This window comes from Nicotiana tabacum, chromosome 16 (assembly GCF_000715075.1).
Source record: "Nicotiana tabacum cultivar K326 chromosome 16, ASM71507v2, whole genome shotgun sequence".
NCBI classification, from domain to species: Eukaryota; Viridiplantae; Streptophyta; class Magnoliopsida; order Solanales; family Solanaceae; genus Nicotiana; species Nicotiana tabacum.
The window spans coordinates 144,949,294-145,093,472 of NC_134095.1; the positions used below are offsets into that span (position 1 = coordinate 144,949,294).

The window sequence follows — 144,179 nt, forward strand, 5'->3', positions numbered from 1 at the left end:
CATCGAAAGCCTCCGCGGCCGTGGTCCATTCTGCGCGGTCCGCGGAGCCTGGGTTCAGAGAGTTACAATTTTAAGAGTCAAGAGCCTAGTGCGACCGCACACCATTTTGTGTGGTCCGCACTGACCCCGTAGGGGCATTTTTGTCCAGTTTTTCCAACTTAGTATAAATAGAACTTTTTTCCATTTTTAGGGTATCGACTATTTTTTGAACTGAGCTGCGCTCGTGAGAAGACCATCTGTAGCCATTTTGGGCATTTTTACTTAGTTTTTATCATTGAATCTTTGTATTTATTTTAGCAATTAATTAATATGCTTTTATCTTCATCTATCTCTCTGTTTTTCTCTTCAAGCATGAGTAGCTAGACCCATTAACTAGGGTTGTGGCTCAACTCTAGTGTGGGTAATTGATGGGTGTTGTGATTTAGGGCTAGATTGACTATGGGTGTTTGTTATTTGGGTCAATTTTATGGTTTAATTTATGAATTGGTGGTTGCAAACACTGGTTTATGCTAAGTTGACTTGGCTCTTCTTGAGAAAGAGAGCCTAAGTCTCCAAAATTGACACAACAAGGAATTGGGATGGACTCAAGAGGATTGTTAGTCCTAATTAAAGGGTTAAACCTCGAGAAAGTAATTACCCGACTTGAACCCTAGTTGCTTGAGCAAATTTGCCTACCCAGTTAGTCTTGAGAAAGTCAACTGGGCAAAATCACTCTCTCTACCGAGAGGTGTGAAAGTGGGTAAAATCGTGCAGCAGTTATAGCATATTTCCCCAATCATGTCAATCGTGCCTTAGAAGCAATTACCCGTCAATTGTCCACCTAGGAGGATGCCACTACCCTAGTGCCTTTTTATCCATTGGATACAACTTTTAGCAATTCTCGTTTAGCATAATCTAGTTGCATTTATAATTAGTAGTTGATAATAGTAGTTTGTTAAAGAAAACCCAAAAATGATTGGAAGTGATATTTGGAATAAATACATAATTCCACTCTAAATAGATACTCGACTCCATTCCTAGCTCCTTGTGGAAATCGATCCCGACCCACAAATCGGGTAAACGCTATTGCGACCCTATCTTCCTACTTTTTAGTAGTGCGGAGTAGGCAGCGATCACTTTTTGGGGCCGTTGCCGGGGAGCTAACAGTTTTGGCTATCTATTTAGTTAGTTTTGTGTATTGTTCTTCTTTCCTTCTTTGTTACTTACTTGTTTGTGTCATTACTCAGGTACCAACATGGCTTTAAACAACGCTAATGACCCTCTTGGAAACGTGATAGCGGGGGAGGAGGTAGATGATCTTGAGCAAGATGAGGTGCCTCTTGCACCTCAAGGTCAACGGAGAGGCCGGAATGCCAATGATAATCCAAATGATAATATTTCAGACCCTCCCCTGGTTCCTCGAAGAGTGGCTCCCCGAGTATTACCAAACCAGGGCTACGCAAGTGCTATTGTCCCACCCAGAATCCGTGCAGGCAACTTTCAGATAACCAATGTGATGTTGACCTTACTTGCGCAGCGTGGGTACTTCACGGGCGCTGCAAATCAAAATGCCTACAAACATCTGAAGGGGTTCGTAGATACATGTTGGGGGAGAAAGCAGACGAATGTGTCCGAGGATGCGTTGAGATTGGGACTTTTCCCGTTCTCACTTCGGGGAAAGGCATTAGATTGGCTCGAGAGACTCCCCAACCATTCTATCACAACTTGGGATGAGTTGGCGGATAAGTTTATTGCCAAATTCTTCTCACCAAGTCATATGGAGGAACTTCGGGATGAAATATTGACCTTCAAGCAATAGCCAAGGAACCTTTGCATGAAATTTGGGAGCGGTATAGGACGATGGTGAAGGAATGCCCAAATAATAATATGACTGAGGCCATGATCCAACAAACCTTCTACCAGGGCATAAATACTACAAATCAATGTATTGTGAAGCAATTGGCCGGGGGCAATTTTATGAAGCTTTCTTATGATGAGGATGTGAAGTACTTGATGAAATGGCGGACACTTCTTCAGCATGGCAGAGTAGAGAAAATGTGCCTCAAGGTGACCCTACGGTTATCCATTTGCACAAGGAATTACATGATCATGGACAAGCGATAGCCTAGCTTACTACTACTATGAACCAATTGGCTAAGACACAGTTGCAACAAGTTCAGAATCCTCACCAAGTGAATGTCGTGGAGGGTGTTAGTATGCTTGTCAACAAAAGAAGGCAAATGAGGAAACAAAATCAAGGAAATTCTGAGCAATTTGTTAATGAATATGATGGGTGTCAAAATGATGGTTATGATGACTAAAGTGAAGAGGTACAATATGTCAACAACTATCAAGGCAATAGAGGCAACTCTTCAAACCAACAATGGCGACCCAAAGGAAATTGGGGCAATTAACAACAAAGTGGTGGAAATTGGAACAACAACAACCAAAACAACAATTGGGGTAATCAAAACAACAACCAAGGCAATTGGAATGGAAATAACAACAATTAGGGCAACAACAACAATCAAGGCAGGTGGAACAACAATGGAAACCAAGGCAACCGGGGGCAAGGATTTCAAAGGCCCCCAATGTACCAACAACCGAACAATCCACCCCCTTTCCCTTCTTAAGGTCCTAGTTCTTCTGGTAATGATATAAGCAGAATTGAAATGATGTTCAAGAAGATGATAAAAAGGAATGCGGATTCGGATGCACAGTTAGCTTCTCACAACACCTCTATCCGAAACTTGGAGGTGCAATTAGGCCAAATCTCTCAGTCATTGAATACTCGCCCGAAGGGTGCTGTACCAAGTGATACGGTAGTGAACCCAAAGGGTGGGAACAATCATGTTATGGCGGTCACAAGAAGTGAGAGAGGAGGTGATGTGAATGCATCTAAGCAAAAACAAGTCGTGGATGATGATGTTGAGTTGAAGATGACGAAATCCCTTTGGTAGTTGAAGATGTGGTTGATGAAAATGTGAACAATGAAGTGAGGATTGATATTCAAGAAGTCGAGGTGGAAACCCAAAATGATGTGAACCCGTCTAGGGAACACATAATTGATATGCCGGAGCCGGTTGTGCCAAAAGCCAAGGCTCTTTTGCCAAGGCCATCTCCACCTTATCCTCAAAGGCTCGCGAAGCAGAAGAATGATAATCAGTTAAAAATGTTCATTGACATGATGGAGAGATTATCTATTAATGTGCCTTTGGTGGAGGCACTTGAACAAATGCCAGGTTATGCAAAATTCATGAAAGACTTGGTTACAAAGAAGCGTTCTATGGATTGTGAAACTATAAAGATGACTCACCAAGTTAGTGCTATAATGCATTCAATGGCCCCGAAGCTTGAAGATCCCGATGCTTTCACCATTCCTTGCACATTGGGAGTGCGGATTTTGCCAAGGCTCTATGTGACTTGGGAGCTAGTATCAATTGAATTCCCTACTCGGTTGTCAAAACTTTGGGTATCGGGCAACCTAGGCCAACCTCAATGAGACTTCAAATGGCGGATCGATCGATGAAGCGACCTTTGGGCATTATTGATGATGTGCTTGTCCGGGTGGACAAATTTATTTTGCCGGCCAACTTTGTCATTTTGGATTGTGAAGTGGACTATGAGGTTTCTATTATCTTGGGCAGACCTTTCCTTGAAATGGGGAAGGCAGTAGTTGATGTTAAAGCAGGTGAGCTCACTTTATGAGTGGGAGATGAAAAGGTCATTTTCCATGTTTGTAAATCTATGAAGCAACCCAATAGCACCGAGGTGTGCTCATTTGTAGACCTTGTCACATCTGTGATTGTGGATGATACCAGTGCTATGATCAATGTGGAGGATCTTCTTGAGGCCGTGCTATTAAATCTTGATGTCAATGAGGATGTAAGTAGAGTGGAGTGCGTGAATGCCTTACATGGGATGGGCTCTTATTCCTATGAGCCTAGAAAATTGTCATTGGATCTTGAAAACGGGAAAACTCCACCAACAAAACCATCAATTAAGGAGCCACCGGTGTTGGAGTTGAAACCACTTCCTCCACACCTTAGGTATGAATTCTTGGGCTCAAACTCTACTTTACCAGTTATTCTTTCTTCTTGCCTTACTAACATGCAGGTTGAGGCCACTTTGGCGGTGCTTCAAAAGTGGAAAAGGGCAATTAGATGGACTCTAGCTAACATTCGAGGAATAAGCCCCACATTCTGTATGCACAAAATTATCTTAGAGGATGATGCAAAGCCTTCCTTGGAGGATCAAAGAAATTTGAACGAGGCTATATAAGAAGTGGTGAAGAAAGAGGTGATCAAATGGTTGGATGTCGGGGTTGTGTACCCCATTTTTGATAGCTCGTGGACTTCTCCGGTGCAATGTGTACCGAAAAAGGGTGGTATGACTGTGGTGACCAATGACAACAATGAACTTATTCCTACTCAGACACTCACAGGTTGGAGGGTATGTATGGATTATCGGAAGCTAAACAAGGTAACCCGAAAGGACCATTTCCCATTGCCATTCCTTGACCAAATGCTTGACATCTCGTGGGGCGTGCTTTTTATTGCTTTTTGGATGGGTACTCGGGGTATAATCAAATCTTAATTGTCCCGGAGGACCAAGAGAAGACCACATTTACTTGTCCGTATGGAACCTTCGCTTTCTCTCGGATGCCGTTCGGATTGTGTAATGCTCCGGCAACATTCCAAAGATGCATGATGGCTATTTTCACCAACATGGTGGAAGATATATTGGAGGTCTTCATGGATGATTTCAGCGTGTTTGGTGATTCCTTTGAAGAGTGTTTGGGTAATTTGGATAGAGTGTTGGCCCGGTGTGAAGACACAAACCTCGTACTCAATTGGGAAAAATGACATTTCATGGTTGAAGAGGGTATAGTGTTGGGTCACAAAATCTCAAAGCATGGAATTGAAGTTGAAAAAGACAAGATAGAGGTGATTTCAAGGCTTCCCCCCCCCATTTTTGTCAAAGGGGTGAGGAGTTTTCTTGGGCACACAGTTTTTTACCGGAGGTTTAAAAAAAAAATTCAAAAGTGGTACACCCCTTGTGCAAGTTTCTAGAAAAGGATGCAAAGTTTGTGTTCGATGAGGTATGTATGCAAGCATTCGAGCTTCTCAAGCTTAAGTTGACCATTACCCTTATCATTATCGCACCAAATTGGAGCTTGCCTTTCGAGCTCATGTGTGATGCAAGTGACGTTGCAGTTGGGGCTGTTTTGGGTCAAAGGGTTAACAAGATATTTCATCCGGTGTACTACGCAAGCAATACCATGAATGAGGCTCAAAGGAACTATACAGTCACTGATAAAGAGTTGTTGGCTATAGTGTTTGCAATGGAAAAGTTTCGACCATATTTTATGGGGGCCAGAGTTATAGTGCACACCGATCATGTTTCCCTTAGGTACTTGATGACAAAGAAAGACTCTAAGGCAAGATTGATGAGATGGGTGTTACTACTTCAAGAGTTTGATCTAGAAATTGTGGACCAGAAAGGTAGTGAGAATCAATTGGCGGACCATTTATCCCGTTTGGAGGAGGAGGGGAGGCCTTGTGATGGCCTTGAGATCAATGATTCATTTTCCGACGAACAACTCCTTGCGGTGTCAATGAATGATATGCCATGGTTTGTTGATATTGCCAATTACCTTGTGACTGGAGTAATGTGTGAGCTCTCTTCTAACCAAAGGAAGAAGCTCAAGCGAGATAGTTTGGACTTCTATTGGGATGAGCCATACTTGTTCAAGATTTGCACAGATGGTGTAATTAGTAGATGTATCCCGGAGGAAGAACAATTAAATATCTTAAAGGCTTGCCATTCTTCACCCTATGGTGGCCATCATGGTTGGGTAAGGACCGCATCGAAAGTTCTTAGTTGTGGATTCTATTGGCCCACCTTGTTCAAAGATGCGGGTGATTTTGTGAAGAGGTATGACGATTGCCAAAGAGCGGGCAGAATTTCAAAAAGGGATGAGATATCTCTCAATGCCATTCTTGAGGTGGATATATTTGATGTTTGGGGCATCGATTTCATGGGTCCATTTGTTAGCTCTTATGGGAATACTTACATTCTCGTGGCGGTTGACTATGTCTCAAAATGTGTTAAAGCCGTGGCTTTGCCTAACAATGAAGCCCGGAGTGTTGTTGCATTTCTTAAAAAGAGCATCTTCACAAGGTTTGGCACTTCTCGTGCGATTATTAGTGATGGGGGGTCTCACTTTTGCAATAAAGCTTCTGACACATTGGTTTCCAAGTACGATGTCAATCATAAGGTTTCGACCCCTTATCATCCTCAAGCTAGTGGTCAAGTGGAAGTCTCCAACAGAGAAATCAAAAGTATCTTGTCAAAGATGGTCAATGCAAATAGGGCCGATTGGTCGAAGAAGTTGGATGACGCTCTATGGGCTTATCAGACGGCTTACAAAACTCTAATTGGGACGTCTCCGTATCAGTTGGTGTTTGGGAAAGCATGCCATCTTCCGGTTGAGTTAGAGCACAAGGCCATGTGTGCTTTGAGGAAGTTGAATCTTGAATGGGATGTTGCAGCTAATATTCGTGTTGAACAACTCAATGAACTCGATGAATTTAGATTTCATGCCTACTCCAGTTCGTCCTTGTATAAGGACAAGATAAAGTACCTTCATGACAAATATGCTCGTGGAAAGGAGTTCAACATAGGTGATTTGGTTCTCTCGTTCAACTCACGGTTATGTCTGTTTCCAGGAAAGCTCAAATCCAAATAGAGTGGACCGTTTGAAGTTGTGTTTGTGACCCCTTTTGGTGCTCTTGATTTGAAAAACAAAAATGGTGAAGTCTTCAGAGGTAATGGGCACCGGGTCAAACAAAAATGTTGCTCACTACTTCTATTGATACTAACAATGTGAGATGACTGTGTTTGCAGATAATGGTTAAACAAAGAGGTAAATGCTCCAAACAACCCGACAGAGGTGATTCCTCCCGGGGAGGGAAGCAGAGATTGGTTAAACTCACTCCCCAGGCTCATCAAAACATAAAGAAGATGAGAAAGGCAATTAAGGAAGCCGATAGAGCCTGTGATCTATCGGGGAGTGAGTATTTTCCCTCCCAATATATCTCTTCAGACTCAGCACCAACACATTTCTACTCAAGTTTCAGATTGACAGATGACACTCCTCCACCATCACCCACTGCCCAAGCACCAGGGCATGTTTCTACTGAGTCGTCTGAGCGCTCAGCAGTCGGCAGTGGTGAATACTCCACCTCCCCCACAACTTCATTATGTGGGGAGGGTGTAGACGGAGGTGAGGAGGAAGTGCAAGGGGATGAGGAGGTAGCTGAGGGTAGTGAGCCTCAGGTTGGGGGCATTGCCCGAACTAGAAAACCCGAAGTTTGGGAAGATAGGTTCATGAGCCGGGTGGCGTAACACAAATTTAGGGAGTGGTGGCCAGTGAGAAAATTGATACCGGAGCGGAGTTTTATTGATAGAGATCTTTTACCCCACAATCCTGACGTGCATAGACAGTTCAGAACAAGAGTGGGTTGGGAGCACTTTTTAGATGACTGCATGGATGCTAATGAACACTTAGTCAAAGAGTTCTACTATAATGTAGCCCACATCGTAAAGGGTTCCAAAGTGACTAAGGTTCGGAACCTCAAGTTGTTGTTTGACGTGAAGTCGCTCAACGAATACTTGGGTTTCAATGAGGAAGATGAGTCTCTTTATATGGCAAAGCTGTATATGGGCGAGGAGGTCCGTCCATGGTTAGCTCAGTACTTGGCAATCCCAGGTACCATTCCGGAGTGGTTTATTGTTGGGGTCAAAATACTACGGAGGACCCTAAACTTTGAGGCGAGGGGCTGGGAGACATTTGTGTGCATTCGGTTAGACCATACTACCCATGACCAGACACTTCCTCTCCACCGGGCTGTTTTGGTTGCTTCCATTATGGCGGGGTACCCCATCAACGTGGGGAATGTGATGTCCCGGATCATTTCTATAGTGGGTGCCGAGAGCGACCGAAACTATCCCTTACCCAACACCCTTACTATGTACTTCCGGGACTTGCAGGTGGACAAGAGACGATACGACATCATGGTCAAGCGACATCCCCGTTCTCCTGGTACAGCTTGAAGGGGAATGACAACCCCAAGGACAAGGACGCCTTTGCCCCTCGAATCGGCCTCCACTCGCATCGAATCTATCCAAAATCAGAATGAGGATGTCAAAATATGCTAAGGGAACGAAGCCCAAGCGAAAATAATCAATTTACAACATAAATCCCGAAATTACCAAAACCCGATCCCCGATCCCACATAAACAACTGGATGTAGACTGCCTCATCCAAGTTGTCCACATTGACTACTACAGTAGAGGCTCAGTCGGCTCCTCCAGCCCCACAGGTGCCCCAGTCGATAGAGGATGCTTTGAAAGAGATACTTGAGAACCAGAAGAAAATCCTCACTACTCAGGAGACATTGACCAAGGTAGTCGATTCACACAGCAAGGCTCTCAAGGAGCCTGCTCGGGAGCATAAGAAGCTTAGGAAGACACGGGCCTCCAAGGAGTCCGTGAAGGAGATGAGGGAAGATATAGATAGACTGAAGACAGACCACCTGCCTTTGGGCCTATTGCTCGATGACCCAGTCTCAGCAGCTCATCCACAACCGGAGCTGCCATAGAGGCCTCCAAAGAGGAGGAAGATCCCTAGAGCAGATGATGCCATCATCCAGTTGGCGGACCCACTGGAGGCTTCCTCCAGTCAGCCATAGGGTGTACCAGATCTAGAGCCTGTCCAGGTCTAGGCCCAGGTCCCAGCAGCTGAGCAACAGGGCACCGGGAACCAGTCTGAAGTTCCCGAGCACACAGAGGACCCAGGGACCATCCATAATCCAATGCAGATCGACAGGGCTTAGGGAGTCTTCATATCCTTTTTCTATTATTTTTTATGCTTATTTGGACTAGTTGGCATTGGGGACAATGCCATCTTTTATTTGAGGGGGTGCACCTACATTTTTGGATGACTGTATATATTGATTCATTTTATGCTTTCTTGATTTTCACATTTGGTCTGTATATAATTTGATATTTAGTTACTTTTATCGCATTTTTCATCTTTCTTTGGGTTTGTATATAAAGTTACATCATTGTATATATTCCCCCATTGTATATTCAAACTCCCTATTGTATATATTCATTCTATTTTCCGCAAAAAATTCTCGTTTTTAGCTTCTTATTTATGTTCGTAGCTTTTGTTTTGTTTTGGATGTTTTCAATAAGCCTTTGGTTTTCTTGATGCCACGGTTCTTTCCAAAGGTGGAGTGTTGTGTGAACCGGGCGGCTCTTCCCAATGATGGATGGCGTGACAACCTTCTTAAGGGTTTGAGTCCGTTTTTGTTTTTTGTTTTCAGTAGTTTATAGTTAAGGATACCTCAAGCAAAGCTTCACTTAGGCCTAGCACATTTGCCTTTGATCCCATGGTCAAAGACAAAATGTTGTGTTTAGGATGGTGAAAGTCGTGACCTTGAGACTCTTGTGTTGACCGATAATCATCAAGTGGTTTTTTGGGACCATTGTGTGCTCAAATCGTATCTAAGGTCATTGTGGGCCCCCGAATCTATGTCTTTAGCGATCATTTAGCTTGTGTGGTGAGTAATTGAATTGCAAATCCAAATCCCGAGCCATTGCTCTTGAACTTGCCCCAAATGTTTGTTGAGGCAAAATGCTAAGTGAATTTTGACTGGAGACGTGATTATAGGCCCTCCTTGATTCAAATAATAGCTTGAAAAATTCCATAGCCTACCAATGATATGATCCCTAGTTAACCCTTTTGAGCCTTAGACCTTTTTCTTTCAAGAACCATGAGACAAGCCTATACCCGTTCTAAAAGATACCCTCTCTTGGCACCCGATCTTTCCTTGAGCACATGGCAAAAGTATAAGTTTGGGGGGAGAGACAAGGGTGGCAACAAAGTGGTAAAAGGCACAAAAATGAAGAAAAGGAAAGGCAATGAAAAAGAAAGAAACACAAAAGACAAAAAGAATGCTCAATGTGAAAAAGAATAAAAAGGGATTCAAGAAAAGCAAAAGAATGAATGGTGTGGAAAGTTGAAAAAGGAGAAACGGTTTGAATTGCATAAGAAAAACCACATGTTTGAATTTGAGGGTAAAGAGCTCGCTTGTTATACGGGATCCGACGCATCCAACAGAGCGAAACAGTATTCCATTCTTTTCGATGGCATCCTTCCGCATTGGCAGCGAGTGGAGTGCCACAATCCCATTCATCATTTTTGATCTACATAAGCCAAAGCCCATAGCACTGGCGACGTCTCCGGCATAAATGCAAGGTCCCTCTAACCCCTTAGAAAGAAGTGAGATGACTCAAAAAGTCAAGAGAATGTGTGCCAAATGAATCAAAAGAATTGCTTAAGGGAAGATGGAACCCACTTAGATCAAAACATTTCCTACCCTGAACCAAAAGCCTTCACAATAACTCCACAAAAGCCTTATATGATCTTGAGTTGAATGAAGCTTACATTAGTGTATACTTACATAAGGGGCAAGCATATGGTACTTAGAGCCGGACTTGTAACCTTTTCTTGAGAGAGATGAGTGAATTCCCATTAACCTCGGTTTGTGTGCCAATATTCTTAAAGGTGAGGTTTGCTTAGGAAGAGTTTAGGATGTGTGAGTTTGGGTTCCACAATGACCAAAGTAGTTGATAGAGTTCTTTGATGTAATGAGTCAACTCTTGATGCTCTTGTGTCACACTTGATCCATGGTTTTTCAAAGGTTAAATGTTGTTAATGATTCATTTGTATTGAGGGCAATTGTTAGTCCCAATTGATGCTAGTTGAGGTTACTTTAGGATATCTGAAAATTCTTGGAATTTCCCTTAAGGGGTGGGTCTTATTTTATTTGCTTGAGGACAAGTAAAAGCTTAAGTTTGGGGGAGTTGATAACTAGGGATTTTGACGTGTTTTATGCTCCTTCTTGTTTACGCTTTGATTATAAATTCTTACAAAATAGTCCCAAAAGGCTCATAAGTTGTGCTTGATTGCATGTTTGATCAACAAAGTGACGAGACGTCAAAGATCGGCTTAAAAGGAGTGAAACCTGCACAAGTACCAAAGACAAGACAACTTAAAACAAACAGGCCTAGTGCGGTCGCACTACACTTTGTGCGGTCTGCACTAGGGAGATTCAGAGAGCTGAATTTGAAGGCATCAAAGTAGTGCGGCCGCAATACATATTGTGTGGTCCGCACTGAAGACACCACGGTCCGCACAACCATTTTATGCGGTCCGCGAAAGCAAACTTCAAAGAGATGTCAAGTGCCAAGGTTCAAGACTGTGCCGTCCGCGGTCCATTTTGCGCGGACCGTATTAGAAGCCTCCGCGGCCGCAGTTCATTCTGCGCAGTCCGCGGAGCCTGGGTTTAGAGAGTTAAAATTTCAGAGTCAAGAGCCTAGTGCGGCCGCACACCATTTTGTGCGGTCCGCACTGACCCTGCAGGGGCATTTTTGTCCAGTTTTTCTAGCTTAGTATAAATAGAACATTTTCCCATTTTTAGGGTATCAGCTATTTTCTGAATTGAGATGCGCTCGTGAGAAGACCATCTGTAGTAATTTTGGGCATTTTTACTTAGTTTTTATCATTGAATCTTTGTATTTACTTTAGCAATTAATTAATATGTCTCTCATCTATTTCTCTGTTTTTCTCTTCAAGCATGAGTAGCTAGACCCATTAGCTAGGGTTGTGGCTCAACACTAGTGTGGGTAATTGATGGGTGTTGTGATTTAGAGCTAGATTGACTATGAGTATTTGTTATTTGGGTCAATTTTATGGTTTAATTTATGAATTGGTGGTTGCAAACACTGGTTTGTGCTAAGTTGACTTGGCTCTTCTTGAGAAAGAGAGTCTAAGTCTCCAAAATTGACACAACAAGGAATTGGGATGGACTCAAGATGATTGATAGTCCCAGTTAAAGAGTTAAACCTCGAGAGAGTAATTACCCGACTTGAACCCTAGTTGCTTGAGCAAATTTGCCTACCCAGTTGGTCTTGAGAAAGTCAACTGGGCAAAATCACTCTCTCTACCGAGAGGTGTGAAAGTGGGTAAAATCGTGCAACGGTTATAGCATATTTTTCCAATCATGTCAATCTTGCCTTAGAAGCAATTACCCGTCAATTGGTCACCTAGGAGGATGCCACTACCCTAGTGCCTTTTTATCCATTAGATACAACTTTTAGCAATTCTCGTTTAGCATAATCTAGTTGCATTTATAATTAGTAGTTGATAATAGTAGCTTGTTAAAGAAAAACCAAAAATGATTGGAAGTGATATTTGAACAACTACACGATCCCAATCTAAATAGATACTCGACTCCATTCCTAGCTTCCTTTGGAAATCGATCCCGACCCACAAATCGGGTAAAAACTATTGCGACCCTCTTTTCCTACTTTTTAGTAGTGCGGAGTAGGCAGCGATCAGGAGCCGATGGCTATTCTATCCCGATAGGTTCGATAGTTGAGGACAAAGAGTTATCCTTCAGTTTGAGTGCAGTGGAGAGGCCAGTCGGTCGAAGCAACTACTTGGGAGTCCGAGTTAGACATGCAGAGTAGATATCCACACCTTTTTACCAGTCCAAGTACTTTTCTATGTCCGTTCGAGGACGAACGATTGTTTTAGAGGTGGAGAATGTGATGAACTGATATGTCACCTAGAGTTTTAGAACTTAATTATGTGTTTCGAGGCCTCAAATACCTCATTTTAGCCTTTCTCGATTTACGTGCATAATAATGTCACCCAAACTCACACCACTAATTGGGATTGTGAGGTAGTTGATGCAATTATAAATACCCAACGCGAGTCGGGGTCGATTTCACAAAGAGCTTTATGTGGGATTAGGTATATACCGAGTCTACTATATGATGTGCCCAAGATTGCACTTCCACATATTTGGTTGTTTCTTTTCTACGTCTAGTTTATATGCTAATGCTTGTAATTGAAAAGCTAAGAGACAAGTTTTTGGTATTGTTGTTTTTCAAGTGATAAAACATATAGGTTTGTAACTTCCGCTTAGATGGTTAGCTAACGGATTGAGAGCTTTAAGGCGTGTTTGGTTTATCGGGATACAATATAGCAATCACACGCGATTACTCACTCTATACCTCTCGGTAGTTTGAGTGATTTTGCTCAATTTGTCTTTCTCAAGTCCAAATAGGTATTTCAAGAAACAAGTGATAGATGTTCAAGTCGGGTCTTACTATCTCTAGATTCAACCATTTAATTGAGGCTATCAATTTCTTGAGTTTACCCCAATTTCTTGTTACCCAAGTTTTCCTAAACTTAATCTCTTTTTCTCAAGTAAAGACTAAGTCAATTAGGCATGAATTAATATTTACAACCATCAATTCTCAAATTCAAGCAAGAACTAGGCTAATATCATATACTCAATCATAAATAAGCACTAAATCAATCACCCATTAAGTACCCATACTAGGGTTGGGTCACAACCCTAACTAGAAATTTATCTACTCATAGTAAAATGAAGAAATTAAAGAAGAAACTAAGATAAAATTCATAATAGATGATCAAGGAAAGAAAATCTAATGTTAAAATGTTGAACTAGTACAAAGTTACCCAATATAGTAAAGAAAAACAGCTATCTACTCTCAGGTGAACCAAACTTAACCTAAAAATGACAAAAAGATCTATTTATACCCAGCTAAAATTATCGAACAAAATTTCCCCCTGCGGAGGTTCTACGTCCGCATAGTTCTGTGTGCGGTCCGCACTTTGAAACATGGCTTGACAGGTTGGACTTCCGCGGCCGCACAATTCTCGGTTGCGACCGCACTTCTTCAACTTCTGCGGACCGCACATTTCTGAGTGCGGCCGCACTCTTGATTCTGCGGCCGCACAATAATGGTACGGTCCGCACTTCTTGACCTTGGGCTTTGGCATGGGGGACTTCTGCGGACTGCGCATTTCTTAGTGCAGCCGCGCTCTTGATTATGTGGCCACACAATAATTGTGCGGTCCGCACTTTGCAAAGGAATTCTGTTAGAGGCTTTCTTTATGTTTTGCGGCCGCACTCATTATTATGTGGTCCGCATTTTGCCCTTTTATCCTTGTTTTGGTCCTTGTCCAAAATTACTCCTTCTTGAGTTGATTTTTATCTCTTTAGCTCATATTCCAACACTCCTACAAGAAAGCATATTTCATTAGTTTTCTGAAATACCTTTAAGCAATTAATTTTGAGCTAAAATTAAAGTAAAAGAGTGCAAATAAGTAGTCAAAATCCCTACTTATCATGCAGCCCGTGTATTTTTTCGAGAGGCTTGTATGTTAAAAACTAAAAAAAATATGAAAATTTGCCTTAAAAATCTATTTGAGTTGACTTCGGTCATGTTTTGAGAAAACAGACCTGGATCTGTGTTTTGACGGTCCTGGTGGGTCTGTATCGTGATTTGGGATTTGGGTCTATGCCCGGAATCAAATGCGGAGGTCCCTAGCTCGAGTTATCGTGTTTTGTAGAATAATTAAAGTTTGAAGGCTTAATGAATATGAAAGTTTGACCAATATTTGACTTTATTAATATTTGATCCGTATTTTGGTTTCAGAACTTGGTACAGGTCCATACTATATTTATGACTTATCTGTCAAATTTGGTGAGAAACAAAATTGGTTTGACGTGATTCGGACGTCCAGTTGTTAAAATAGCAACTCTAAAGTTTTCTTGATTTTTATTTGATTTTGGTGTCCGATTCATAGTCCTAGATGTTATTTTGGCGATTTAATCACGCGATCAAGTTCATATGATATTTTTAGACTTGTGTGCATATTTGGTTTAGAGCCCCAAGGGCTCGGGTGCATTTCGGATAGGCTACGAAGTGGATTGGACTTAAAATTCATAGCTGCTTCTGGTGTCTGCTCCAGATCTTGCATTTGTGAGATCTGGCTCACATTTGCGAGGCCTGGCTCGTATTTGGGAAGAAACCATCGCATTTGCAAGCTTGGGCATGGTTGGGGTTCCTCGCATTTGCGAGGTAAAAGTGCGCAATTGCGAACTTGGCATTTCCACTTTTGTGGAGGCAAAGTCGCATATGCGACTTAGCACATTTTGTGAAAATCTTCGCATTTGCGAAGATTGATCCGCATTTGTGAGAAAATCAAGATTCACATTTGCGATCATTTTATCGCAAATGCAATTACTGGGATTCTGAGAGGAGTTCGCAATTGCGACCTCTTTCTCGCAATTGCGAACAAGATATCACAATTGCGACATCTGCAACTGTGTAAAAGTTGAGTTAGACGGGATTTCTCTCATTTCTTCAAATTTCAAACCTAGAGAACCCTAGAGGCGATTCCCAAGAGCCCTTCTTCCCAAATCCATTGGTAAATGATTCTAACATATTTTCTTTCAATCTTTCATTACATTTCATAAGTTTTCAACAAAAAATCTAGTATTTTTATGGAGGAAATTGGGGGTTTGGGTAGAATTAGGAATTTTTGTAAAATTGGGATTTAAACCTCAATTTGAGGTCGGATTTCAAAACAAACTACACAACCGGACTTGGAGGTGAATGGGTAATTGGATTTTGATTCAAATTTTGGGTTTGGACCAAGCAGGCCTGGGAGTTGACTTTTGTTGACTTTTTCAATAATAACCTAAATTGAATCTTTTTGCAATTGTGGGGTGGTTCCTTAGGCTTATTTTGAATCGTTTGGTTGGTAATTTGCTAGATTTTGTTGTTCGGAGCCTTGTTTGAAAGGCAAAGCTGTGGTTGAGCTTTGAGTTGGTCTTTGGAGCGAGGTAAGTGTTGAGTTTAACCTTGACTTGAGGAAATTAGGGACCCTCAGATTATGTGCTATGTGAATTTCATGTGTTGTGGCGTATATGCAAGGTGACGAGTGCTTATGTGTCGCAGAATCACTTGTTTCCGTAATTTTTTGTTTTTCCTTAATTATCCCCTTCCCTGTCTTAACTGTTATATGCTCTAAATGTCTTCCATGCATAGTTGCTATCTGTTAATCAGTGTTTCCTCCTGTTAATAATGTTAGATCTTTTCATATTTTCATGATTCCCTGCTATTTAATTGGCTTACTAGCAACGTCTCATTGTCACTTACTGGACTTGTCTTGTTGTGTGGTATTACTTATGTGAATTCCCATATTGTACAAGGTTTCTTTTCTGGTTCAGCTTTGTATTCATTGATCATAAAGGTTCTTGTGATTCGAATTATATGATTGTGCTTGTTGTGTATTTGGTACTGATATGATGGGATCGGGTTACGCGCCACAACAGGTGAAATAAGGGTGAACTTGTACTGATATGGTGGGATCGGGTTGCATGCCGCAACAGGTGAAATAAGGGTGAAATATGATACTGATATTTATATAATGGGATCAAGTTGCGCGCCGCAATATTTATTTATTGATTTTGATTGTTGATATTTTTACGGTGGAATAAGGGAGGATTGTGTTGTACGGTGGGATCGGGTTGCACGTTGCAACAATCTATGTGTTTCTATTTCTTGAGCTATGTTGGTTTTCTGTTTATTCACTTGAAACTCTAAGGATTGGTAACTCTGATCATCACTGGCTTATTTCTTGAGGCTGTAGCTATTATCTTCAGTTGACTTTCCTATTTTGTTCCGTATTTCCCTTTCTGTCTTTATTATATGCAGCATACAAGTTGTAGTGTAAATGACCTGCCTTAGCCTCGTCACTACTTCGTCGAGGTTAGGCTCAGTGCTTACAGAATACATGGGGTCGGTTGTACTTATACTATACTTTGTACTTCTTGTGCAAATTTTGGAGTCGATCCCATCGGTGGTTATTAGCGTGCTCGGATTGGACAGCTTGTGAAGACTTGAGGTACAACTACTCAGTGCCAGCAACACCTGGAGTCCCCTTCCCTTTTTATTTGGCTATGTACTTTCTTTTCAGACAGCTTTATGTTATTTCAGACCCTTGTTTGTTATTCTAGTAGCTAGTGCACTTATGACACCGGGTCCATGGTTGTATCAAACGTTTGGCTATTTTAGCTTTCGCATTATTACTTTGGATTACTGCTGTAATTTCAGTTCTTTCTCATTAAGTAAATTTAAACTGTTAAAAATGGATAAAATATTCTAACGTTGGCTTGCCTAGCAAGTGAACTGTTAGGAGCCATCACGGTACTGACGGTGGGAATTTTGGGCCGTAACATAGATACTCTTTGAAATAAGCCGGGATGAACCTTTTTGAAATAATAATTGGTACTTAAATTGTATAGTGTAAGCTAATTTATTTTTTTATTGTGTTGCTATAATGTCATTACTGATTTTTGATTGTGTGTTTATATGAAGTCTCCGTTAAATTCTGTCATTAGATTGTGATTATCCTATTGAAATTTAGGTACATATCATTAGATTTAATCTGCATTCCCATTCTGCTCATGCACCTCATGGCGTTGACGGTTCTGTAAACTTTAGTTTTAGAAGACAGGGTGGCCAGTCTGATTTTCATTGTATAAAACAGCTGGAGAGTCATTTTTGGTAGTTTGCGCGTCTATTTGCCTTTTTAACTACTAGGACTCTGTAATTGCAGTTTTTCACAATATGCGGATTTTTTTGCCCATAGATCTTTCTTTATAGGGTGTTTTTTTAATGTCTTAAACAACTCATATGCCCCTCCTTTTTAGAAGCAAAAGTAAATGAAGAAGACACTTGATCGTTAGTCTTGCTGTTCATCTACTACCAGCAGGATTCTGGTAGACGTTCTATTTTTTTCATGTTTATGTGCATCTTTTGCATGTTTGTGAACAAAATTATGAACTATTTGACCATGCTATTTTTTTCTTAAGAAATACTAGCACTTTAAATTTTTTCATTACATATTTAAGTTATTAGGGGAGGTCTAGATCAGGATCGCTTCACTGACGAGTATTGAATAGATCATTCCAAGGCAAAGAGGACTAAACAAAATTTAGATGCTCCATTTCTATTCAGTGTTCACATTCTTTAATTGTTGCCGCTTATCTTCTAACTTTTTCCCTCCTAAAGCATTTGCAATAGCAGGTTATTTCAGAGTTCAAAAGGAAATGACTTGAGATGGTTAAAGATGGATTTGCATCAATCTCTCAGGTACAATTATCATAAAAGTTTTGTAACCTCGAAAGTTGTTAGGTACTGAATTCGGATACCGGGTCGCTCTATGTGGGTTGATCCAATCTATTTATGGAGAGATAGAATTTGGAAATAAATTAACTTCTTTGGAGAAGTTACTATACATTTAGGTGTGGTTGAGAGCAGTTTTTCCATAGCAGTTAATTTCTTTCTCTTTAAAAACTGATTTTGGTCTTCTTCTTCAAATGGGTAAGAACGAACAACAAAAAAGGAATTACTCTCCCTTTCTCATTAATCTTCTTATTACTTAATAGAGAAGTTTTCTCTTCTTTTTTTGTAAAATACATATAAAAAAGGCATTTAGTTTATGGAACTAAACTTTGTTTTCCAAGAGAATCAAAGTTGGACTTAGGGGCAATTTTCTGGGTTGTAATTTTATTCCACTACATAACAGGTACATGATTCTAATTCCTATTCTTATTGTATTTCTATTAACAAAAGTTTCCCAATTCTCTTAAATCGTAGCTATAATCGATCAGACTATCCAATCTAAGAGTTGCTACCAGTAGCTGACAGGGAAGGAAAATGAGAAAAAAATATAAGGCTATCTGAAACGGTGTACCTTTCTGCATACTCTGGAGAATGCATAATTTGGAAGGAAAGGAACAACTGATGGTTGGAAGATGCCACATCTGCAATATAAATATTAGAATATAAATGTTTGCACCTGTCATCTTTTTGGACTAACTTAAAAATGCATATGACTAAGAAATATTTTTTTAGTTCCTTCAAAACATTTAGGCATTGTTCAGGAACTGTGAGAACTTGCTATTATTTTCTAGCAATTTGTATTGTTGTACCTCAAACGATGTATCCAATACCTACTTGATGTTAATAAATATTGATTGTATATTCATTAAATGTTTCGAAGTTTGTTATTATAGTGTTGGACCCCTAAGGTAAGAAGCAAGAACTCATTCTAATCGTGAGATTCTTCTAGCTGAGATCTCAGTCTATCTCTTTCTCTACTGAAGATCTAGCCTTCTTTTGTTCACCGACCCCGAACTAGCTTTCTCTGATGCTAAAGCTTCCTTTCAAAAAAGTGCACAGTCGCCTCCTTTGCGGGGGAAAGATCCTTGTTCTTCCTTTCACTTCCTTTCTCCAACTCTGACTGCATACCTTCTGTAAACCCCCCCGAGTCCTTTACTAATCCAAGGTCGCATACCCAGACGGAAACTAAGCTCCCACTCACGACCCATGTAACAAGCTACGCCAAGTAAGAAGTGTAGAACAATTAGTTCATAAGGACCACCGTTGTATAACCATTCATCAACGGATGCCGCTTCCCAGATTGGGTAAAAATGTAAACCTATAGCTGCAGAAGTAGGAATAATGGCACCGGAAATAATATTGTTTCCGTAAAGTAGAGACCCTGAAACAGGTTCACGAATACCATCAATGTCTACTGGAGGAGCGGGTTGCAAGTAACTAGTATATATATAACTTAAGATCGTTATAGCCAGTAAAGACTAACATAACTAGTTAAATTAGGTACAAACTCAACTAACTAATCATGGTGGAGTACCGATGCTTCACCTATACATAGTCGAGTATAAGGCTTGGTTAATTATAAATGACTTCAGTTTGTTGTTTATCTACTTTTTCAACTAATATAATTTGGAAAGTGACATTGTAAAAGCAATTATATCTGGATTATCTTTGTAAAGGACTCTTCATTGATTCAAGGCAGAATATATAGACAGACACTTAAATTATCAAAGAAAGTTCACTTGAACACTTCAACTAAGCCATTTTCCACCGAAACACTTTTACTATACTTTTACTGTACCAGTTTAATACGCCCGACTGACATGGCAAATAACATGAATATCACTGCATTTGAGCGCGTGAACAACAGAAATATGCTGACAAAAAGCCTATTAACGGTACAATAAACGGTAACATCCCTCCTTTCTCCAATAATATAATTAGACCCTCCTCCCTCTTATCAGCCCTAATTTTTCACCATTCCTTCAAAATCCAGCCCTATTTCTTCAACTTTTTCTTGATTTTATTTAAAATTTCTATTATTCTCTCCAAATTGTGTTCGAATCTTGGCTTAATAAGCTCTCTATTATGTCTTTCAGAGCAAGAGTCGATTCATATCGGTGTGGTCATGAATGTCAATTGAAAACTTCATGGACTCCATCTAATCCTAGAAGGAGGTTCTATGGATGCAAAATTAAAAAGGTAAGTGATAATTAACTACAATTAATTAATTTTTAGTCCTGTTATTTTTGGGCTAATTTTAGTTTGAATAAATTTTTTTGAAGGACAAAGGTGGATGTAATTATTTTAAGTGGGTTGAAGACGAGTTTCCTAGTCAAGCGAATAGGGTTATTTGGGGTTTACTGAACAGGGTCAAAGCTTTTGAAGAAGAAAGGGCTCGAGCAAGAACAAGGAGGAATAAATTGGCTTCTATTACAGTAACGATGTTGATTATTTGGGTCTGCTACTGTGTCGTTAGTCATTGAAGTTGTTATGATTTTGCTGGTGGTTGAAGTATTTTGTGGGCAATTTGTAGTGGTGGTAGATATATTTTGGGTGTAGCTAGTGTTTTTGGATGTAATTGTGGCATGTGGCCTTACTTCAATGAAATGAAACAACTTCTGTAGTTTTATGCAATTTGTTATGCCTAGGTAAAAATATTTCTACAGTTTTTATGTATTGGTTCAATTTTTCTGCAGTTTGATGTTTCCAACTGAATGCATACAAAACTGAATGCATTTGTTTAAACTGAATACAATTTTTCTGCAGTTTAATGTTACTAGCTAATGTGTTTAAACATAGGCATTTAAATTGTATTAAACAGAATGCTACCAACACATTTAAATTGCATTCCAGCTAAAATATTTTCAACAATTCCAAACAACTAGCAAAATACATGAACTGACCCAAAAAAGACAAAATAATCAATCCAAGTTTGGATACTTAGAAAAATACATGAACTGAAATCCAAAATAGCATAATCCTAACACAACTATAGCACTAGAGGGGCTGGACTTGCAACTGAAGAGGTAGTTGCTAAAGTTCCAATTTGGCTTCTCTTGTTTGCACTTAGTTGTTGTAGCTGGGAAGTAGTTATAGCATTTCTGCCTTAAAACTTAAGGCCATGAGGTTTAAATCCAAGATCAATATTGACTGCACTGGTATCCTTTACAACCTTGGTCCCATATGATACAAATCTTTCACCCGAACTACCTGGCTGAAATTGACATAAAAGGCACATAGATCAGTTTTAACAAATGGTAGTAATAACAAAATGAAGTTATGAATAGACAGTCCTTACATTAATGATAGTCATTTCAGTTGTAGGGTTGGTGTAACATCCATAACCAACATTTCTTGACCTCTTATGTCCATCAGATGGTGTTGCAGATTCAGCACATCTTCCTCTTGTTCTTTTAACCCCAACATTAAGTTTTCTAAGAGCAGTTGGGGGAGGTGCATTTGGAAATGCACCCCTACCAAATCTAGTATTATTTCCCCTTCCTCTTCCATTGGTTGTGCTTGTATTAGCACTCTTTCCCCTTCCTCTGCCACTGGTTGTGCTTGTATTAGCACTCTTTCTCCTTCCTCTGTCACTTCCCCTATTAGTTGTTGTAGATTCTTGAGTTGCTTGACTTCCTTGGCTTTATTGAGTTGCTTGAGTAGACTCTCTCATTCCAGCCTAAAAATTCTAGAAAGTACATATATAAGTTGGCATTTAAGTGAATAAATAGGTAAAAAATATTACAACATAACCTTAATTGGCATGTAGACTTGTTATGGCCTCCTTGATGATATTTTGAATATGTCATCTTACCTCCTTGCTTAGAGAGCTTGCCATACTTCTTTTTATTAGGCTCATTCTTTACCTTTCTTCTTTTCTTTTGGGGCCTGCCTGGCATTGACTTTGGTGCAGGAGGCTCAATTACCATGTTATTAGTGTCATACCACATCTTCATATTGGGGATTGGTTCAAGAAAGTATTGGTATGCCTTGAGAAATGTCTCCTTTCTATACCAGTGATCCACATAATTGTATGATTCTTCTTGGTGATAGATTGAATATATTGCATGTGCACAAGGGATCCCTCTTAACTGCCAGGATCTACAAGTACATGTTCTTCTCCTCAAGTTCATTATGTATCTGTATTCATACTCATTAACCTCAAACCCATCAGTTCCAAACCACAAAACTTTGCATTTTCTAGACAACTCTTTATTTTCTTCTAGAATCACCCTTGCCATAGGAGATATGTCTGTAATCCAAGTCTCTGCAAACTGGATCATATCAACATGTCTCCTAACTACTTTATGTCTAATGTCCTCTAACATGGTAATAATAAACTTGTGCCTAGGTGCTATTATCCAAGAATTAAAGGTCTCACACATATTATTTTCTACAATATCACATTTAGAGTGTTCAAGGAAAAAAGCTCTACACCAATACTCTTTGTTATACTTCAATAAGGTTTCACATATACCTTTTCCAAGATTTCCAAAAGCAGCCAGTTCTTCTTTCAACTTCACCTCAAAACTAGCCTTAGAACACCTCCAGAATTGCTTTCTCATCTCCTCACCTCTCCAAGTTTTTGACCAATTAGACCATATATGCCTAGCACACATTTGATGCTCACAATTTGGTAGTAACTCTTGAATGCTTGGTAAAAAACCCTACAAAACAACAATGAATCAAACAGAAAATAGATGAGATAGAATAAAGTAAGCTAAAATAGAATGTAGATAAAACAGAAATCAACAAAAATCAGAAAGCTAAAACAGAAATCAGAAAACTAGTGAGAAGCTTTTGACTCATGAAGTCAGAAATCAGAAAGCTAAAACAGAAACAGAAATCAGAAGTAGAAAGATAAAACAATATAAGATGAAGTAAAGTACCTTTTGCATATCAGACATAACTGTTAATCCAGCTCCATCTCCCAACTCCAAGTCAACTATTAAGTTGTTTATAAACCAACTCCAAGATGTTTTTGACTCATTGTCTATCATAGCCCATGCAATGGGATACATTTGTTGGTTCCCATTTTTCCCAATAGCTACCAACAATTCACCCTTACATGCTCCTTTTAGAAAACACCCATCAAAACCAATGATCTTCCTGCATCCTTCCAACCAACCTTTCTTCAATGCATCAAAGCAGACATAGAAATATTTAAACAGATTCTTTCCAGGCTCTGAATTTCTATCACTTTTGACCAAGCAAGTACTACCAGGATTGGTTTGTTTAATAATATCAGCATAGTCACATAATCTAGCAAACTCCATCTTCCAATCCCCCATAAACTTCCTAAGCACTATCTGTTTTGCCCTGTAACAGATGGTTCTACCAACATATAAACTCAATTTGTTTCTAACCAATTCTTGTATTTCCCAGATCCTAATATAGGGCTGAGATGTGATCCTATCTCTAAATTTGTCAGCGATATACTTAGAATCACAAAGCTTGTTTTTGTTCATTGGATTGCACTTGTGAACAGGATGATACTTCTTAACTATAAAATTCCCTAAATCCCTGTCAAGACTTGCAAATAACTCCCACTGGCAAATCTTTGATTTACATTTCACCCTCACCCCAGTTGCCTCATTAGGTCTAAGTTTCAGCTACGCATGGTATTCAATAGCATAGTCAGTCACTGCCTTCCTAAATTGTTTGACATTCTCAAATATCATGCAAGTTCAAAAATAACCACAACACAATCTGGATCATATCTTAACTTTGTACTCTTCCTTCTACTTGGCAAATCAATACCAATTTCAGCTTCCACATCTAGCCCATCATCAGAATCATCACTACCTATATCAGAACTATCAACATAGTGCTCATCCCCACCTAATTTACTAGCATATTTGTCTGCCTTGTTCTTGCCAATGTCTTTAAAGCCTCTATCTATTTTTCCTTCTCCTAGAGGTAATTCTACATGAACAGTTGGTTTTTTCCTTCTTCTAGCCTTTAGCTTGGTTCTCTTTTCATTCCTAACAGCTATCAACTATTCATCAGCATCACTATCATCTTCTTCTAGTACAACATCAAACTCTGAGTCACTGCTATTGTCCAGATCTAAAATAGCACCATCAAAGTCTGTAACATCATCTTCCCTTACTTCAGTTTCAGTATCAACCTCTTTCCTTACTTCAGTTTCAGCAGCAACATCTTCCCTCACTTTACTTTCATCAATAACATTTTCCCCCACTTTACTTTCAGCAGCAACCTCTTCCCTCACTTCACTTTCATCAACAACATTTTCCCTAATTTCAGTTTCAGCAGCAATCTCTTCCCTCTCTTCTGTGTTTGTTTTCCTAGATGCAGCATTAACTTCACTTAAACCTATTTCTGGACCACAAATAAGTCTAGTAGGAGGCACATCATCCACTACCTCAGGGTCTAGAACAATATGTTGAATATACAAATGTAATTCATCTCCATTTTCAAGGTTAGACACAATATTCAATAATTGTGCATCACTATCCACATAGACAAAATTCTTAATTTTCGGGTCTTGGTAATAGAAGCCGCCCACTATGGCATATCCCATTTTTAGTGTAATATAATAGTTCTGGAATAGAAAAATTGTCGTTATCAATATAATCTATTAACACCTCCTGTTCCCCTACATATTTTAAGTCATGGTCAAGGGTAAAATTATCACCATGGTGAAAATTAACAACAATAAAATCTGATATCACTATTTTAATATTACCAAATTTCTTTAAAAAACCCCTAATTGTGGTCCCAAATCAGTCCAACTCCCACAGAGGTCCACCACTAAAGTGACTACAATACAAACACTAAAAAGACTTACCCTTTCAGCACTTCAAATTTGAAATCAAGCAGCACTTCAACAAGTCAGCACCGATAATATACTGATGATCATTCTTCAATCACATATTTGGACAAAATCAAACAAATCGAACAGATATTAACCTATGGCACTAATTACCACTCAATATCAAACAAAAACGAAGCAAAATCAATGGACATGCATCGCTTGGGGCGGATTTTACTGGAATCGAATTTGGGACTTAGGGCTTTTTTTGGTCGTTTGTTGTTTTAGGAATGTGTAAAGAGGGTTATAATTAGGAATAGAGTAAATACGTTTGGTTTTAGCTGGTAAAATAATCCATGTGTCATGGTAAAAAATGTGTCAATTTTTAATTTGTTAGATTATCCATGCTGGAAGCGTGTAATCAAACGCGTCAAAATTTTTATAAGCTCAGGTCGGACGTGTTAAACTGGTGCAGTAAAAGTATAGTAAAAGTGTTTCGGTGGTAAATGGCTTAGTTGAGGTGTTCAAGTGAACGTTTTTTGATAGTTTAAGTGTCTGTCTATGTATTCTGCCTTGATTCAAGCTTATCTATTAACATAGCCCTTTTCTATATCTTTTTGTTTGTCTTTTCTTTAGGAGTTTGTTAGGCCTTATGTATTTGTATCTTCTAGAAGATTTATTGTTGTAATCGTTCAGTCCACAACCTTCCTCTTTGTGGTATTAAAAGCTTAAAAGTATTATTGTGAGATAGATCCTAGTTTATTTTCCCCATCCCTACCCGACCCAAATGGCTGCTACTGTTGTTAATGCCGACGTTGCGAACAACAACATTGTTGTTCAGTTTAACCCTGTCACACAACTTCCTATTAAGCTTGCAGGTAGTCATAATATTTCCCTCGGGAAGGCTCAAGTGTCGATGCTTATACGTGGGCACGATATCTATGGCAATCTTGATGGAACTACTCCTACCTTTAGCCAAACCATATCCTCAAACAATCAAACGGTTGACAAACCTACGTACTTAACCTGGTTTCGCCAAGATCAGCTTATTCAAAATGCCATACTGGCTTCAGTTGATCCTACCATTACTGCATTTGTTACTTCAACAACCTCTTCTAAGGCTGCTTGGAATGCACTTCATATAGCGTATGCCAATAAATCTCAAACACAAATTTTTAATCTACGAGATTGCTTAGCTCGTCTTGCAAAGAATGTTTTACTTGTTGCTGACTATATGCATCAGGTTCGCTCTCTCTGTGATGAGCTTGCTACAGCTGGTGCTCCTGTATCCAACGAGGTACTCATTGTAAAGATACTTACTGGTCTTGGATCTGATTTCAAAGAATTTTCAGCAACTATTCGGGCACGAGATACTACCATCTCATATGAAGAGTTGTATGAGAAGTTACATGACCATGAACTCTTCCTGAAGCATCATGATACTCACGCTTCTCTCTCAAAATTCATTAGTGCTGCTATTGCATAACGATCTACTTCTCAACCTTGCAACAATACCAGCAATATCGTTACAAAAACGCGAACAACAGTCAACCCAACCAAGGCCAACCATGGAAGCTTCATAAGAACTTTGCTTAGTCTAACAACAATATGGTTTGCCAGTTATGTGATCGTCCTGGACACTCTGCCCGAGTTTGTCGCAGCCAATCCCATAATCATTTTCAAGCTAGAGTCAACTTTCCTAGACGTCAATCACGGCTACAATCATCATGGATCATCGACAAGGGTGCCGCACATCACATTGCCTCATATGCTCAAAGCCAAGCAACTGCTCAAGACTACCGCGGACCTGAGGAAATTGCCACGGGTAATGATACTACCATACTTATCTCCCAAACCGGTAACACTGAACTTAAACCATCAAATTATTGATTTACCCTATCTAATACTCTCTATTCTCCTGCCATAAAAAATAATCTCATATCTATCTTTCAATTTAGCCGTGATAATAACACATCCATGGAATTCTTTCCTTTTTCTTATATTGTGAAGGATATGAATGTGGGGGCAGCTCTAGTTTGAGGGCGGAGTAATGGGCGATTTTACACTTGGCCACCAAATAGGCATCCTCAGTGCAACGTGGTTGTTCCAATCCAATTATTGCACCGACGTTTGGGTCATCCAAATTGTCGCACTTTAAATAATATTTTGCATAAATTTTCAATTCCTGTTAGTTATTCGAGAGTTAGTTCTGATTGTAGTTCCTGCAATTCTAATAAAAGCTACATGTAACTTTCTCAGTTAACTCCCTGAAGAGCCAATGACCCCTACAAACAATTTACAGTGATTTATGGGGGCCTGAACCAATTTTATCTATCGATCAAAAAAGATACTATGCTATATTTGTGGATTACTTTTCAAAATATATTTGCTTGTATTTAAAATCACAGGGTATTGAGCACTTGGTTTTCCCACCAATACACTCCTCAACGAGTTGCGTTGGTAGAACGTCGTCACCGATATGTTATTGAAACTGCAAAAACACTATTATACCAAGCCTCGTTACCCTCTAAATTTTGGAGTTTTTCCTGTCACCAAGCTATTTATCTTATAAATACACTCACTATACCAGTTTAAAATGATCGGTGCCCGTATGAAATTTTATTTCAAGAAGAACCAAATTATGAGTCTATTAAAACTTTTGGTTGTTTATGATATCCATGGCTCAGACTATATGCCAAAAATAAACTAGAACCCAAATCAATTCCCTGTGTTTATTTAGATTTTTCGATAAATATTATTCTCATCAGTGTTTGATCCAGTCACCTCTAAAATCTATCTTTACAAAGATGTGATATTTTTTGAAAATAATTATCCTTTTGTAAATATCTTTCAAAAATATAGGGATACTGCTAAACTCCTAGCATTAGATACATTAGATAAAAATATTAGCTTTAAAAAGGAAAATATTTATATATCTCCTCTAAGTGCAAATTTTGAATTGCCACTTCCAATTTTCAGAAACATACAGTTGACAATTCCTTTGCCTTTTCCTATGCGTGCCTCTTCAAGTTTAGGTAAATGATACCTGTTCCTCTAATTTCTCTGGGGCAAAATATTTATAACCAATCTTCTCAACCTGAATCTAACTCCTATAACTAAGATAACCAAAACTCATCTCCAATTTTGAACCAACCTACCTTGGTAGCTCCTCCAAGATCCACACAACCTATCCCATAACCTACCAACGCCGAAACACACTCTCCCAACAGCCTGTACTAAACACCAATCAACCCCCATTCTCTACGTCCACGCCTACCCAACCTCCACCTCATCACTCAATGGTCACAAGGTCTCAGACTAATAGTCTAAAACCCAAGCAATTTCACTTGTCAGTTCAATCCACACCTATTCCTGAACCTATACCAAAGACCTTCAAATAAGCACAGGCTTACCCTCACTGGCAGACTGCTATATAGTCTGAATTTGAAGTTTTAGTTAGAAACAGGACTTGGGACTTAGTAACCAACGATCCCTCAAGGAATGTGGTTGATTGCAGATGGTTGTTTAGGCTTAAGCATAAGCTTGATGGTTCGATTGACAGGTACAATGCATGACTTGTTGTTAAAGGCTTCACACATCGACCTAGTTTAGACTATCACTCAACTTTTAGCCTCGTGGTTAAACCTACAACTGTTTGTTTAGTTCTTGCTATTGTAACTCAACTATCCTAGCCCATTCACCAATTGGATGTTAATAACGCCTTTCTACAAGGAAAGCTTGAAGAAGAGGTACACATGAAGCAACCTACAGGTTTTGATTCTTGAAAATTTCCTAGTCATGTATGTAAACTTAATAAAGCTATCTATGGTTTGAAACAAGCTCCACGAACTTGGTACACTGAGCTGAAAAATTATATTCTTACCCTTGGTATTATCAAGTGTGAATTTGATGCATCTCTTTTTGTTCTTCATAAGCTTGGACTTGTTGTGTACATCTTTGTTTATGTGGATGATATTATTGTGACTGGTAACCATCCAAATGCTATGAAATCTATTATTAATGTTATATCTTCACGGTTCTCTCTGAAAGATCTTGGGTTGATTTATTACTTTCTTGGCATTGAGGTTACACACACATCATATGGTTTGCTCTTATGTCAGCATAAATATGTCAAAGATCTTCTCCAAGATGTTAACATGTCTGAATGCAAAGGCGCTCCCATGCCCATGACTTCTACATGTACCTTTGAAACATCTCGTGATGATTCCAAAGTGGATGGCACTCTTTATCGTCGAGTCATTGGAAAGCTTCATTATATATCCTTTCATCAACCTGATATTTCCTTTGCAGTAAGCAAATTATCCCAATTTATGTATCAACCAGTTGTTTCTCACTATTAGGCGTCTTTGGTATTAAACTTGCTAAAAGCTCTATTGCTCAATTGGTTGCCTATTCTGATTCGGATTGGGTTGGTGACCCACTTGATCGAACTTCTATAATAGGGTACATTGTATATCTTGGTGATATTCCTATCTCATGGTCTTCTAAGAAGCAACTTTCTATTTTTTGGTCGTCTACTGAGGTTGAATACAGAGTTGTTGCAGCTACAACCACTGAAGTTGTCTAGCTTAAAAACATGCTTCATGAGCTTCAATTTTCATGTCCAGCCCTCCTTGAATTCTCTACGACAACATGAGCACTACTTATATTTGTGCCAATACGGATTTTCATAGCCGTATGAAACATGTTGAGATCGATTTTCACTTTGTTCTCCAGCTTGTGCAGTCTAAGGTTCTCGAGGTCCATCACCTTCATGCTGCAGATTAAGTTGTAGGTATTCTTACGAAGCCGCTGCCCAGTTATACATTTCTAAATATGTATCCCAAGTTAGTTCTGGTTTACACCAGCCCCACATTGTGGGGGTGTGTAAAGGACTCTTCACCTATTCAACCTTATACGTCAACATAGCTCTTATCTATATCTTTTATCTGCATCTTCTTTGTATCTTTTTGTTAGCCTTTTCTTTAGGAGTTTGTTAGGCCTTATGTATTTGTATCTTCCAGAAAATTTATTGTTGTAATTTTGCTCTATATAAAGAGCTCCTACTTTATTAATAAAATCACCTCCTTTCGTGCAGTCTACAGCTATCCTCTTTAATCTTATCCTCTTTTTAAAGTTACCAAACTATATTTAACTACAAGTGTTTAAGTCAGCATTTGTCGATTGCGTTTTATAGGTCAGCATTACTACACTCATAAGTAGCTAGCATTTATTCATGTCACGAGGTCTGCAGACGCGGGTAGATGTACCTTGAAGTCTCCTGAAGCAGCAACCACACCAGCTAAACTCGAAGCTGATAGCTAGTACCTGGATTTGTACACAAAAAACATGTGCGGGAAAGGGCATGAGTACACCACAATGATACCCAGTAAGTGCCAAGCCTAACCTCGGTCGAGTAGTGACGAGATCAGGTCAGGGCCCTACTAGTATAAATATAATGAAATAAAACAGTTAGAATATTATAGTAAAAACTAAATACGGAAAATCTAATAGGAATAGAATTTAATGAAAACCAATAGCTCGGAACGCAGTAATAGCAACAGGGGATCTCCCGGGATACTGTCCCGTAGTACCAAACATAAATATGCATGGGGATCTCCCGAAATACCGTTCCATAGTCCCAAAGTAACTATGCAGTGCTGGGGGATCTCCCGGAATACCGTTCCATAGTCCCAAAGTAAATATGCAGTATTGGGGGATCTCCCTGAATACTGTTTCATAGTCTCAAAGTAAATATGCAGCTCAACCAACGGAGATAATAGATTACAACAAGAAAACCACAATTTAGGCTAAGTCCGAGTCAAAGAAGAACATGAAATTTCACTAAAACATGTTGCATAGTGTTCAGATAGACAATTAAGGTAGTAAAGGCAGTTAAGGCACGTAAGCATGCTTTCCGAAACTAAACAGGATAGTTACATATGCTAGTGTTACTCAATTTAAGGAAAACAGATATTTTGCTTAATGAAAATGGGGGTTTTCAACAAATAGCCCGTGTACCTCGTCACCTCACGTACATGGCGCTCACATATTAAACAATACCAAATGCTAAGGGGAGTTCCCTCACACAAGATTAGGCAAGTCACTTACCTCAAACTAAAGTCCACTCAAAGCTCAATCACAGCTTTGCCTTTCAAACACACCTCCAAACAAACAATATCTAGCAAATTAGCAACCAAACGTTTCAAAATAAGCCTTAGGAATCACCTACAATAACAAAGGACTCAATTTAGGTCATTATTGAAATAGTCAACAAAAGTCAACACCCAGGCACGCTTGGTCCAAACCCGAAATTCGGATCAAAACTCGATTATCCGAGTCCGGATATACAATTGGTTTTGGAATCTGACCTCAATTTGAGGTCTAAATACCTAAATTTTTGAAATCCCTAATTTTTACTCAATTAGATTCTAGGTTGAAATCTAGTAAAATGAAGTGAAAGATTGAAAGAAACTAGTTAAGAATCACTTACATATGATTTGGGGAAGAAGAAGCCTTTGGTCTTCTAGGTTTTGAAAATTTGAAGAATGAATGAAAATCCCGTCAAGGTCTCTTTTACCCAGCTACAGATGTCGCAAATGCGACCTGGGCTTCGCAAATGCAAGAAATCCATCGCATTTGCAAAGATTCCCACAGTCCTGACTTCTTTGCAAATGCGAAGAAAGGTTCGCAAATGTGAACTAAGCTGGTCGCAAATGCGATCAAAAGATCGCAATTGCGAAGGTTGCCTCCTCCTGCCCCCATCACAAATGCGAAGGAATGCTCGCTTTTGGAACATGAGCTGGCCTATATTCTCTTCGCATTTGCAATGAGAAGCTCGCAAATACGAACTCTTCAGAGATCGCAAATGAGATGAGTAACCTCGCATTTGCGAGGTCTGAGGCCTGCAACAAAAACCAGCAGCGTTCTAAGTCCTAGTTTCACTCTGTAGCCTATCCGAAACTCACCCGAGCCCTCGGGGCTCCAAACCTAACATGCACACAAGTCTTAAAACATCATACGAACTTGCTCGTACGATCAAATTGCTAAAATAATACCTAGAATCACGAATTTAGCACCCAAATCCAATGAAATTCTCAAGAACACTTTGAAATTTCTGTTTTCTCAATCAGACGTCTGAATCACGTCAAACCAATTCCGTTTTTCATCAAGTTTCACAGTTAAGCCTTAAATATCATTTTGAACCTATACCGGTCTCCAAAACTAAAATTCAGATCTGATACCAACAAGATCAAACATTAAGAATTTCCTAAAAACCATTGAATTTTCAAACTCATAATTTTTAATAAAAATTCATAACTCGAGCTAGGGACCTCCGATTCCGATTCCGGGCATACGCCCAGGTCCTATATTTTAATACGGACCCACCAGGACTGTCAAAATACGAATCCGAGTCTATTTACCAAAAATGTTGACTGAAGTCAACTCAAATGAAGTTTTTAATCAAAAATTATTATTTCTATCAACTTTCAACACAAAAGCTTTCCAGAAACATATTCAGACTGTGCATGCAAATTGAGGAGGAATAAAATAAGGTTTTAAGGCCTCAGAACACAAAATTTGGTTTTAATTCATAAGATGACCTATCGGATCATCACATTCTCCACATCTAAAAACAACCGTTCGTCATTGAACGGACATAGAAAGGTGTCTGGGCTAGTAAAAAGGTGGGGATATCTACTCTGCATGTCTGACTCGGTTTCCCAAGTCGCCTCTTTGACCAGCTAACCCCGCCACTGAGCCTTTACTGATGCAATGTTCTTTGACCTTAGCTTTCGAACCTACCAGTCCAATATAACCACTGGCTCCTCAATATAAGAAAGATCATTGTCCAACTGGACTGAGCTAAAATCCAACACGTAAGACGGATCATCATGATACCTCTGGAGCATCGAAACATGAAATACCGGATGAACTCCTACTAAGATAGGTGGTAAGGCAAGCTCATAAGAAACCTCCCCAACACGCCTCAACACCTCAAAGGGACCAATAAACCTTGGGCTCAACTTGCCCCTCTTTCTGAATCTCATAACGCCCTTCATAGGAAAAACCCGAAGCAAATCCCGCTCTCTAACCATAAATGAAACATCATGAACCTTCCGGTATGCATAACTCTTCTGTCTGGAATTGGCTATACGAAGTCTATCCTGAATCACCTTAACCTTTTCCAAAACATCCTAAACCAAACCCATACCCAATAATCTGGCCTCACCCCGCTCGAACCAACCCACCGGGGATCGACACCGCCTACCACATAGAGCCTCATACAGTGCCATTTGAATGCTGGATTGATAATTATTGTTGTTGGCAAACTCCGCAAGTGGAAAGAAGTAATCCCAAGAACCTCCAAACTCCATCACACACGCACGGAGCATATCCTCATGAATCTGAATAGTGTGCTCGGATTGCCCGTCCGTCTGTGGGTGAAATGCTATGCTCAACTCCACCCGAGTACCCAACTCATGTTGTGCGGCTCTCCAGAACCATTATGTAAACTGCGTGCCCCAGTCAGAGATGATAAATACCGATATGCCATAAAGTCTGATAATCTCACGGATATAAACTCAAGCCAACTGCTCGAAAGAATAAGTGGTCATCATAGGAAGGAAATGAGCTGACTTGGTCAATCTATCCACAATCACCCAAACTGCATCAAACTTTCGCTGAGTCTGTGGGAGTCCAACAACAAAATCCATAGTGATTCGCTCCCATTTCCACTCCGGGATATCTAACTTCTGAAGCAACCCACCCGATCGTTGATGCTCATACTTCGCCTGCTGGCAATTTAGACACCGAGCAACATACTCCACTATGTCTATCTTTATACTACGCCACCAATAATGCTACCTCAACTCCTGATACATCTTCGCGGCACCCAGATGAATAGAGTACCGCGAGCTGTGCGCCTCCTGAAAAATCAACTCATGCAAACCATCAAAATTAGGCGTACATAGCATGCCTTGCATCCTCAATGCACCATCATCCCCGATAGTGACCTCCTTGGCATAACCGTGCCAGACCATTTCCTTAAGGACAAGTAGAAGGGAGTCATCATACTAATGCTCCCTGATACGATCATAAAGAGAAGACGGAGAGACCACACAAGCCAACATTCGACTAGGCTCAGAAATATCCAATCTCAAAAACTAGCTGGCTAAGTCTTGAACATCCAACGCCATGGGCCTCTCTACTATTGGTAGATAAGCTAAACTCCCCAAACTTTCTGCCCGGCGACTCAAAGCATCGGCCAACACATTGGCCTTCCCCGAGTGGTACAAAATAGTAATATCATAATCCTTAAGCAGCTCTAACCACCACCTTTAACACAAATGAAGATCCCTATGCTTGAATAGATACTGCAAACTCTGGTGATCAATATAGATCTCACAAGTAACACTGTACAAATAGTGCCTCTAAAATCTTCAAGGCATGAACAATAGCTGCTAAATCAAGGTCGTGGACAAGATAGTTCTTTTCATGCACCTTCAGTTGTCTGGATGCATAGGCAATCACCCTACGGTCCTGCATCAACACCGCATCAAGAGCAACACGCAACGCATCACAACAGACTGTATAAGACCCCGAACCTGTAGGCAATATCAGTATTGAGGCTGTAGTCAAAGCTATCTTAAGCTTTTGAAGGCTCTCATCACACTCCTCCGTCCACCTGAACGGAGCACCCTTCTGGGTCACCCTAGTCAAAGGTGCTACAATAGATGAGAATCCCTATTGGCACAAGTAAAGGTTAGTTTTGAAGACTGACGAAGGAACTCAGACATGAACCAGGTCCATCCTAGTGGAGCACAGATACAGATAGACTTGAACATGTGGCATGCACGTGAATGAGATAAACCTAACTTGACAGAATTTATATCTCCTGATCCTGATCGAAAAGCTTGCATAATAGATAAGGAAAAGGACTCCTTACTTAAAGAGAACACTGTTTAAGAAAGGGAAGGAGTTAGAGGTTAAGATCAACTAGAACTCTTCCACCAAGGAAGAGTAGCATCAAAATTCTAGTCAATCTCTATTTACTAACTCTATAAATATTAGTGTAGTTCTCTTTTACAGGTAACACACATAAGCATAAGTTAAACGTGAATTGAGAGCAAAATAGCAAGGCAATTTTGCAAGCAGTTCATGTGTGATTCAAGTGTGCAAACCTGAAGCTACATGAACCAGATAGAAGAACCAGTTCCAAGTGTTTGTCTTTTATTCTAGTTCAATTCTAGTAGGTAGTTTTATATTGTACCTTTCAGCTTTATCTAGAGGCAATTGTAATAGGTACTCGGAGTTTTCAAGTTAGAGTTAACTTAAAGTTGTCGCAGTAGTTAGAGGTCGTTTGCCATAACGGGATTAGAGTTAGTCCTAGGCTTACAAAAGAGTTTTAGTAAATATAGTTTTTGGCTCAGTGATTTTAGTGGAGAATTTGGAAAATCCTACTGGAAAGTAGGTCGTGGTTTTTTATCTTTTGAGCCAGGTGTTTTCCACGTAAAATACTTGTATTCTTTACTTTCCGCATTTACTATTTATGCAATAGTAGGTTAAGGAAAACTTAGAAGAACCAGGTCCTTCCATAATGAGTTTAAGCGAAAAATGGTCACCACACAAATCACTCCCCCCTCTTGTGTGGTATTAAAGTATAAAATATCAATTAGTATCAGAGCGGGTTATCCTTGAAGAGGCCAATACCTTAGGAACAGATCAAGATGAGTGCACCACCAAGAAACTGGGAAGGGCAATCCACTGCTAGGCCTCCACTCTTTAATGGCTAGTACTACTATTGGTGGAAAAACAAGATGAGAGATCACATCAACGGAGAAGACTATGAGATTTGGGACATTGTCATTGATGGTCCCGTGGCTACCATGAAGAAGAATGTTGAAGGAGTAGATGTGCCAAATATTATAGCTGACTGCAATGTTGAGGACTTGAAGAAGTGGAAAAAGAATTCTAAGGCCAAGAAGTAGCTTGTATGTGGACTTGGTCCAGACGAGTATAGTATAATTCAAAGTTGTACCACTGTGAAGGAAATCTGGAACACTCTGCAAGTGGCTCATGAAGGAACTCCTCAAGTGAAGAGGTCAAGAGGAACGCTGTTGTATTCTCAATATGAGAATTTCACCAAGAAGGAAGGAGAAACCATCCAAGAGATGTATACAATATTCACCATACTAACAAATGAACTTAAGTCTCTTGGAAGGGTTATTCTTGAAGAAGACAAAGTTGAGAGACAAGGGTTTTGCCAGTCACTTGGGAAAGCAAAATCACTGTAATTCAGGAATCAAAGAACATTGCTACTCTTAAATTGGACGAGATAATTGGAAATCTCACTGCCTATGAACTTAGAAGACAAACCATGAAGATGGATGCACCCAAAAAGGAAAGGATCCTGGCTCTCAGAATCACTGATGGTGTTGATCTAGAAGATGATGAAATGGCTATGATCATAGAGGACTTCAAAAAGTATCTTGTGAGAGGAAAGGGTTCTTCAATAGGTGCAAGCTACAACAAACCAAGGGTTCCTGAAAAACAGACCAATGAGGGTGTCTACAAGTGTAGTAAGACTAATCACCACATCAAAAACTGTCCTCAGTGGGAAATTGAATAGAAGAAGGAAAGGGCTGAACGAAGAAACAAGAAGAAGGAATAGGTTCATCCCAAGAAGAACAAAGGATCAATAAAGGCTATGGTTGTTGCATGGGATAAAGCTTAGATGAGGATTCAGAGGATGAAGATGGAGATGAACAAGCACTTGTGGCCATTGGAGAATCTGATGAGGATTCTGAGGTAAGTGTGATTCATCTCAAAGATAAGATTAAGTTTTTATCTAAAGAAAGTCTATCTGAGTTACTTGTAGATTTCATTGATGAATCTGAGATCATAAACAATGAAAAAGAACAGTTGTCTAAGGAATGTGTGATTTTGAAAGCTAAGTGCAAAAATTTGGAACTTAGGGCTAGTGAAAGTGATAGTAAAAATGTTGAGTTAAAGAACCAGGTTCTTGAACTTGACATGACTGTGCTAGAACTTAGATCTGAAAATTTAAAACTGAAACTAGGAACAGGTAAAAAGAAAGTTGATCACACACATCTCACTTTAAAAGAAAATCTAAGAAAAATAAAAGATGAGTAGTACAAAAGAGATGAGTAGATAAGAGTCCTAAAGGAAGATCTAAGCAAGGTTAAGCACGAGCTAGATAGAACCTATAAATGGAATAGGTCCTCAGATTCACTTTCATGGATACAAGAACACCATAGTTGCAACAAGAGAGGACTTGGCTACAGGACCCCTGCACCTAAGTGGGATCCCAAAAGCAAGTACATCACACTTCCAGAGAACAAAATTTGCACACACTATGATAAGACTGGTTACTACAAAAGTGAATGTACTGCAAAAGAAAAGGCTAGTCAAAAGAGAAAAACAATTATTCAAGGAAAAATAGGCTGTCAGGATGAGCTAAAAAGAATTTAATTTATTTACCCATAGAAAGGGATCCAAATAGTTTGGGTTCCTAAGACTAACCCCTGATTTCCTTTTGTAGGTCCAAGTGAAGGGGATCAGTCAAATATGGTACATGGATAGTTGCTGCTTAAAGCATATGACTGGAAGCAAGAACCAGTTCCTTTCACTTGAGGACCTCAAAGGAGGTAATGTCACCCTTGAAAATGGTAAGAAATGTGAGATCATTGGGGTTGGAAAGTGTCACGACCCCAAAACCGACTCGGTCGTGATGGCGCCTATCGTGAAACTAGGCCAGCCGACACAATCCCAAATCAAACCAATATTTCATAAAAGGAACATGTTAAGCTATTAATCAAAAATATCGCATAACATGAGTCTAAATAACAAGTGCGGAAAGAAAACATAAGCCCGACTTCGGGGTGTCACAAGTCACGAGCATCTACTAAGGTATGAATACAACGAAGACTACCACAGTCTGGAAAATACTAAAACAATCTAAGGAAGATGAGAGGGATAAGAGCAAGGCTACGAACGCCATGCATCTACCCTACTGACTCCAAATGACCCGCTGGATGAAAGATCAGTGCTCGCTATCACGACCCGCAACTCCTAGATCTGCACACAAGATGCAGGGAGTAATGTGAGTATTCCAACTAAGTAATAATAAAAGTAAATAAACACTGAGCAGTAAGAAAACACATAATCCACGTCATAACACCATAGTAAGAACATGATGTTCCCAAAACAGAATATAAATCAAGTTATCTCGTTAAAAATCCAATTTCAGTAAAAATCCTTTGAAAAAAATATCTCTCCAACATTTTCAACAGAGATTCAATTAAGATTAAAATAATATGATGAAAGTCATAAATAGCCCTTTGGGCAAGACATGTATCATAAACTGCCCCTCGGACATAAAATCAATCAGAACTAGCCCCTCGGGCTACCTCACAATCACTTGTAATCAGTCCCTCGGGCACAACTTATATCAAGAATAACCCCTTAGGCAACATCATATCACTCACTCAGGGTACCTGCGCTCACGGGGGGTGTACAGACTCCGGAGGAGCTCCTACAGCCCAAGCGCTAAAATCTACACGGACAAATCATGTGTTGCACAGACAACTCACGTGCTATCATATACCTGCGCTCACTGGGGGTGTGTAGACTCTTGGAGGGGCTCCTACAACCCAAGAACTATGACAAGCCATCTCGTGGCATAAATCAGTCAATACCTCGGCCTCACAATATCATGAATCAGTAACAACCTGTTGCAGCGTGCAATGCGATCCCATAATATCCTTACAATACAGGCCCTCGGCCTTACTCAGTCAGAAACCTCTCAAGCCACTCGGGCTAATAGCAAAACTGGGTGCTCAGCCAAAAATATCATTTTTATGCGTCAAAACAGAGTAAATAAGACTAAGTTGTGAAATCAGTAAAACATAGCGTGACTAAGTACAGATATTAAATTAAAACAGTGAGGAATAGTAGTAAAAATTCCCTAAGGGTCCAAACAGCTTGGCACAAGGCCCAAATATGGCATTCGGCCCAAAGGATAGTATACTTTCCAAAGCACAATAGTATCAAATAATTTTCAGTCAAATACGCGAACTAATAGTCGTACGGGACGGACCAAGTCACAATCCCCAACGGTGCATGCCCCCACGCTCGTCATCTAGTGTGTGCATCACCTCAAAGTAGTAAAACAATGTGAAATCTGGGGTTTCGTACCCTCAGGACAAGCTTTACAGTTATTACTTACCTCAAACTGGACAAAACTCTAACCTGCAATGTCCTTGCCTCTCGACTCGGCCTCCAAATGCTCCAAATCTAACAAAAATTAGTACCACATCGTTAATACACGCTAAAGGAATAAAGCCCATGCAAAAATTATTAAATTAAATCAAAAATCCTGAAATTGGCCAAACCCGACCCCCAGGCCCACGTATCGGAATCCAACAAAAATTATAAAACCAGAATCCTTATCCTCTCACGAGTCCATATATACCAAATTTACCAAAATCTGACCTTATTTGGTTGCTCAAATTCTCAAAATTCCTTTTCAAATCTCAAGCCCTAAATTCCCAAATTTCTAGTCCAACTTCTCAATTAGATGATGAATAAGATCATAGATTCATGAAATTTAAACCATTATAGGTTAGAATCACTTACCCCAATGTTGCTTCTTCAAATCCCTCAAAATATCACCTCTCTCCCGATTTCCTCAAACCCAAAATCAAAAATGGAGAACAAAACCTCGAGCTGGAGTTTTCTGCCCAGCAAAAACCGCACCTGCGGTCATAATAGCGCACCTACGGTGCCGCTTCTACGCCTAAAAGTCTGCACCTGCGGAAGTCACTTAACTTTCCAAAAACCGCACCTGCGCCTCATTTATGGCACATGCGGGCTCGCAGATGCGACAAAACACCCGCTTCTGCGATTCCTCTCCTGGCCCTTTATTTCTGCATCTGCGGCTTACCCTACCGCACCTGTGCCCTCACACCTGCGGTCCTCACTCCGCAGGTGCGGTTATCACAGAACAGAGCAACTTTAGCTTTATTTTCCAAGTTTCCAATCCTCCGCTAATCACCCGAAATCATCCCGAGGCCCTCGAGACCTCAATCAAAAATACCAACAAGTCACATATTATCATACGAACTTACTCGAACCTTCGAAACACTCAAAACAACATCAAAACACCCTAAATTCAAGCCTAAGAACTTCTAAACTTCCAAATTCCGCAAACGATGCCAAAACCTATCAAACCTCGTCTGAATGATCTCAAGTTTTGTACACACATCAGATATGACACTAGGAACCTAGTCCAACTTTCATAGTTTCATTCCGACCCCGATATCAAAATTTCCACTGCCGCCCGAAAATCGCCAAATTTTCAATTTCGCCAATTCAAGCCTAATTCCACCATGGACCTCCAAATCGTATTCCGGACGCACTCCAAAGTCCAAAATTACCTAACAGAGCTAACCAAATCACAAAAATTCAAATCCAAGATCGAACACTAAAAAGTCAAAAACTTGGTCAAACCTTTCAAATTTAAAACTTCAAGCTGAGAATTGTTCTTCCAAATATGTTTCGATTATCCTGAAAACCAAAACTGACGATTTACATAAGTTATAATACATCATACGGGGCTAGTCATGCTCGATAACTAGAGAGTAAAGTGCAAATACTCAAAAAGACCGATCGAGTCGTTACAAAAAGGTAAGTAAGACAGACTCACACTCCATTGAGAATGTATACTTGATAGATGGCTTGAAATACAGCCTAATCAGTGTATCACAACTGTGTGACAAAGGTAACTTGGTAGCATTTACCTCTACCAAATGTTTTATGATAAAATCTTACCACTAACAAGATTGTTTTGCAGGGAAAAAGATTAAGCAATATGTACATTGTAGATCTGTCCACTCTTTCAAAAAATGAACTAACTTGCTTAAGTGTGTTGGACAATGATCCCCTCCTTTGGCACAAGCAACTTGGACATGCAAGTCTATGTCAACTCAACAAATTAGTCTCAAAGGAACTGGTGATAGGGCTGCCTAACATCAAGTTTAAGGAAGACAAAGTTTGTGAGGCTTGTGCAAGGGGGGAAGCAGGTAAGATCCTCTTTTAAATACAAGAAAGTGGTAAGCACGACCAGATCGATGGAACTGATCCATATAGATCTCTATGGTCCAATGAGAACATTAAGCAGATGTGGTAAAAGATATGTGATGGTGCTTGTTGATGATTACTCTAGGTTTACTTAGATATTATTTTTAACTTCTAAAGATGAAGCATTTGACATGTTTACTTCTTTTGTTAGAAAAACTCAGAAACAACTAGGTAATCAACGTGCATCAATTAGGTCTGATAATGGAACTGCATTTGAAAATACTAAGTTTGCTGAATTTTATGATGTGCACAACATAGATCATAATGTTTCTGCCCCTAGGACTCCACAACAAAATGGAGTAGTTGAAAGAAAGAATAGGACACTTGAAGGTATGGCTAGGACTATGCTTCTTTCTAGTAAACTGCCCCATAGCTTCTGCGCCGAAGCTGTAAACACTGCATGTTACATCATTAATAGGTGCATAACTATACCTCTTGTAGAGAAGACTCCTTATGAGTTACTTAAAGGGAGAAAACCAAATATATCTCATATTAGGGCATTTGGATGCAAGTGCTTTGTGCAAAACAATGGAAAGACTCCCTAGGTAAGTTTGATCCCAGAAGTGATGAAGGATTATTCTTGGGATATTCTTCACATAGCAAAGATTATAAAGTGTACAAAAAAAGAACAATGTGTGTAGAAGAAAGTGTGCATGTGGTTTTTGATGAAACTAACATTCTTTCTGAGAGATAGGAACATGAAGATGGAGCTATTGGGCTAATAAAAGGTTTAAATGAAATTATAGCCCAGTTTGAAGCTGCACCAGAAGAAGGAACAGGTGATGGAACAGGTTCTTCCATCCAGGGCAACCTAACAGAGGGAACTAAACATAGAGGAACTGGCCCTAATACCTTAATGGAACCTGTCCATGAGTCTGTTCCTCAACAACAAAACATGGGAGAAACATCAAGCAGAAACCAGTTGATTGTGAAACCTTACAAGTATCAAAGTTCCCATCCCATTGAGAACATAATTACTGATCCAACTTCTGAAATTAAAACTAGATCTTAATTAAAGAATCTTTGTGCTTTTGATGCTTTCTTATCTCTTATTGAACCTAAAAATATTGATGAGGCTTTGCAGGATGCAGACTGTGTAAATGCAATACAAGATGAACTCAACCAATTTGAAAGGAGTCAAGTTTGGCATCTGGTTCCAAGACCCAAGGACAGATCAGTGATTGGCAAAAAATAGGTCTTCAGAAACAAACCTAACGAAGATGGAACTATTATAAGGAACAAGGCAAGATTGGTGGTTCAAGGATACAGCCAAGAGGAGGGCATAGACTATGATGAGACCTTTGCTCCATTTGCAAGGTTGGAAGTAATAAGACTCTTCATAGCCTTTGCTGCATATATGAAATTTACTCTTCACCAGATGGACGTCAAGAGTGCCTTCCTCAATGGCTACTTAAAGGAAGAAGTGTTTGTCAAGCAACCTCCAAGGTTTGAAAGTAAAGAGTGTCTTGATCATGTATACAGACTTGACAAGGCACTCTATGAACTTAAGCAGGCTCCTAGAGCATGGTATGAAAGACTATCATAATTTCTGCTTGAACATGGCTACAAGAGAGGTAAAATCGATAACACTATATTCTTGAGGGAAAAAGGTAAAGATCTTCTAGTATTACAAATATATGTTGATGACATAATTTTTGGAGCAACTACAGAAAAACTGAATAAGGAATTTGCTAAACTAATGGGGAGTGAATTTGAAATAAGTATGATGGGTGAGCTTACTTTCTTTTTAGGCTTACAAATTAAACAAAACTCAAATGGAATTATGATCCATCAGCAGAAATATGTAAAAGAGTTGCTTAAGAAGTTTAAAATGGAAGAATCAAAGGAAATCGATACTCTTATTGCAACAGCCACAAAATTGGACATAGATGAACCTGGTTCATCTGTTGATCAAAAGTTGTATAGGGGAATGATTGGTTCACTTTTGTATCTTAGTGATAGCAGACCTGAAATTATTTTCAGTGCAGGACTTTGTGCTCGATTTCAAGCAAATCCAAAAGAATCCCACTTGACCATTGTCAAGAGAATATTGAGATACTTGAAAGTCACCACTGACCTTTGCCTTTGGTATCCAAAAGGTAGCAATTTTAACCTAGTGAGATATGCTGACGCTGACTATGCAGGTTTCCTTGTTTACACGAAGAGAACCTCAGGTATGGCACACTTTCTTGGGTTATGTCTTGTGTCATGGGCTACTAAAAACAAAATTCAGTGGCCTTAGCTTCTGCTGAAGCTGAGTATGTTGTCGTTGCTCCATATTGTGCTCAATTGCTATGGATTAAATAACAATTGAGGGATTTTGGAATCGATGTTGGATGTATCCCTATCTTTTGTGATAACACTAGTGCTATTAGTATGACAAAGAACCCAGTTCATCATAAAATAACAAAGCACATAGATGTTTGACATAACTTTTTAAGGGACAATTATGAGAAAGGCTTGATCACTGTAGAGTTTTGTGCTACTGATAAGTATATTGTTGACATCTTTACAAAAGTACTGAGTAGAGAGAACTTTGAAAGGAACAAGTTAGAATTAGTGATGATTAAGATCACCTAATGGAACCAGTTCAGAATGCACTATGAAAAATAATTGGTTAGAAAATCTGGAACTTGTGTAAACATCTAGATTAATCTTTGTTTAGTCTCATACTGTAAATAGTATACTCCCGTGTCATGTGTTAATATGACTCACTGATCTCTAACAAAATTTTCTTTATTTTGGCAAATTGAGACATGATCAAGAGGATTTTCAGTGAAGAACATGATTCATCAGTACTGGTTCATCTGAATAACGAGGTATATTTTCTACACTCTACATAATTTGAAATACTAATATTTAATTCATGATCAGAGTCCTACCTATGTCCAAACACTTTAAAATCCTATCCTTTTAAGTTTGAACCAGTTTCGTTTTCAACAAGAGTACCGTGTTAAAATGCCTAGATTCTAAGGAAGCCTAACCGCCTATTCAAACTGAAATTTCAGGATGATTAGACTTCTATTTGACTACTAAAAGCTGTCGTTGTGTATTAATTACCCTCCTCCTTTAAATTCATCATCATCACCACTGCCACTCTCCCATAATTTCAGAAAACCATCAAAAAGTCTTTGTCTTCTCTGCTCTTCTCTTCCAAAATTCAAACTACCCATTTTTTCACAGAATCTAGAGAGAATGAATAACCCCCAAGATTCCCAAAATTCTGATGATTCCTTCAAGTCTGCGAGTGACGGGGAAGGAATGGGTCTTCCAATTCTGAGCAGGTAACATCTGTGCAAAATCCCTCTATTGAGGTAATCTCTAATTTGGCTGAAAATTTGGAAAATCAATTTGTTTTGGTTGGGTCTGTTGTGGATGTGGAAATGCCTGAGTCAAGAAGGAGAGAAGGTAAAAATAAAAGAGAAAGGAAATGAGAGCGAGGGTGTGCGTAGTGATGAGAGGGGAAAAGGGAAAGAAGTGGCTGATTCTTCACCCACATCTCAAACTGTTAACATGGCTATTTGTGGAGCTGAGCCAGAAAAGGTGGTAGAAAGTAGCAAGAAAACAGGGGGAAGTGGATCAGGGGAAGCTGCCGAAGGACTAGTTAATCTTGGCAAGCATACAGATGAACTTGGTTCATATGTTAAAGAAACACTAGCAGATCTTCTGAAAAAGGTAGGTGATAGTTATAACCCTAAGAAAAGGAGAACTCCAAGAAAAAAACTCCTGGAATAGCAAGATCCAACAAGAAAATGAAGGCTGCTCCTTCTGAAACTATTGAAACTCCTCTACCAAAAGGAAGGGTCACAAGGAGCAAGTTAAAGCGAGGAGGACTTGAAGAAAGTTATTGAAGAAAGTAAGAAGAAAAGGATAGACAAAGGGAAAAAAAGGTGGCAGATCCTGTTGAGGCTGTTGATGTAGATGAGATGGACTCAGTCCATCAAGGTGAACAAGTGACTGTTGAGGTGGAGTTTAGAACCCTAAGCCCAAGAAAGCCAAGACTTTCTCAAAGAAGTCTTCATCTGTATCTAAGTCTACTGAACCCTCTACCTTGGTTAAACAAACGAGGTCTGTTGTGAAAGCCAAGCAAGTGAAAATTACTGAAGAAGAAGACTGGAGTGGTGAAGAGGAGGATGAGTTTGATAATGAATAGGAAAAACTATCCAAGTTTAGCAAATGCACTATCTTGAAGGGCAGACTCTTAAAGGACTTGGAGGAAGAAGGGATGGTTCTATTGCTTGAAAGGCTAGAGGTACAGGGTAGAAGGACATGGTCCTTCAGTTAGATGGTAGACTAGTCAGAAATGAGGTTATTAAATTCATAAAGGATGGAAGGGTCACCAGTTTGGTGAAAGGGGTTCAAATTTCCTTTGATGCAAAAGAGCTGGGTAAAATCCCTGGTATACCCTCTGAAGGGTATGATGATTACACAAGGCAAAAATGGCAAAGTCTGGAATCCCTTCCTACTTCCCTAGCCATTACTAGGAAATTATGTGATACCAAAGAAGTTAGTGAGCCAAAGGTTGTTTATAAGAGTGAAATGAAGACACCCCACAAGGTGTTATTTGAATTCGTCAACAAGTGTGTGCTGCCTAGGCAGGAAAGAAGGCACATTGCCAACTACATGGACTTGGTTTTGATGGAATGTCTGGATAATGGGTGGAAGATAAATTGGCATGGGTTTATAATCAAGCTTCTAGATCGGGTTATCATTGGCTCCAAGGCCCATGCCACTCCTTATGGCTTCATTCTTACTACTGTTCTTGCTCATTCTAAGGTGTCTCTGAGGAAGTGGGAGATGGCCACAAGCAAAGACAATTTGGAATCAATATTCTGATTGATTGTGATTATGAGATCTCTGCCATTCCCAATGAACCTGGTTCATCTAAAAAGACACCTGTCAATAGCAAGGTCAGAGTCCTAATGCAGGAGAGTGGGGCAAAGGATGTTGAGATAGCAAGGATAAAGACTCATTTGGCAGAGCTAGAGTCTGAGAGAGATGCTCTCAGAACTGAGCTCGCAAAGGAAAATGAGAAGAATGATGGAATTCTTCAAGACATGCCGCACCTTCTCCAAGCCAAAACCCAAACCCCCAGTTCTTCCAAGCCTTAATTTCTTAGCCCTTCCTAGACCTTTTAGCCACCCAGATTCGGGATTTTTTTTATGCTCATGTTTTAACTATTTTGTTTCTTTTTGTGGATTGTGGCAGAATCATATTCTCTATCAATGAAGTTTGCTCTTATTAACTGTTGATATTTACTTGATTATTTGAATTTGTAGTTTATAATTGATAATTAATCCATGAATGCATTTGCAGTTGCCCCAGTGGTCATGAGTAATTTTTAAAATTTGAGGAAATTACACATTTTTATGCAACTTTTCGATGATGCCAAAAGGGGAAAAAATTAGGCTTTATACTCTGAACAGTGATGTTTATAACCTAATGAACTTGGTCCTTGATGATAAGAGAAAAATGTTTCAAAAATAACAATGATGTTGAGCTGAGTTCTAATAGAGCCTAAGTGTATGAAAAGCACAAAGTTTGTCATCATCAAAAAGGGAGAATTTATTGGCCCAAGTAAAGGTTAGTTTTGAAGACTGACAAAGGAACTCAGACATGAACCATGTCCATCCTAGTGAAGCACAGATACGGATAAACTTGAGCATGTAGGATACACGTGAAGGAGATAAACCTAACTTGATAGAATTGATATCTCCTGATCCTGATAGAAAAGGTTGCATAATGGATAAGGAGAAGGACTCCTTACTCAAAGAGAACATGGTTTAAGAAAGGGAAGGAGTTAGAGGTTGAGATCAACTAGAACTCTTCCATCAAGGAAAAGTAGCATCAGAATTCTAGTCAATCTCTATTTACTAACTCTATAAATATCAATATTGTTCTCTTTTACAAGTAACACACATAAGCAGAAGTTAAACATGAAATTAGAGCAAAATAGCAAGGTAATTTTGCAAGCAGTTCAGGTGTGATTCAAGTGTGCAAACCTGAAGCTACATGAACCAGATAGAAGAATCAGTTCCAAGTGTCTGTCTTTTATTTTAGTTCAATTGTAGTAGGTGGTTTTATATTGTACCTTTCAGCTTTATCAAGAGGCAATTGTAATAGGTACTCAGAGTTTTCAAGTTAGAGTTAACTAGAAATTGTCGCAGCAGTTAGAGTTTGTTTTCCACAACGGGATTAGAGTTAGTCCAAGGTTTACAAAAGAGTTTTTGTAAATGCAGTTTTTGGCTCAGTGATTTTAGTGGAGAGTTTGGGAAAATCCTACTAGAAAGTATTTTTTCACTTTTTGAGCCAGGCGTTTTCCACATAAAATACTTATGTTCTTTACTTTCTGCATTTACTATTTCTGCAATAGTAGGTTAAGGAACACTTAGAAGAACCAGGTCCTTCCATAATCAGTTTAAGAAAAACATTGGTCACGACACAAATCACCCCCCCCTCTTGTGTGGTATTGAAGTATAAAACATAAATCCCTCAACAAATCAACGGTAATAGCCCGCCAAACCAATAAAACTCCGGATATTTGTAGCTGAGGACGGTATGGGCCAACTCTGCATCGCTTCCACTTTCTTCGGATCTACCTTGATCCCTTCACTCGACACCCAAAAATGCCACGAAATCTAACCAGAAATCGCATTTTGAAAACTTTGCATATAATATCTTCTCACTCAGGGTCTGAAGCACAGTCCTCAGATGCTGCTCATGATCTTCTCGACTCCGGGAGTATACCAGAATGTCGTCAATAAAGACAATGACGAATGTATCAAGATAAGGCCAAAATACATTGTCCATCAAATGCATAAATGTTGTTGGGGCGTTGGTCATGCCAAATGACATGACAAGGAACTCGTAATGACCAAACCAAGTCCTGAAAGCAGTCTTCCGGATATCTGGCTCCCGAATCTGCAACTGATGATAACCCGAATGCAAGTTAATCTTTGAAAACACTTAGGAACCCTATAACTGATCAAATAGGTCATCAATATGAGGCAAAGGATACTGATTCTTCACTGTAACTTTGTTCAACTAGAGATAATCAAAGCACATACGCATAGAACCGTCCTTTTTCTTCACAAACAAGACAGGAGCACCCCAAGGTGACACACTGGGCCGAATGAAGCCCTTATCAAGCAATTCCTGTAACTGTTCTTTCAACTCCTTCAACTCAGGAGGGGCTCTATGATAAGGAGGAATAGATATGAGTTGAGTGCCCGGTAACAAATCAATGTCTCTATTGGGCGGCATACCCGGAAGATTAGTTGGAAACACATCAGGATAATCCCTCACTACTAGGACTAAATCAACTATAGGAGTATCACTACTGACATCTCTCACATAAGCTAAATATGTGTCATACCCCTTCTCAACCATTCACTGAGCCTTAATAAATGAAATAACTCAGCTGGGGGTGTAATCTAAGGTACCCCTCCACTCTAATCGCGGTAAACCTGGCATAGCCAGCGTCACAATCTTAGAGTGACAATCAAGAAAAGCATAATTAGGCGAGAACCAGTCCATGCCCAAGATAACATCAAAATTTACTATACTGAGCAATAACAAATTGGCTCTAATCTCAAACTACTAAGATTAATCAAACACGACTGATAAAAGTGGTCCACAACAAAAGAATCCCCTACAGGAGTAGACACATAAATGGGGGAACTCAAAGAATCCCGAGATACACCCAATACGGGGCAAAATAAGAGGATGCATAGGAATAAGTGGAGCTTGGATCGAATAGAACCGATGCATCTCTATGACAAACTGGAACAATACCTGTAATGACAGAATTGGAAGCAACAGACTCTATACGAGCAGGAAGGGCATAGTATCTGGTCTGGTATCGCCCTCTAGGGCGACCTCTACCTCCTCGACCTCCACCTCTAGTGGCCTGAGCAGGTGGAGTGGCAGCTAGAGCTGTAATCATAGCCTAGGAACCTTGTGGAGCACATTGTGGCTGAGACGTCTGTGGCGGTGCACCCCTCCTAAGTTTGGGGCAATCCCTCACCATATGGGGAGAGTCGCCACACTCAAAATAAGCTCTGAGAGGACGTGGCAGATGTGGCTGACTCGGATCAGGTCTGCTAGACTGACCATTGAAAGCACCCCGTACAGGAGGCACACTAGATACCAGAAGTGCATAATAAGGCTCCTGAGGTCTAGGAGGAGATGGAATGCCACTGGCGGCTAGAAGAGCTAAGTGAACGGGGTGACTCATATAACCCCTACCATGACGAACTGTAGCTGGGGCATGGGCACCAGAATAATGTTCTGACTCTCGAGACCTCTTGGACTCTCTCTCTCCTCCCTATCCCGAGAAAGCATGCCCTCTACTCTCCTAGCAATACTCACCACCTGCTAATACGTGATATCCATATCTAACTCATGGGCCATGCTAGACCTGATGCTGGGAATGAGCCCCTCAATAAATCGACGAACCCTCTCTTGCACTAGAAACCAAGGCCGGTGCATGCCTAGCCAAGTCATTGAAACCTATTGCATACTCTGAAATAGTTATAGTACCCTAGCGCAACTGCTCAAACTCGGTGCGCCATGCGTCCCTGAGGCTCTGAGGGACATACTCCCTTAAAAACATATCTGAGAATTGAGTCCATGTAAGGGAAGCTGCCTTAGCCGGATTGTCCAACTCAAAAGTACGACACCACTGATAGGCTGCCCCTCGAAGCTAGAAGGCGGTGAAAGAAACCCCACTCGACTCTGCTATGCCCATAGTGCGGAGGATGTAGTGGCACTCCTTCAGAAATCCCTGAGCATCCTTTGATGATAAACCACTGAATGTAGGAGGGTCGTACTTCTTGTACCTCTCAAGCCTCCGTTGCTCCTCCTCTGAAGCTACTGCCCTACCCTCGGGCTGAATTGGGGCTATATGTGGTACCGATATAACCTTTGAGATATGATCAACCTGAAGCCGCTGCTCCGGGGTATGGGCAACGGGAGTCTATGCTCCTCCCCCAGCCTGAGATCTAGCCGCAGCAAGGGGAATCAACCATGCCTGGGTTAGAGTGTTGTACATGCTCATGAACTGTGCAAGGGTCTCCTGAAGAGTTGGAGTAGTAGTAGTAGGCGTATCAGGTGTCTGTGCTCTGGCTGGAGCTACTGGTGGCTCCTCTGTATCAGCTCACCCGGGTGCTCTAGCTGCACCACGTGCACGTCCACGGCCTCTACCCCAGCCCCATCTTCTAGCAGCTCTAGTAGGAGGGGCGGGTACCTTGTCCTGTCCGGTAGCACGTCTCCTCACCATCTGTGAGAGAATAGAATAAAAGTTTAGAATTTCAAAGTTAATAATCTCGCACGACAAGGAATAAAATGAAGTGGAATTTTCCTAACAGTTCCATAGCCTCCCAAAGATAAGTATAGACGTCTCCGTACCGATCCATGAGACTCTAATAAATCGACTTGTGACTCATGACTCCTATGAACCTAGAGCTCTGATACCTACTTGTTACGGCCCAATTTCTCCCTCCGTGAACTGTCGTGATGGCATATAGTCTCTAAGACTAGGTAAGCCTAATATTGCAGAAATGAAATGAAAATACAAGGATAACGGCTAACAGATAAAATAATTAAGCAACAATGGTGCCACTCGGCATATACAATAATCATCTTTCCCAAAACTCAAAATGTCGCAATGTCACAAGCATCTAAGAAGTCCTAATTATTCTATACATCATTTCTACGGAAAAGAAGAAAATGAACATAGGGGATAGAAGGGGACTCTGAGGTCTGCGGACGCGGGTAGAAGTACCTTGAAGTCTCCTGAAGCAGCAACCATACAGCTAGACTCAAGACTGATAGCTAGTACCTGGATATGCACACGCAAAACATGTGCAGGAAAGGGCATGAGTACACCACAATGGTACCTAATAAATGCCAAGCCTAACCTCGGTCGTGTAGTGACGAGATTAGGTAAGGGCCCTACTGGTATAAATATAGTGCAATAAGACAGAAAAAATATTACAGTAAAAACTAAATATGAAAAATCTAACATGAATAGAATTAAATAAAAACCAACAACTCAGAACGCAGTAATAGCAGCAGGGGATCTTCGGGATACCGCCCCGTAGTCCCAAACGTAAATGTGCAGGGGATCTCCCGAAATACCATTTCGTAGTCCCAATGTAAATATGCAGTGTTGGGTGATCTCCCGGAATACCGTTCCATAATCCCAAAGTAAATATGTAGTACAGGAGGATCTCCTGGAATACCGTTCCGTAGTCCCAAAGTAAATATGCAACTCAACCAACAGAGATAACAAATTACAATAAGAAACCACAATTTAGGCTAAGTCCGAGTCAAAAAAGAATAGGAAATTTCACTAAACCTACTGCATAGTGTTCAGATAGACAGTTAAGACAGTTAAGGCACATAAGCATGCTTTCCTAAACTAAACATGATAGTTACATATGCTAGTGTTACTCAATTAAAGGAAAACGGATATTTGCCTAATGAAAATGGGGTTTTTCAACAAATAGCCCGTGTACACACTCGTCACCTAACGTACAAGATGCTCACATATCAAACAGTACCAAATCCTAAGGGGAGTTCCCACACACAAGGTTAGGCAAGCCACTTACCTCAAACTTAACGCCACTCAAAGCTCAATCACAGCTTTTCCTCTCAAACACACCTCCGAAATGACAATATCTTGCAAATTACCAACCAAACGTTTCAAAATAAGCCTTGTGAATCACCCACGATAACAATGGACTCAATTTAGGTCATTATTGAAAAAGTCAACAAACCTCAACACCTGGCCCGCTTGGTCCAAACCCAAAATTTGGATCAAAACCCGATTACCCATTCACCCCCGAATCCGGATATACAATTGGTTTTGGAATCCGACCTCAATTCGAAGTCTAAATCCCCAAATCTCGAAATCCCTAATTTCTACCCAAAAATCTCCAATTCTACCATGAAAACATTAGATTCTAGGTTGAAATCTTGTAAAATGAAGTGAAAGATTGAAAGAAACTAGTTAAGAATCACTTACCTATGATTTGGGGAAGAGGAAGTCTTTGAAAAATTGCCTCTTGTGTTCTAGGTTTTGAAAATTTGAAGAATGAATGAAAAATCCTGGTCAAGTCTCTTTTACCCAGCTGCAGATGTCGCAAATGTGACTTGGGCTTCGCAAATGCGAGAAATCCATTGCATTTGTGAAGATTCCCACAGTCCTGCCTTCGTCGCAAATGCGAAGAAAGGTATGCAAATGTAAACTAAGATGGTCGCAAATGCGATCAAAGGATCACAATTGCGAAGGTTGCCTCCCCATACCCCCATCTCAAATGCGAAGGAATGTTCGCATTTGCGAACATGAGCTGACCCAACTTCTCTTCACATTTGCAATGAGAAGCTCGCAAATGGGAACTCTTCAGAGATCGCAAAAGCGATCATTGACCTCGCATTTGCGAGGTCTGAGGCCTGCAACAAAAACCAGCAGTGTTCTAAGTCTTATTTTTACTCCGTAGCCTATCCGAAACTCACCCGAACCCTCGGGGCTCCAAACCGAATATGCACACAAGTTTTAAAATATCATACGAACTTGCTCGCGTGATCAAATCGCCAAAATAACACCTAGAATCACGAATTTAGCACCCAAATCAAATGAAATTCTCAAGAACACTTTGAAATTTCTATTTTCTCAACCGGAGGTCCGAATCACGTCAAACCAATTCCGTTTTTCATTAAATTTTATAGTCAAGCCTTAAATATTAATTTGAACATGTACCGGGCTCCAGAACAAAAATACGGGCCCGATACCAACAAGATCAAACATTTTTCTTAAAAACCATTGAATTTTCAGACTCACAACTTTCAACAAAAATTCATAACTCGAGCTAGGGACCTCCGATTCCGATTTCGGGCATACGTCCAGGTCCCATATTTTAATACGGACCTAGTGGGATTGTCAAAACACGAATCCGGATATGTTTACCAAAAATGTTGACCGAAGTCAACTCAAATGAAGTTTTTAACCAAAAATTCTTATTTTTATCAACTTTCAACACAAAAGCTTTCCGAAAATACGCCCGGGTTATGCACGCAAACCTAGAAGAAATAAAATGAGATTTTTAAGGCCTCAAAATACGTAATTTGGTTTTAATTCATAATATGACCTATCGGGTCATCACAATTCATTGCAATTTATAAGTCATAATTGTAGATTAGGATTTATAAGTCGCATTCGTCATTGCGTTTTATAAGTCGCCTTTGACCATTGTGATTTATAAGTCACATTTGACGATTGCGTTGACATCACACTGGTCCTTTCACGATCCATGCACGTGATGTTTTATGCATCGATATGCCTTTTTTTTTTTGCTTTCAAATCACCTCATCGTGAAAAAGTTTCAGTAAGTGAATCAATTATACAGCAAAATCTCAAACTAGTGAATCACTTGAAGTTGTTCCTCTAAATTAAGGCCATCTAATTTCATTGTTAAAAATTACGCGTTCTTTCAAGATAAAGAGGCTTCTTTAAACTAGATACTGGAGTATTATTTAAATCTCACATTGTTTGTCAATAAACAATATTGAATAGCATAATTTGCCCGAAATAAGTGGTCGTCGCAAAAAATTGAGATTCCTTTTGCGGATGTGAGGAGTGCAGAAGTCCCACAAAACCCAATAAAACTTCAAGTTCCCCCAAAGAAAATTAATGTGGTAATCATATGGGTAACCATAATGACACAAAATATATCTTCTTTTGCCGAGATAATAAGGGGTGGATCTAGCTCAAAAGCCATGGGATTACGTGAACTCAATAGGTTTTAAGAAATTTATTAAATATTTATAAATATTTGATTGTGAACTCAATTATTGTTGTATTTTAACTTAAAAATTGTTGTAGTAACTCATAAACTTCAAATATTAAATTCAGGAAAATGCTTGGAGTTGGATATTTTGAGAGAAGGGAAGACTGTCTTTTAGCTTAAGGAAACTGCAGCTAAATGTCCAATTTTGACGTAAAGATTGTAGTGTTGGTGTTTACATGTAATGTTATTCCTTGGGTTAACTCATCTATACTACCTCGATCTTCCCGCATGCAGACGTTTTAAATGACTGATAGTGTAAAAACAAAGTTACATTATTTAATGTGTACAGTTTTAAACCGGAGAACTCCCACGGCAAATTTGGACCGTAAGCAATAAGATAGTAAGATACCACGCACATAGTGTTTGACTCAAAAGATGTTAAAACCTTTTTGAACAAATCAATCAAAGATGAAATCGTAGCTGAAGATAATAATCTCTAGAATAATAATAGATAAAGAGAAGAGAGTTGCAAAGTTTCTTTTCATCCAAGAATAGTAAGCTTCTCAGAGTATCCACCACCACTTACAATGTTTTTTGTCCCCCTTATATACTAGAGAGAAACCCTTCCAAATTGTAAGAAACAAAATACAAGGAATATTCGGTGGAATATTCTTAATGTCCCCTAATGGGCTTACACTAATACAAGGGTCGTACAATCTCTTCTTTTGCTCTAGGGTCGTCTCCCTCGGGATGCCGATTTGAAGGTACCCGGTCGTTTGTCGTACTCATCATAGGTCATGGTCGGTCAAATTTGGATCCATACAGTTAGTCCCTCTGCTTGTCGGGGTCGCGACCGGTCGTGTCCTCGATAAGCAGGCTTCATGCGTACTTTTTGAGAAATTTGACCTGTGGGAATGTTACAATGTGGCCAATGGGAGATGGTCATCATGCTCGGCGAAACATCGTGTGGTACACTTTTCCGGAAAGTGATGTCAGCTTTACGTGCATCATCATTACGCGGGTTTTCGAGGCAGGGACCGACGGCTTGATGCTTTAATTCTTGCGCTGCTTTGAGACCTGTCGCCTTGATTTTGATGCCACCCAATCCTATAAATAGGTGAAGGGTTTTATTTTTTGAAAAACTTTAGCCATTCCTCTCTTGAAGACCCCTTTCATTCTTCCTCACTCGTTCTCATATTTTTCTGTTCTTCTTTCATTCCTCACCTGAAGCTTCTTCTTCCTTCCTTATTTCGTGTTGATATTCTTTTAAGCGATATTATGCCGAGGTCTCATCATCTCGTGAAAAGGTTCCTGAAGACACCAGTCATCCATAGTGCCTCATTCTGACAGCGGAGATGTGATGGTAAAAGAGAGTGACAGCCCTCCTACGGTGGAGGAGCTACTACTGAGGCACCCCTTATCTAGGAGTGACTTCCTCAAAGATCCACCTCCTACCCCCAACCCCGTATTTTCTGAGACAGAGCAGGTCCATATCGATGCCCTTCGTGTAAAGTATGGCATTCCTACTCATATAGAAATGGTTCCAGTAAGGAGAGATTATGTGGATGTCTACAGACCTGGGTACTACACTTTCTATGAGTATCCTTTTAGATCGGCTATACCCTTCCTCTCTTCCCCTTAGTGGAAGAATTCTATAGATTGTACCAAGTTTGCCCGGCACAATTTTGGCATATACGCTCAAGGTGCTTCTGCTATTAACCAAGTATGCAGAGTTGGCGGAGTGTAGCGTTTCTGTCCATCACCTTTTACACATGTTCATGTCTGGCTTCCTTAGGGGTAAAATGGTGCATTTGAGGCTTCGTGGCATGAAAGGGCTAGTTGTAGGGACGAATGACTGGGCGAGCCGCAAGTTTTGGCACAAGTACTTCTTTGTCAAGACTGAGCACGTCATCTTTTACTCTGCTAGATTCCCAGAGCAGTGGAATGGGGCTCGTGAGTGCCATCATTTGTTATGTTCCCTTTTCTTCTGTATTCACTGTAAAGTTTATTCGCTTGCTGTTTTGCAGCTATGGGACATCCACCTCGCCTCATTACGGGTATCAGGGATTGGGTAGCCCTCCTATTGCCTCATGCAGCAGAAACTCAAACTTGTCCCACCTTCGTGCAACATTATGGCCCTAATGTTTCCTCAGGTAAATGTATTACTTACTATTTCGTTGTCCATGCGACCTTACTTAATGGTACGACCCTTTGTGATGACAGGTCGAGGAGCTCCCAAGCGGAGGGCGCGAGTCCCCGCCTTTTGACAAGTCGTTGCTACTGCAGATACGCAATTTGTCTTGAGTGAGTCTGTCCGATAGGGTCATCCTCAACCTATTCAATTGGGATATCCGTCTCGAGTCGTGGCCCCGAGGGAAGAGGCTTCTTCAGTACCGGCCTTACATCCTTTAAATGAATCCTCTAACGGGGATGAGGCATTGTCAAGGAAAAGGAGGAGGCTGGAGCTGGGGAAGGGCGTGGCTACGGACGCTGATGGAAGCAGGGCGTCCCGGACAGCCTTTGTGCCTGTATTCATGGCCGATGCCATTTTGTCTGGGAGGTCTCCCCAAGTGGAAGGAGTTGGCCCAGAAGCTGGTTCAGTGCGCTATATTGAGGGTGGTGCGTCATCCAACATTGGAGGGCATCGTATTGAGGGTGGCGACTCAGGTTCGGATATCGACCTAGAGGATGTTAATGAATTTGTGGGTCGCCATAACCATGTGGAGGTTAGGATGGACGGATCTGACTGTCATGTGGTCGTTCCGGGGAGTTATAACTTGCTGCTGAACAACAAGCAGTTGGCATCGGCTCTAGCTCCTTTATGTGCCGCTCCTGAAAGCGAGATGCTTAGGGCGATGAGCGACGTGGAATTATCTCAGAAGGTCGCTGGTATGGCCCTACAGGTAAGTGTCTTTCCTTCTTTTTTCATCATTGGGTTGGTACGGTAATCGTCGTTCTGTATTTTGTTTCTAACTTTTGCCCTTCTCTTTTTGTCAGACCCTCATCCTAGAGGTTGAGAGAGAAAAAGGACGGGCCTTTATGAGAAGATGTCATCCAAGTATTAGCAGTATCGTGTTAAGCATCGGGCGATGGTCGACATTTATCATCAGGACCCTGAGTTTTAGGTGTTTTGTGAGGGGCTCAAGCAGCGAGAGGACCAGTTGGAGTGAAAGGTAGAAGAGTTGAGGGAGAGGGACGAGGATCTCGTGAAGATTGTCGCCCGTAATAGTGAGTTGGAGGCCTTCCTTAAGGCGAAGGAGGACGAGCTCGAGTTGAGCAAGGGGGTGACGGCCGAGAATACCGACTTACAGGTGAAGGTGGCCGACTTGACCACTGAGTTGAGTACTAAGGCAGTGGAGATTGAGGGGCTTCTGGGCAAGCTGGGCGTTAGCGCTGATAAGATGGCAGCAGCTATTTCTGAGTCGGTATCTTTGGAAGATGCCCTCCGCATTTCCAGGTCGGAGTTGGCTGAGGAGAAGGAAGCCTCTGGTCGTCGGGTTGCAGGGCTTGAAGGGCGTGTCAAAGAGTTGGAGGTGGAGCTGGCCGCACTAAACGGACAAATGGCTTCATTGACGGCAGAGGATGCGAGCCGACGTTCTCAGCCTTCTATGTCTCGTGCCTCAGTCGATCCGATTGTGCCTCATCGTTTATACGAGTTGTGGGTCCATGCGGAGGCTCGGCTTGATATGTATAAGGCTTTCCACGCCGAGGGAAGGGCTACTAAGGCAGAGGTTTAGGCTGTGCACGCCGAAGCTCGTGCAGCTCGTGAGGCATGTGGGTATGACCCCCTCACACCTGACGGTGATGATATCAACTCTGATGATGCGAACCGCGTTGCTTCAGATTCGTGGTAAAAAGATGCTTACCCCACTGGGGACGATGTGTAGTCTCCCCCTTATTTTGGTACTTGTTTTTGTTTAGGGGGTTTGCAGGGGGGCGTACTTGAGCCCGTTTGTAAGTGTAAATAACATTTTGTTGTAATTTAAACTTTACTTTGTCGCCTTGTCCTTTCTTGCATTTATCGAACCCATGGTATCGTTGACGCCCTTGGCTATCGGGATGTTGCTTTGAACTGTCGACGAAGTAGATCCTGTCATAGTTCGAATGAGGTCGAACTTATATTTTTGTTGATGGCCTTGGCCATTGGGATGTTGCTTCGAGTTGTCGTCAAAGTAGAATCCCGTTGTAGTTCGAACAAAGTCAAACTTATATTTTCGTCGATGGCCTTGGCCATTGGGATGTTGCTTCGAGTTGTCGTCGAAGTATAATCTCCTCGTAGTTCGAATGAGGTCGAACTTATATTTTCATCGATGGCCTTGTCCATTGGGATGTTGCTTCAAGCTGTCGTTGAAGTAGAATCCCGTCGTAGTTCAAACAAAGTCAAACTTATATTTTCGCCGATAACTTTGGCCATTGGGATGTTGCTTCGAGTTGTCGTCGAAGTATAATCTCCTCGTAGTTCGAATGAGGTCGAACTTATATTTTCATCGATGGCCTTGTCCATTGGGATGTTTCTTCAAGCTGTCGTTGAAGTAGAATCCCGTCGTAGTTCAAACGACGTTGAACTTATATTTTCGCCGATAACTTTGGCCATTGGGATCTTGCTTTGAACTGTCGTCGAAGTAGAATCCTGTTGTAGTTTGAACGAGGTCGAACTTATATTTTCGTCGATGGCCTTGGCCATTGGGGTGTTGCTTCGAGCTGTCGTCGAAGTAGAATCCCGTCGTAGTTCGAATGAGGTCGAACTTATATTTTCGTCGATGGCCTTGGTCATTGGGATGTTTCTTCGAGCTGTCGTCGAAGTAGAATCGCATTGTAGTTCGAACAAGGTTGAACTTATATTTTCGTCGATGGCCTTGGCCATTGGGATGTTGCTTCGAGCTATCGTCGAAGTAGAATCCCCTCGGAGTTCGAACGAGGTAGAACTTATATTTTCACCGATGGCCTTGGACATTGGGATGTTGCTTCGAGCTGTCGTCGAAGTAGAATCCCATCGTAGTTCGAACGAGGCCGAACTTATATTTTTGTTGATGGCCTTGTCCATTGGGATGTTTCTTCGAGCTATCGTCGAAGTAGAATCATGTTGTAGTTCGAATGAGGTCGAACTTATATTTTCATCGATGGCCTTGGCCATTTTTTGTTGGAGATTTGGTCTTATTCCCGTAGGAAGACATGAATTTGTTTATGCAATGGAGGTTTAATTATATACTTGTAAGGATCACATGTCGACTCTGCATATATACTGGAGATTTGATTAAATTTTTGTGTCACATGTTGGCTCTGTACATACAATGGAGATTAGATTAAATTCTTGTGAGAACCACATGTCGACTCTGCACATTCAATGGAGATTCGACTATCTATATCCAGTCCCTTCATTACTTCGTTCTGGATACCATGTCGACGGGTCGATGTAATGAACAGCACCTCGATCCTTGAGGCATCCCCTTTGCCGCCTTGTTAAAAACCTCCCCAGGAAAACCCGACTGGGACAAAACCCGGGTGAGGGAAAAATAATACGACTTAGGTGACGCCTTCTTTCAGAAGTGAAAGTACTTGAGATGGGTGACGTTCCAGTTGTTTTGAAGTATCTTTCCCTCCATTGTTTCTAATTGGAATGCTCCTTTGTTTGCTGCAGCGATGATTTTGTATGGTTCGCCCCAATTTGTTCCTAATTTTCCCTCGTTTGGGTCTTTTGATGCTTGTGTTTTAGCCTTGAGGACATAGTCTCTGACTTTGAGTGGTCGCACCTTGGCTTTCTTATTGTAATATCTTTCTACTTGCTGCTTCTGGGCTACCATTCTTATGTAGGCCATGTCTTTTCGTTCTTTGACTTCATCCAGATCTTGTAGCCTACTTTTGTCATTGCCTGGTACGCTCTCGTTGGAGTATCTCAAACTCGGTTCCCCGACCTCGACGGGTATAACTGCGTCGGTCCCGTAGATCAGTGAATATGGTATTTCTCCTGTGCTGGTTTTTGGTGTAGTACAGTATGCCCATAACTCTTCCGGTAGTAGTTCAGGCCATAACCCTTTAGCCTCCTCAAGCTTCTTTTTCTATATATTCAGTATTACTTTGTTGGAGGATTCGGCTTGACCATTGACGGTAGGGTGATAGTACGTGGAGAGTATTCATTTGATGTGCCATTTTTCAAAAAACTCAGTCGTTTTTCCGACGAACTGAGGTCCGTTGTCGCAGCTAATTTCTTTAGGGATGCCAAAATGGCATATAATATTTTTCCATATGAACGCAATGACCTCCTACTCACGTATCTGAGTATATGCACATGCTTCCACCCATTTAGAAAATAGTCAGTTAATACCAAAAGGAAGCGTACCTTTCCTCGTCCTGTTGGGAGGGGGCCGACTATATCCATTCCCCACTTTATGAATGGCCATGGCGAAGTGATGGAGTGAAGGAGTTCCCCTGCTTGATGTATCATAGGGGCATACTTTTGACATTGCTCGCATTTTCGGACATAGTCTGCGGCTTCTTTTTTCATGGTAGGCCAGTAGTAGCCGGCGCGGATGAGGCATCGGACGAGGGAACGGTTTCCCATATGGGCGCCGCAATGCCCTTCGTGTACTTCTTCCAGTACTCGTCTTGTTTGATGTGGCCCAAGATATTTGGCTAAGGGACCTCCGAACGTTCTTTTGTAGAGATCGTCGTTTACTAGGCTATATTGGGCTGCCTGTACCCAGAGTTTCTTGGCTTCTTTTTTATCTTGCGGAAGCGTGCCATCCTGCAAATAGGCCGTGAAGCGACTACGCCAGTCCCAAGTTAAGTTTATGGAATGTACCTCGACGTGGTCTATTGCGGAATGAAGGAGGGTGACCACATTTTCCTTGTTGATATTCTTGGTGGCCACAGCTGGTTTAGCGAGGCCATGTGCTTCAATATTTTGTGCCCTCGGTATTTGGTCGAGGCAGCATTCGTCGAATTTCGGCAGCAGTTTGTCGATTTCCGACTGGCACCTTTATAGTCTTTGCTCTTTGATTTGAAAAGTCCCGGTGACTTGATTCACCACTAGTTGAGAGTCATAGTAGAGGACGAGTCGTCGAGCGCCATATTTGAGGGCTAACTTTAAACCTGCAATCACAGCTTCATACTCGGCCTCATTGTTAGTCATATCGGGACATCGTATGGACTGGCAAATTACTTTGCCTGTAGGGACATCGAGGACGAGTCTCAATCCCGATCCTGAGGCATTAGAGGCACCGTCGGTGTAGAGGACCCAGTAGTCGGTGTGCGTAGAAGTGCAGAGTGCTTCCTGTTCTACCTCAGGCAATATTTTCGTGCTGAAATCAGCGACGAAGTCGGTGAGCACCTGCGACTTAATGACGGTTCGTGGTTGGTACGCTATATCATGCTCACTTAGTTCTATGGCCCATTTGACAAGTCTACCCGATAGTTCGGGTTTGTGTAGGATACCCCTTAGGGGGAAGGTTGTCACCACTCTTATGGGGTGACAATGAAAGTACGGTCTAAGCTTCCGTGAAGCTACGACCAATGCCAGAGCTAGTTTCTCAGGGTGTCGACGCATTCATCGTTCCATTGTAACCCGTATTCTTTCCTCAGTACATTGAAGAATTTATGGCATCTGTCCGAGGATCATGAAATGAACCTTGATAGGGCGGTTATTCGTCATGTCAATTTCTGCACCTGCTTTTTGCTGGTCAGTATCTCTGGTATTGCATCGATGGCCCTGATTTGATCCAGGTTGACCTCGATTCCCCTTTGTGACACTAGAATGCCGAGGAACTTTCCAGAAGTCACACCGAAGGCGCACTTTTCGGGATTCAACTTCTTCCCATATTGCCTTAGTATTTCGAAGGCTTCCCTCAGATGACCAATGTGATCTTCTTTCTTTGCCGACTTCACTAGCATGTCGTCGATGTAAACCTCCATTGTCTTTCCGAGTTGTTCTTTGAACATTTTGGTGACTAATCTTTGATACGTGGCCCCTGCATTCTTAAGCCCAAACGGCATCACCTTATAGAAGTACGTACCTCGGTGAGTGATGAAAGTGGTATTTTCTTGATCTTATTCCTTCATTAGAATTTGGTTATAACCGGAGTACGCATCCAAGAAGCTCAGCAGTTCGTGCCCCACTATTGCACCGATAAGTTGGTCTATGTGGGGTAACGAGAAAGAGTCCTTCGGACATGCTTTGTTTAAATTAGTGAAGTCAACACACATTCGCCATTTCTCGTTCTTCTTTTTGACCATGACCACATTGGCGACCCATTGGGGGTATTTTGATTCTCTGATGGAACTATTGGCGAGTAATTTATCAGCGTATCTAATTGGACGGGATCGAGATCTTCTATGGTTGCCTTGCAAGCTTCTACAATGTTCGGATCTTTGATGGTATATACTTGTATGTCGCATTTTGTGTCCGACATGGCTGATTGTTATGCTTCCGCACTTTCTCCTTTTAGCTGTTTGGTGTGTGTGCAATCTTGGGCGATCTGGTAGCATTCTTAGGCGGTACGTGGCTCGCCTCGGATGATGAATATCCCTCATGGGGTGGGAAATTTGATCACTTGATAGAAGCTTGAGGGGACGACTCGCATGGCGTGTATCCATGGTCAACCTATGATGGAGTTGTAGGCCATTTCTTGGTTCATGACGTGGAATGTCGTTTCCAGGGTAACCCCTCCTGCCAGGACAGGTAGCACTATTTCTCCGGATGTCCGCTCTACTACATTATTAACACTCGTTAGTGTTATGCAACGCGATATTATTTTATCCTCGAGCCTCATTTGCATGATGACTCGCTGGTGAACAATACAAGCGATGCTTCTGTCATCCACCATGATTCTTTTTACATTGATATCAGCGATGCGTAAAGTTATAACCAAAGCATCATAGTGAGGGAAAGACAAACCGTCGGTATGTAACTTATCGAAGATGATACTATCTTCGAGGTCGTCATACCGTTCGTGGGAGACCGTCCGCTTGAGTTTGTGCGTGGTGGTGAACTTCACATGGTTGATTACCTTTGTGCCCAGTTTCTCCAGTGCATACACTATCTCTGAAGGGAAAACACAAAAATTATGAGCAGATAGTAGTGGAGGCATACCTCTTTCGTTTTAGAGGGGTATAGTGTGTCATGGCATGACATCCGCATGTCGCGGAGGGGGTGGGTTGGATGTGCAGATATAGGGCTGATGCCTTTCTCGATTGAAACGTGGTGGTTGAACCCTTCGCCCGTCGTTACGTCGATCTCTCCTTGTCTCGGTCTGGACTGTAGTTAATCGCTGAAGCGGGCCATTCAGGTCATCCTCGTCAGCCCTAACCTCGGCGTAATAGGCGTTGTGGATCTCTTCCCATGTGGTAGGGGTACTTAATGAGTCTACTGAGTAGTTTTTTGGTTGCCTTTGATCTGTTCCTGTTTAACCCATTTTGAAAAGCTGTTACTGCCATCCCTTCTGACACGTTTGGTAGATTCATCCTTAATCTGTTGAATCGGGCCAGGAAATCCTGAAGTCTGTCGCCCTCGTTTGCCAGACGGCGAAGATATCATTGACCCTAGCCTCGGCCTTCTTCGCTCCTGCGTGAGCGGTGGCGAACTTATTTGTCATCTCTTCGAACATCGATATCGATCGTGCTGGTAGTTGGGAGTACCATGTCAATGCTCCCCCTGTCAAAGTCTCACTGAACCTTTTTAGCAGCACAGACGATACCTGTTCTTTTGATAGATCATTGCCCTTTACTGCAGTAACATAATGGATTATGTGATCCTCTAGGTCCGTGGTCCCGTCATATATTTTCAAGTATGGTGGCATTTTGAAGGTCTTTGGAATAGGATAGGGAGTAGCCCCTTCACTGCATGGTTGTTCGACGAATCGGCCCACATCGCGTTTTGGTAATAGCTTCGGAGCGCCTGGTATTTTGTCGACCCTCTCCTGATGTTCCTTCATCTAGTCGTGGAGTGTTTTGTTCTCATTTTCCATCTCTTCCATTTTCTTCAAGATGGCCATAAGTGCATCGTCACCTGCATTAGTAACAGTGCGGGTGTTATCTGCTCGTGTAGCGCTCGGCTCATCGGCGGTAGCTGCGATTTCTGTAGGTGGCACGTCTTCGACATCTCCTTGAGTGGGTTTCTCGAGCATGTTGCTCAAAGCACTCGTTAACCATTCTTCTAGTAGCCTTTTGACCGCCGGTGGTGCTTCCCCCGCTGTGGATGCCGAGACTCCCCTTTCGCGCAAGATCGTTAGATCCCCATGTGGAAGAGGTGAGATCTCCCCCACCGGTGTAGCGCTTGGTGTTGTATTCTCATTGTCTTTTCTGCCGGCTTCGTTAAGGGAATTCAGGAGATTATTCGAGACATCTGCTACCGCCTTTAACCTCGTTTCCTTTCCCGCCATTGTTGGTCTTTATGAGGTTTGAAGAAAAGTAATTATCGCTTTCAAAAATCTAGATGAGAACTATGATTTCAGCTATAGAAATCCTCACAGACGGCGCCAAATTGTTTGACTAAAAAGATGTTAAAACCTTTTTGAACAAATCAATCAAAGATGAAGGGGTAAATCGTAGCTGAAGATAATAATCTCTAGAATAATAATAGGTAAAGAGAAGAGAGTTGAAAAGTTTCTTTTCATTCAAGATTAGTAAGTTTCCCAGAGTATCCACCCACTCTTACAAGGTTTTTTGTCCCCCTTATATACTAGAGAGAGACCCTTCCGAATTGTAAGAAACAAAATACAAGGAATATTCGGCGGAATATTCTTAATGTCCCCTAATGGGCTTACACTACTACAAGGATCGTATAGTCTCTTCTTTCGCCCTAGGGTCATCTCCCTCGGGATGCCGATTTGAAGGTACCCAATCGTTTGTTGTACTCGTCATAGGTTGTGGTCGGTCAAATTTGAACCTATACAGTTAGAATATTAAATGCATAAATTTCAAATCTTTGCTCAGTCTTTTATCGTCATCATCCCTTCCGAACAACTCTACAAGAGCCACCGCCAAAAGAAAGTAGTTGTTCATTTCCGAGTCTTGGCGAAATCATTATTGTTTAATTTTACGTTGTTCATCACCAAAAGATGACATAGGACTCAGGGATCTACGTATCTTAATTAAAAAAAATTTGGAATCGAACTAATTTAAAAATGAAGAACTTTGATTATAAAGAGCACGTTAACTTCTTAGTGAGCTTCTCTAGTATGAATTCAAATTAGTCAAATCAATAAATCTTAAGTATCGAATGAATGATTAAACAAGAGAAATTACTCGATTGTTCCACATATATCTACCGGTAGTTAATTATCCACCGGTAGTTGTTGGTCCAAAGATCGGTCTCACCTGTTGCTTTTTTGGAACATTTTGAGCGTCAATCAGAATCATATGAAATATGATAAGTATTATATATAAATATTTGTCATATTACAGAAATGAATTCGCTTCCGTTCCTGCTTGTCTCACCAGAAGGCGGATCTAGTATTTCTAAAATATGAATGTATTTTTAAAAAAAAGAAGAGAAAAAAAATATTAAGTGGAATCAGTCTCGGTATCTTTAGGTAAATAATTCGATATTCAACCAAAGAACTACTATTCAACATTTTTGAAATATGGAAAAAACCGATAATATTGGACCAATTCTAGAAATACATGCATAAAATACCTAATTTGACAGTGGGGTCACGTGCCCTATGGTTTGTTTATCATCACATTGGAGACTTGTTTTTTGCTAACTTTTGGTAAGTTCATACTCCCTCCGATCCACAATAAATGACTAATTTGCCTTTTTATTTTTGTCCAAAATAAGTGTCCACTTATATAATCAAGAAAAAAATTTAATTTGTTTTTCTAAAATTACTCTTATGTACGTATTCCTAAAAAGTCTTTTGCTCCTCACATTAAATTATGCTACAACATTTAATTAATGGTAATTTAGTCACACTAACTATTTTTGTCTAGAATTTCGTATTTTTTTAATGGATATGCCCAAGGCAAATTAATCACTTATTGTTGACCGGAGAGAGTAGCATTGTATTAGTATACATCTCGAGAGTCAATTGCTTATCCCTAGTCCGTGGGTTGTAATTGTGGTGCCCACTTTTGTTCATACTACAACATATTTTGCCCTTTTATTCCTTGACTAGTAAGGGTAGTCTATGCTGCGCATGGGCCCAATAACACTATATTTAAGTTGAGATAATTAGCAAGAGTAAAAAAATTCTTAAGTTATATACATTGATAATATGAAGATTTACTCATCATATTTACAAGCTAGGTGATTATTTGTTTTTGTGTTTCGACTAAATGAAAACATCTTTTTCCTCAAGTTAAGGCATATAGTTTAATATTTTTATTGTTTATTTTTTATTTTTATAGATATATCAATGCCTTTGGATTCCAATTAAATTCTTTTTTTTCTCTTAATTCTTCTGTAATGTTTTTAGTTTTTTGCTTAATTTTTATAAAAGTTATTAGCATAATAAATGTCATTCTTCTATTTAATTAGAAAATTTATCCTTAATATCATTGTAAAGAAACTAATACCTCCGGCAATGTTGCACTAAATTTGCATCAAGTTAATCACGTCGTTTGATAATACTAAACTACTGGATTTTTCCTGCTCATCAATAACTTTACATTTTTTTTCATATCGCTATTATGTGCATAATTCATTTTTCTTCTATTATAAATTATTGAATAAAAATGTTCACTTCATTTGGAATAGTCTTATATTACGTCTAGAGTATTAGGTCTGTATGTTGCTTTATTTTTGATAAATTTTCTGTAATTTATTTTTACAAAAGGAATTTTTTTCCTCCAATAAATACCTTGTATAGCTTCCATTGTATTAGGTTTCTATCTTATTTCATTTTTGATAAATTTTCTACAATCTATTGTAAGAAATAATTTTTTACTCCAACCAAAATCAAAATTAAAATCTGATAGGAGTAATAGGTTTGGACATCAAAATACTAATTCAATATTTTTATCCAAAAAAGTTTTGCAAAATGACTACAAGTAATACAAAAATGTGCACACAGAAAGGAAGGGAAATGAAAATTGATGTACTTTGGGTTAGAATATAGCTGGAAAAAAAGGCTGATATGTACTCTAATATATTTAACATGACATAAGCCATTTGATACTCCAGGAAATGGCAATTGCCTAAATGTAAGGTGTGTTGAAAGTTGGAACTTTGAAACATTAAAATAGGGTCCACGTGATAGGAAGTGGCAACTTCAGATGCTACTATAAACGCATGGCATGTAGGATAAATGGTCAGATTTCCAAAGGCTGAATACAATACGGAGACACTTAAAGTTGGCACGATCTTTCATTTAGACACATGAACTTAAGAGAGTTCCTATTGAGCACGTACGTTAAATGAACTTTGTTCCAATTAAACACTTCTTGCTAAGTTGGCACATAAAGTGAATTTCACCCAATATGGGCGCATAAAAGCCAAAAAAAACAGATTTTTTTTTTGTTTTTTTTATTTCCTTCTTCTTCTTTATGTCCTCCACCATTGTCTCCTTCACTTTCCGTCATCTTCTCCGACTGAAATGAAGAAGTAGAAGCAGAGAACTGAGACTAAAATGAAGAAGAAGAAGAAGATCAAGCTACTTCAACTTTTTACCTTCCTGTGATCGCTATGAATGCTGGTTCAGAAGTCATACTTAGAAATTTGGTGGTCTATGAAGCTGCCATGTCCAAATCCAAGCTCGAATTTGCCAGATATATCAATCTAATGAGTGGGATTGCCGATACTGCCGAGGACGTGAGGTTGCTAAAGCAAAATGGTGTTATCAAAGGAGAGTTGACTGATAATGAAGTTGCATGTTTGTTTAGTACTATGCAAATGTCATTTGTGAGGTCTAGTAGAAGTTCTAATGTGAAGATTACCATGGAGAAAGTCAACAAGTATTATGACCAGATGCTAATAGTTAGGGTTCGTACCCTAAACACCATTAATGGAGTCTTTAAAAAGCTTGAAGGTTTAAAATGGGTTACTTGATTTGATAAAAGTTTGGGAAATTAATATTAGGGTTGTCTTCGGGTCGTCATGGGGAATCTTTAGCTGAAGTTATAACAAATTTGGAGGAGTTTCTCTTAAAAATTTGGATTAAAATCATGCTTGGAACAAGAACACACGTGAAAAAAGTGAAGAACACTACGACCACTGATTTCCAGAACACCAATTCTCAATTTTTTTAAATGTTTTCTTTCTTGGTTGGGTGCAAATTAAGCTTTTCTTTTCTTTTTTAGAATGTTATTTTTATTTTGTTTATTAAATAGATTTAACATAGTTTTTTCTTTTTTTTTTACTCAAAATAATATATATCATTTTTTTATTCGTCATTCGCCACGTCATCAGCGAGTGCATTGCACAAACTTGTAAGTTTGACTGATTGTCAAATAAGTGCTCAATTGGAATAAGTTTCGGGTAGTAAAAGTGCTCAATAGGAACTCTCTTAAGTTCAGGTGTCTAAATGAAAGATCGTGTCAACTTTAAGTGTCTCTGTATGTACGATTTCCAAAACTATGCATATCTTAAGGGTGATGAGCAATGACATAACCAAAGGGTAGTTTAGATAAATCACTCAAAAGTTTATACCAGTTCTTTTTTGACCAATCGTATTACTCCATTGTAACTGAAATGACCAAAATACCCTATTAATGCCAAGCAGGCATATTGACCAAGAGGTGCCTGCTTATCCTCTCTCATATAATAGTAATGATATGACACTCGCAGCATAAATTCGCATAACCGAAGTTTCCTGTTGATAACATATGTCTATTCAATTTTCTGTTTATGTTTGTATTATATTTCTTCTTTTCTTTTCCCTTATTTTCAAGTACAATAAGAAGTAACCACACGATTTAAGTAGACTTTTGGACACAAAAATTGTAATTTTTGGAAAAAAATAGTATTTGAAATTAAATTGAAAAATAATATTTAAAATTTGAAATTATGAATGAATACGCATTTCACTTGAAAAAATATTTCAATTTTGTAAGTGGAGAAAAAAATTCTTTAGACAATTTTGAAAAAGAGGTCAAAACCACTTTTTGGTTTTTAAAAAAATTATTTTTGAAAAATTTCTAAAAAAACTTGCAAAATTTCATAGACAAACATGCATATTTTTAAAGAAAAAATTGAAAAAAAGAAAATATATTTTTTATGAACAAACGGGTTGGTGAGTAGTGTAATAGGAAATCTTGCTGCAAGGTTAGAGTGGAGTAAACCTCGAATCATTCCATGAAAGGAGAGCTCGTTCGATTCACAGAGTGGTCCGACTCAAGAAATTTACACAATTTGCAACTGTTTTGTATCAATTATCACTTAACCTTTGTAGATTATTGTTTTTACATATAGGTCCATAGAAAATAGCATTGTTAGGTACACATTGTTAAAGGTGTTTTAACACTACTATCCTAAGCAGTTAATAACATTTTGTCCAGTGCGTCATATTGAACATATCTTGTACATTAAATGATGATTGCATACAAAACATGTCATATTATTGAAATTGGCTGGCAATTTGAACAAGAAAGAGAACAATTCAACTTTATCATCAGCCACTGAATTTTTGTTTGTCTCATCATTTCTTTAGCCACAATTTTCGTGTCAACTGGTACTATGATGCAAATGATATATATCTATGCTAAGTTATGGTTAAATCGGATTTCTGACAACCTACTGACCAAAACGTGAGAAGGATTTCAAACAAGAGAAATTAAAGTACTACGTATTAGGGATGTACTCAGGTTGGTTCGGATTTTTCAATTACTAAACCAAATCAATTGTCTTGAATTTTTAAATTTATAAACCAAACCAACAAAAGTCAAGTTTTTCAATCACGATTTTTCTTGAATTTTTCGGTTTCCTCGTATTTTTCGGGTTTTTCTGATTTTTTCCCGGCAAAATCTTGATAGCGTAAAATTTATAATTGTGCTCTAATATTTTTTAGGTCCTAGTAGGATAAAACCATATAAGATGTTACCCAATAAAATAATACAAAATAATGTAAGATGAGTCATGATTATACTAAAATACTCAACAAATCGCATAAGATAAATACTGCTAATTAAAAAGTCATAATAAAAATAAACATAATCTAAAAGTACTAAGTCATGTTAAAGTAAGTACGACTAATACGTACTAAATATTATTTACATGACTAAATAATATTAAAAGTAAGTTGTACTTTTTCCCTATCTAAATAAATCAATGCAAAATTAAAAAAGTAAATCTAATACTATTGTCATTTCTAGTATTGAATTAAAATTTTTTTGTTAGCACTAGTATTAATTTAATTTTGCTTTGGGCTTTATTTGAATTACTAACTTTTATGGGCTATAAAACATATTTGACCATTCAAAAGTTGTAGATATGGTGTGGGATAGCCACTTTTTAAAATGATACTTAATTTTTATCCCAGTATTTTTAATGCTAAGCAAAAATAGCCACTACTCTATTAAAATTAAAAGGGAAAGATGTTTTTACTCTTTCCTCATGAGTGTTGTATAAATATTAAGGACATGGTGTCCTTAACATTTACACTGCATACATGAAGTTAAGGACGCCTTGTCCTTAACATTTACACTGCACATATGAAGTTAAAGACATGACAGGACACTTTGTTCTTAATATTTACACAACATTCATGAAGTTAAGGACATCATGTCCTTATATTTCCACAACACTCATAAAGTTAAGGACACTATGTCCTTAACATTTACATTGCACACATCAAGTTAAGGGCACTATGTCCTTAACATTTGCATTGCACATATGAAGTTAAGGACATGGGGTCCTAAAGTTTAACAACAAAAGGTGCAAATACAAGTTAAGGACACTATGTCCTTAACATTTACACTGCACATATGAAGTTAAGGACATGACAAGACACTTTGTCCTTAATATTTATGCATCATTCATGAAGTTAAGGATACCATGTCCTTAATATTACACAGCACCCATGTCTAGCGCAGGAGTATTTTCGTCCAGGCGGATAAAAATTTATCAAGCACTGGCTAAAGAGTAAATACATTTTAAACAGTGGCTAAAGTATAAAGACATCTCTAATTAGTGGCTAATTGTGCACTTCCCCCTCAAAAGTTCCAAGTCCAAACTTGAAATAATACATTAAAAAAGAGAACGATTAACAGTTTAAGTTATATTTATAAATTACATTACAATAATTATTTTTATGTATAAAATATTTTTAAAATTTGTATACATGTAATGTCGAGTTGGTTTGGTTTCGGTTTGACTTTTTTTTTAGTTAAAAAACCAAATCAAACCAATTATGGTCGGGGTTTTTTTTCTAACACCAAACCAAATCAAATCAAACCATAGTCGGATTTTTTTTCTCGGTTTGATTCAGATTATCGGTTTGGTGTGATTTGTCGGTTTCCTTTGTACACCCCTACTACGCATGTGGCAGATGATATATATCCATCCTAAATTATGGTTGAAAATTGCACGAAAATGAAATCAATACATTGTGTTTTGTTCTTTATAATCGTCATCATATAAGCTCTTCTAATTAATTAGCACTCAGTTTTAATTACAAAAGCAAGTAAACAAGATTAACTTTTACTAACATTTTCTTAGTAATTTGAAGTTCAAATTGTTCCAAACCATATATCATACACTTCGATACAAATCATAGTTAAACTTCTATATCGATAATGACTAATTAAATTTACATGTTGTACCAAAACAAAACTTGTAAACTTCCGCACCTAAATATACTTTAGTAAGATTATGAAGCACTTAGTGAACATAATTATATGTTCACTCAAAGGCATTGTACGCAATTAGTAACTACTATTTTCTATTTCATTCACCTCCGACTCTTCTAGCCAGGGACATATGTAGGGTGGGAGGGGGCCTCCTGGGCACGTGAACTCATGCTCCCTCCCTAGTTCATGTATAATAATATTATATTTTTTTTAATATATATATATATATATATATATATATATATATATATATATATGCATCCATGGATCGTATCGTATAATGCAACGTTGGGTGCATGTACCTCTCTAATTGTAATTTTTTCTTCTTTCTTTTTTTAGAATTGGGCACATCTATGCGAGATGGGCATGTATGGTGTCACTTCTTACATATTAATTAAGTACGTCTTTTTTTTCCTCTTCTTTCTTACCATAAAACTTTATATAATTAAACCAATTGTGTATATTAAAATAGCAGCAGTGGGTGATTAGCATATAGTCTATGGGTTTAACTGATCCTACTATTTTTACACATAGTAATAAATATATATGTACGGAAATTACTATGTTTGGAAAAATTAATTTAGAACTTGTAATTCCAAAAGCATATTGGGTACAATAAAGAAATCGTAATAGTGTACCCATTTTTTTAAAATTCTGAATTCACCTATTCTTCTAGCTTCGATCGTAAACGCTCTATTCTTCCAACCAGAGTTATTCTTTACCTTATTCAAATCCTACTCTAGTCTAATTTAGTAATTAGACAAAAGAATGAAAACTGACAGTATGCATATACTTTAGCAAACAGGCTCCACAAGAACATACCTAATAAACGCAGATGCGTTTCAATGACACAAAAGGGCAAAACGAAACTGGACAAGGACTTTACATTTTTATATGCATTTGGAATATTTATTTTGATTATTAGCTACCTATTGATATTTGAAAAAAGGGATTTATTAGTTTTATATTTTTAGTTATTTTTATAGTTCCTCTTTCACTGTGACAGCCAAGAAGAAGGAGACGAAGGAGCATTTTGTTTGAGAGTGAGGTAGAAGATACGAAATGAGAGAAAGGGAGGCAATGCTTGCTGGTCGGTGGACCCAAATGCTACACATCAGGGGTCAGGACCATCACATCATTCCACGCTAAAATTGATAAAATATTTACTCGCATCCAATCCAATGTTTATATTAATTGGTTGGCCATAGATTTAAAATTTGAAATAATATTTGTAAATTATTTTTAAGTGTGACTAATTTATCATGATTAAATGATGAATTGAGAAGAGAATATACATTAATTATCCATATAATTAAGTAAGAGAAGTAGTATATGTAAAAAGACATATGTAGTATTAAACACTAGGCGCGCGCGAGTAAATTTATTTCGTCAATACCTCACCTCCTCCTCAATTTTTTCAAATTTTGGAAAGGGAATCCAATTTTTTAGTATAAACTTGTCTGTAATTGTTGATGAGCTAATTTTGGTATAGTTAATTAGATTTCAGAAATAGAAATTAGTCTGTCTAATTTTAGTGTGGAATGCTAGCTATGCAGAACTAGTAATTAGGCTGTCTAATTCTAGTATAAGGAGTCCTAGTTAGGCCAATTGTTGCAGATAGTAGTACAAGTAATACAATGGATGTTCTTTCCCTTTTAATAGGTTCTTTTTTACTTTTCCATTTTTGCATTTTATGTAGTGATATAAAAGTATAAAATAGAGATATATAATGAACAAGAGAGAGAAAAAATTAGAGAGAAAAAGAAAAATAATTAAAAAAAAGATGGTATGTATATGTGTTTGTGTATATGCATGACACCTAAAACACATAGAAAAACCTCATAGTATCCTTTTTTGAGAAATTTTATTTATAGAAAAGGATTACAGAAGAAAGAGAGAATTTTTTTTTTTTTAAAAAAAAAAAACCATCAAATAGCTAATCATGAGATGATTCTCTTCCTCTTACTCATTCACTCACTTTTTTATGTTAGCTAAAATTCAATAGCAGCAAAGAGTTTCTGGAGGCTCTATATATAGATAAGGTTTGTGAGTGAAGATTATTGAATTGAATTTTTTTTCCTTTTTCTTTTCTTTTCTTTTTCTTTCATTTTTTAGTTCTTTGTAAACATCCGATAAAATTGAAATGATACAGGGCAGAAGAATATTTAGAGTAAAACAAGAAGAGAAGAGGGAAATCAGAGAAAAGATGAATATTCAACAGGAAGTTTTCCTTCAACAGCAGCAGTATACTTTAGCTCCATCTTCATCTATGGCTCAAACTCAAGCTCAAGCTACACCAACAAAGAAGAGAAGAAATCAACCTGGCACTACACCATGCAAGTATCTATAATTGTTTTCTTTTTTAAATTAAAGGGAATGAATTCTTAAAACAAAAGAACAAGTAGAGAGGACTAAATTCTTCTCTTTTTTCTTCTTTTTAATCTATATTATATTAAAAGCACGAAACCCTTAGCGAAATGTCGTTCGCTTTTTTTACCCTTTAAAAATAAATTTTATATTAGACAAAATCGTAATTAAATTAATTTCCTAATATTTAGGAGATTGAAATTAACTAAAAGTTTACTTACTAAATCTTTTTTTTTTATTTGAACTATTATACAGTATGTCCTAATATTAATGGCTTTAAAGTCAATTAAAAATTTACCTTATATAAACTATCTTATTATTTGAACAAACTGGTAAATTCGATACTAATAAATGTAATCGGCCAATAGTTAAATGTTTTAAAAATAAAATAAACTAACAAAAGTACATCAAATTATCAAAGACGACATATGGATAAACAATTTCGTAGTGAAGATGAAATTGGATACAACATCTTGGATTTAAAACTTGCAAAGTTTACCTTCATGTATGCTACTTGAATGCTTTTTCCCCCATTTTTACAATAATATTTGTTGACAGTTCAAATAACGTGACACTATTAAAATAAAAAATAATATTGTAAGTCATTTAATTTTCTCTAATAACTGAAATTTAATATCAACTAAAGCTTTGCTTACTCAATATTTTTGTTGGAAATATTATGTAGAAAATTCTAATATTTAGATTTATTATTTACACAAATAGATAAATCTGTTAATAGCAAATCCATAGGAACGAAGTAAGAATGTTGATATTGTTTATTGCAGATTGAATTATATTTTGTCATAGAATTCTAACCAATTAATTCTATATAATTATTTATCTTAATAATAAAATAGAGAAAGACTAAGTAAAAAATTATAACTAAAGTCGGTAATATTGGGTGGACTCTTTTAATTTTCTTGTTCTTAGTTATAGATTTATAACCGTTCATGGAATTAAAATCAATCAGTTATATATGCATTTTAACTATCGTACTTAACAAAAAAAGTAGAGAAATATTTTTCGTAAAAATGATATTTGATTCTTTAAGTATGCAATATTATGTCCATTACCTTTTAATCAAACTATCCTTCTATAAATTATTACCAAAATATAAATATGCATTCTAATAAATATTAAAATTAGACATAAATTATCCCAATATCCATAACTTTTATACCTTTTTAACTCAACATCAAATTTTAGAAATGATATTTAAATAACACTTAACAATTGCACGTCAAGTATACATAGTTTAATATATTTATATAATTCTTAAAAAATTATACTTATTGATATGGGGTACACGCGCAAAGCACGTACTCTAAATCTAGTATATACAAAAAGATGAATAAAATGATAATTTACAGTTGAAATTCAAGTTTAGCTTTAAAAAAAGAAGAAGAAGAAAACCCTAATTTGATAGGTCCTGAATTTAGTGCAACAAAAACCATCCTAGCCATTAATAGACTATAAGGGCTAAGACGAACATAATCGAAACGAAAAATCCGAACAAACTTGACTATTTTCTTCATATATAAGTTATTCATAGGGTTGAGGATGGTTAAAACCTATCAAAAATGCAAATTGAGCAACAACAACAAAAACACCTATCTCTCTTCATTTTCATATGATAAATACCCCCTATATAATCTTTGTAAGTTTCCACCATATATAGATGATGAATTTAAATTATTATAATTTATCATTATCATGCTATGACTATGCTTTTTATGAGACGAGGGTATTATTAGAAATAAATTCTCTATCTTCACAAGGTGTGGGTATGGTCCGCGTACACACTACCCTTCCCAGATCCCACTTGTAGGAATTAAGTGCGTTTATTTTTGTTGTTATTGTATAATTAGTCATCATCAAGAATTTTGTTTTTAACTCTCTTTTTCTTTTTCTTGGTGATGAAAACATGAGCAGATCCAGATGCAGAAGTGATAGCTTTATCACCCAAGTCACTAATGGCAACAAACAGATTCTTATGTGAGGTATGCAACAAAGGATTCCAAAGGGAACAAAACTTACAACTACACAGAAGAGGACACAATTTGCCTTGGAAACTAAAGCAGAAAAATACAAAAGAAGTAGTAAAAAGAAAGGTCTATCTTTGTCCTGAAATCACATGTGTACACCATGAAATTTCCAGAGCATTAGGTGATCTCACTGGTATTAAAAAACATTACTTCAGAAAACATGGTGAGAAGAAATTCAAGTGTGAGAAATGTTCCAAGAAATATGCAGTTCAGTCTGATTGGAAAGCTCATACAAAAACTTGTGGCACTCGTGAATATAGATGTGATTGTGGCACTCTTTTCTCAAGGTTTGTACACATTCAACTAGCTTAATTAGTTACTATCTGTCTTAATTTCTTCTTCTTTTTTTTTTCTCTTAGTTGCTAAAAAAAAAGGCAGCCCGGTGCACTATACTCCTGCTATGCGCGGGGTCGGGGGAAGGGACAGACCATAAGGGTCTATTGTATGCAGCCTTACCCTGCATTTCTGCAAGAGGCTATTTTCACTGCTCGAACCCGTGACCTTCTGGTCACATGACAACAACTTAACCAGTTGCGCGTAGGCTCCCTTTCTCATAGTTGATAAAATTAATCCAAAAATCAATTACTCCACCGTTTCAATTTAAGCTTTTCGTTTGATTAGGCATAGAGTTTAAGAAAATGTGGATACCTTTGAATTTTGTGACCTTAAACTAAAAATGTGTACGGTCAAACTTCCCTATAACAACTTCATTTATTCGGATACTTTTTGGTTGCTATAATGAAATATTTTTAAGTGAATGGTTGTTAAATAGAGATGTTATAGGGAGATCTAATCCTATAATATATCAAAGTACCCTTTGAATCTTCTGACCCTAATCATGCCATGTAGAATATTAAATTTAAAGAGTTACCAAATGAGTTATTGACTTTGTTAGGACCAAAATAATCAGGTGTCATGTGGAAGCTAGCAAAGTAAATCTTGAACAATGATAAATCATATAATAAAAGAGAAATATACCAAAAGAGACATAAATATATAACGTGGTTCGGTCAACTGACCTACATCCACAACGGAGATGAGTAATCCACTATATAAAAAGAGAGTGCAATATATTGAGAGAATAACCTCACGAAGAGGCAAACACAAGTGACACACTAATACTTGTCCCGTAAAGTTTTTTCCCTAAACACGACTCTCAAACCTCTTATATATGGCTACATTGTAAATGCTACTGAATGAAAAGGAATGATCCTCAATTTATAGAAGCCCAAATCTTTTTCTACACGAAAAAGGACTAGTCAAATATGGAAGATTTATAATTTCCTTCTACAAAAAGAAACCCCAATTATGATAAACATATTGTCCTTTCCTTCAACAGATAGGAAAACCAAATATAGCAAAACAATTACGGCAAACACCTAACAGACTTTTAGGGACTAGACTCAGTACTTTAGGAATCATTTTTCCCGATGCTAATATCTAATTAACAATATAGTAAATAGTTTTCTTATAGTGACCACTGCTATGAGTTGTGTTTCCGCCCCAGTGTGATTGATCATTCTCTTTTGGAGCAGATCAATTGAATTTGATTAATTTTGTTTTTTTGTTGGTTTATTATTTGATTTATCATCACACATTTTAGTATAACACCACGATTCTCTAGTTGTTAGTGATGATGCTATTTGAATTCTCAAAAATGCTTGCCATCTTCTTTGGTGTTAGGGCTAGTTTTAGATACCCCAGGTGATGAAAAAGTTGTCTTCAGTTTTTCTACAGTTACAGATTCTGTATTTGAACTCATTTTTCACCTTTCTCTTATCTTCTTTAGTTTTGTTTGGTGTTGGTTCTTTGTTTTGTTCTCTGGTAGGTTTTTGTTTTTTTGTTTTGTTTTTGGATCTTTACTGGTACAGACAATGTGTACACGTGAAATTGTCACTGGTGAAACACCATATGGTCATATATAAGTTGTAAAAACAAAGAAAGAAATTAAAACAGTAGTACCCATGCATCTACATATATTCTTTCTTTTTCTTTAAAACAAGGTTAACTAGGATAGTTAATACCAGAATTTAGGTAGAAGCTGATTTATATCGATTTTAGCTAATACCCATAATTAAATGTGAAATAAATATTATTCTTATTTCGGTTAAAAATATCTGTCTCCTAGGAATGGTCGTCCTTTTCCGTTACTTTTACCTTTGTCAACTTATTCACGTGTTGCTGTGCCATGCAAAACTGGTAATCTTTGTCAGGTTTGTTCTCTTCTGGGTTGGCTAGAGGTTAACAGTCATGATAATGTTTTACACCACTAGAATTCAGAATCTAGAGTGGATTAGTTTTAAATAAATGTGATTTATATATATATATATATATATATTCACAAGTGGCCTAGAAGATAGAGAAACTATTTTCGATAGACCTCAACTCAAAGCAAAATAAAAATAAAATGGTAGCACAAACATTAGCAACATCAAAATAACAAGAAAACGATGCAAATAGAACAACACATAAATGAGTCCAGTTGAATTCATTTAACGTGCGCTATATATAATGTCCATATCTATAGCTGAAAAGGGTTTCTTCACTTAAATTTAATGGATTTTTTTTCGACTGGCTGTTTCATTTACTGAAGATCCTGTCCAGGCATTATTTCACTTCTTTGAGTATTGATGATGTCTTTTATCGATAATGAAAGTTCACTCATTATTCATATATTCCAGTTTCAGCAACTTATTCTATATATCATCCTTGATTATGTTTCTCTCGATTTTGGCAATTATATTCCTCATTTTCTTTTCCTTTTTGACTAAACTTTTTCTTCTCTTCCTCATATAATTTTTTATATATATATTGTTTACCGTGAAAATGGTAATAACAATTAAATTTGTTGATGAAACTCTAAAAATACGTGATCTATTTTTATGCTAGTTGTTAAAGCAGTTGATGCAAGATATGTGAAGATAAAAGATGAAATGCGAGCTGAAATAGAGTTATAATCAAACCAAGGGGTTAGCTGTCCGGGCCTCGGACTAACCGATGAGGGGCCTCGAGGTCGATGCCTGGGCTCGGGCTCGAGCTATTGGGGATAATCGGGAAGGGGCTAACAGTTAGGATATAATTAAAAGAGGCTCTTATGGCCGATAACAAGCAATAAATGAAGAACAAATATGAAAGTAGTAAGTAGTAGCAATAATGTTTGGAGAATATGTTAGAGAGAAAAGAAAGAGTTCTTGTATATTTTGGAGCAACAGATTTACAAAGTGCCAAAGATCCCCCTTATATAGGAGGGAAAATCCCAGCATAGTACAAAATGCATTGATCATAAAGGTAGAGGGATGGGACAACTAGATAACATTAGATTCTGTCAATATCAGTTGTGTCCCTTGGGAACTCCCCTCTCCCCTATTATAGTCGTTAGTACGCACTACCCCTGGAGCCGAAACCCGACGGCTCCCGAAGGTGGGTCTCGACCTCGGCTTCGAACCTCGAGAAGCATGCCCGTGAGGCAACCTACTGACGGGGAAATCGGGTCCCCCGTTTTACCGCATACAGATAGTCTCCGCGTTTCTTAGAGTGAAAGTGATAAGAAACGATAAGAAATGACCTTGAATTTCTTCCTCCTGCGATGTTCTTGCAATCGGCAACGGCCACAAGGTGCCAAGATACGACACACACGCTGCTCCTGCAGGCTCCGCATTGACTATGGCAGTTGGTTGCCTCTTGGCCTCCTTTAATACACACACGGTGCTTTTATAAATACTCCCCTTCTCCTTTTCTATAACCCATTGCGTGCCCAAATCCCTGAAAAGGTTCGCTCTTCCTTTGCTCTCGTTCTCTCTCAGTAACGCAACTCTTTTTCTTCCTCCAGAATCTTCTAAGGATGGCAAACAATTCCACCTCTGCTTCCTAGGAGGTTGTGGGCTCATCCTCTTCGCTTCTTTCTCTAGGTGAAGTGGCCACACCTCCTCGTGCTGAGGAATGCGCCCCGAGATCTTTTGTGATGACCTCTGATTTCAAGGTCGAGAGACCTTCCTCGAAGCCAAAGCATTGTGAGCCCGTGACTCGGTATATTAGCTCGGTAATAGACATCGGGGAAGTGAGGGCCAACTGCCGCTGGGGGGATATTGTGCTTGTGGAGATTCCTGCTCGGGAAGAAGATATTACGGCTCATAAAGCCGACTTTCTGAGTGTGTACACCTATCCATTCACTTTGGGGCCGGTGGGGTCATCCTCGCCCCCGATCGACCCCGTGATTCTCGACTTATCTCAACGTTATCAGGTAACCCTGGGTCAAATTCATCCTTCGTTTTGGCGCGTTGTTTATATGATCAGGCATTACTCAAACATGATAGAGGAGATGCCCTTCACCCTCAACCACCTAATCAGGATGTATAGTCCTCGTCTCCTCTATGGGGGCCTAATCAAACTCCGTTGTCGAGCCCCGAGGTTCCTTTTTACCTGCATCGAGGAGCCCGAGAACGAGGGATAGTAAGCCGATTCGTCCGAGTGAGGACTTCTGACCTGATTCCGGTGGAAAAGATGTTGTTCCCCGAAAGGTGGAATGCTGGACGTAAGTAAACGTGTTGTCGGGTCTTCCTTCGTTTTTCTTTGACGATATTTCTTCAAGCATCTAACTCTATTTCTCTTGCTTTTTTAGCCGTAGCAACCTACCCCGGTGCAGTTTCGGACCTCCAAGATTGGATCGACCGCTTATACTTGATTTGCCCATATGTTGAACGAGTGTGGCGAAATTTATCCTGAGCCCGGTGGGAAGCCAAAGATCATGGTAAGCTCTGAACCTTGTTGCATCCGCACACTTTGATGCAAATAGCTATTAGTAGTGTTCTTCATTCTTTGTGTTTAACTTCTGCATTATGTAGGTCTGGGGAAGTCCCTTTAACGAAGGAGGCACCACCTATTGATGGGGACGCCCTAGTGCCTGGCGAGAAGAAGAGAAGGTAGGGGGGTTTGCTGGTCGGGCCGCCGGAGTTCAAGAGGGTTAAGGTGGAATGATCCAATGTTGACCCGGCAGCTCTGACCTTGGAGACGGCGGGAAACCCTCGAGTTGAAGGCGAGGGGGAAAATAGCTTCCCAACGGTCTCCGAGGAGTGTATAGACTCGGCTGATCCTCGGGCCGTAGGGATGGAGGCTTCTGAACCGGAGCCTGATGCTGATGTGGCCCATCTTTGTGGTGGGGAGGCAACGGATAGAGTATCGAGTACTACCCCTGAGTTGGCTGGCGGCCATAATTCTTCCTGAGTTGAGTTGCCCTTGGTAGGCAGTTCGAAGGGGCCCAGCTCCGGGGTCCAGGGTGAACAAAGGATGGAGGCTTTGGCTGATCCTGTCAACTCTATGATCATTATTGATTCCCCTCAGGGAGTGATCCTACTGCCTCATGGAGTGCAAGATGCCCCACGTGAAGAGCCCTCTAATGCAAGGGCACTAGTCAAAGGCGGAGATACGCCCGAGAGATCGCCGACCGTTCTTGAGGGAAGTCCCGAGGTTGATGCTTCATTCGTTTTTGGCAAGATGGGCAGACTTTGAAAGCGGGTAATTTTTGCTAACCCTGTCTGCCGCTATGGGCTGCTCTGATCTTTGTTTTTCTAACTTGTCTTTTTTTGTGGCTTCAGGCTAAAGCACTTTACAGCCAGGCTTTCACCCAGTACCAGGATGAGGTGAACCGTCGCGAGTGTGAGAAAGCCCATCTTACCGAGCAGGTTACTCATCCCCCGTTTACTATTATCTGAATCTTTATGAGATTCTATTGCTTTTAATATCTCGGACCTTATTTGTGCAGTTTGAGAAGGAAAACACTTTGCTGAGAGAGGAACTTTGGGCCAGAGATGCTGAAATTTCCGAGCTCAGTCAGTATATAAGGGAAATAACTTACGAGAGGGACACCCTCCAGGGGAAGGTAACCTCAGTCGAGCGTCAGCTCCAGGATGCGAAGGAGGATAGTGACAAGTACATAGGTCTCCATTCCGAGCTGGTGGCTGCACTCTATCAGATCAAAGCCTAAGTCAAGGCGTTTGTGTCCTCGCACAGGGAGGAAGTTATTAACGCAAATGCTCGCATTGAGAGGGCGTCTGAGGGGGCTAGCCCAAATTTACCTCGAGCTGCGGATTGTGCCTGGCTAGATTCTCGAAAGTAGACCGTTGGAGGTATGTCGGATGACAGTTTGTGTGGTGCAAAAAATGAGGGTGGATCCCCGGAGAGGGAAAATGTCATTAAAAAGGGGTCGTCGGGGGACTCGTAGCTGTCAAGGTGCAACCCTTGGGGAGCCATTGAGAATGTAGGCTCGACAATGGATTAGGATCCTGTTGATTTTCCTGTTTGAATATAATACTTTCATATTGGCATATGTATAAAGTAAACCATGTGGCTTAGCTTCTTCCACTCCCCTTTTTGTTCGGAATTTGGCCAGGTGATCCCATTTTTAGAGTTGGCAAGAATCTTTAGATTCATGATACGGCCCTGGGGCTCATTAGGCAAGCTTGGGTGCTTTTACGCGCCTGATCGATGCGACATTTAGTATAAGCTGGCGTTAGAGCTCTTATGCTTTGCTCAACTATTTTGGGTTTAGTCTCTGAGTCGGGCTTCGACTCGAGCTCATTCGACCCTCAAGCTTCTGTGTTTTCATGGGCGGGCAATAATGGTTCTTGCACTTTGCGTTCGGGCATATGTATTTTAACTATTTTGGGTTCGGTCTCCGAGTTGGGTTTCGACTCGAGCTCAATCGACCCTCAAGTTTTGTATTTGTGCGGGCTGGCGACAATGTCTCTTATGCCTTGGGTTGAAGCGACCTTCTATATGTGTGACCCTAAGGCTCATTAAGCTGACAATAATGGCTCTTACGCTTTGCCCTTAGGCATGTATAGCTAACTATTTTGGGTCCGGTCTCCGAATCGGGTTACGACTCGAGCTCATTTTAACCCTCAAGCTTTCAAATTTTAAGCTAGCGATAATGGCTCTTACGCTTTTGGTCGTTGCGACCTTTTAGTGTGTGTGGCCCTGAGGCTCATTAGGCTGGCGACAATGGATCTTACGCTTTGCCTTTAAGCATATGTAGGCTTTGTTTTCCTCTTGTTAAGGACTTTTTGAAATGATTTTGCCTGACCCGTCGTCGGTTAGGGAAGAACCTCCATTTCAAGTCATTTATGGCGATGTTTGAGCACCTCGAAAGGTTTGGCTCATAGGCTAAGTAGCTCGAAGCCTTGTGATTTTGAGCTGACATGGTCGAAGCTCTTTTGCCTGTCGAGGGTAGCCTGTTTAACCAGTTTTTTCGAGTAGATTCGAAGTAATGGCCTATGATTTTGTAGCGAAGGTCGGGCATCCCCGAGTCGCGTTAATTTAGCTGGTACAGTTGTATGACCGTAGTCATTTATGTTTGGCCGGATCCATGTTTGATCCCGAGCGTAGTAGTTTAGGCGTCTACATCGAGGGTATGCCCTTTCGAGAGTCTTACAAATGCGACATATGGTCTAAACTTCAGGATTGATTTATGCTTGTAGTAAGGTCTTACAAAATTTTCATGCCATTTGAGATCTTACAGTTTTGTTGATACTTGGTACAAGTATGATTCATGCATTGCTTGAGGTCTTAACTTTTGTTGGTACTTGGTACAAGTATGATACATCCCTTGCTTGAGGTCTTACAGTTTTGTTGATACTTGATACAAGTATGATTCATGCCTTGCTTGAGGGCTTACAGTATTTTCATGCCATTAAGGTCTTATAGTTTTGTTGATACTTGGTACAAGTATGATTCATGCCTTGCTTGAGGTCTTACAATATTTTCATGTCATTGAGGTCTTACAGGTTTTCCCATGTCGTTGAGGTCTTACAGGTTTTTCCATGCCGTTGAGGTCTTACAGGTGTAGTTGTTGTTGATACTTGGTGCAAGTTTTTTGAGACTGAGTCTGCCCGCTTGGGGTCTTACGGCCTTGGGTTTTTTAACGAACGGCGATTGGTGATAGTCTTTGAGTCATCGAATTTGCTTTGGCTCGGGGGCCGTTACTCGAGAGCTCGGAATTGCCTCATTGAGGGCTTATAATTTCGGAGATTCTGACCTTGAGATCATACAGGTGCCGAGTTATTGACGCCAGTCTCTGAATACTCGAGGCACTTTCGGTGGAGGAATCTTTGTTGAGAAAACGTTGAGTTTTCTTTGGAATATGAGGTGCTTTGGCAGAAGGCATTCTCTGATTGCTTGGCATAAGTACATGTCTTTTGTTGCCGTGGGTCCGGCTCATACGGGCACGGTTCATTCGACCGTTTGGCCCGGTACATCATTTTCCTATTTGAATCATGTCTGGCGCTCATCGGTTTTTTCGAGTGGGTAACCTTTCGGGGGGTGCCCTTCAGTGCTCGGGGTTGATTGCAAAGGAAGCCTCAAACACTTATTGTATTCCCCTTAGATAGCATGTAGGTGTTGCCTCGTTAAAAACCTTGACGTTAAAACCCTCTTTGGGACAAAATACGGTCGAAGGAAAAGAGTGCAATGCTTGCTCGAGGGTATTTATGAATTTTTTCGATCAGATGCCCTAGCAGTAATACCGTTTTAGCATCGATATATTCCATTTGCTCGGAAGTTGTTCGCCCTCCATGGTGCCGAGCTTATAAGTCCTTGTCGACTATTCCGAGGATACGGTATGGTCCTTCCCAGTTCTGGCCCAGCTTTCTTTCATTAGGGTTTCGGGTGTTGAGAGTGACCTTCCGTAGGACTAAGTCCCACATCCCGAAATACCTGAGATTTGTTCTCCTGTTATAATATCTTTCGATTCTCTGCTTTTGGGCGGCTATCCGGATCAGCGAGGCTTCTCGTTTTTCATCCAATAGTTCGAGGGTCGTCATGGCCTCGTTGTTCGAGCCCTCAATAGTGTGCTAGAATCTGGCGCTCGGCTCCCTGACTTCCACTGGTATCAAAGCCTCGACGCTGTATACTAGAGAGAAAAGTGTTGTCTCGGTGCTTGATTTTTGAGTTGTTCGATATGCCCATAGTACCCCGGGCAGCGTTTCTCTTCCATTTTCCCTTGGCGTTCTCCAGTTTCTTTTTTAAGTTATGAATGATAGTTTATTTTTGGACTCGGCCTGGCCGTTTGCACATGGATGGTAAGGCGTCGACAGGATTCTCTTGATTTTGTGATCTTCAAGGAACTGTGTTACCTTGCTCCGGATGAACTGTCTCCCGTTATCGCACGTTATTTCGGATGGGATTCTGAATCGGCATATGATGTGATCCCATATGAAATTGATGACTTCCTTTCCTCTTATTTTTTCGAAGGCCTGCGCTTCCACCCATTTTGAAAAGTAGTCAGTCATAAATAAAATGAATCTAGCTTTACCTGGTGCCGTCCGCAAAGGGCCGACGATGTCCATTCCCCATTTCATGAATGGCCATGGTGATAAAATAGAATGTAGTTGCTCGCCGGGTTGGTGAATCATGGGAGCAAATCTTTGGCATTTGTCGCACTTTCGGACGAATTCTTTGGTGTCTTCTTCCATGTTGTCCCAATAGTAGCCTGCTCTGATCCCCTTCCAGACTAAGGAGTCGGCGCCAGAATGATTTCCACAAGTACCCTCGTGAATTTCTCGGAGTAAATAATCTGTGTCACCTGGCCCTAAACATACCGCCAGGGGGCTATCGAAAGTTCTCCTGGATAGAGTCTCATTTTCGTCGAGCGAGAACCGGGCTGCTTTGGTTCATAAGACCCTCGATTCTTTTGGATCTGTGGGCAACTTCCCGTCTTTTAAATAATCAATATACTTATTTCTCCAATCCCATGTTAGACTGGTGGAATTAATCTCTGCGTGACCTTCCTCGACCACTGATTTAAACAATTGGACAACAACCCCGGGGAGTAGGTCCTCTTCTTCAACAGAAGATCCCAAATTCGCGAGGGCATCGGCCTCGCTATTCTGCTCTCGAGGTACATAGACTAAGGCCCATTTTTTGAAGCGACGCAGTGCGATTTGGATTTTGTCCAAGTACCTCTGCATCATGTCTTCTCGAGCTTCGTAGCTCCTATTCACCTAGATTACTATGAGGAGTGAATCGCATTTTGCCTCGACGGTCTCGGCTCCCAAGATTTTGGCCAGTTCTAAACCTGATATTATAGCCTCGTACTCGACTTCATTGTTAGTCAATTTTGTGATTTTTATGGATTGTCTGATTACACCGCCAACGGGTGGCTTTAGGACTATACCGAGCTCGAATCCTCTTATATTTGTGGTGCCGTCTGTGAACAGGGTCCATACCCCGGAAGACGTTCTTGATTTTAATAAAAGTTCCCTCTCTACTTCGGGTACAAGGGAGGGCGAAAAATCAACCACGAAGTTTGCCAGAATTTGGGACTTGATGGTCGTTCGAGGTTGATACTCGATATCATACCCTCCGAGTTCGATGGCCCATTTGGCCAATCAGCCCGATAGCTCGGGTTTGTGCAGTATGCTCCGGTAGGGGTATATCGATAGAACGCAAATATGGTGATATTGAAAATAGGGCTTCAGCTTTCGCGAGACGCTTATTAGCGCGAGAGCTAATTTTTTTGGATGGGGATACTTGGTTTCGGCGTCCCCTAGGGTCTGGCTTACATAATAAACAGGAAATTACATACCTTGCTACTCTCAGACCAGTACGCCACTTACCGTTATTTCAGACACGGCCAGGTATAGATATAGCATTTCATCCTCCTTTGGCGTATACAACAAAGGTGGACTGGTCAGATATCATTTCAGTTTCTCCAAGGTGTGTTGGCATTCTGGAGTCCATTCGAAGTTGTTCTTTCTTTTGAGTAAAGAGAAGAAGTGATGGCTCTTGTCTGATGATCTTTATATGAATCTGCCCAGGGCTGCTATCCGCCTGTTAGCCATTGTACGGCCTTTACATTGTTTACCACCGTGATTTCTTCGATGGCCTTTATTTTGTCAGGATTAATCTCGATCCCCCTGTTTGATACCATGAAACCCAGGAATTTGCCTGATCCCACTCTGAATGCTCACTTCTAGGGGTTGAGCTTCATGTTGTAACTTTTGAGGATGTCGAAAGTTTCCTGCAAATGAGCCAAATGGTCCTCTGCGCGCAGGGACTTAACTAGCATATCATCAATATAAACCTCCATTCATTTACCTACTCGATGCTCGAACATTTTATTAACTAGGTGTTGGTATGTTGCCCCTGCGTTTTTTAGCCCGAAGGGCATTACGTTGTAGCAGTAGGTACCATACTTTGTGATGAACGAGGTTTTTTCCCTATCCTCGGGGTTCATCTGGATTTGATTATACCCCGAGTAGGCATCGAGAAAGGTGAGGGTCTTGTGGCTGGCCGTAGCATCGATCAGACGGTCGATATTAGGCAATAGAAAGAAATCTTTGGGACACGCTTTATTCAAGTCTTTATAATCTACACACATTTTTAGCTTGTTTCCCTTTTTAGTCACTACTACTACGTTGGCCAGCCACTCAGGGTACTTTACCTCTCTAATGGATCCTATTTTAAGAAGTTTCGTTACCTCTTCTTTGATGAAGGTATGTTTTACCTCGGACTATGGTCTTCTCTTCTGCTTTACGGGTTTAAATTTGGGATCAATGCTCAGCCTGTAGGAGGTTATTTCTGGCGGAATTCCTGTCATATCTAAGTGGGACCAAGCAAAACAATCGATATTGTTACTAAGAAATTGAATGAACCCTTTCCTGAGTTTGGGTGTTAACCCCGTCCCAAGGTATACCTTACGATTCGGGAGGTGTTTAATTAAAATGGTCTGTTCCAGCTCTTCGACTGTCGATTTAGTTGCATTCGATTCTTCGGGGGCGATGAAGGTCCGAGGAGCAAAGAAATCTTATTCGTCGTCCTCGGGGGTCTGTGTGTTCCTAACCTCGTCTGGGATCGGGTGCGTGGGGATCGGCGCCTTATGGTGGACTGCGAATATTTCTTTCACTGCCCGTTGTTCTCCATGTATGGTCGTTATGCCATCCTTCGTAGGAAACTTTATCACCTGGTGTAAGGTTGATGGTACTACCCTCGTGTTGTGTATCCAAGGCCTGTCGAGCAACTTATTGTACCTCATGTCGCCATCGATGACTTGGAACTTGGTGTTCTGAATTGCACCGGACGTGTCAATCGGGAGGGTGATCTCTCTTTTTGTTACTTCGCCGGTCATGTTAAAGCCGTGGAGGACTCGAGGGACGGGGGCGACTTGATCGAGCAGCCCCAGTTGTCCTACTACCTCTTATCTAATTATGTTGGCCGAGCTACCTGGATCCACGAGCACACGTTTTATCCTGGTGTTGTTTAAAAGAAACGAGATCACCCGAGCGTCGTTGTGCGGTTCTATCATAGCCTCGAGATCCTCCTCACTGAATGCGAGGGTGTCTTCAGGCACTTTCGGGTCGGTCCCTCTTTTGTAGTGGACGTTCTTGTCCGTTTGAGCATGGGTCCTTGGGGGACGTTGGTTCCTCCAATAATCATATGGACATCGTGTCGGAGAGTCTCCCTTTCCGCCCGAGTTGAGTTTTGATGTGGTGTATCGACATCTGGAGTAGTCATGTCCTTCTCCTTGTGGTTTTTGAGGTTGTTGTTCTCAACTCTATTTATTGAGCCAGACATTTTGTCCTGAAATCGAAGATCTTGGACAAGAAAAAGTGTGAAAGGCAACTTGCGTTGTGTAATGAAACCAGCAAGAAAATAATCACTATTATTTTTAGCCCCACTGTGGGCTATTTTTATGCTAGTTGTTAAAGCAGTTGATGCAAGTTATGTGAAGATAAAAGATGAAATGCGAGCTAAAATAGAGTTATGATCAAACCAAGAGGTTAGTTGTCTGGGCCTCGGACTAACCGATGAGGGGCCTCGAGGTCGATGCCTAGACTCGGCTCGAGCTATCGGGGATAATCAGGAAGGGGCTAACAGTTAGGATATAATTAAAAGAGGCTCTTTATGGCCGATAACAAGCAATAAATGAAGAACAAGTATGAAAGTAGTAAGCAATAGCAATAATGTTTGGAGAATATGTTAGAGAGAAAAGAAAGAGTTCTTGTATATTTCGTGTAGAATAGTTGGAGCAACAAAGTTTACAAAGTGCCAAGGATCTCCCTTATATAGGAGGGGGAATCCCAGCACAGTACAAATTACATTGATCATAAAGGTAGAAGGATGGGACAACTAGATAGCATTGGGCTCTGTCAATATCAGCTGCGTGCCTTGGGACCTCCCCTCTCCCCTATTATAGTCGTTAGTACGCATTGCCCCCGGGGCCGGTACTCGACGGCTCCCGAGGGTGGGTCTCGAGCTCGGCTTCGAACCTCGAAAAGCATGCCCGCGAGGCGACCTACTGACGGGGAAATCGGCCCCCGATATATATATATATATATATATATATATATATATATATATATATATATATATATATATATATATATATATATATATATATATATATATATATATATATATATATATATATATATATATATATATATATATATATATATATATATATATATAAAGTCCAAACTATAGCTTGAATTTATTGAATGTAAATGCATTTTTAACTACATGTTTGTCTCCAAATTTTGTCCTTATGTAGCTTTTCTACAATATCCTTCTCCTTGGTCAAATTGACCAGTTTCGTCATTTTTAGAATGGGACCACTCTTTAAATTACTTGAGCCCACTTTCAAGTCAATTTCCATGACGAGTTTCAGTAAATTCAGTGTATGGTAAAAGTGAAGTTTTTACCTAGACTAGCTAAAGACATTCTTGTATTAATTACTATGTGTTCTACAATTTGTTTTTATCTTGTGGTTATATGTGACAATCTCATTAAAAACATATGATTGTCATTGTCATTAATTAGTATAATTTGAATTGAATATAACTTATATATACTGACAATTTAAAAAAAATTGCACTATTACTATTGAAGTTTAACTTGTCTTATTTGTCAAGTTACTATTCTCACTTATCATACATCAATTAACATTACTTGTAACTACGAATGATCTCATAATGTACAAATTTTTTTACATGTCAGTTTATAGAAGTTAAACCGCAATCAGATTTAACAAAGATGTTTTGAACTTTTTTGTCTTTATGTTTTGGTCGTTTCAATCTCTGCTACGAACTTCATCTAATTTGTCTCTAATTTTTGGATTTTTTCTTTTTAACCTTTATTTTACGTATTATTTTCTCATTGAAAGAGTTCTTGTTATTGTTTCTCTATTAATTGGTTGTATCTCATTTGTGTTTTACACAGGCGTGACAGTTTCATCACACATAGAGCCTTTTGTGTTGCCTTGGCTCAAGAAACTGCAAGAAATCCAGTACCAATACACAATTTAGGCAACTTCTCCAAAATGCAGAATTCCACAATTTTAGATCAAAAATACCCTTCTTCTAATTCCATTGATATATTGAGTTTGGGAAATACCAAAACTACCCATAATCAGCAGTTCAATCACAACCTCATTGATACATCCAATATTGGCTCAAATACTAGTAATTCCTTTTTCTTTCAAGAATCCAATCAAGATTATGCCAACATTAAACCAATCCATGACCTAATGCAACAACTCCCAAATTTTCACAACAACAATATGTTTAACCTCAACTTTTTCCAAAATAATGATGGAAATAGCAATATGTCAAGTGGAATTTTGGGTGATCAAAATATTAGTTGTTCAATCCCTTCTCTTTATGGTTCACAAGTTCAGAACCATAATCTTAATAGTACTACTACTTCTTCAGTTGCACCAATGTCGGCCACTGCACTTCTTCAAAAAGCAGCTCAAATGGGATCTACTACAAGTAATATTAGCACTACTGCCTTATTGCTGAAAGCCTTTGGAAATAGTACTAATGGTGGTAATTCATCCTCTAGTGGCACAAAATCTGATCATCAAGTTGTCAACTTTGGCGACAATTTCAGTGACCATAGTGGGAACCACTTGCGCGACATCAATGGCGAAGCCAAAAATTTTGGTAAGAATGTCCGATCTTTATTAGGAATCTTTGCACAAATAGCTGATCAAATTCACTATTTACTTTTTTCGAATCGGTATACATATATTATACACTGATTATACCTGGTTATATGACCATAGTGGGAACCACTTGCATGACATCAATGGCGAAGCCAGCATTTCGGTAAGGATGTCCAATATAGGGGTCTTTACCCATATAGCCGATCCTATTCACTAATTACTATATATAGATTATACACTGATTATACCTCGTTATACACATATTAACAGCTTACTATTTTTGGGTAAGGCTATCTAATACTATATAATAAGGGGTCTTTACAAAAATAGCGACCGAATTCACTATTTACTTTTTCGAGTCGGTATATATAAATTATACAATGATTATACCTGGTTATACACACGTTAACACATATTAATATGAATTATACATATATTATACATCTGTCGAATATTTTTTATTTAAATGATTAGGCCAGTGACTATTTAGGTTAATTCTTCTATTTACATATAAGAAGTAATATTTGAAACTATTACATATATAGTATGTACACAATAAAATTTTCTGCTAAGAATGTTCGACTGACTACCCTCCGTCATATGTAGGTACGCCCGCTGACATTGTGAATGGTGTCAATGCTTATGGACATGACCAAAATGACTATGGAGGAGGATACAACGCAGCAACCAAATTGAACTTTGAGGAGCAACAGCACCAATTACCACCACAGAAGAAACAGTTAACTAGAGATTTCCTTGGAGTTGGAGAAATAGTAAGAAGTATGAGTGGGGGATTTAGTAGCCAAAGGGAGCAACAACAACAACAACAAAGCAATCAGAGTTTTATAAGTCCTGAAAATTTTCAGTGACGTTCAAGAAAAGGTGAAAAAAGTTCAAATACGACAAAAGGAATGCACAAAAAAGTACAGGTAAAAGTTTAATTTTTTTTCTAAAAAAAATAGTAGTACTATTAGATTATTCTAAGAATGTCTCAATCTGTATATCATTTTCTCATGAATTTTTTTTAAACGTTGCGAAAGGGGAACCAGGTGCTCAGCTAATTACGTAATTAGTAAGGTTTAATTCTGCTTGAGCAATAATTAGCTTTATATATTTGCTGATTCTAGGAAAAATTTCCTATGTTTCTTGTGATATGGTGTCTATCTCATTCAAATGATTTGGTAGCCAATTTTGTTGAGTTGGTTTGGTTTGGTAGCCAACCTTGTTGAATTTGTATAATTTGGTAGCCAATTTTATTGACTTGGTTTGGTTTGGTAGCCAACCTTGTTGAAATTGTGAAAAGGGTGTGTAAATTGTCAAATATTGTAGGCTTTAGAGAGTGAGGTTTTGGCTATAAAAGGAGAGCTTTAACTCTCATTTCTACACACCAACAAAGAGAGAAAAGAGAGAGCAAGGTATTCCATAAACTATAAGAAAATAGTTTGTAAAGAAAAATAGAGTGTGAGAGATATTGTAGTGAGGTGGAAAAAGCAAAAGAGTGTTTATTTCTTTTGAGGGTGTAGTGGTCTTAGGAGTATTTTTTACTCGTTACTACACAGTGTAAAATTCCTCGCTATAGTGATATCAGTTGCTCTTCTTGGCCGTGGTTTTTTCCCTTATTCAGAAGGGTTTCCACGTAAAATCTTGGTGTCATTATTGCTGCATTTCTATTCTTGTTGATTTAACCATAACTTAGTGTTCTGCGTTTATCACTAATACCGTGAATACTATTTTTACGGGGTTTATTCCCAACAAGTGGTATCAGAGCCAAGGTTCTATCTGAGTATGCTCTGTGGTTGCAGCACAGTCTGAACTTCCACATCAGAAAAGAATTACTTTGGTCTCCTAATAAATAGTATTTGTATTTGTGATAAACGATGGAAGCCAACACTAGTAGAATGGTTACCTTGAATGGCACAAATTATGCCATTTGGAAGGGCAAAATGGAAGATTTGTTCTATGTCAAGAATTTTCATCAACCTGTCTTCGCCACTGTAAAGCCTGATAATAAATCAGATGAAGAGTGGAATCTGTTACACAGGCAGGTTTGCGGCTTTATTGGATAGTGGGTTGACGATAATATTTTGAACCATATTTCTGGGGAGACACATGCTCGGACCCTATGGGAACACCTTGAAGTTTGTATGCTCGGAAAACTAGAAACAATAAGATGTTTCTGATAAAGCAGATGTTGGATTTAAAATACCACGATGGTTCCGCGATGACAGATCATCTGAATAATTTTCAGGGGATCATGAACCAGTTATCTGCTATGGGCATTAAATTTGATGAAGAAATTCAAGGCTTGTTTCTACTTGGTTCCCTACCAGATTCTTGGGAAATTCTTAGAACTTCATTATCAAATTCTGCTCCGGATGGTGTGATCTCTATGGATCTTGCCAAGAGCAGCCTTCTAAATGAAGAGATGAGAAGAAAATCTCAGGGTTCCTCCTCATCAGATGTCTTGGTGACTGACTCTAGGGGGAGAAGCAAGAATCGGAGTTCTCAAAATAGAGAACATAATAGAAGAAAATCCAGAAGCAGACTTAAAGATATTGAGTGCTATCATTGCGGGAAGAAAGGGCACACAAAGAAGTTCTGCCGGATTTTGAAAAAGGAGAATAGAGACAAGGAAGAACAGAAAGAAGATGGCAATCGTGTGGCCACCGTCACTACAGAAGATCTTGTTACAGTCCTTGATGCGGATCTGATAAATATTGCTTGTGATGAGTCAAGCTGGGTTGTGGACAGTGGTGTCGCATCTCATATGACATCAAGGAAGGAATTTTTCTCATCATATACTCAGGGTGACTTTGGAACTCTGAGTATGGGTAATGAGACTGTATCTAGGGTGGCTGGTGTTGGAACGATTTGTTTGGAAACTAGTATTGGAACTAAACAAGTTTTAAACAATGTAAAGCATGCACCTGATGTTCGTTTGCACTTGATCTCTGTTGGTGTTTTGGATGATGAGGGATATGTCAGTACCAATGGTGCTGGAAAGTGGAAGCTCACTAAGGGCTCCATAATTGTGGCTCGTGGGGAAAAGCGTCGTGGTCTATACTGGACTACGGCTTCTACCTGTATTGATATGGTGAATGTCGTTGAGAGCCATAACTCTTCAACATTATGGCATAAGAGGCTTAGCCACATTAGCGAGAAAGGACTAAATGTTCTGGCCAAGAAGAAATTGTTGTCAAATTTTGAAAGTGCAAAATTAGAAAAATGTGAGCACTGCTTGGCTGGAAAACAAAAAAGAGTTTCTTTCCAGTCTCATCCTCCTTCAAGAAAGACAGAGTTGCTTGAGTTGGTGCATTCAGATTTATGTGGTCCAATGAAGACAAGAACTTTGGGTGGTGCACTTTATTTTGCTACCTTTATTGATGATTGTTCAAGGAAACTTTGGGTCTACATCTTGAAGACTAAAGACCAAGTGTTGGGTGTCTTTAAGCAGTTTCAGGTTTCAGTTGAAAGAGAAACTGGAAAGAAGCTGAAGTGTATTCGTACTGATAACGATGGTGAATATTGTGGACCGTTTGACGAATACTGCAAACAACAGGGTATCAGACACCAGAAGACTCCTCCTAAGACTCCTCAGCTTAATGGTTTAGCAGAAAGGATGAACAGGACATTGATGGAAAGAGTCAGATGTTTGCTTTCTGAAGCAAAGTTGCCGAATTCCTTTTGGGGTGAGGCTTTGTTGACCGCCGCACATGTTATTAATCTATCCTCTGCGGTTGCTTTGCAAAGTGATGTTCCAAACAAAGTTTGGTATGGCAAGGATGTTTCCTATGACCACTTGAAAGTGTTTGGTTGCAAAGCTTTTATACATGTGCCTAAAGATGAGAGGTCAAAATTAACTGCCAAGACAAGGCAGTGCATCTTCATTGGTTATGGCCTTGATGAGTTTGGTTACAGGCTATATGATCCAATTGAGAAGAAGGTTGTAAGAAGCCGTGATGTTATCTTCATGGAGGATCAAACCATTAAAGATATTAACAAAGCGGAGAAGCTAAAATCTCCAAGTTCTGAAGAATTAGTCAATCTTGATCAAGTTCCTCATACAAATACGGATGACGTTGGTGGGCTCAATGATGATGGTAATGCCCAGAACCATAATCCAGATCAGCATATTGATGGTGATGGTGATAACAATGCTAATGTTGATGAGGTAGATGCTCCTACTCACGAAGCTGTGGACGAGTTAGATATTCCACTCAGGAGGTCTTCTAGACCTCGTACTCCTTCCTACCGTTACTCACCCAATGAATATGCATTACTCACTGGTGGGGAAGAACCTGAATGTTATGCGGAGGCCATAGAATATGAGCACAAGGATCAATGAATTGAAGCCATGCAAGATGAGATGAAATCTCTGCATGAGAACCATACTTATGAGTTGGTGAAATTGCCTAAGGGCATGAGAGTTTTGAAGAACAAGTGGGTATTCAAAGTTAAAGCTGAAGAACATAGTTTGAAGTCCAGATACAAAGCTAGATTGGTTGTCAAGGGATTTGGTCAAAGGAAAGGTATTGACTTTGACGAAATATTTTCTCTTGTCGTAAAAATGTCCTCCATTATGACAGTTCTTGGTTTGACTGCCAGTCTTGATTTGGAGATTGAGCAGATGGATGTGAAGACTGCTTTTCTTCACGGTGACTTAGAAGAGGAGATTTATATGGAACAACCTGAAGGCTTCAAGGCAAAAGGTAAAGAAAATCTTGTATGCAAACTTAAGAAGAGTCTATATGGATTGAAGCAAGCTTCCAGACAGTAGTACAAGAAGTTTGAGTCTGTTATGGGGAAGCAAGGCTACAAGAAGACTTCTTCAGATCACTGTGTGTTTGTACAAAGATTTTCTGATGACGATTTTATCATCCTCTTGCTATATGTGGATGATATGTTGATTGTGGGCAGGAATTCTTCTAAGATTGACGAGTTGAAGAAACAGTTGAATAAGTCTTTTGCAATGAAAGACTTGGGTCATGCTAAGCAGATTTTGGGCATGAGAATTACTCGTTCGAGAAACGAAAGGAAGCTTTACTTGTCACAGGAGAAGTACATAGAACGTGTACTGGAGCGCTTCAATATGAAAAGTGCTAAGTTGGTTCGCACACCTCTTCCTGGTCATCTGAAGTTGAACAAGAAGATGTGTCCAACAACAACGGAGGAAAAAGAGAGAATGGCCAAGATTCCTTATTCCTGTGCCGTTGGATGTTTGATGTATGCAATGGTATGCACTCGACCAGATATTGCTCATGCAGTCGGTGTTGTTAGCAGATTTCTCGAAAATACAGGAAAAGAGCATTGGGAAGCTGTAAAGTGGATACTCAGGTATCTAAGAGGAAGCTCACGTGAATGCTTATGTTTTGGAGGATCAAATCCAATTTTGAAGGGCTATACAGATTCTGATATGGCAGGTGACCTTGATAACAGAAAATCCACTACTGGATATTTGTTTACTTTTCAGGGGGAGCTATATCATGGCAGTCGAAGTTACAGAAGTGTGTCGCACTATCTACAACTGAAGCGGAGTATATTGCGGTTACTGAAGCTGGCAAAGAGATGATATGGCTCAAGAGATTTCTTCAAGAACTTGGATTGCGACAGATGGAGTATGTGTCTATTGCGACAGTCAGAGTGCAATAGACCTGAGAAAAAACTCCATGTACCATGCGAGAACAAAACACATTGACGTCAGATATCATTGGATTCGTGAGTTAGTGGAGAACGAATCACTTCAAGTCAAAAAGATTCACACGAGTGAAAATCCTACAGATATGTTGACCAAGGTGGTACCAAGAGACAAGTTCGAGCTATGCAAAGAACTTGTCGGCATGCACTCAAACTAGAAGATAGTGCTACCTCCTCTAGATGAATGAGACTGGAGGGGGAGATTGATATGGTGTCCATCTCATTCAAATGATTTGGTAGCCAATTTTGTTGACTTGGTTTGGTTTGGTAGCCAACCTTGTTGAATTTGTATAATTTGGTAGCCAATTTTATTGACTTGGTTTGGTTTGGTAGCCAACCTTGTTGAAATTGCGAAAAGGGTGTGTAAATTATCAAATATTGTAGGCTTTAGAGAGTGAGGTTTTGGCTATAAAAGGAGAGCTTTAACTCTCATTTCTACACACCAACAAAGAAAGAAAACAGAGAGCAGGGTATTCCATAAACTATAAGAAAATAGTTTGTGAAGAAACATAGAGTGTGAGAGATATTGTAGTGAGGTGGAAAAAGCAAAAGAGTGTTTATTTCTTTTGAGGGTGTAGTGGTCTTAGGAGTATTTTTTACTCGTTACTACACAGTGTAAAATTCCTCGCTATAGTGATATCAGTTGCTCTTCTTGGCCGTGGTTTTTTCCCTTATTCAGAAGGGTTTCCACGTAAAATCTTGGTGTCATTATTGCTGCATTTCTATTCTTGCTGATTTAACCATAACTTAGTGTTCTGCGTTTATCACTAATACCGTGAATACTATTTTTACGGGGTTTATTCCCAACAAGTGGTATCAGAGCCAAGGTTCTATCTGAGTATGCTCTGTGGTTGCAGCACAGTCTGAACTTGTGACATATAATACTTTTTATATAGTTTCTAAATATATAAATTTTATTGAAAATTTTAGTCTACATTTGTCCTCGTACTCCTAATCACATCACATAAAATGGGACGGAAGAATAAGTAAATATACCTCTGCGTCTGTGCGTGTTTCTACGTGTATCCTTGCGTTTCTGTTGACTCTTAAGAGATCGTTTGATTGGGAAACAAGTTATTCCATGATTAATTATCTCAGGATTAGTTATCCAACCCTCCCACGGGAATAAAAAAATATTACAATTCCGGGATAAATAATCTCGTGATTAGTTATACCACAATTTTATCCCAATCAGGGATAAATTCATCTTAAATTTAATCCCGAAATTAATTTCTCTTTATCCCTCGTACAAAACTGAGAGCATAATGTTCTTTGCTTGTGAATGTTGGTTTAATTTATTTTTCTTCTGAGTTATTATATGCAAAATTATTCTCCATAACAACACCCCCCCTGGGGGGCATAAAAGGACATTCTTATTGATTGAATACGATGGTTTAATTTGCAGGGTATCTATGCCTGAAAGGAGAAATTCTTTTACTGATGAAGCAGATAGCTGTAGTTTGAAGTTTTCTTCAACATTTTAGCAGACAATTAGTAAAACTTGTTTCTGGAGATAGCCTTAGAAAACAGGAAAACTCTCTTGTTTTTGTTGTTGTTCTTTTTTCCTTTATTTGCTAAGATTTTGTTTTCCATTTTGTTGACATATATAGTCCAACTCTATTTTATTTAGTCCTTTCATTTTAGTTTTTCAACTATTCAAGAAAGTAGGCCAGGACACAAAAAATATAGCTTTATAAAAAAAAATATAGACCTTATATATATGATCTTCATTCCTTGGGTAAGCTTTGATAATAAGATGCATATATTTTCTGCTCTTCTTTATTTCAGCAGAGTTTCAGAGAGAAACTGCAAGCAAATATCATGATTAACACATGGAGCCAAATAATATATTCAGAATGATTTTCTGTCAAATGCTTCTTCGTTTACCTTTTTTATATGCTTAAATAATTACAAGTAATCTTACATTTTAGATTACACAGTTGGATACATCATTTATGAAGAACTTGGGTCAGTTTGTACTAACGTTTTTAAGGTAAAATTGCAGTACTTTTTTTATTTTTCATTTTAGGCCAAATGTAGCTGGGTTATACCTTGTTGATTTAACAGCATAAACCGACTGTAACTGCTAAATCGTTACCAAATCATCAGATATCTTATTGGATCGGTTAGCGGATTAGTACATTTAAAAATCGATAATTGCAAATATCCAACCGAACTTTCTGATAAGCACCCCTGCCCTTTGGTATTCCTCAATATAACCATATAAATAAAGATATTAAGAATAACTTTGTACACACTTGAAGAAGTAAGAAAAGTTTTCTTTTTCTCTAATGTAAAGAGGGGAAACGCAGATGCACCAGTGAGGAGCTGTGAGGACCTAAGAAAAGGTAGAGGTAGGCCAAAGAAATATTGGGGAGACGTGATTAAGCAAAATATGGCGTTGCTCCAGCTCAATGCAGACATGACCATTGATAGAAATGTGCGGAGATTGAGAATAAAGGTAAAGGGTTTAAAATAGGTCGCATAGTGTTAAGTCCTTATTTGTAATAGTAGCTTTAGCACGTGAATTAGCGTTATTTATGTATTTTCGTATACCTTGATTTATCTTATTACTTGTCGTTTCGGCCTTCTGATTACAACACTCAATTTTAGTATTATATTTGTTGGCCTAAGTAAGTTTTGATGATTGACAAAAGAAACTCATGCATGAACCAAGTCCATACATATTATACACAGGGTACGGGCAAATTCAAGCACAAGGCATGCACTTGAAGGAGATAAGCATAAGTGGTTATATTTTGATATCTCCTGAACGAAAAGATTGCATAATTGATAAGGAGAAGGACTCCTTACTCGAGAGAACTCTATCCTAGATAAGGGAGGAGTTAGAAGTTGAAGATAACTAGAACTCTTCCACCAAGGAAGAGTATAGCATTAGAACTCTAGTTATTTCTTATTCTACTGACTCTATATATTGCAGGATGTTCTCATTCTACAGGTACGCACAAACGCTGACTCTCTTTCTCTTTATATATATATATATAAGTTGTGCTCTCTTTTACATGTGAGATACAAACGCTGAAGTTAAGCAAGAGTTGAGAGCAAAATAGCAAGGCATTTTGCAAGCAATTCTTGTGTGATTCAAGTGTGCGAACCTGAAGTTACATGAACCAGATTGAAGAATCAGTTTCCAATAGCTGTCTTTTATTCTAGTTTCATTGTAGTAGGGCTTTTGAGTTGTATCTTTCAGCTTTCTCTACAAGCAATTATACTAGGTAATCTGAGTGTATTGTTCAAGTTAGAGTTAACTTGAAATTGTCGCAACAGCCTGAGGTTGGTTTCCACAAAGGGTTAGAGGTAATCCTTAGGTTTACAAGATTTTTGTAAAATATTATTTTTGGCTTAGTGATTTAGTGAAGTATTGGAAAACATCCTACTGGATAGTAGGTTGTGGTTTTTTCACCTTTTGAGTCAGGTATTTTTCACATAAAAATACTTGTATTCTTTGCTTTATGCATTTGTTATTCCGCAATTGTAATATAAGGAACACATAGAAGAACCGGGTCCTTCTATAATCTGTGCACGCAAAAAATTGGATATCACATAAATCACCCTCTCTTGTGTGGTATTGAAGTACAAAACATCAATTGGTATCAAAGTAGGTTATCCTTGAAGATGCTAACACCTTAGAAGAAGTTCAAGATGAGTGCATTACCTGAAAATTGGGAACGGTAATCCACTACTAGGCCACCACTCTTTAATGGCCAGTACTACTCTTGGTGGAAGTCAAGCATAAGAGATCATATACAGGGAGAGGACTATGAGCTATGGGACATTGTCACTGACAGTCCACCGGCTACATTGAAGAAAAATGTTGAAGGAGTAGATGCGCCAAAGATAAGAGCTGACTGCAATGCTGAGGATATGAAGAAGTGGGAAAAGAATGCCAAAGCCAAGAAGTGGCTTGTTTGTGGACTTGGTCCAGATGAGTACAGCAAAATCCAAAATTGTTCCACTGCTAAGAAAATTTGGGGCACACTGCAAGTGGACCATGAAGGAACAATTCAGGTGAAGAGATCTAGAGGAACTCTACTGTACTCTCAGTATTAGAACTTTGCTATGAAGGATGGAGAAACCATTCAGGAATACACAAGGTTCACTACATTGACAAAGGAACTAAAATCTCTTGGAAGGATTATCCCTGAAGAAGAAAGAGTTGAGAAAATACTGACTAGGGTCTTGCCAATTACTTCGAAAAGCAAGATCACTGTCATCTAGGAATCAAAGAATATTGTCACTCTTCCATTAGATGAGTTGATTGGGAATCTCACTGCCTATGAACTTAGGAGGCAAACCATGAAAATGGTAAGAAGGAAAGGAGTTTGGCACCCAGAATCACTGAAGGTTTTGATCTGGAAGATGATAAAATGGTAATGGTCACCAAAGACTTCAAGAAGTACCTAAGGAGAGGAAAGGATTCTTCAAGAAGTGGAAGCTACAGCAAGGCAAGAGCTCCGAAGAAGCAAACCAATGATAGTTGCTACAAGTGTGGAAAGACTGATCACATGATAAAAAAATGTCCTTTGTGGAAAATCGAATGAAAAAAGGAAATAGCTGAATGAAGGAACAAGAAGAAGGAACAGATTCATCCCAAGAAAGGCAACAATAAAGGATCAACCAAAATTATGGTCGTTGCTTGGGAAGAAAGCTCAGATGATGATGATGATGATGATGAACGAGCACTGATGGCTATTAGAGAATCTGATGAAGAAAGTGAAGTAAGTGTCCTTATTCTTAAAGACAAGATTAAATTTTTGTTTAAAGAAAGATTATTTGAGTTATTACTAGAACTAACTGATGAATCTGAGGATGTGAATAATGAAAAGGAACAGCTGTCAAAAGAATGTGTGATTTTGAAAGTTAAGTGCAAAAACCTGGAACTTAGGGCTTGGGAAACTGAAAGTGAAAATATTGTGTTGAAGAACCAGGTTCATGTACTTGATACAACTATCCTAGAACTTAGATATGAAAATCTAAAATTAAAGTTAGGAATAGGTAAAAAGACAGATGATCACACACAACTCACTTTAGAAGAAAATGTAGGAAAAATGAAAGCTGAGTTGTATAAAATGGATGAACTGGTAAGAGTCTTAAAGGAGGATTTCAACAAGGTCAAGCATGAGCTAGACATAACTTGTAAATGGAACAGGTCCTCTTATGCACTTTCATGACTACAAGAACACCATAGTAGCAACAGAAGAGGACTTGGCTTTGAAAACTCTGCACCTAAGTGGGATCCCAAGAGCAAGTACCTCACACTTCCTGGGAATAAGATTTGAACACACTGTGGAAATACTGGTCACTACAAGAGAGATTGCATTGCAAAAGAAAAGGCAGATTAAAGGAACAAAATTTCATTTTAGGGAAAAATAGGCTACAAAGTTGGGCTAAAAAGAACTTGATTTATCCTTTTGCTTATAGAAAGAGACTCAAACTAGTTTGCGATCCTAAGACTAACCCCTGATTTCTTTATGCAGTTCCAAGTGAAGGGAAGCAGCCCAATATGGTACATGGATAGTGGCTTCCCTAAGCATATGACAGGAAGCAAGAACCAGTTCCTTTCACTTGAGGACCTTAAAGGAGGTAATGTCTCCTTTGGAAATGGAAAGAAATGTGAGATCATTGGGGTTGGAAAGGTAGGTAAGACTAATTCTCACTTTATTGATAAAGTCTACTTGATATATGGACTGAAGTACAGTCTAACAAGTATATCACAGTTGTGTGATAGAGGCAATCTGGTAGCCTTTACCTCTACAAAATATTTTATGATTAATCTTACCACTGACAAAATAATTTTGCAGGAAAAAAGAGTGAATAACATATATGTGGTGGATCTCTCCACACTTTCAGATAATGAACTCACTTGCTTAAGTGTGTTGGAAATGATCCCATCTTTTGGCACAAGAGACTTGGACATGTCAGTCTAAGCCAACTCAACAAACTAGTCTCCAAGGACTTGGTGATATGGTTGTCTAACATTAAATTCAAGGAAGATAAAGTTTGTGAGGCTTGTACAAGGGGGAAGCAGGTAAGATCCTCTTTTAAAAGCAAAAAAATGGTAAGTACTACAAGGACGGGAATGGTCCATATGGATCTTTGTGGACCAATGAGAATATTAAGTAGAAGTGGTAAGAGATATATTATGGTGCTTGTTGATAATTACTCTAGATTTACTTGGACACTATTTTTAACATCTAAAGACAAAGCATTTGGTATGTTCACTTCATTTATTAGAAAAACTCAAAAACAACTAGGTAATCAACTTGCATCAATTAGGTTTGATCATGGTACTGAATTTGAGAACACTAAATTTGCTAAATTTTGTGATGAGCATGTCATATATCATAACTTTTCTGCTTCTAGGACTCCATAACAAAATGGAGTACTTGAAAGAAAGAATAGGATATTAGATGAAATGCCTAGGACTATGCTACTTGCTAGTAAATTACCTCATAGCTTCTAGGCAAAAGCGGTGAACACTACATGCTACATCATAACCCCACACTTAAACTCTTGTTTGTCCTCGAGTAAGCATTAAAATCGCTCTCAATAAATCAAGCATAGAAACACCACTACTTCGGTTGATACTAACAATTAGTTCTATAGAAATTCATCCATCAGATATACACTTCCTGATCATCGTGCAAGTTATACAAGTCACAAACAAACTTCTAACCTCCTAACCTTAGAAAGGGACTCTAACTCATCAAATTTAAGTTCTCTTACTTATTCTATTAAACAAAACTAATAACATCACCTATCTATCATGAAACAAGATCCCTTACAAGAATAAATAGTCCATACACTTAAATCAAAGAATGAATATAATTTAAGGACTTAGCATCAAAGAACAACTCTCACACTCACAAACAAATTCACATGGATGCACAAAGAACCATAGGCTTGCCCATTATGTACATCTCTACTAATTAAGTATGCTCGAATAGAATCAAGTAAGACTTTAACGGGTTGTAATATTGGTAGGGACAGGTAGGAGAATTATATAATAGTGACTTACACTTCCTTAAGCACTTTGCATTTTTTTGACTTCATCACCCATTATTTTCATCTCTTAATTTTATTTTTCACCACTCTCTTCATCAATTGTTTCACAAGTATTTTCCTCATATCAAGAACGTGTCATTTTTCATTTCAAAGCAATTTTTTTCTTTTTCGTTTTTTTCTTGTCACATTCTTTTCAAGAAGGCCTTTTAATCACTTTTTCACTATTGTTGGTAAACCTTTTTTACTTAATCATCCCTTTTTCAAATTTATCAATTAATATCACAGTCTAAGCAATATTTCTCAAGGAAGCAGGGTGCAAAAACTAGGGATTCAACAAAAGAATCAAGGCAAAAATACAGCTTCTAAACAAAAGGCTACAGGCTCAAAGGGCTAACTAGTGGTACAATATCTGAAAAGGCAAAAATTCACAAGACTTATCTAAGAAAGTATATTATCATCTTCTAAACAGAGCAATACTTTTATTTCGCTTCAATAACATACGGGGCAAGTTCTAGACTAAGATACAAAATATGGAATACATTTAAGAAATTCTCACCGCGCATGGCACAAGTATCATTCAAGATGGATTAATTCTACTCTAAGACAGAAAGGATCATAGCGAACGACAAAATAAAAATAAACTATATAAAACGTCAAACCCTGAGCCTAGGCATTAGAAAGTCTGCTATTTTATTCATTACTCAAGCACTCAGAGGAAAGCACTACTCAAGCTCAGGCCTAAATATGCTAGTATCAAACAAGTCATAAAGATTTTTCTTCTCACTCTTTTACTACTCTTAAAAAAATGTAATCCTAAAAATAAAAAAAAGTTTACCCGGTTCAATTTACATCCCCTGAAAAAGAACCGATGCACAAAGAAAAATCAAGAGGGATCATTATCTAACTAAAAATAACTAGAATCAGAAAGAAAATCTTTTTTTCATTATTTATTGGACCTTAATCCCCCGAGAAAGATGTCCAAAAAATCCATCATCAGAAAAAGTCCAAATATTTTGAAAGATGTCCACCAAAGCATTAGCAGTTCACGGGATACTCAGACTTCTCCCCGGTATGATCCTTTGTACGGGCACTTCACACTTAGTTTCAACCACTTGGTCAAGTTATCACACGCTATTTGGCTTTGACTTCATGCTCCTAGTCCTACAAAATACAAAAATAACACAATAAAAAAACAAAATAAAAAGAAAAAAATAGAAATGGGTTGCCGATTTAACGTCGTGGCACGACGCTATCACTTTCACAACTTTTCTTCCACTTTAAGGATATGAATTGCGCCTTCAATTTTGCATTAATTTTTCTATCGCGTTCCTGGAGCGGTGGTATGAAAATAAAGCAACCAAGCAATAGATATTGCATCTTGCATTTCTTGGACCTTAAGTGAGGGATGTCATTTTGACTTCATTGCATCGCAAATTTCAAAATATATGCACTTTGGTCCTCATCCATTGACTCTTCCATATGCTCAAATGGATCAATTCTAGTGTCACCAACCAAATATAATATTAAAAAGTGTTTAAAATGAGGTCCAATGCGCTCCAACTCTAGAATCGCTTAACTTTTAACATCCTTACTTTTACACACTTCGTCAACCTTGGCATCATCAACAAAAATTTTGTCGAATTGTAGGAATTCCTCTTTTTGCTCCATAAGTTGGCCAATATCTATAACAATTGATTGTAGGGCATCATACGCCTCAATATTTTTATTCAGTTGAGCCTGCAAGTCATGGATATTTGAACCAAATTGGTCTCTCTCTTTCATGAGCTCAGTTTTCCTTATATCAGTTGTTCTGCCATATTTGAAAGACCATCACGGAAAAACCCATGAAATTTTATTAGTTGAGCTTGTTCCTCTAGCCAAGATTGTCTCACTATATCTGCTTCTTCAAAGTTATATTCTTCTAGGAACTCAGTCTCTTCGTTGAGTTGAGGTTCTTCTTGAAAATCGGCCGTTAATTCTTCCATTCTAGCCTACAGTACTTGATTTCTAAAGCATGCTTTTCATTTTGCTCAATTATTTGCCTCACCATGTCCATAATACGGGCAACACGTTCCACATCCTCCACTTTGTTGCTCATATCAAACTCATAAACATTATTAGAAATATTATAATAAAGACTCGGAGAAGGGTAAAAAGAATTAGGATAACCATCTCAATGACCACCTTGACAACCACACACATTACAAATATTCTACGCAAAAGATTTAGATTCACAATTTTGCCACAAGTGTGGTCCTCCATAATATGGATATGCATCACCAAAATAAGAATAACCAATATTCGACCAATTCTGTAACGACCCGACCAGTCGTTTCGAGAGTTGTAGCCCTGTTCTCACATTTTATGCTCCTTTTGTTCTCTTTAAATGTTATATGACTTACCATGTTGGTTGGTTCGGGTACGGAGAGATTTCAGAGTAAATCGAGACACTTAGTCTCATAATTTAAAATCTTAAGTTGGAAAAGTTGACTGGATGTCGACTTATGTGTAAATGACCTCAGATTTGAATTTTGATGGTTCCATTAGCTCCGTTAGGTGATTTTGGACTTGAGAGCATGTCCTCTTTGTGATTTGAAGGTCCGTAGTAGAATTAGGCTTGAAATGGCGAAAGTTAGAATTTTGGAATGTTTGACCGGGAGTGGAATTTTGATACTGGGGTCGGATTGGATTTTAGGAAGTTGGAGTAGGTTTGTGGGATCATTTGTGACTTGTGTGCAAAATTTGAGGTCAATCGGATGTGATTTGATACATTTCGACGTCGTTTTTAGAAATTGGAAATTTCAAAGTTCATTAGGCTTGAATTGGGGTTCAATTCTTGTTCTTGATGTTGATTTGAAGGCTCGACTAAGTTCGTATGATGTTTTTGGACGTGATGGTATGTTTGGGTTAGGTCACGGGGGCCTCGGGTTGATTTCGGGTGGCTAACGAATCAAAATTGGATGTTGAAGGATTGCTTAACTTGATTCCTGCTGGTGTATTTGCACTTGCGGATGGGGAACCACAGGTGCGAGCCTTCAGAAGCGGGCAAGGAAGAGAGGAAGAGGGGGTCGAAGGTGCGAAGATTTTCCCGCACCTGCGAAGCTACAGATGCGGTCCAAGGAACGTAGAAGCGGAGGCAACTGAGCCTAAGTGACTTCCGCAAAAGCGGAATTTTCTCCACATGAGCGAGATCGTAGAAGAGGATTTTGCCCGCAAGTGCAGAAGGCCTGGGCAGAACATATATATATGAGGGTTCCGAGATTTTTCACCATTTATATCATTTTGAGCTCGGATATTGGAGGTTTTTGAGAGGATTTTCAAGGGGATTCTTGAGGTAAGCTCCTTGTGTTCCTTTTTTTCAATAATTATGTTTCTCCACTGATTTTCCACCTAGTTGGTGTGTTTTTGAGGTGAAATTTGGGGGTTTGAGGCTAGGGATTTGGAGAGTTAATTTTAGGGATTTGAATGGCCATTTGGTGTTGGATTTTGATGAACTTGTTATGAATAGACTCGTGAGTGAATGGGCTTACAGGTTTTGTGTCTTTTGTTAGATTTCGAGACGGGGGCCCGGTAGCCGGCTTTTGGCTAATTTCGGATATTGGCTTGTAATTTTGTATTTTTCTTGTGGAATTGATCCTTTTAGCTAGTATTGATTGTATTGTTCTACTTGTGGCTAGATTCGGGTCATTTGGAGGTCGATTTACGAGGTAAAGGCGTATTGGAGTAGAGTTTTGGCTCGGCTTGAGGTAAGTAACAGTTCTAAATCTGGTTCTGAGGGTATGAAACCACAGATTTTGTATTATGTGATTGGTTTTGGAGGTGACGCATATGCTAGGTGACGGGCGTATGGGCATGCACCATGGGAATTGTGACTTGGTCCAATCCGTGAAACTGAAAAGTTGATCAAACTTGTTGTTAGCTATATGATCTCCATGTGTTATAGAAATTTGATTGTAAATCATGTTAGAAACCATGTTTAGGATATGTGTTGGTACTGTTGGGACCCACAGAGGCCGTGTTACATGTTGAATTACCTGCTAAATACTATTTGTACTCAGCCTCAATTTTTAGTCGCATATCATATCTCAGTCTCTATTATTCTTGTTGATACATCATATCATTGTTGTTAGGCTGATTCTTATGATTTCTGAGAGCCCGAGAGACTGGAAAGATTGATAACTCAGTTAGGATGAGGGCCTGATTGTGAGGATATTTATGGGATCGAACTGTATGTCGCAACATGTTTCATTGATTTATGCCATGATTGGCTTGATATAGCGCTTGGGTTGAAGGAGCCCCTTCAGAGTCTAGTGAGTGCGGGTACCTACTGAGTGCGAGTACCGTGTGCCAAGTGCCAGTGCCGAGTACTGAGTGATCATAAGGAATGAGTGACTGTGAGGAATGAGTGATTATGAGGTTGGCGTGAATGGGAGGACTGGGTGATTGTTGCCTTGAGAGGTTGTATATGATTTCATTATTGTTGCACATAGTTATCATATGTCACTGTTTTAGTAAGAGATATTTTTATCCGGTTTACTTGAACTTGGCATGTATAAACTGATTTAACTTAATTTGCCGGATTTGAAAGCATGTCTACTTTCCTTGTTGAGACTACGAAAAACTAAATTATAAATATGTAGCTCATTACTATCTTTCAATGCCTTATTTATTATTGTTACTTACTGAGTGTGTTGTACTCATGCTACACCTTGCACTTCGCGTACAGATCCAAGAGTTTCTGGATGTGGAGGGTATTGATATTTCGCATATCTGACCGTTGGAGATTTCGAGGTAGTTACCTGGTGTTTGCAGTCCTTGCTTCTCCTTCCTTATCTTTTCTTTCGTTGTATTTAGATCCAGACTTTGATAGACGCTTCATTTCTAGACTGGTGATGTATAGATGCCCATGGGCTCAGTGACACCCTGATATTAGGAGCTATTTTCCGCACTTGTGTTTAGGGTTTTACCCCTGTTTATGAAAACATTGCTTATTTAAAATTTCTTGATTCATTTTCTGTTAAATGTTGAAAGTATTTTGGAAATATCGGCTTGTCTAGTAACACGATAGACGCCATCACGACAGGTTAGGATTTGGATCGTGATAAGTTGGTATCAGAGCCTAGGTTACATAGGTCTCATGAGTTATGAGTAGGTTTAGTAGAGTCTTGCAGATCGGTACGGAGATGTCTGTACTTATCTTCGAGAGGCTGCCGAACCCTTAGGAAACTTTACATTCTTGAATTCTTGTCGTGCGAATCTATTGAATGTGGTAACTAAACTTCTGTTATTCTATTATCTCACAGATGGTGACGGCATGTACTACTGGGCAGGATGGACAGCTTCAAGTATCACCAGTCAGGGCCGTGAGAGGCCGAGGTCACGGTAGAGGCCGCTATAGGGGCAGAGGTACAGCTCGTACAGCAGCTAGGGCAGCACTTGCAGATCCGCCAATTACCCCAGTGGATGAGCCAGTGGGGCAAGCTCAGGCACCAGTTGTGCCCCTTGTTATCCCAGGCCTTCAGGAGGCCTTCGCTTAGATTCTAACTGTGTGCACCAGTCTTGCTCAGGCTATCTCTATTCTAACCGCAGCAACCACTTCTCAGTCCGGGAGAGGAACTCAAACTCCCTACTGCCCGCACACCAGAGCAGATGATGCAGGGACTCCAAAGACCGAGGGCACTACTAGCCCAGCCGGTTGCAGCTGCTCAGGACCATGTGATCCTATTATGTATGATGATGAGCAGCAGAGATTGGAGAGGTTTGGGAGACTTCAGCCTCCATCTTTCAGTAGTACAGAGGCAGAGGATGCCCAAGGTTTCTTGAAAAAGTGTAAGAGGATTCTCCGTACAACAGGTATTTTGGAGACTAGTGGGGTCTCGTTCACGACTTTTCAGTTCTCTAGGGCTCCTTCAGTTGGTGGGAGGCTTATGAGAGGCCTAGGCCGGTCGGTGCGTCACCACTTACATGGCAGGAGTTCTCTATTCTCTTCCTGGAGAAGTTCGTGCCGCAATCTCGTAGAGAGGAGCTACACAGACAGCTTGAGCAGTTACATCAGGATGATATATCTGTGATGCAGTACGAGATGAGGTTTTCTGAGTTGTCCCATCATGCAATTTGGTTGGTTCCCACTGATAGAAAGAGGATTAAGAGGTTCATCGATGGCCTCGCGTTTTAGCTACGGTTGCTTATGACTAGAGATGGGGTATCTGGTGCTACTTTCGATGAGGTTGTTGACATTGCTCAGCAGATAGAGATGGTCCAAAGCTAGGAGCGGGTTGAGAGGGAGGTCAAGAGGTCTCGTGGATCAGGTGGTTTTAGTGGTGTTCCTTTTGGAGTTCAGGCAGACATGCATTTACTACCGGGCTATGGCCAGTCGGGCAGTTACCACTGGTTGGGCAATTATGACTTATTATTTTCCACCGGTTGGGCAGTCATCCATTTACCATCGTGCAACGGCTGGTCGGGCAGTTACCACTGATCAGTTGGGCATTTATGCATCATACAATATGGGTAATAGTTTCAAAGAAAAGCATTATATTTATGTAAGTATAATTAGTATGAATATACAGTGGCACTTCAGAGATTTAGGTTGATTCTTATATGTCTTTAATTAATGTTGACTTATTTTTATGCTTCAGTTTTGCCTTGCATACTCGATACATTATTCGTACTGACGTCCTTTTGTTGGGGACGCTGCATCCATGCCTGCAGGTATAGATAATCAGTTTGACGAGCCCTCATAGTAAACGAGATTGGCATTCAGCGAAGGATCGGTAAGACTCTATCTCATTCGGAGTGCAGCCAAATCTATGAGCCGTCATGTTAGAATTTTGCTACAGAATTACGGGTAGTCCGGTACCCTATCCCATTTGATGTCAGTTAATCTTAGAGGCTTTGTAGACAGATGATCAATTTGTACAGTATGTCAGAGGCCTTGACGGCCCATATGTATTCATATTTTAAGAACGATAGTTTATTGATACAGTGTTGCTCACTTACAGTTGTACATTACGAGTTGTGGCCATGTTGGCCCATGATAGTTACAAAGAAAAAAAGAGTTGTAAAGTGGTTCACTCGGGCCAGTGCGGCATCGAGTTCCAGCCACGCCTCCTCAGGTTTGGGTCGTGACAGATGCCTTGAGTAGGAAGGCAGTGAGTATAGGTAGCCTTGCATTTATTCCTGTATATGAGAGACCTCTTGTAGTTAATGTTCGGGCCTTGGCCAACCAGTTAGTGAGATTAGATGTTTCGGAGCCCAATCGCATTCTAGACTGTGTGGATTATTGGTCTTCCTTATTTGATAGTATTAGATAGCGCCAGTATGATGATTCTCAATTGCTTATCCTCAAAGACAAGGTTCAGCTTGCTGATGCTAGATATGTTTCCACTGGAGATGATGGGGTGTTGAGGATGCATGGTCGGATATGTGTACCCAATGTAGATGGGATACGGGAGATGATTCTTGAGGAGGCCCACAGTTCGTGGTATTCCATTAGTTCGGGTGCCACGAAGATGTACCAGGACCTGAGGCAGCACTATTGGTGGAGGAGAATGAAGAAGGATATAGTTAGATTTGTAGCTCAGTGTCTTAACTGTCAGCAGGTAAAATATGAGCATTAGAGACCGAGTGGCTTACTTCAGAGGATAGAGATTCCAGAGTGGAAGTGGGAATGGATCACCATGGATTTTATAGTTGGGATTTCACAGACTTCGAGGAAGTTCGATGCTATTTGGGTGGTTATGGATCGGCTGACCAAGTCCGCACACTCTATTCCAGTAGGTACTACTTATTCTTCAGATCGGTTGGCTGATATTTACATCCGAGATATTGTTCGCCTTTACGGTGTGCCAGTTTCCATCATTTCAGATAGAGGCACGCAGTTTACATTGCAGTTTTGGACAGCCGTGTAGCGAGAGTTGGACAGTCAGGTTGAGTTGAATATAGTATTTCACCCTCAGGAAGACGGACAATCCGAGCACACTATTCAGATATTGGAGGACATGCTACGCGTTTGTGTCATTGATTTCAGGGGTTCATGGGACCAGTTTCTGCCGCTCGTGGAGTTTGCCTACAACAACAGTTATCAGTCGTCACTATCTTTCAGTGCCTTATTTATTATTGTTACTTACTGAGTTGGTTGTACTCACACTACACCCTACACTGCGTGTGCAGATCCACGAGTTTCTGGACACGGAGGGTGTTGATATTTCGCATAGCTGACCGTTGGAGATTTCGAGGCAGCTGCCTGGCGTTCACAATCCTTGCTTCTCCTTGCTTATCTTTTCTTTCATTGTATTTAGATCCAGACTTTGATAGACACTTCATTTCTAGATTGGGAGCTATTTTCCGATATTGGGCTAAGTGACACCCCGATATTGGGAGCTATTTTCCGCACTTGTGTTTTGGGTTTTACCCTTGTTTATGAAAACTTTGCTTATTTAAAATTTCTTGATTCATTTTCTGTTAAATGTTGGAAGTATTTTGGAAATGTCGGTTTATCTAGTACTACGATAGGCACCATCATGACAGGTTAGGATTTGGGTCGTGACAAATTCTCATTTTGAAGATGCCATGTAAACAAAAATTAAAGAAGCACTACACTAAACTAAAATTAATAACTTGAATAGATAAAAAGTAAAAGTCTAATCTAGCAAAACAGTCAATTTCAAAGCCCCCGGTAACGGAGCCGAAAACTTATTGGTCCTTAATGCACACGCATGTATACGTGGTCGACAAGTAATACATGATTGTAAGTAAAGATATTGTACCCACATGGACTTGTGATTAACTATGTACAAAATTAAACTAAGATAATTAATCTATTCAAGCGATTTTCTAAGTATGAATATTTAACTAAAACTAATCTAGAATAATAAACTATGAAATTAAAGAAAACAACTCAGCAATCTTAAATACGAATTCAATGAGAGACAATATTCTAGAGCTATGGGTTAGATAACAATCCCGCTGAGTCTTCCACTTAAATTGTCTAATTAATTTATTTGGTTTATTAATTGACAGGGTTAAATATACTCGTATTATTCGACTTAAGTACGACTCGTCTGTTCAAGTTAACATAACGCCTATATTCCTATGGAATTAGAATTAACAAGAACGCATTAATAATTTCCGTATAGTAACTAAGCAAGGCGATTAGGTATATCCCTATCCTAACCACAAATTTATTCCCGTAATTCAGGTTCAAGATCTTGCTCTACTCAATCTTATACACAAACTAGAATTCCCTCTCCCGAGTTCAATCCTAGATTTGTAGATAGTATTCACTTGGTGATCAAGCAATAAAATAATTAAGCACAAGATTGAATAAATAAATCAATATGATAAAATAACAAGAACAATTCAAGTTTCAAACTACAACGTTCATTGTTGATACCCAATTTTTTCCTCATATTTTTTAATATATATATATATATATATATATATATATATATACCTTCAAATCATATATTTGCATCATCATTTAGTTTACAAACCTATACAAGCATTTTTCATAATTTTCCATAATTTTTAAAGACTTTAAATCAATTTCTTTATGCATTTTATTGTATAAATATCCAATAATTATCCTTCAAATTATTTTATGATAATTTAATCATCCAAACTAATTATTTACACCAACATGTATGTTTTTAAATATTTTACTGCATTTTTTATAATTACATTTGTATTTTTTAAGGCTTATTGAACATTTTTGCAATAACAGCCCATATTCATGTATAATTAAGTTATTTATGCAAAACATAACTTTTTATATTTTATAATGTTAAGTTATTATTTTTAATTATTTTAGTGCACAAATACTATTTTTGTTATTTATTAATTACTTTTGTAAATTATTTGTTGCTAAAATATTGGGTATTTAAAAACTAGCCTCACACTAAACCTATTTTCAGGACCAAATAATGGCCCAAAATACCTAATACACTGACCCAAATACCCCAACCCAAACCAAATTAACCCAACCCCTAGCCCGGTCACGGCCCATTTCGAATAACTCGACGAAACTACCTTTTAATCGTGGCCATTGATCTTTGAGATCAACGGCCCATATCAAACCCTCCCCTTTAACTACCCAAACACCGAACCCTAATCTCATTCTCCCTCGTCCGTCGCCCTAATATCCCTCACCTCCTTTCTCCCTCCTAAGAACCCTAGCTGCCGCCCCCTAAATCATCTCCTAATCCCGTCTAATATGGAATCCCATGGCTACTACTTGCCATATATGACCTCCTCCTGGTACTGGTTACTCTCCTATAGTGCTTGCCTAAACATAGCAAGCAAATCTCATCAAAATCGAACCAAATAGGTTCAAATCATTGATCTTTCTTCTATTCTGTCTATGTTCATCCTTTGTTCTATTGTGAGCACGAATATTTGTACATTTTTGTTGATTCTTACTTATCGTAAAACTAGGGTTTACATATCTCTTCAAATCGAATCAAAATTGGTTCGATTCTCTGATTTTGAGTATTATTTATGTCTATATTCATCCTATGATACTGTTTTTATGTATATTCCGTTGATATTTGTTTTTCCTAAAATCTAGGATTTACCGGCTTCTTCTCCTAACCCGATTTTATGTGATTTATGTGTTCTTCTTTCCTTTATGGTTTGATTGATTGTATTTCCTTACTTATGTGCTGATTGTACCATTATATAAACCCATTCCCTTTCCCTTTTTCTGGACAGACAAAAAATCACTAAAAATTGAGGTTTCTACTCTGTATTTGTTTACTATTCTGTTTTGTTTGGCTCTTGGCCGGCTGAAAGCTAAAGCCACTAAATTTCTAAGGGTGTGAGCATTGTCTTGGGTTCTTGAAACCCTTAGGAACTTGACACATTTGAGACTCTGGGTCCCTACTGCTGCTCTTTTCTTGTTTATTGAACAATCACTAGTTAGTTTCTAAACCCTCGCAATACTTATTCTACTATGTTAGCATATCTCTAAAGTTCATCTTAATGCATTCCCTTGACTCTCTTTATGTATGATTCTATCTATAATTGCTAGCCTAATAATGTCTATGCACCTAACTTAGTTAATTTGGACAGAATAAAGCATGTTTAGTTTGGTGTTATTGATAAGTCGAATGTTCTGCCTTGATTATATGGTGTAATCATGTTCTCTACCTAATTCCATACTTCTAGTGATTAATTTATGTTGTTAGCATGTCCTAACTTGTTTAATACCTTTACTCTAAGTGTAGTATGCTCCTATGACTTTGGTTTCCACTCTATATGTTCTTGCCATGTCCAATTCTGTACCTCTAACAACCTGATGTCCTTTTTAATCCTCCTTGACTAATGCCCTTTATGATATCTAATCTTGTTTGTACTATACTATTTAATCCTAAGTTTGACATAATCTGATCTTATAAGTTCTAAACTGGTTGCATTACTTGGTTTTACTAGTCTAATGCCCTTGCCTGTTGACTTTGCAATCCCAGGCTCTTTGTTTCTTATCATATATCACTCTGCCAATGTGTTAGTTTGCTTCTTGAGTTCATTATGTGATTATCTTATAGTGTTTGCAAATGCTTTTCCAAACCTATTGCAATTTTTCATTGATTGTATCTTGTTATGAATTTAATTCTAGGCCGACTGAAAGCCAACCCCCCCCCCCCCCCCAATGTCTTCTTTATTAACCTCCCTAGTGTGAACACTACTCGGGGTCCATTTTGAGACCCTTGTGAACTCTGACACACTAGGGTATAAGGTTCTTAGTCACTTTGTCCTACTTGCTCCACTTTGCCCGTTTTCACTTACTAAATAAATCAATTGGTTTGTGTAAGGGCTGTTGATCAGCTCTGCCTACTGGGTTTTGGCTATTTTTGTATAAATGAAGATTGTTTTCCAGGTTTGATTGTCTATGACTTTTGGGCTGTGGTGAAGCCTGTTGGATATAAAATTGAAGGCCTGGCTGGGCTGGGTATACTTTGGACCTGTCTTAGGCCCACTATAGTTATTTTATAACGTTGTAATCTATTTTCTTTGGGCCTGTAATAATGTTGTAATAACAATTGTGGTGTTAGTAAAATTGGGCAAAATGGGTCTATTCTAATGTTTTCATGAAGCGAGTAGAAACCTTGCCTATAGGTGTTTAATTTGCTCAAACATGCTCTGCTCCTATGTGTTGTTATATAACCTGCCTATAGGACCTGAGTGTTTAATTCGTTCAACATATTCTGCTCCTACATGTTTTGTTAGATATCATGCCTATAGGAAATAAAATGACAAATCTCTTAATTTGCATAATTGCAGCATATTCATTAGACACCAATATTCATTTGGAAATCATGCCTATAAGACTTTGATTGGATAATTCGTTGTTGTTATTATAATTTCTCACTTAGGAGACATGCTTATAGGAGCTAAGTATAAAAAAATCAGTTTCAATTGCTAATCGTTAGAAATCCTGCCAATAGGGTAATACCACTAGCCTTAAAGTGTTAATATCGAATTTTTGAGACACTGTTTCATTGCTTAGCTATGCCACTATTAGAAAGCATGCATATAATATCAAATTGGGTAATTCTGAGTATTTTCAATGGTCGTCACTACCAAATACTGTATAAATCACCTAGAAATCATGTCTATCGGTTCAATCACTTATAATCTGTAATTTCAATGATCAGCATGCAATACCAGATTCCCTAAACTGTATAGTTGTTAGAAATTGTGTCTATAAAAATGGCACCTTGCGTCTGAAACTGCCTGCATGTTTGAATCCCAAGGTTACATAGAAACTATGTCTATAGGTTTTAATGGCTTTAATTCTGAAATAGTCTAATGCTTAATATTAAAATCTGTTTGCGTGCATTTGTTGTCTAATTGTGAAGGCTATCTTGAGCCTTTAACTGCCTATATGTGAAATCCAATATGTTTTGTATGTTGCCTAGTTTTTATATTTTCTAAGCAGCCTATGTTGAGTCTAGAACCACCAAAATTAGAGGTCCAATACTTTTGGACCATAGGCATGGGACGGGTAGTGCACGCATAGGGTACGACTTATAATTGAACTAGTGCTCTTTAAGTAACAACTTGAAGATAGTAATCGGGTAGCAGGAGATGATAGTTTGTGTCCGCTGGATAATATGAGTAACACCCCATTCATAGGGAGTTACGAAGTATTATTTATGTTGCACGGGGTGATCCTTTAGACTAAAAAACTTAGGACCCCCCTCCCAATCTCATTCCTATTTATCTGTGAGTCAAGTGTTTAAACTTTGTTGATAATAAAAACTTCCTGAACTTCTCGCTTTCTTTGTCTCCATTTATCTGACTAATTCATATAATTCGAGTTTGGCCAGGACCCACCATTGTGGATCTCGAAGAGTGCTTAACACCTTCTCTTCGAGGTAATTTCGAGCCCTTGCCCGACCTTTGGTGACGCAAACTGGTTAAACCAGAGTTATTTACAAATAGGTGTCCTAGCGCACCTCAAACCCGTTAGGTGGCGACTATCTCTTTTAATAACTTCCTTAAAGAGTTGTCACAACGCCAAAGCCCGATTTCGCAAGAAAAAGGGGCGCGACAGCATTGCGACTTTGCTGGGGATTTTTAGGCTCTTACCATAGCAAACCTTGTCTATATGAATTAGTCTTCTTTGATAAATGTGTTTCATTGTCTTTTATTCCATGAATATCCCACTCCCATCTTCCTTTTATTGTCGCATGCACACCCCTTTTCCGTTCTCCCTTTTATTTTAATAATACTCAAAATCTCTGCTCAGTTTGGTTATAACATGCGTTTTACTTTATTTCTCGTCATGTTTACTTATTCCAAGTTATTTTGTAAGAATTGCTACATCATGTCTCTCCCCACCCCTGTTCCTTCGTTTACTTTATTATAATTTCCATATTGCACGAACTAACTTCTTCCTTGTTTTCCTTTCTTTTTATGTCTTTACATTTCATTTAATACTACATTTACTATTTTCATCATGCAAAATATTTGACAACGTGTTGTTTTATCTTTTCATAAAGTATGCTCCACATCATATTCCACTCGTGCGTAATAAGAGAGCCGTTTTCAATTTTGGTGACATAAAAATGACTCCCCTTTTAGAAGAAATAGGAGGCTTCGCTGGGCTCCCATGGGATAGCCCTAGTTTGTTGGTACCGGAAAATCGCACTTCTCAAGGTTTCTGGAAAATGATGGGTTTCAGGAAAAATGATGAGTTAGTCTGTCTGAAGAAGTCTTACATCCCTTTCAATTTCCTCTATGAGCGTTACGGGCGCACCAAGTCATATTGCCTTTATCATGATGAGTTTTCCATCACTTATTTGGGTTGGACTCACCGCCGAGTTTTTGTATTCATTATTTGTTTTCTAGGAATGCTGGCATTTCCAATACAAGGAGGAAGGATCCACACTCGCCTAGCTGGTCACTAAGACTCTAATGAAGGGGATTGAGGGGAAACTTATACTATTGTCCCTATGATTTTGGCTGAGATGTACCAAGCTTTAGACTGTTGCAAAAAGGGGTATAGGCATTTCGATGTAACGACCCAACTTGTCATTTTTAACAATTGTGTCTGGTTCGGCAGTTTGAGATCACGAGTAGCTTCATATTATGTGTATCGACTTGCGTACGCAATCCAGGCATGAAATCGAAAAGCTTTTATCTGAAAATATAGAAAATATAGTAATTTCTAGAGTTAAAATTTGGTTTTTAGTTGACTTTGGTCAACATTTTTGGTAAACAGACCCGGATCTGTGTTCCGACGATCTCGGGAGGTCTGCGGTAAAATATAGGACTTAGGCTTATGTGCAGAATTGAATTCTGAGGTCCCTAGCCTTAGAAAACAATTTTTAAAGAAAATTGTTGTGCTGGTTTTTTAAGGAAATAAAGAAATGAATTAATGTTTGAACTCATTGGTATCGGGCTCGTATTTTGGTTGCGGAGACTGGTACAAGTTTTTTATGATATTTAAGTCCTATCTGTGAAATATGGTGAGAATCAGAATTGACTTGACGTGATTTGGACGTCCTGTTGAAAAGTTAGAAAATCATGAGTCTTGAGGTTAAGTTCATAGTTTTTGATATTATTTTAATGATTTGATCACATGAGCAAGTCTGTATGATGTTTTTAGACTTGCGTGCATGTTTGGTTTGGAACCCCGAAGGCTTGGGTGAGTTTCGAATAGGTTTAGGCTATGTTGCGCTTGTTTTTTGATGCTTCATCATTGTTTCTTCAAATAAAAATGATCCCAAATTGAGCAAATGAGATCAAAATTCAGTTTTTATTAAACCGTTAGATCCGTATCAAAATTATAGATCTACAAGAAAAAGAATCATCGAATTTAGATATCGTATGAGGAAGTTATGCTCATTTTGTGTCGGGAAAAATTGTTGGTTTCTGGTGTGGTCGCAAATGCGAACTTTTCATCGCAATTGCGATGCCCAGTTCACAGATGCAAACTTTTTGTCGTAAATGCGACTTCTGACAGCCCTGCCTTGTTCGTAAATTATGAAGGTGCAATTGCGAACCCTGGGTCGCAAATGCGACATTTGAGGCCTGTTAAGTGAGGTTTTTGACGAGATTTTTACCCATTTTTCAATTTTCTCAAACTTAAACCTCATAGGCAATTTTCCAAAGTCCCAAACTTCTCCAAATCATTGGGTAAGTGTCTTTAATCAATTTCCAACTATATTTTGTGATTATATCTTAGATTTAACATCAAATTCATGAGAATCTAAAGGAAAATTTGGGGAAAATTGTGAAATCTTTCAAAAATATAAAATGATGATTTAAATGACCAAATGGTATCGGAATTAGATAATTTTTATATTGGTGAACTCGTAGCGGAATGGGTGTTCGGTTTTTGTAAATTTTGTCGGGTTCGAGGTGCAGGCCTGGGGAGTTGACTTTTGTTGACTTTTTGCTAATTGTATAAGAATCATAGTTTTGTCAATTGAAATTGTTTTCTCTTGCATTGTTTGATGTATTCAAGTCGTTTTTGGCTAGATCGAGCCGAACGTTGATGAATTGGTAAAGGAAAAGCTAAATTGAGTATTGAATTGGCCGAATTGAGGTAAGTATCTTGCCTAACCTTGTGTGGGGGACTTCCCCTTAGTATTTGAGGCTTCTATGCTAATTGTAGACCGTACATGCGAGGTGATGAGTGTGTGCTAGGACTTATTTGTGGGAAATTTGCCTCTAGGGTTCTTAGGTCATTATGTTCATTATGGGGAAAGTATCCCGTTATGATTGAGTTTCCTAATTGCTTAAATTGCCTCTATATGCTCCATATGATGTTGTTAGCTTTTCTCTAATTCTTACGTGTTACTTGAACCTTAATTTCCTTAATTGAAGTGATTGCCTTCCTTATTATTTGATACTTCTTGACTGTGAGTTCCTCTATGACTTCGTGCAAATATGTTACATGTCCAATTGTTATGGTTACCAGTGTAGTCATCACGTGCTTATTATGTCTTGTTGTTTTGTTGAGGTTATCGTGCTTCTTGTTTTTTTTTTCGTGATCCTTATTATGTACTATTCGTGCTTAATTGACGATTATTTATGTTGAACAAGACTTATGACATTCTCTTGGTAATTATCCATTGTTGAGTATTGACTCGAGTTGAGATCATATTGCGAAGCTAACTATGGAAACAAGATTGGTTATTGTTGATTCCCTTGCCGGGAGGTTATTATTTCTATTGTTGATTCCCTTGCCGGAATGTTATTATTTCTATTATTGATTCCCTTGTCGGGATGTTATTGTTTCTATTGTTGGCTCCTTTGTCGGGATGTTATTGTTCATATTGTTGATTTCCTTGCCGTGATGTTATTGTTTCTATTGTTTGGGTGAGGAAGAGTGTAAAGCGCGAAGGGTAATGCCGTGCATGATATTGTGAGAAAGAGTGTAAAGCACGAAGGGTGATGTCGTGCATGATATTGTGAGTGAGTGTTAAGGCACGAAGGGTGATGTTGTGCCACATTATTGAGAGTAAAAGCATGAAGGATGATGTCGTGCCACATTATTGAGAGTAAAAGAACGAAGGGTGATGTTGTGCCATGATTATGAGAGAGTTGAAGCACGAAGGGTGATGCCATGAATATTTTTTTTTATGCATATGGTGAGCAAGAGTGATAAAGCACGAAGGGGGATGCCGTGCACTTTCTGTTTGTTGTGGTTATTTGTGGTTATCAATTCAAGTGTTTAAATTGTTCAGATTCCTTTACTATGTGATCCTTGTGATGGAACCCCATAGTGTTTTCAATACTTCGTCGTGTATATATATATATATATATATATATATATATATATATATATATATATATATATATTTCAATACTTTAAATTTCAATAATTATTTTATTTTTAATTCAATTAGTTACTCAATTAAATTCTCTTAAACCATCTGAGGTTGTATTTTATTTAAAAGGGAATTTCTACTAAGTTAATTTCTTAAATCCCGTGTTAAAGGTAATAATTCATTCGATGTTGTATTTTAATTGAAAATGGTACTTTATTTATTCAAATGACTTCTAAAAATAATTTCATCTTTTCTTGCTGAGTTCCTAATTAGCTTAGAAGTTGTACTCTACTTTATGTTATGTAAATGAGACTCCTTGAACATCTTAATTGCATTGGTTATGGACCCTATGTACTGAGTAACATGAGAACGTTGTTGTGCAAAGAGATATAGAAATATATGGGCACAAGGTGTCGGGTGTGCTAAAAGTTTGGTAATTGAAGTTATGATATGAGACATTGAGTTTGAGATGGATGGAATTGTGCATCCGAAACGATATGATTTATTGAGCTGACATCGCCTTCTTTGTTTGAGTACATTTTTACTTGTTTGTGTTCCAGCGATGTTGGTGTTAATTTATTTGGTTATCTTTCGTTTCCATCCGTGTTTCTCTTTATTGTTTCTACTGATTGTAGTTTGTTCTTTCCCTGCTGTTGATATTACTTTGTCATTTTTAGGTTGATAGTTTATTATCAAATCCTATTCAATTTATTTTACCAGTATGTGTCTGGATTGTTCCTCGTCACTACCCCACCGAAGTTAGTCTTGATACTTACTGGGCACTGCCGTGGTGTGTTTATACTATACTTTTGTACATTTTTGTGTATAGATCTAGGTATTTGATCGGTAGTAGTTGTGCGGGTCATGCGGTGAAGACTCAAGGTAAACCTGATGTAGCATTCGTAGGCCTCGGAGTCACCTTCATTTGTATTTATTTTCATTTGTTCCTTTGTTTCGGAACAGTGATGTATTTATTTTGTATAACTATTCTTAGAAAGGCTTATGACTTGTACCACCGGTTTTGGGAGTTGTAATTTGTTTAGAATTATTTAATTTAAATTTAGCAAATGTAAATGTTATCTCAGTTAATGTTAGGCTTACCTAGTTTAGAGACTAGGTGTCATCACGACTCCTTCGGAGGGATTTTGGATCGTGACAAGTTGGTAACAGAGCTCTAGGTTCATAGGTGCTATGAGTCATAAGCAGGTTTGGAAGAGTCTTGCAGATCGGTACGGAGACATCTGTACTTATCTTCGGGAGGCTACAATACTGTTACGAAATTCCACTTATTTCAATGCTTATTGGCGATATTAATTTAGCTCGAAGTATATGACGTATGTCCCTTTGCATCCACTCGTGTATAATATTACACTCTTAGCGTTTGTTATGCGCCAGTGGTTCGTAATGCTATAGACGGGCTACGAAGGGGTCAGGGATGCTCAGGCATTGTCTCAACATGCTGTCCATACTGAAGATGCAGAGGTATTGAGGGACTATTCAGTTGTTTGTATGGAGGTGCAGCGGTTTCTGACATCTGGTTAATGAGTGCAAGCTTGGAAAGGTTTAATTGGTTGACTAGTCGTCGCGATTATGGCAATGTCACAAGGTGGGTGTTGATTGGGAATAGTTGGTGGTATTGGAGTACCTTGTGATTTGTGTTGTGCGAGCCGAGAAGGTTAGTTTTATGGATAATCAGATGTTATTTTCTATGGCTTTGCGGCAAGTGGAGGAGTCCATTAGCGGCATTCAGAATGCAAAGTCAGATTTATATCAGTTTTAGCCTAAGGTATGTATATATATATGGTATTGGTAAGTTCCGGGATTTGAGGTATGACCAGGGTCTAAGATTTTGCACGAGATGACATTGGGGATTACAGTATTTTTATGTTAATAATGGATCTATATTTTAGCATCAAGGGGATTCGGAGGAACAACTTCAGATTCACAGGAGGTCTATTCAGCGTGGGTATCGTGGTTGCGCCAGAACGGGGTGCTTTAGAGGAAATGCAGTGGTTTATGAGCTTCTAGCTATGTGGTTCGTGTTAGGATCATCTATATTTGGGACTTTGATTGGGATTATTGCATATCGACTATCCAAATAAATGGGTCAGTTTAGTGGTGTTGGGTCAGCATAGCAATGGAAGTAATTAGTCCTTTGAATGGGAATTCTCTACTAGAACTTGTGGCAGCACTCTAGTATTGGAATGTTTGTGTGACTCTGTCGAGTTGGGGAGATATGGTCCTAATGGCTTAGTTATGTGCAGGTGTATATCATGGAGTTCTCGATGGTTTGGGCAATGGATTGATTCGGCTGGCTGCTATGGGCATAAGGAATATATTGCACATTGTGGATTTCTTCTAAATAGGTATTAAAAATTAATAGGGTGTTGGCATTATTGACTGTTATATGTGAAAAGTGTGCATTTTTGGAAAGGACCTTGAGTTTTGGTTTGTGGGAGCGTGACTAGCAGCATGGTGGTTACTGGGTTTTGAGGCTTTCGAGGTTCATGTTTTATTATGCGGCCAAAAACTCTATATGAGTGCTTCAGCAGAATGATAGGGTGTAAGTGATATATCAGCCATTTGATTTGCGTAATTGAGTATGAGTATGGAGATTTTGGCATCCCTGAGGTTTTGGGGCTACATTCCCTCGTATGTTGATCATTTCCTGCTTACGGATTGTGAAGGAACATTGAGGATGAGGTAATTAATAGCATGTATGATTGATAGGTCGTTGTGGATTTTTGGGAAGGATAATTACCTATTTGGAAATAATCAGGATTTGGGTTGGAGGCTATTTGAAAGCTCAATGAGATTATGTATCTTGTATCAGGTCCAGTTTGTGTGCTCCTGTGAGATCGTCATTATGGTTATGTTATCAGGCATAATGGATATTATTTGTGCCCCTAGACTATGATATGTGCTATTCTTTTATGATGTGTTAGGCGGTGAGGCTGTATGATTATTCCCCGTGCATGTTAAAATTCTGTTCAGGCCTTATGGCAATACTGGCGAGATAGCCCTCATGATGTTGATTTGCACATTGCACCTTAGTTGTGCTTGCTTCTTTCATGCTTTATCACTTTCATTCGTTTTCCCACAGTTTTATTTGTGCACTCTGTTGTACTTGATATTAGTATTCATATGTTCAATGAACCCGAGCATTTTGCTTGATGAGTATTTGGGAGCGGGTTACACGCCGCAGCGGATGTTATGTGGAATACCCTTTCCTTGTGTTTATTTGGTGTTGTGTTTTCCCTCTGTGGGATGATTTAATGAAGAACCACACTTTTGTTATTACACATATTGTACTCATTAGATAATTCTTATACTTTACTTTTCTTTATTTGTGCTGCATAATTGAGTTATTATTGGTTTGGTGTACGAATTGTGTAATGTGAGAATCCGTGTGGTTTTGTGATGAGCTGTTAGTTGGGTTGCTTGTATTGGTTGAGATGAGGTTCTTAGACCTGAGATTAGTACTATGGTATTGAGGGTGAGGAGTGTTTGGAAGTATGAGGGTGTTTCTGCTACGATTTGGGTGGTGGCCCTTGGCGAGCGAGAGAGCTTCTTGACTTGTTGTCTTCATGGGCGGCTATGAGTTTCTACATGTCTCTTTATCATGGGTAGTGTTGTGGAAGTCCGGAACAAGGTTGTATTCAATGTGAAGTACATTGCCGGCATCCAGGATGTTATTTGAGCAGCTATGGTGGTCAGAGGTTATTGCTTCGAGTATGTGAGTGTGTGGAACAACATGTGATTGTATTCTGGATTGGAATTTTTTGGCTCGATTCAGCTTGTTTGGGTTTATGTATGAGGAGCTCATGCAGTGGTTCGATGGCCTTGGAACGACTCCAGGCACGTTCGAGGACGAACGTATGTTTAAGTGGAGGAGGATGTAACGACCCAACTGGTCGTTTATAGCAATTGTGTCCGGTTCGGCAGTTTGAGGTCACGAGTAGCTTCATATTATGTGTATCGATTGTGTGCGTAGTCCGGACGTGAAACCGAAAAGCTTTTATGTGAAAATATGGAAAATATAGTAATTTCTAGAGTTAAAATTTAGTTTTTGGTTGACTTTGGTCAACATTTTTGGTAAACGGACATGGATCTATCTTTTGACAATCTTGGGAGGTTCGTGTTAAAATATGGGACTTGGGCGTATGCCCAGAATTGAATTCCGAGGTCCGTAGACTTAGAAAACAATTTTTGAAGAAAATTATTGTGCTGGTCTTTAAAGAAAATAAAGAAATGAATTAACGTTTGAACTTGTTGATATTGAGCCAGTATTTTGATTCCGGAGCCAGGTACAAGTTTGTTATGATATTTAAGTCCTATCTGTGAAATTTGGTGAGAATCGGAATTGATTGACGTGATTTGGATGTTCGGTTGAAAAGTTAGAAAATCATGAGTTTTGAGGTTAAATTCATAGTTTTTGATGTTATTTTGATGATTTGATCGCACGGGCAAGTCCGTATGATGTTTTTAGATTTGCGTGAATGTTTGGTTTGGAGCCACGAGGTCTTGGGTAAGTTTCGGATATGTTTAGGCTATGTTGCGCTTGCTTTTGGATGCTTCATCGTCATTTCTTCAAACAAAAATGATACCACATTGAGAAAATGAGATCCAAATTCAGTTTTTATTGAACCATTAGATACGTATCGAAATTACGGAGCCATAGGAAAAAGAATCATCAAATTTGGACATCGTATGATGAAGTTATGCTCATTTTCGTGTCGGGAAAAATTATTGGTTTCTGGTGTGGTCGCAAATGCGAACTTTTTCATCGCAATTGCGATGCCCAATTCGCAAATGCAAACTTTTTGTCGCAAATGCGACTTCTGCCAGCCCTGCCTTGTTCGTAAATTGAGGTCGCAAATATGACATCTGAGACCTGTTAAGTGAGATTTTTGACGGGATTTTCACCCATTTTTTAATTTTCTCAAACCCTAAACTTTCATAGGCGATTTTTCAAAGACCCAAACTTCTCCAAATCATTAGGTACGTGTCTATAATCAATTTCCAACTATATTTTGTGATTATATCTTAGATTTAACATCAAATTCATGAGAATCTAAAGGAAAATATGGGGAAAATTGTGAAATCTTTTAAAAATATAAAATGATGATTTAAATGATAAAATGGTATCAGAATTAGATAATTTTTATATGGGTGAACTCGTAGCGGAATGGGTGTTCGATTTTTGTAAATTTTGTCGGACTCCGAGGTGCGGGTCCGTGGAGTTGACTTTTGCTGACTTTTTGCAAATTGTATAAAAAATTTAGTTTTGTCAATTGAAATTATTTTCTCTTGAATTGTTTGATGTATTCAAGTAGTTTTTGGCTAGATCGAGCCGAGCATTGATAAATTGGTAAAGGAAAAGCTAAATTGAGTATTGAATTGGCCGGATTGAGGTAAGTATCTTGCCTAACCTTGTGTGGGGGACTTCCCCTTAGGATTTGAGTCTTCTATGCTAATTGTAGTCCGTGCATACGAGGTGACGAGTGTGTGCTTGGACTTATTTGTGAGAAATTTGCCTCTTGGGTTCTTAGGTCCTTACAGTCCTTATATGGAAAGTATCCCGTTATGATTGGGTTTCCTAATTGCATAAATTGCCTCTATATGCTCCATATGATGTTGTTAGCTTTCCTCTAATTCTTACGTGTTACTTGACCCTTAATTGCCTTAATTGAAGTGATTGCCTTTCTTATTGTTTGATATTTCTTGATTGTGAGTTCCTCTATGACTTCGTTCAAATATGTTACAAGTCCAATTGTTGTGGTTACCGGTGTAGTCATCACGTGCTTATTATGTCTTGTTGTTTTGTTGAGGTTATCGTGCGTCTTGTTTTTTTTCTGTGATCCTTATTATGTACTATTCCTGCTTAAATTGATGATTATTCATGTTGAACAAGACTTATGGTATTCTCTTGGTAATTGTCCATTGTTGAGTATTGACTCAAGTTGAGATCTATATTGCAAAGCTAATTGTGGAAACAAGATTGGTTATTGTTGATTCCCTTGCCGGGATGTTATTGTTTCTATTGTTGATTCCCTTGCGGGATGTTATTGTTTCTATTGTTGATTCCTTTGCCGGGATGTTATTGTTCATATTGTTGATTTCCTTGCCATGATGTTATTGTTTCTATTATTTGGGTGAGGAAGAGTGTAAAGTACGAAGGGTGATGTCGTGCATGATATTGTGAGGAAGAGTGTAAAGCACGAAGGGTGATGTCGTGCATGATATTGTGAGTGAGTGTTAATGCACGAAGGGTGATGCCAATTATTGAGAGTAAAAGCACGAAGGGGTATGTCGTGCCACATTATTGAGAGTAAAAGCACGAAGGTGATGTCGTGTCATGATTATGAGAGAGTTAAAGCACGAAAGGTGATGCCGTGCACATTTCTATTTATTCATATGGTGAGGAAGAGTGATAAAGCACGAAGGGTGATGTCGTGCACTTTCTGTTTGTTGTGTTTATTTGTGGTTATCAATTCAAGTGTTTAAATTGTTCAGATTACTTTACTGATATGATCCTTGTGATGGAACCCCATAGTGTTTTAATATATATTTCAATACTTCAAATTTTAATAATTGTTTCATTTTAATTCAATTAGTTACTCAATTAAATTCCCTTAAACCATCTGAGGTTGTATTTTACTTAAAAAGAAATTCCTACTAAGTTAATTTCTTAAATCCCATGTTAAAGGTAATAATTCATTCGATGTTGTATTTTAATTTAAAATATTACTTTCTTTATTCAAATGATTTCTAAAAATAATTTCATCTTGTCTTGTTGAGTTCCTAATTAGCTTAGAAGTTGTACTCTACTTTACGTTATGTAAATGAGACTCCTTGAACATCTTAATTGCATTGGTTATAGACCCTATGTACTGAGTAACATGAGAACGTTGTTGTGCAAAGAGAAATAGAAATTTGAGGGTACAAGGTGTCGGGTATGCTAAAAGTTTGGTTATTGAAGTTATGATATGAGACATTGAGTTTGAGATGGCTGGAATTGTGCATCGGAAACGATATGATTTATTGAGCTGACATCGCCCTCCTTGTTTGAGCACATTTTTACTTGTCTGTGTTCCAGCTATGTTGGTGTTAATTTATTTGGTTATCTTTCGTTTCCATCCGTGTTTCTCTTTATTGTTTCTACTGATTGTAGTTTTTTCTTTCCCTGCTATTGATATTACTTTGTCATTTTTAGGTTGATAGTTTATTATCAAATCATATTCAATTTATTTGACCAGTAGGTGTCTGGATTGTTCCTCATCACTACCCCACTTAGGTTAGTCTTGATACTTACTAGGCACCACTATGGTATGCTCATATTATACTTCTGTACATTTTTGTGTACAGATCCAGGTATTCGATTGGTAGAAGATGTGCGGGTCATTGCCGTGGAGACTCAAGGTAAACCTGATGCAGCGTTCGCATGCCTCGGAGTCACCTTCATATGTACTTGTTTTCATTTTTTCCTTTGTTTCGGAACAGTGATGTATTTATTTTGTATAACTATTCTTATAAAGGCTTATGACTTGTACCACCGGTTTTGGGAGTTGTAATTTGTTAAGAATTATTTAATTTAAAGTTAGCAAATGTAAATGTTATCTCAGTTAATGTTAGGCTTACCTAGTTTAGAGACTAGGTGCCATCACGACTCATTCGGAGGGATTTTGGGTCGTGACATTCGAGGGTTGCAATCTATTGTTGCACGTATGGTTGTTGGAACACCTTCAGAGAGGAGAATAATGTCAAGAACTTCCACGACGACCGTGGAATGACCACATATCCTATCACCATCCGAAGAGAATGACTTTTATCCCAAACAGAAAACAATGTGAGTTGGGTACATTTCTTTAGTAATTTGACTTATTACAAGGTACATTGGAAGTTTGAGTGGTTCCCTAGCATTGAATTCATCATCAGGTCGAGAGATGCTCCTCATCTAGTGCTAATCGGATTGACGGGGATCTATCATTATGCTCCTATCAGGGTTATGAGGCAAGGTGGGAAAAAACAGGTTATACCACAAGTTTCCAAAATGGTTTATTACAAAGCAGACTTCCAGGGGAACGCCATTCCATTCAAGTTCGAAGCACAGCACATGTGGCATCAAAAGATCGTTGTGGAGAAAGATACCATCGAGCTAGATCGATATCACGCCGGCCGTGTCTACTTCTACCCATCATATTTAGTGGATGACATAGCGGGAGATGTCAAGCCAGGGGTTAATTTGAAGAATAGGGTCATAGACGTTGATGCTGAAGCACAAGTCAAATATAGGATATTGCGCAAGAGGGTCTGAAGCCAGGCATTTGGAACAACATAAAATGGACATGGCAGCAATCAACGAGTGGAAAGAAATCTCTACTAAATCAATAGAGAGGTTGGAATATCTGGAGTAGGGGTTGATAGAGCTTGAAGGGAAAATGAGAAAGAGGGTTGCAGGCTATCAAAACATGGATAGAAATGAAGGAGGGCTCCTAGCAAGGGCATATCTGTTGTTGGACATGCGTGACTTGGGAATCTGATTGATAGAGCAAAGAAGGCCAAGCATGGAGAAGACCCCTCTGGGACCAAATAGATTAGGAAATGATGTTTTTATTTACTTTCTAGATTTGTTTTAGACTTTGGTTGTAATAAGGCACATGTCAGTAGTAACTCTTTATTATTATCGTTTTAGCAAAGATTTGGTTTATTTTCACATTAATGGAATGCAGTTATAGGCTTCAATTTTCTCCAAGTCTGTGTCGCTAGGCCTACCTCAGGCACAATGAGGTTCCCAAATTAGGACGCGAATTTATAATTTCGCAAAACTTGTTTAAATATCGCAAACATCATTTCAATACCCCTTACTGACTTGTTTACCTTTTTGTTTTCTTCTTTTCTCTGTTTGTTTATTCCCAACCCCTAAGGTTGGTTCGTTACTGGCATTATCTGCATATCACACTAGATCCAGAGGTCCTCCACCTCCTCCTCTACTAAGTGATCCTAAAGGCAAAAGCAAAGAGAAATGAAAGATGGACAATTTAGGTGGTAACAGGAGAGACAATGCAGAAAACACTGAAACTTCGGATGGTCGAAGTACCCCGGCACAGAACTATTTGGTCCTACATCTGGAATAGAAAATATTGGAGTTACAAGGAGAGATTGAGCAGGTCCGGAACTTAAAAATCTTTCCATTACCCTGAATGTCCCCGACATCAACCAACAGAATGCAAACGCCCAAAATCCGGCACTTCCTCAAAACATACAAAACTAAAATCCGAAAAACCCTCCCGAAACTCATCAATACACCACACCTCCTCAAAATCCTAACACTCCACTATTACCTACCCCTCCACATCATCATCACCATCCAACTCAGTATCCACAAACTACCACCTATCACACTCCTCAAATTGCACCATAACCTATCCCTGATCCTTAAAACTTAACCAACGACCACCACTATGCCCAGATTCCTGGAGTCCATCAAAGCAATCCCATATACGTGGAAACTTTACCCCACACCCCACAACATATCCTATGCATACCTGAATCCGCTGAGAAGGGCATGTTCATCAAGAACATGGCGGACAAACTCAAGAAACTTAAGAGCAGAGTTCAAAACGTTGAATGTGGTAAAGGCATTGAGGGTTTGAATTATGAGAATTTGTGTATTCAGCTGGATGTAGAACTGCCAAAGGGTTACAAACCTCCTAAGTTTGAAATGTTTGACAGAACAGGTGATCCGAAGGTACATTTGAGAACATATTGTGACAAGCTCGTAGGGGTTGGTAAAGATGAAAGAATCTGCATGAAGTTGTTCATGAGGAGCCTTACTGGAGATGCCCTGTCCTGGTACATCAGTCAAAACACGACTAAATGGGTTAACTGGGTAAGCATGGCATCAGATTTTATGGATCGGTTCAGGTTCAATACAGAAAATGCTCCAGATGTCTTCTACATTCAAAATCTTAAGAAAAAGCCAACAGAAACTTTCCGCGAGTATGCTACGCGATGAAGGTCAAAAGCTACGAAAGTGAGGCCAGCGTTGGAAGAAAAACAAATGAACAAGTTTTTTGTCCAAGTTCAGGATCCGCAATATTATAAGAGATTGATGGTTATTGAAAACCATAAGTTCTCTGATATCATCAAACTGGGAGAAATGATAGAGGAAGGAATTAAAAGCGAAATGGTGACAAATTTTGAAGCACTTCAATCTACAAACAAAGCCCTGCAGTCGGGAGGTATTTCTAAGAAGAAAGAAGTTGGTGCAGTAATGGTAGCCTAAGGTCTGAAGTCTCCTCTTACATACCAAACACCTCCACCCACATATCAACCTTGACCCCCCAGATACCAACAACCTGTTTCCACCTACCATACTTATAACACTCAACAAGCATATTACCACTCACCACCACCAGCCCGCCAAAACTACCAAAACCCTAGACCAAATTTTGACCACAGACCACCTAGACAATACACCTCAATTGCTGAACCCATCGACCAATTGTATGAGAGATTGAAGGTTGCCGGTTATGTCACTCCCATTCCCGTCGTTGCCATGGAAAACTCCTCTTAGTGGGTCAATATAAACAAGACATGTGCCTACTACTCGGGCATGAAGGGTCATACTATTGATGAATGTCGCACCTTGAAGGATAAGATCCAGACGTTGATTGGCACCAAAGTTATACAGGTAAAAGAGGCTGCCCCTAATGTCCGCAACAATCCCCTCCCGGATCACAGGGGAGAGCGGGTAAATATGATAGAAACCGAAGAAGAATGGGATCTGGAAGGGTCAATTGGACTTATTCGTGAAGGGGATGAGCCTAAAATAACTCCAGTCACTCTCACACCTATTGTGGTGCATATTCAGTCACCGATTGAGGTTGAAGTAGCCACACCAACTCTGTTTGAGGTTGAAGTAACAACACCTCTAGCCACGCCAACTCCGTTTAAGGTGGAAGTGACCATACCCTTCACTGTGACGGTAGCACCTAACCCCTGTTATTACTATAAAGCTATACCCTAGGACTATGTTGCAGAAGCAAGAAGGAAAGGAAAGGTGAAAATAGAGGAAACAGGTGCAGTGCAAGGCATGACCAGAACTGGTAGGGTATATACACTCGAACATTTAGGAGGAACAAGTAAAGAAGTCACTTCTAAGTCATCCGTCATTGACACCGGCCTGGATGATCTGTGTAGAAAGGTGAAAGCAAGAGAATATTATGAGGACGATCATTTGAACAAACCCCTGCTCAGATATCCATTCTATCACTACTGCAAAACTCTGAGGCACACAGGAATGCCCTAATGAAAGTGCTGAATGAAGACTATATACCCAATAACATTACCAGTGGGGAGATGGACAATATAGTAGGACAAGTGCTGGAAAGCCACAAAATCACATTTCAAGAAGATGAACTGTTGCTCGAAGGACTGAGTCATAACAGGGCATTGAATATCACTGTGTAGTTTGAGGACAAATTCATTGTCAGGGTCCTGATAGATGGAGGTTCGAGTCTAAACATTTATCCATTGACTACTTTGAAAATATTGGGTAAAGGTTTCCATGAGATACGAGTAGGGAGTATGAATATGAAAGCATTTGATGGGTCTCAAAGGGCCACAATTGGAGAAATCAACCTCTGTTTGCAGATGGACCCGACATGGTTTGATGTTGAATTTCAAGTATTGGACATATCCGTCACATACAATCTGCTGTTGGGATGACCTTGGATACATGCTACTGGGGACGTAGCGTCTACTCTACACCAGGCCGTGAAGCTCGAATGGAATTATCAGGAAATAATCATCCATGGGGACGAAAGTAATCCCATCACCAATCAAACTATTCTGGTTGTCGAGAATACAAGGAAGTTGGATGGAGAAACATATCATCGCATCGAGCGCGTCAACGCAATTGAGAAAGACAAATGGTGGAGCAACAAGATAGAAAGCATATTAGCATAGACATGCTATGAACCTGTCAAGGATCTCGGTACGAATCTCCAGGGTATCACTAAATCGATACAGCTAAAATGTCATGGTACAACCTTTAGACTTGGAATCAGTACACCTGGTAGGAGTACAATGATTGGTCGTCGCATGGCGTGGTCCTTATTACCCTCTTGAGCAGCCAATACCGCATTTGCACCAGACATTTCAACAAATTGACGTAATATGGGGATCTGAAGAAGATGAAGCTTTAGATGGACTACGGAATCTATTTCTGGATGATGAAGACATGGATTGCAGTGCAATAGTTGAGGAGGAGGAGGAGGAGGAAGACCTTACTATTCAGACCGTGGGAAAAGGAGTTCTTCTCAAGAACTGGACTGTTGCACCGTCCCGGTCCTGTCGAGTTCATGGGTAGCCCGACAATTAGCACGATCTTTTTAAAAGAAATTTTAAGCATTTAAGACATTTTTAGTATTTTGTTTTGAACGTATTTTGTTTTGAAATAATTGCTCGAGTCATCAAGTTGTACTTGTTTTAATGTTTTCAAGATTTATTTAATGCATTGCTATTTTAGTATTTATTAGTATCCCTTATATTTTTTCTCTATAGCATTATTATCACTTATCCTAATGAACCGACGAATGTGACATGTAATGAGACAACGCAACATAAGGATAGTGATTCAGAGTAAATAGAAGAAGAAGATATAATACCTGAGGAATTTGTCAGAGAAGTGAAATTCTTTTAGAACAAGCCTAAGTCCAATCTGGACGAGATCGAGATAGTCATTATGGGAGATTCTAAAACAGTCAAAGAAACACGCATAACAATTCACCTGTCACCATCAGAGAAAGAAGAGTACACCTATTTCCTGAAAGAGTATGAAGATATTTTTGCATGGTCTTATGATGATATGACTGGTTCGAGCACGTCTATAATGGCTCATAAACTACCTACCAATCCGATGTGTCCGCCTGTAAAGAAGAAACTCAGAAAGTTCAAGCCAGATATGAGTCTGAAAATAAAAGAGGAAGTTACCAAGCAGATCAAAGCTAAGGTTCTCAGAGTGTTGAATATCCTACTTGGTTGGCTAACATCGTGCCAGTTCGAAGAAGGATGGGAAGGTCAGGGTATGTGTCGACTATTGGGATTTAAATAGAGAAAGTCCCAAAGATGATTCCCCATTGCCCAATATACACATATTGATCGACAACTGTGCCAAGTATGAACTCCAATCCTTTGTGGATTGCTTGGCAGGATATCATCAGATCTGGTTGGATGAAGAGGATGCCGAGAAGATAGCCTTAATTACACCTTAGGGAGTGTATTGCTATAAAATGATGTCATTTGGTCTAAAGAATGTTGGGGCCACTTATATAAGAGCCATGACAACCATTTTCTACGGCATGATACACAAGGAGATAGAAGTATATGTAGATAATGTCATCATCAAATCCAAGAAGGGTACAGATCATATAGCGGATTTGAGAAAGTTCTTTGATCGACTTTGAAGGTATAATCTAAAACTGAACCCCACAAAATGTACTTTTGGGGTCCTTGCCAGAAAGTTATTAGGATTCATCATCATCCACCGAGGAATAGAGCTAGACCCATCAAAGGTCAAAGCTATATAGGATTTGCCACCTCCAAAGAACAAGAAAGATGTGATGAGTTTCTTGGGGTGTCTCAATTATATCAGCCACTTCATAGCACAATCGATCGTGATCTGTGAGCCAATTTTCAAATTGTTAAAGGAGAATGTTGCAACAAGTTGTACTGAAGACTGCCAGAAAGCTTTTGATAAAATCAAGGAATACTTATCCACACCACCAGTCCTAGTCTCACCAGAACCTAGGAGACCTTTGCTACTATATTTGCCCGTACTAAATGGGGATTTCGATTGTGTCTTGGGACAGCACGACGAGAAGGGAAGGAAAAAATAGGCCATATACTATCTGAGTAAGAAGTTCACACCCTATGAATTCTTTGTTGGAACGCATATGCTGTGCTATGACGTGGATAGCTCCGAAATTAAGGCCGTACTTTTGTGCTTATACCACATATCTCATATCAAGGATGGATCCTCTTAAATACATTTTCCAGAAACCCATGCCTACAGGGAAGCTAGCAAAGTGGCAGATACTGTTGAGTGAATTTGACGTCGTCTATGTCACTCAGAAGGCAGTCAAGGGACAGGCATTAGCATATCATCTTGCGGAAAATCTTGTAGGAAGAGAATACGAATCACTGAAAACATATTTTCTCGATGAAGAAATATCATTTGTAGGAGAAGATATCACTGAAATTTATGACAGTTAGAGAATGTTCTTCGACGGGGCTGCAAATTTCGAAGGAGTGGGTATTGGAGCTATTTTGGTGTCAGAGAATATTGATACCCAATTTTTTATCATATTTTTAAAAAATAAATATATACCTCCAAATAGTATATTGGCATCATCATTTACCTTATAAACATATACAAGCATTTTTCATAATTTTTAAAGGCTTTAAATCAATTTCTTTCTACATTTTATTGTATAAATATCTAATAATTATCCTTTAAATTATTTTTATGGTGATTTAATCATCCAAACTCATCATTTATACCAACATTTATGTTTTTAAATATTTTAATATATTTTTTATAATTACATTTGCATTTTTTAGGATAATTGCATATTTTTGCAAAGCCCATATTCATGTATAATTACGTTATTTATGTAAAAAAAATTATATTTTTATAATGTTACGTTATTATTTTTAATCATATTAGTTTACAAATAATATTTTATTATTTATTAATTACTTTTATAAATTATTATTTTTGTTAAAATGTTGGGTATTTAAAAACTAGCCTCATACTAAACCTATTTTTAGGACTAAACAATGGCCCAAAATACCTAATACACTGGCCCAAATACCCCAGCCCAAACTAAATTAACCCAACCCCTAACCCGGTCGTGATCCGTTTCTAATAACCCGACCCAACTACCTTTTAATCGTGGTCGTTAATCTCTGAGATCAATGGCCCATATCAAACCCTCCCCTTTCACTACCCAAACTATCGGGCGGGCTGGGACGGGCTAAACGGGAAAAAACCCAGCCCGTTCGGTTAGCGGGATGGGGATAACGGGTTGTTATAGGGCTGGGATTTTTCGAGTAATCGTGGGCCCGTACGGGTTAGGGCTCACACGGGCTCGGGCAGGCCGGGCTCAATTTTTTTTTCTTTTTTTTAATTTAAATTTTATTTTTCTTATTCAATGTTATTGATAGTTAAGTATTTGCAAACTTTTAAGGGTTAGAATTAAACTTTGAAGTTTAAAGTTTAATGTTTTAAATTTGAAATTTGTATTTTATAATTATAAAATTGAAATTGGAAAGTAAGTGGCTACAAAAAATTATTTAATAAGAGTATAAGACCAATAGGCAAATGTAAGGAACAAACTCCGAAGGCTTTCATTTATATTTTTAATATTTCAAATTAATTTGCAAGTTCTTTTTTGATTTTTTATTATTTTTGAACTTGCAAATTAAAACTTAAAAGTTTACAATAATTATAAAAAATAAGAAATAGTACATCACATGCTTTGCATCATTTTTGTAAGTTCTTCCATGTCAACATGAGGTTCTTGGTTTCCAGGATTTGTTGAATCGAAACCATAAACCATTATATCTCCAATTTCTTGGTCCTCCTCTTCGTCTACCTCGTCACGCCCTTGATTTCGCCGTTCTGATCTTATCCAATCTCTGAAGCACACTAGAATTTCCAAAGCGTTGTTGCCCAATGAATGACGGGTATCTCCTAGCTGCTGCCTTGCTTGGCTAAATGCGCTCTCTGATGCGACTGTTGAAATCGGCACATTTAGCACGTCTCAAGCCATGGCCGAAAGAACAAGAAATTGATTTGAGTTTCTCCTCCACCAATTCAGCGGTAGAAAATCCTTTATGAGGGGCTCTGGTGACTTTTGCAAGTAGAATTGTAGTTCATCAATATTTCTGCTACTGGTTTGTTGATGCTCTCCTAGTGTAGACCAAATCTGATAATCTTGAACACAATCATCAGCATCCATAGTTGTTCCAGATGTTGAAGGATTAGTTGAAGGAATATTTGCATCTACAACCGAAGAAGCATCAACAATGTTAGCATAATAATTATATAAAGTTTGTAAATGTATGTGTAGCTCAGAAATACAAGTGTCAATATCAGGAGTTTCAGTTGGGCCAATATCCATATAAGTATATAAAGCTCTAATTAATTGGCGACACTTTATCATTTTGACAGTAGGGTTTAAAATAGCACCAATTAGATAAATATAGGGAATTGGGTAGAAATACTTTTTAAACTTATCTAGCATAGATTCAACAACAGTAGCATATCCTTCTTTCTGCTTCAAATTATGTAGTAAAAGAGAAATTTCAGCAATATGAACTAAACCATTTGAAATGGTAGGATAATAAGCTCCAGAAAACTCAAGTGTAGCCACATAAATTTTTTGTAAAAATTGTATAACATCATGAATGACTTCCCAAGTTCTAGATGTTAACAAACGGCTTAGGATCGGTACAATGAGAATTAGCAACTTCAGTTATAGGCATTCTATATTTATAACAACATCTTAAGAACAAATAAGTATAATTCCACCTAGTAACTATTTCTTCAGGCATGAGTCTTGGTTTTAGTCCATAGTGTACACATTTTTCCTTAAATGCATTTAATCTAGAACTTTTATTATGTCCTTGACTTACACCAACAGCTCTCCTGATTAAAGTAATTTCATCTCTAAATAATTCAAGGCCACTCTTCACAATCAAGTTATAAATATGACATGCACATCTAACATGAAATATTTCAGGAATTGTTGAGTGTAGATGCAATTTTAATATTGTAATAGCAGTAGTGTTGTTAGAAGCATTATCAAATGACATATACAAAACTTTTTCTGCAAAATTATAAAATATAGCAACTTCATGTATAGTATTACTTATAAATGCACCAGTATGACTTTGATCTTCATCATATTTAAAAACAATAATACGTTTTTGCATACAAAAATTATCATATATCCAATGGCATGTAACAGTCAAATAATCATTTCCATTCACAGCACGACCAATATCATAAGTAAGAGAAACTTTACAAGGAAGACTTGCGAACAAATAACGTATATATGTCTGATATTGTCCAAAAAGCCTAAAGATATCAGATCTACAAGTACTTCTAGGAATACCTTTAAACATAGGGTTATAAATTCTTTGAATATAAGTAACAAGATACAGTGAAGAAGCAAAACTAAAAGGTAAACAACCTAAAACAATCATTTTAGCTAATTCTTCCCGATCTTTCTTAATATCGTATTTCCCAAATAACCCACCAGTACTCGGGTTAAGTCTTTGTTGCCCAGATAACTCATCTACTCCCCATTCAAGAGGGTGTTTCTCTTCCATATGCCTACGAAGTTGACCCATTCCCCCTCCTTTACCGGGCTCATGTTTATAATGTTCACTACAAATTTTATATTTTACATATTTTTTTTTTGATCTTCTAGTCTTTCAAAAAACATCCAACACTTACTTCTTAATCGTCGATTCTTCTTAATAGGGAGAGGAGGCCTACTTGTTGCACCTGCACCCCTAACATTTTGAGTTTGACTAGCATTACCAGGTGTAGGTGGTGGTGTGTCAAGATTATCGGGTGATTGAATATCATCTAACAAAGCATCTAAATCATCATCTACACCATAATTTTCTTGCATTCGCTCATAATCCACATTTAAATTTTCAGGTGAACTTTCAGAAATATGTGTAAAGCTAATAGAAGAACCAACACCACCTCTTGTTCTTTTTGAAGTTTTCTTACTACCACCTCTAGTGCAGGCTGTTTTGGCCGCTCTAAGTAAATCCATTATATAAATAAAGTAAGAAATTAAAGTAAGAAATTAAATTAAGAAATTAAATTAAGAAATTCAAGTAAGAAATTAAATTAAGAAACTAATTAATAAAATAAGTGTACACCAAATAAGAGAAAGAGATGGAACGAGTGTACCGGGATTCCTTATGCCGCACTAATTTTGAATTTTTGATATCAAAATTCAAACTTCAATTGATAGACCGAAACTTGATAGTTGATAATACTTGAATACTTGATAATTGATACTACACTTCACTTGAATAATTGATATTTGATAATAATAATTTTGTAATGGCTAAACTAAATAATTGATGAAACTTGAAATAATAAATAATTGAGAATTTGAGATTTGAGAATTTAAGAACTATAATATCAAGATAGAATTGAGAGTTTGATACTTGAGAGAGAATTAGAGTAGTAAGAGAGTGAATTTGTGAGAAAAAATGAAGAAGAAGAGGGGTTATTTATAGATTTTGGGGTGGGAGGGATATATTATTAATGGGGGGCCGAAATTGGCCATTTCTGCAATTTCTGGCCGTTCCCCAACGGTCATTTCTGAATTTGACCGTTGGGAACGGTCCAATTTAATTAAAAAAAAATCAAACGGAAATCGGGCTGCAGCCCGTGTTCAGCCCATTAAGGAAATTCAGGTTTAACGGGTTCGGGGCACCGTTAGTCTAAACGTGAACGTACACAACCCGGCCCCCGGCCCAACGTGAATAGTAGCGGGCTAAACCGGGCTGACCCGGGTTGAAGCGGGCTGAAAACGGGTCAGCTCGGCCCGATTAACACCCATAACCCAAACATCCAACCCTAATATCATTCTCCCCCGTCTGCCGCCCTAATATCTCTCACCTTCTTTTCCCCTCCTAAGAACCCTAGTCCCCCCCCCCCAAATCCTCTCATAATCTCGTCAAATATGGGATCACATGACTACTACTTGCTATATATGACCTCCTCCTGGTGCTAGTTACTCTCCTAGTGCTTTCCTAAACATGGCAAGTAAATCTCATCAAAATCGAACCAAAATAGGTTCAAATCACTAATCTTTCTATTATTCTGTCTCTGTTCATTCTATTGTTCTATTGTGATTACGAATATTTGTGCATTTTTGTGAATTCTTACTTACCCTAAAACTAGGGTTTACGGATCTATTCAAATCGAACCAAAATTGGTTCGACTCTCTGATTTTGAGTATTATTTGTGTCTATATTCATCCTATGCTACTATTTTTGTATATACTCCGTTGACACTTGTTTTTCCTAAAAAACTAAGGTTTACCGGCTTCTTCTCCTAACCCGATTTTATGTGATTTATATGTTCTTCTTTCCTTTTATGGTTTGAATGACTATATTTCCTTACTTACTTGGTTTTACTAGTCTAATTCCCTTGCCTGTTAACTTTTCAATCCCAAGCTCTTAGTTTCTTATCATATGTCACCCTGCCCAATGTGTTAGTTTGCTTCTTGAATTCATTATGTGTTTATCTTATAGTGTTTGCAAATGCTTTTCCAAACCTATTACTTTATTACTTTTTCATTGATTGTTTCTTGTTTTGAGTCTAATTCTAGGCCGACTGAAAGCGAAGCCCTCCCCCCTCCCCCAAGTCTTCTCTATTAACCTCCCTAGTGTGAGCACTGCTCGGGGTCCATTTTGAGACCCTTGTGAACTCTGATATACTATGGTATAAGGTTCTTTATCACTTTGTCCTAACTGCTCCACTCTGCCCGTTTTCACCTACTGAATAAACCAATTGGTTTGTGTAAATGGCTATTGATCAGCTCTGGCTACTGGGTTTTGGCTATTTTTGTGTAAATGAAGATTTTTTTCTGGTTTGATTGGCTATGACTTCTGGGATGTGGTGAAGCCTGTTGGATATGTACTTCTAGCCTATCTTAGGCCCACTATAGTTATTTCATAACTTTGTAATTTATTTCATTCTTTGGGCCTGTAATAATGATGTAATAACAATTGGGGTGTTAGTAAAATTGGGAAAAATGGGTCTATTCTAATGTTTGCATGAAACGGGTAGAAATTCTGCCTATAGGTGTTTAATTTACTCAAATATGTTCTGCTCCTATGTGTTGTTAGATAACCTGCCTATAGGACTTGAGCGTTTAATTCGTTTAACATATTCTGCTTCTACATGTTTTGTTAGATATCATGCCTATAGGAAATAAAATGACAAATCTCTCAATTTGCATAACTGCATCATATTTGTTAGACACCAATATTCATCTAGAAATCATGCTTATAGGACTTTGATTAGCTATTTCACTGTTGTTATTATAATTGCTCACTTAGGAGACATGCCTATAGGATCTAAGTATAAAATAATCAGTTTCAATCGCTAATCGTTAGAAATCCTACCTATAGTCAAATACCACTCATATTAAAGTGTTAATATAGAATTTTCCAAACACTACTTCATTGCTTAGCTCTGCCACTATTAGAAAACACGCATATAGGATCAAATTGGGTAAGCATGAGTATTTCCAATGGTCGTCGCTGCCAACTACTATGTAAATCACCTAGAAATCATGTCTATAGGTTTAATCACTTCGAATCTATAATTTCAATAATCAACATGCAATACCAAATACTCCTAAACTGTATAGTCATTTGGAAATCATGTCTATAAGTTTAAAGTGGTGCTTTGCATCTGAAACTGCCTGCACGTTTGAATCCAAGGTCACTTAGAAATCATGTCTATAGGTTTCATAACCCCTATAATCAGTAAATCAGTTAATTTAGGGTAGCAGCACCACATATACGATATTGGAATTCAGTATCACCTAGAATCCATGCATATAGGACTCAAAGTCTCAATTCTGAAACTATGTACTACTTAAACTGCCCGCGTGCATTTGTTTGTTTATGTGTGGAGGATAACTTGGGCCTTTAATTGTCCTTACGTGCAGTCCTACTTGTTTTGAATGTCGCTTAGTTTTATCAATTTGAGCAGCCTAAGTAAAGTTTAGAACTACCCAAATAGAGGTCCAAAGCCTCCTGGACCATAGGCATGAGACGGGTAGTGCATGCATAGGGTACGACTTATAATTGAACTAGTGCACTTTAAGTAAAAAAATTAAAAGATAGTAATCGGGTAGTAGGAGATGATAGTCTGTGCCCGCTGAATAATACGAGTAACGCCTTATCTCGAGGGAGTTACGAAGTATTATTTATGTTGTACGGAGTGATCCTTTAGGCTAAAAAACATAGGACCCTTCATCGTCTTTAAATCATTTATTTGTGTTTATTAAAAGACTTTTGATAATGAATTTTCCCAAACTTCTTGCTTTCTTTATTTTGTTTGTCCGACTAATTCATATAATTCAAGTTCGGCCGCAACCACAGTTGTGGACCTGAAAAGTGTCTGACACCTTCTCTTCGAGGTAATTTCGAGCCCTTACCCGATCTTTGGTGATGCAAACTAGTCAAATCCGAGTCATATGCAAATAGGTGCCTTAACGCACCTTAAAAATAATTAGGTGGCGACTCTCTCTTTTAACCCTTCCTTTAAAAAGGTTTTCACGACGTCAAAACCCAATTTCGCGAGAAAAGGGGGCATGACAAAGACATGTCAACTTTATCCAATATCTGCAACACTCAGATTTCCGTGCACCAACAATATGGAAGAATACGAGGCTTGCATCTTGGGGCTTAATTTGGCCATTAACATGAATATCCAGGAATTGTTGGTAATTAGTGATTCAAACCTTTTGGTACATCAGGTTTTAGGAGAGTGGGCTACAAAGAATACCAAAATATCACTGTATCTGTATCATGTGCAAGAGTTGACGAAGAGGATCACAAAGATAGAGTTCAAACATGTTCCGAGAATCCAGAATGAGCTCGCAGACGCATTGGCCACTTTGTCCTCCATGACACAACACCCGGACAAGAATTTCATCGACCCTATTCCAGTAAGAATCCATAATCAGCCAGCTTATTATTCTCATGTTGATGGAGAAGCAGATGGGAATCCATGGTTCCATGATATCAAAGAATACTTGGCAAAAGTAGAATACCCGGAGCATGCAAATCATACTCAAAAACACACACTCCGAAGATTGGCCAACCATTTCTTCCAAAATGGAGGAATTATGTACAAAAGGGCTCCAGATCTAGGTTTATTACGGTATGTCGACGCCAAAGAAGCATCCAAATTGCTCAAAGAGATACATGCCAGAACCTGCAGACCACACATGAACGGTTTTATTTTAGCCAAGAAGATATTAAGAGCCGGATTTTTTGGATGACTATGGAAATAGACTGCATCAGGTATATCCAAAAGTGTCATCAGTGCCAAATACATGTAGATATGATATGGGTACCACCAAACGAACTCAATGAAATGAGTGCACCTTGGCCTTTTGCCGCTCGGGGAACGGATGTCATCGGTCCGATTGAACCCACCACTTCGAATGGGCATAGGTTCATTCTAGTGGCCGTAGATTACTTCACAAAATGGGTTGAGGCTGCATCTTACAAGGTTGTAACCAAGAAAGGCGTCGCAGATTTTGTCAGGGATCGTATTGTTTGCCGATTCTGGGTGCTGGAGTCAATCATCACCGACAACGCTGCCAACCTTAATAGTAATTTGATGAAATCCATGTGTGAAACTTTCAAGATCAAAACATAAGAATTCCACAGCATATAGGCCGCAAATGAATGGAGTCGTAGAAGCTGCCAACAAGAATATCAAGAAGATATTAAGGAAGATGGTAGACAACCACAAGCAATGGCACGAGAAATTATCATTTGCCTTGTTGGGGTATTGTACCATAGTCCACACATCAACCGGGGCAACTCCTTACTTGATGGTCTATGGTAATGAAGTTGTAATTCCCGCCGAAGTCGAAATTCCTTCTTTAAGAATTAAACAAGAAGATGAACTAAGTGATACAGAATGGTACGAAGTCGCTATGAACAATTGGCTCTCATTGATGGGAAAAGATTGAACGTGGTATGCCATGGTCAACTTTATCAAAGTTGAATGTCCAGAGCTTTCAACAAAAGGGTCATACCAAGACAGTTCACACCGAGACAGCTATTAAAACAAATCTTCCCGCATCAAGATGAAGCCAGAGGAAAATTGTCACCAAACTGGAAAGGTCCTTACATGGTTCACAGAGTACTAATAGGAGAAGCACTCATACTTACAGAAATGGACGGAGAAGTTTGGCCAAAATATATCAACTCAGATGCAGTCAAGAGATACTATGTTAAGATTGTTTACATTTCTTCATCAGATGCAACTAAACTACGCTTGACCTGATTCCCGTTTAAGAGGGGATACGTAGGTAGCCCTGTGGGTTCGGTCACATCTTAATAAAATCTTCATATTGCCATGGCCAAAAGCTGGGCAAGTCCAGCCGA

The 144,179-nt window shown here is 38.9% G+C and overlaps 1 protein-coding gene and 2 long non-coding RNA genes across 7 annotated transcripts; all 3 read left to right on the forward strand.

Moving 5' to 3' along the window:
* Positions 1-17,518: 17,518 nt before the first annotated feature.
* On the forward strand, positions 17,519-18,984 carry LOC107763362 (uncharacterized). Its single transcript, XR_001643006.2, has 3 exons — positions 17,519-17,723; positions 18,016-18,096; positions 18,604-18,984. It is a non-coding gene; the product is annotated as an uncharacterized LOC107763362 (long non-coding RNA).
* A 54,421-nt stretch (positions 18,985-73,405) lies between these two features.
* Positions 73,406-98,273, forward strand: LOC107821082 (protein indeterminate-domain 4, chloroplastic). 5 transcript variants are annotated; one of them, XM_075233429.1, is made up of 6 exons: positions 73,406-73,619; positions 73,730-73,917; positions 75,877-76,276; positions 90,201-90,925; positions 91,534-91,856; positions 98,027-98,273. In XM_075233429.1, the coding sequence occupies exons 3-5, from the start codon at positions 75,918-75,920 to the stop codon at positions 91,794-91,796; spliced, it is 1,347 nt and encodes a 448-aa protein (XP_075089530.1). In that variant the 5' UTR covers positions 73,406-73,619; positions 73,730-73,917; positions 75,877-75,917; the 3' UTR covers positions 91,797-91,856; positions 98,027-98,273. The 5 variants fall into 5 exon arrangements, with proteins under 5 accessions (XP_075089530.1, XP_075089528.1, XP_075089531.1 ...); XM_075233427.1 differs by having other exon boundaries at positions 73,447-73,619; positions 73,730-73,913; XM_075233430.1 differs by lacking the exon at positions 73,406-73,619 and having other exon boundaries at positions 73,637-73,917.
* LOC107821083 (uncharacterized) lies at positions 80,608-82,111 on the forward strand. Its single transcript, XR_001656056.2, has 4 exons — positions 80,608-80,736; positions 80,831-81,500; positions 81,581-81,667; positions 81,748-82,111. It is a non-coding gene; the product is annotated as an uncharacterized LOC107821083 (long non-coding RNA).
* Positions 98,274-144,179: the final 45,906 nt, after the last annotated feature.

Excerpts from the sequence above, each read along its gene's own strand:
- LOC107821082 (XM_075233426.1), top strand. The coding sequence starts at position 73,721 with ATGATACAGGGCAGAAGAATATTTAGAGTAAAACAAGAAGAGAAGAGG. Across the intron at positions 76,277-90,200 it reads TGTGGCACTCTTTTCTCAAG|GCGTGACAGTTTCATCACAC; the intron begins GTTTGTACACAT and ends TGTTTTACACAG. Across the intron at positions 90,926-91,533 it reads TGGCGAAGCCAAAAATTTTG|GTACGCCCGCTGACATTGTG; the intron begins GTAAGAATGTCC and ends CGTCATATGTAG.